Below are 143,838 nucleotides of genomic sequence, written 5' to 3'. Positions count from 1 at the left end.
TAATTGAGTTTTTACCTCAGGGCACTATAACATCCATCAAATTAAAATTTGATACTATACTTATGGCTTTGATTTTAAGATTTTTTTCTTTCTAAAATTTGATTTTTTAAAATTCTATTACAACTATCTTGGAACGTTACAATCGAACCTCGATAAAAAAATCACATGTTATTATCTTATCTATTTCATATTTCTAATATATTCAAATGATAATTTCACTTTTTGCTGTATACAATACTACCTTTGTCCTATAGAAATAGGCTTAATTTTCTTTTTCGTTCGTCCTACTAATTTAATTATTTTAGAATTTATACTCCGTATTTTAATTCTTAACTTTTCAAAATAATAATTTCTTTAATTTATAATTTTTGGAAGATTATGTTGAACCCCGAAAAAATAATTAATCGCAAGTTCATAACTTATCTATTTAATATTTTAATGATATGTGACTAATATTTTCTCTTTTTCGTTATACCAGTATTAGAGTTCTTAGCTTAAATAATTGTAACATGCAACAATTAAATTTGAATATATGATATACTATGAAATAGTACTCATTAAGTTTACGGTTTTGATTTTAAGAATTTCATAGTTTCAATTTGAATTCTTCACTCTCTAAAATTTTAGTTTATTTTAATTCTTATTTTTGGAACACTACATTGAACCTCGACAAAATAATCACATGTTCTTAATTCATATATTTAATATTCTAAAAATATATAGTTAATATTTTCTCTTTCTTTAATTTATAGTTTTTGGAAGATTATGTTGAACCCAGAAAAAATAATTAATCGCATGTTCATAACTTATCTATTTCATATTTTAAAGTAATATTTTCTGTTTTTCTATATAGAATATTAGAGTTCTTAGCTTAAATAATTGTAACATGCAACAATTAAAATTGAATATATGATATATGAAATAGTACTCATTAAGTTTACGGTTTTAATTTCAAGAATTTCATAATTTCAATGTTAATTCTTTACTTTCTAAAATATTAGTTTCTTTTAATTCTTAGTTTTTGGAACGTTACGTTAAACCTCGATAAAATAATCACATATTCTTAATTCATATATTTAATATTCTAAAAATATATAGTTAATATTTTCTCTTTCTTTAAAAATATTAGAGTTCTTGATTCATTCACTATACGAAGCAACAAATTAAAATCTTATCGTACTTATACTCAGTATGATATATTAATACTGATTGAGATGCGGTTTTGATTTTATATATACATTACAAAATTTTATTTTTTTTAATTCATTTATTAATATTTTAAAGCTATATAATTAATATTTTTTCTTTTTTATAAAACATTAGAATTTTTAGCTCAATTTACTGTATAATGCAAGAAACTAAAATTTGATCTTCAATGTAGTAATAGTGATACTAAGTATTAAAGTATGCGGTTTTTCATAATTTGATATTAATTTTTTACGTTCCAAAATTTTAATTATTAGAGCATTAAAACTCAGTCAAAAAAATAATTACATGTTCTTAACTCATAGTATAATTTTCATTCTAAAGCTATATAATTAATATTTTCTCATTTCTTTACAATTATTAATATTGTTAACTCTAAAAAAAATATTTGATATAGTATTAGTAGAGTTTACTATTCTTTATATTCTTAATTCTTAATCAATTCGTTGATATATAATACATTAAAATAATCTAAAATGAGAAAAGTGAATTCATCCAATTATTTTCGTATTAAACAATAATTTATTAATTTTTAATTTTTGAAAAGTTATACTCGAATCTCAATAAAAAAAACTGTATGTTCTTAACTCATCTATTTAATATTTAAAGTATAAATTTATATCTTTCTCTTTTTTTTTAAAAAAAATTAGAGTTTCTAGTTCAATTAAAATAAAAAATATTACATATAATAAAATCTACTCCCACCGTCCCTCAAGAATATGAACTCTTTCCTTTTTAGTCTGTCCCACAAGAATATGCACTTTCTATTTTTGGAAAGTCTTTTCTATCTAATGAGGTGAGACTCATTCTCCACTAACAATATTTTATTTACTTTTTCTTTCTACCTCTCTTTTACTTCACCAATTTTACATTAAAACTCGTGCCGACCTCAAAGTGCATATTCTTTGGGGACGGGGGAGTATTAAAAATAACACAAAAAATGAAAACGATAATGAAAAAAAGCTGCATCTAGTGACTAAATTATTTTATTATAAAATTCAAATATGAATAAGAAAAATATTTAATTATTTATAATTTTTTCATATTATTAAATAAATCATTTCATTACTACTGCATTGATAAAATGTTTCAGATAATTTAACGAAAAAGAACAAGTTATGAAAGAATAGCACACACAAAGAAAAAGGAAAAACAAAAATAAAACTATGAAATGATTAAATAAAAATTTATCTGAAAAAACATACTCCCTCCGTCTGCCATTAAATGTCCCATTTTTTCCCCTTTTTAGTCCGTCCGCCATTAAATGTCTCATTTCACTTTTACTCTATTTGATAAGTGGACCCTTTCTTCCACTAACTCATTCTACTAACTCATTTCACTCATATTTTATTATAAAACTAATATATAAAGTAGGACCTCGTCCCATTAACTTTTCTATCAATTTTCATACATAAATCATACTATATATGATGAATGAATAAAAAACTTACTGTAATATACAAAGACAAAATTATTGAAAAGGCATTTTGCACTGTTTTTTATACTATATCAATTCTCGTAATCTTGAGCACCGCCATCGTCGTAGTCCTCCTCCACGTCGGCGATGCCGTCCTGATACTGCTGGTTCTCCGCCACCAGATCATTCTGTGGCTCTCCGCTTCGCCGCTTTGGTGAACTCCATCTCTTCCCCAGTGTACAAATGCAGGAAAACCTTCCGGCCGATCATCGCCGTGAACTGCCCGCAGACGCGGCGGAACATCTCCTGTATCGATGTCGAGTTCCCGATGAGCGTCGAAGACATCTTCAGCCCCGTGGGAGGAATGTCGCAGACACTTAACTTGACATTGTTCAGGATCCACTCGACGAAGTAGGACGAGTTCTTGTTCTGTCATCGACCTCCTTCGTGGGAATATATGACGGCTGAAAACCACACGAGTTCACATATATTTCGAAGACGGAGAAATGGGAGAGAGAAAGGAGAGAGTGTGGGGTGAGAGAAAAATCCTCAAACGTTTATGATATATATATTATTAGAGTGAACTGTACAAAAGGGCACTAACTTTTCGCTGTGTAACAGCAGAGACCCCTAACATTTAAAAATCTCATCAAAGGAATCTAACAAAATATGTAATCACAAAATGTGTTTTTTCGGACCATAACACCCTCAGGGCTTGGAAGGGCAAAATCGCCCTTTTGTATGGCCGCCACTGCTGCATGCAGTGTTGATGGGATGACGAAAAGTTGATGTGACAGCAAAGCATGGGTCTTGTCCCCTATTATTTTCCCATTCTCGGACCTGCATTGTAATTTCCAATATTTTGCCATTTCGCCAAAATAATTAGGCGGTTGCTGCTCTTTCATTTTTCCCTCCAATCAACTTTCACTTCATCATTTTCGTCTGGCATAACACTATCTCACCACAATTTTCTACTAATTCTCGGAAAACGCCGCTGCCTTTCACGCCATTTTCATCAATGCCTCCAAAACGGAGACGAAGTTCCGCCCGTAGTTCTTCAAGGGGCAAAAAGAAGCCGCCAACGTCATCGTCTTCGTCACCATCACTTCCGGCATCACCTAGATACGGTAGAAGGGCTCGACCGGAGATAATCGACGTAGACCCAGAAACGTGGAGCATTCGCGATCCTCGGCTGGATTTCTTTGTTCCGGAAGACGAATATAGTAAGTTCAAATTTAAAATTCCAAGCAAGCAATTTTGACTGTGATTTATGTAACGACCCGCTAAGCCGATATTATTAGAAACAATATTATTAGCTTGATTACATATATAATTGACCTTTATGTAATTAAATCCGAGCTACGAAATCATCGTCCTTTGTTTGACGTCAAGTAAATGAATAGAACACGTAGATATATTACATATGCATAAATATAATAAATTTAAAACAAATAAATAAAGAAGAAAAAAAAATTAAAATATAATGTCCGATACATCCAACAGAATTTATAACATCCTACGATTTGAGAAAATCGGGTACTTCAACGAGGTCGGCCACCAACTTGAGCTGATTATACCTACACCAAATAAACAAGTAAATAAATAAATGATAAACATATATATACATATATGTAATATTAATAATTAAAAGGAGAGGCAAGTCCCAAGGCTTAATGTGTCACTTCCGACATATCATTTAATGCTGCAACCAAAAGGGCTTAATTATTTTCCTACACCTCACTTAAAGCTACAACATCACTACCAAAGTTCTAAAGGACAATCATTCCTTGTCAAAAAAAATATTAATAAAAAAAAATTGAGATAACATCTCTAGATTTGTCAGGTTGCTGCCACTTTTGTATATTCAAATATACAACCCATTTCTCTACACACAACTCACACAAAAGATAAAGAGTACGAAGGAGATTGCACAACTTCTTCATTACAATCTAACATCTTTGCACAAAAAAAAAGGTGAATCTCAAACCATCCTTTTTCCTTTACTTTTACATACAAGTATATGCATTTTTTTAAAATCTGCCCTCCCTAGAAATTTCAATCATACTGTACCTTCACTACTTATTCATCCACATAGCAACCATACACTCTTAGTTCACCAAAATCACCAAAATTTGTAGATAAAAAAAAACAATTAGGATCCTACTGCTTTTACAACTAGAAAAGGGACGAATACTTATCTTTATGAACTTGCCGGATTCCGGCAGTAAGCTTGACACTCCGACGCCAACCAACGACGACCCTTGCTCCGAAAGCCACTGTTTCCGTATCTTTAAAAATCTGGAAAATTGAATGCAAATAACAAAGTTATCAAAAATAAAAGTAATAAAATCTTTAAGAATATATATATATATATATATATATATATATATATATATATATATTGAAAAGAGAGAGGCTGACCGAGAGAGAGAAAGACGGAGCATACCGACGGCGGACCTCTGGGAGGAGGGCGACGAAGCCGCAGCCCGTGCATGCGCGGCGGCGAACCTGGACGGACGGAGGAGGAGGATGGCGGCGCGACGGTGAAGAGGGGAGAGAAGAGAGAGAGATGAGGAGGAAGGGAGCACCGATCTACCGTTTTCCGGAGACGACCGGACTGCCGGAGGAGGGCGGCGAAGCCGCTGCCTCTGCATGACGGCGGTGGAGGAGGATCCGCGGCGGTGGCGGATCCGCAGTGACAACGGCGACGGTGCGGTGAAGAGAAGAGAGAAGAGAGGAGAGGGAGAGAGAAGATGGAGAAAGAAGGGGCGCCGCCGGAACGGCGGCGCTGGTAGGGCGGTGGCGGGTGGCGGCGCCGAGTAGGAGAGGAGGGATAAGCTGCTGTTTTTCATTGTGTTTGTAAATGAGGGAAGAAGACAAATGGTAGGGTATTTAGTATGTTGGTTTCTTTTGTGGGCTCATGAATTAATTAAATGGGCCATATAATTTATTAGAGCCCAACTACTTCAATTTAATTAGAGGCTTCAAGGCATTTCAATGCATAGGGTATTTTGAAGCCCATTTCAAAATTTAATTATTTGTGAGCCTAAGAATAAAATAAGCTAAAATAATTAGTAAAGTATAGAACACCAATTTTAGTTGGAATAGAATTTGCAAACAAAGTAAAAATAAATAATGTAAGAAAAATCTTAATGAAGGATAATCCCACTAATAATAATAATAATAATAATAACTATAATAATAATAATAATAGTAATAATAATAGGGTTAGACCTTAAGATCTTTCTTTCTCATTTAATTATATCAGTTTAAAACTAAATTAGTATTTCCTATTGTGATATTTTTTTTTCAAAAGGTTACCTTCGCAAGTAACGTTGGAATGAAAGGTTCAAGTTAAAAGAGCTAAACGAACAAGGTGAGCTTCCTATACTAAAACACAAATCGCAATTTATGAGCACACGAACACGTGTTCGTGATCTTTAAAGAAGTTGTCTTGCCATAAATGTTTTGTGTATGATGTCTATCTGTTTGGCTAAGGCAAAGTGAATTATGAATGATGATATATGTGAATCGATTCGATTGTGAGTCCTGGTAGGATGGTGTCCCTACTTGGAACCTCTGACCGTGAACGGCAGAGAAGGTGACCGTGCGAGAACACCATCTCGACGGCACAATGTGATCAGATACGGCTAAGTACAGAAAAAGGGCCCAATGTGAATATTTTTAGTAAGATCGGGTCTTTTCAATAAAGCCCCGAGTATTACTGTGATGATGGCTTGACAATATTTTCAAATGTATATGTGTAATTTTCGGCAATGTGTTCACTGAGTACTTTTGTACTCAGCCCTGCATATATTTCTAAATGTGCAGGTTGAGTCGTGGAAAGGGGGAGGGACAAGTGCTGTGAAGAGCAAGCTAGTAGCTAACTATGAATAAAACTCTCGGAGGTTCATGTCTCCACACATGGACCGTGTTCTTTTGTTTCCGCTATGCCGAATAAAAAGGGAATGCCTATTTTACTTTTGACTCTGATAAACAGGAGTTGTATGAACAGTCACTCAATTCTGTATAATCGAGTGTATTTTGCTATAAGTAATTTCACTGCTTGACTTCATTTTTGTGTTTCTCGCTCTGCTTTGGCTTTATTTCCCCTAAATTCTATCCCCGTTTCTTATAATCCATCCTTAGTCACGGTTTCCCAGGTTATGCTATCCTTAGCTAACTGCGGTCGTGACAATTTAGGGCTTCGAAAATTGGTTGTTTTGTGAAATTGTTTTGATGTCGTCGCGTTTGGGAAATTAGGACTTTATATGTGAAATTTGTTGGTTTAAATTTGGAAGTTTTCTAATTCTATACAAACCCAAACAGGGGACCATGTCGGGATGTTTTCCGTCGCTTTTCATCACGGAGGGTCAATCTTCGAAATCAATGGACAGAAGAAGTATGTTGGGGGGCAATTGACATTCTTCGACTATTGCTGGATTCGCCAATTCGAGCACTTAGATCTTTCCGCAATGGTGTTGCGGTTGGGGTACAATAGGAAAACCATATGTGAGTTCTATTACGTTCATCCAATGTACAGTTATGGCTGTATGGGCGTGGACATAGGAGGTCCATTGCTGCCCATTACGGACGATCCATATCTGGCCCATTTTCTCGAAGTCGTGGCTACTAGCACAAAGCTTGTTCACATTTATCTCGTGGAGATGACAGAGGCAGCCGCCTTGCTCAAGAAGCGAAAAGAAGAAGCGAAGGAGTTTCTAAAATTTGTGAACGCTTGTAAAAAACCCACTGTGGTCATTGAAGAGCTTGACGAACCGGACCCAATTGTGCCGAAGAGTAAGAGTAAACCGAAAAGGAATAAACATCAGCACGAGGAGCAGAGGAAACCATCGGCACCATTACTGATGCTTGAGTGGTACCCTAGGGATGTCGAGTTTGAAGAGTTTTTGACCAAAAGTTTAGAAGACAAACGTCGCGAATGGAAGAGGGAAGAGGAGGCAGCACGTAAGAATTTGATGGATGCATTTGCATCATGTAGTGCAGACCAAGCAGAAGCTGTTGTGGTGGAGGTTGAAGAGAATGATGCAGTCGATGGAGTTATTGGACAAGGAGATGTCCATGAATGCGAATATGGAGATGAGGTTGAGGTAGAAGATGAATATGAACAAGGTAGCAATGGTGAACACGTTAAACAACCTGAGGTTGAGGTTGAAGCAGTTATAGACCATGCAGAGGTTAGTACACCACTGTGGAATATGTTTGTGATTTGTTGTTTTTGCTTGGTATTCATATGTGATTCATCTATTGGTCAGATTGGGCAGCATGAAGATGAAGTAATTGTAGACCCTGATAGCGTGGCAGAGGTTAGTGCCCACCTTTGTAATAGAGTTGTGATTTATGCTTGTATGTATGGTGTTCATTTGTGATTTTATGTTAAATCAGATGGGGCAATCTATTCATAGTGAAGATGTTCAGCATGTTGACGATAGTGTGTACAACCCGACCCTGGATTTTTCAGCCGAACCTCAATGTCAACTGCAGTCGGAAGTTCCCATTATAGAGGAGATTCCGGATGAATTGCTAATGTCCGGACTTGAACGTGATGGGGAACAAGTTGGACAGGTAGTGCATGATGGGCCTGAAGTGCATGGTGGACCGGAAGTGCAAGCTGGACCCGAAGTACAAGGTATTCCGGAAGTACATGATGGTCCGGGAGTATAACCTCAAGAGGAGGTATACATTCCATCGTTTGAGTACGTTCCGGACGGCTGCCATCTACATAACGAGGGACCGCCGACTGATGATGAAGATGATGAGATGGACCATTTTATCTCGTTGGCACACATGTGCCGAGATGAGCATTTTTTTACCTCATATTACGAATCCATTTTCCAACAACAACAGGCGAGACAGGAGCCAGAGAATGCAGACCAGCGGAGTGCAGGCGAAGACCAGCCGGGGTCAGGGGGGTCAGGGGATAAACGACGGAGGAAGTATTCGCCTTATGTGGACAAGAGGAACATGACAGACAACCCACTTTTCGAGGAAGAAGTTGTGGACGAGCTACAAGATTGTGATGACCTCGAGGATTTGGAGGGTTTGGAGAAGAGCGGCATAAAGTTTACCCCGTTCAAGCTCGAGAGTAATGAGCTTCCGTTGTGGAAGCATGGTGATGTTTTTAAGCATAGAGATTTCTTCTATGACATGTTGAGGCAGTACGCAATAATGACCAAAAGGCGGGTGCACGTGAAAAGAAATGACGGTGACAAACTTCGTGCGATTTGTAAAGGGCAAGGGTGTGAGTGGTATGTGTACTTGAGGAAGCACGAAATACGCAACGGTCATGATTACGTTGTGATGAATATGCAACGTGATCACGCGCACACATGCTCTCAGGTGTTGGATTCGAAGTGGCTGACGACAAAGTGGCTAGGTGAGCGTTATATGGAGAAGATCAAAGTCAACCCTCACATTCCACTTGCAACTATACGGAAGTGTGTCGATGAAGATTTCGGCCTGAAGATAGGTAGGATGAAGGCATATCGGGCCAGAGAGCACGCACTGGACGACATATTCGGCTCTGCGACAACCCAATACAGAAACTTGTTCTACTACAAAGCCGAATTGGAGCGGACGCACCCTGATTCCAGCATTCATATACATTATGAGAATACGAGGGATACTGGCACCGTGGGTCCGAGATTCCTGAGGTTCTACTGCTGCCTAGGACCATTGAAAAAGGGATGGATGCAGTTATGTGGCCAATTATCTTCTTCGACGCTTGTTTCTTGCGAGGGATGTACAGAGGACAACTCATGACAGCAATGGGGGTTGATCCCAACAATGGCTGGTGGCCGATTGCTTGGGCTGTGACTGAAGCCGAGAGTTATGTCCAGTGGAAGTGGTTCGTGGAGTACTTGTCTGATGACCTAAACTTGCATGCAAATGGGCCACGATATGTGTTTATGTCTGACCAACAAAAGGTACGGTCGCTGTGATTTCAATATTACATAATGTACGTGGTATGTGATTTTATTTTATCTGTGATTTGATCAATACATTATGTACTGGAACTGTGATTATGTGGTAATGTTTTGTTGTGTTGCACCAGGGGCTTGCAAAGTTGATTGTTGAGGAATTCCCACAAAGTGAGCATCGCTTTTGTATTCAGCACATATACAACAATTTCAAGAAGAGATTTGTTGGAGAAAATTTCAAAGACAGGTTGTGGGAGATTGCCTAGAGTACCACCCTCGAACATTATGTGGACAAGATGGATGCTTTGCAGACCGAGTATCCCCAAGCACATCAGTGGCTTTCTGGAGTTGCTCCCAAAGAAAAGTGGGTCAAGGCATTTTTCTCTCCACACACTTGTTGTGATGTGCTCCTCAACAACATTTGTGAGACATTCAATTCGAAGATTGCATTGGCTCAAGAGAAAGCAATTATCAGCATGTTGGAGGACATTCAAACAAGTCAAATGGAAAGAATTCAGATCAGAGGCCAGTGGATCAAAAACTACGATTACACAGTCCCTCATGTAATCAAGGAGCTTGTTGACAAGTGGTAAGCGAGGGCTTCATCGTGGATGGCTACATGGAACGGACAGTCTTCGTACCAAGTAACTGGGCCGTCTGGCCAATATATTGTCAACATGCACGATTTTACATGCTCCTGCAGATTGTGGCAGCTAACCGGAATCCCGTGCACGCATACTATCGCAACAATCAACAAGAATGGCGATGACGTGACGCGCTTCATTTCCCGATATTATTTGAAGTCAACAATGATCATGCTGTACGAGAATGTCCTTTACCCCATCAATGGGGTGGACAATTGGCCCAAGACTACTTCTGATGGCGCGGTGGAACTGGCGCCCCCGAGGTCAAAGTGACAGCATGGTAGGCTGAAGAAACGGAGACATGAGGAGCCCTAGATTCGTCTTCATGCGGACGGAGGTGAGTCATTGCATCGGACCTTTGTGATGAAATGTCGTCGGTGCGGTCAAGAAGGTCATAATAGGAGGACATGCAGCAATGATCCTCAGACAGATGCCCGTTCTCAGGTTGGGGAGACTTCGCAGCACAACGGGTCGCGTGAACGGGGTGAGAGTACTTTGCCTGAATCGTTAAAAAATTGTCGACGCCACGAGGTACTATGCAATAAACATCTACAACTATATTCTCTAATTGTACACTGTGCTTTCTCATATATACTTACTATACTATTAATTGATGCAACCTAATGTTTCGAATCCGGGACCAAGCACTCGGACCAGGACTCAGCCTCAGAGATGCGGCCGCCGCGGTGATCAAGATTGACGGGCCTAACTTAATCTTAAAACTTTGTGTTTGGTTGGGATGAGTGAACAATTTAAAGTGGCAGTGTTGATATGATGTGTATGCTAACTACGAGTTTTTATATTTTGGTGGCAGTGATGATATGATATGTATGTTATGTATGTTACAGGCTAGTTTGTAACAAATTACTCTAGTATTTTGGTGGAAATGATATCATGATATATTTTGGTGGTATTTGATAGAGTACTTCGTCGGTTTGTATCCATTTTTTACATAGTATGTGATTTCAGTCATAGTTGGGTAACTTCATTCGTGATTTCAGGCACAGAAAAACAATCATCATCAGGCATTTGAAAGAGTACTTCGTCGGTTTTTATTCATTTCTGTACATGGTTTGTGATTTCAGTCATAGTTGGGTAACTTCATTTGTGATTTCAGTTATAGTTGGGTAACTTCATTCGTGATTTCAGGCATAGATTAAACAAAGCTTTGCAAAGCGTAATCAGTCAACATCAGAAGATAACGACGGAGTGAACACGACATAGCTGTGTTATAACAGTAGAAAATCTACAATACATAAGAACAAGATTGTGATTTTTAACCGCCGGAAAGTTTTTGCCATTTTACCAATTGTTACGTCACACTCTTCAGTTTTCATGCCCAGTTGTAACTTCAAGGCTTTAAACTCCATAGTTTTCATGCGCAATTTCTCGTGCAGAACACCTTCAAGTACCAATTTGGCTCGAAGTTCAGATTCGAATTGGTCTCGCTCAAGTTTCACTCTCTGAAAGTAACTGTCTTGGCTTGGGGATAGACACACATCAACCCATCGAAAAAACTTGCAATCATCTTCCTGCATAATACTTTCTCATTAATCTTTATGCCAACAAAATTAATGGAAAAACGACCAAAATACATGGTTTTAACCTTCCATATTGGGCAACGATAGTAACATCTATCCGGGTTAGCAGCCGTCCTAGATGTCACAAGCTCAGCCTCAAGATCGTGATTACATTTCACAATTTTGGGATGAGGCCAATTCCAATTGAAGCTTGAGCCGAAAGATTGAGAAGAAGAAGAAGAAGACATTGCAACACGACCTGAATTCAATTCGATAGTACAAAATTCAAATCAGCAATGCAAGAATTCAATTTCGCCCAAAAGTGTAACGCCCGTACTTTTTAAAGTACTAATTTAATGTATGTCACGAAATAATTAGTAAAATTATTTCGGATGCTATGCTTCTCGTTAAATGTGCTTTGGAAAGCAATTATCAGCATGTTGGAGGACATTCAAACAAGTCAAATGGAAAGAATTCAGATCAGAGGCCAGTGGATCAAAAACTACGATTACACAGTCCCTCATGTTATCAAGGAGCTTGTTGACAAGTGGTAAGCGAGGGCTTCATCGTGGATGGCTACATGGAACGGACAGTCTTCGTACCAAGTAACTGGGCCGTCTGGCCAATATATTGTCAACATGCACGATTTTACATGCTCCTGCAGATTGTGGCAGCTAACTGGAATCCCGTGCACGCATACTATCGCAACAATCAACAAGAATGGTGATGACGTGACGCGCTTCATTTCCCGATATTATTTGAAGTCAACAATGATCATGCTGTACGAGAATGTCCTTTACCCCATCAATGGGGTGGACAATTGGCCCAAGACTACTTCTGATGGTGCGGTGGAACTGGCGCCCCCGAGGTCAAAGTGACAGCATGGTAGGCTGAAGAAACGGAGACATGATGAGCCCTAGATTCGTCTTCATGCGGACGGAGGTGAGTCATTGCATCGGACCTTTGTGATGAAATGTCGTCGGTGCGGTCAAGAAGGTCATAATAGGAGGACATGCAGCAATGATCCTCAGACAGATGCCCGTTCTCAGGTTAGGGAGACTTCGCAGCACAACGGGTAGCGTGAACGGGGTGAGAGTACTTTGCCTGAATCGTTAAAAAATTGCCGACGCCACGAGGTACTATGCAATAAACATCTACAACTATATTCTCTAATTGTACACTGTGCTTTCTCATATATACTTACTATACTATTAATTGATGCAACCTAATGTTTCGAATCCGGGACCAAGCACTCGGACCAGGACTCAGCCTCAGAGATGCGGCCGCCGCGGTGATCAAGATTGACGGGCCTAACTTAATCTTAAAACCTTGTGTTTGGTTGGGATGAGTGAACAATTTAAAGTGGCAGTGTTGATATGATGTGTATGCTAACTACGAGTTTTTATATTTTGGTGGCAGTGATGATATGATATGTATGTTATGTATGTTACAGGCTAGTTTGTAACAAATTACTCTAGTATTTTGGTGGAAATGATATCATGATATATTTTGGTGGTATTTGATAGAGTACTTCGTCGGTTTGTATCCATTTTTTACATAGTATGTGATTTCAGTCATAGTTGGGTAACTTCATTCGTGATTTCAGGCACAGAAAAACAATCATCATCAGGCATTTGAAAGAGTACTTCGTCGGTTTTTATTCATTTCTGTACATGGTTTGTGATTTCAGTCATAGTTGGGTAACTTCATTTGTGATTTCAGTCATAGTTGGGTAACTTCATTCGTGATTTCAGGCATAGATTAAACAAAGCTTTGCAAAGCGTAATCAATCAACATCAGAAGATAACGACGGAGTGAACACGACATAGCTGTGTTATAACAGTAGAAAATCTACAATACATAAGAACAAGATTGTGATTTTTAACCGTCGGAAAGTTTTTGCCATTTTACCAATTGTTACGTCACACTCTTCAGTTTTCATGCCCAGTTGTAACTTCAAGGCTTTAAACTCCACAGTTTTCATGCGCAATTTCTCGTGCAGAACACCTTCAAGTACCAATTTGGCTCGAAGTTCAGATTCGAATTGGTCTCGCTCAAGTTTCACTCTCTGAAAGTAACTGTCTTGGCTTGGGGATAGACACGCATCAACCCATCGAAAAAACTTGCAATCATCTTCCTGCATAATACTTTCTCATTAATCTTTATGCCAACAAAATTAATGGAAAAACGACCAAAATACATGGTTTTAACCTTCCATATTGGGCAACGATAGTAACATCTACCCGGGTTAGCAGCCGTCCTAGATGTCACAAGCTCAGCCTCAAGATCGTGATTACATTTCACAATTTCGGGATGAGGCCAATTCCAATTGAAGCTTGAGCCGAAAGATTGAGAAGAAGAAGAAGAAGAAGACATTGCAACACGACCTGAATTCAATTCGATAGTACAAAATTCAAATCAGCAATGCAAGAATTCAATTTTGCCCAAAAGTGTAACGCCCGTACTTTTTAAAGTACTAATTTAATGTATGTCACGAAATAATTAGTAAAATTATTTCGGATGCTATGCTTCTCGTTAAATGTGCTTTGGAAAGTGATATGGTTTTTATGTGACGATGTGACTTTGGGACGTTTTTATGTAATTGGGGAAACTTTAGGAGACGTGTGAATGTCTCGTTAAAGTAATGGTGACGATATTGCTATATTTAGCATAATGAATGAGATATGGGAGAGGAATATGTTTATGGAAGATGACGCGCTAAAATCGAGGAACGGTCGAATAAAATATATTTGGAACAACACCAAATATGATTTTGACGTGGGGCGATTTTTAATCTTTGTGAAGAACAAGATAACGAAATTTAATAAAGTTTCCGTGAATTTTAATTAATAGAAGGAAATGCGAGAATGCAAAGTATTTATATATTGGACTTCTCAAATAAAATGGGAGACCAAATGTTTATATAAAATGGCCTTGGGCCATAACAATCAAAAAGTCTAACAATTACATAATTATACAAATTGGGCTTGCAACTAAATAAGCCCAAATCAATTAAATCAAATGGGAGCCCAATTCATTCCAAAATGTGGGAGCAAGCCCAATACTTTTTCTCCACATTCCCTTCTCCCCTTCTCGGCCGACCACCCCCCCTTGAAGACCCTCCAATTTCCACTCCTTCACCTTCCCTCTTCCACCATCAATTCTCCCACCCAAGAGTCACACAAATTATTACTTTAGCCCTTCAATCTCTTCCTCACATTTCACTACACAAAAGAAAAAAAAATAGAGAGTGAGAGGGAGACGAAGAGAGAGAGCCGAGAGAAAGCAAGAGGAGGAAATTCCCACCATTCTTGTTCATCCACCACCAAATCCAACCATTTTGAGGTATACTCTCTTTTCAATCCCAAAGCATGTTTTAGTAATAGCTATGCATATATGATTATCTTAAATCCACTTCCATAATCAACTCAAATAAGTTAACAACCAACATAATCGAACATCGCCGTACTTAATCGAAGCCACGAAAGAACTTAACTCTGTGATAAAAACGTAACTTGCGGGTTGAATCGGGGTGGTTCGGAGTGTTTCTGGGGAAGAGGAAGCTGCCGGCAGTGGCGGACAGAGGCAGACAGCCGGCAGTAGCGGCTGGCGAACAGCTGAGTCGCCGCCGGACCCTGCGACGGCCAATCCGGCGACGGAGGCAGCAGCCTGACGGAGGGACGACGGCAGCAGCAGCGGGCAGCGACGGCTGGACCTCCCCACTCTGACTGCGTGCGACGGAGCCTGGCGAAGGCTGACCGTCGTGACAACGGCGCGGCGGCGTCGTGAGGAAGGTGAACGCGATGGAGCGACGACGGATTTTGATAGGGGGCTTCCATTTTTTCGGCGACTGCTTTCCGTCGATTGAGAATAGAATTAGAGGGAGGGAAGAAGAAAGAGAGATGGACGTGGAGTATGGGGTGTGTTTGGGCCTTTTTGTTGTGTGAATTTGGGCTTTATCAATTAATTTGAGTGTTTGTTTAGTTGGGCTCCATATAATTTTGTCAGGGCTTAAGATTTTAATTGAAGATATAAGGAGGAAAAATAATTGAATCTTTGGGCCAATAATTAATTGTGGGAAATTACTTAAGTAATTCTTGATTAATGTCAAGGATGAATAATAAATCCCAAGTCCGAAATAATATATATTGCGAAGAGAAATAGTGCGATAATATAATTATACGCTTAAATAATTTTTGGGAGTTTATTTCGACATCATGGAAAATACTAGGAGCCAACGGAGGAAAGAACGAGCGCAAGCGGCCGACCGGCGTCGCACGCGACGCCTTGGGCAGCCGCCGAATAATCGAAAATGCACGAAAAACTAAGGAAATGAATTAAAAGATTTTAATTAGGGTGCATGCATTCTAAATATCTTCGTTACCAGGATTTGATGTGAACTTTATGTACTTTCCGAAAAGGTGGTTCGCACGGCCGCTAAAGTCGGAACGAGAAGCTACTTGAGGAAAACCCTAAGATTTTGAGGTGGGCTTTATTACTTAAATTATTTTATTTGAAATTGATATGTTTATGGTGAAATAAGTGAGGTTTTAAATATTATGTCATGCCGTGTTTTAGGTTTTGAAATTGCCTATCTGATTGTCAACTAGAATAATGTTCTACTAGACTTTGATGGTTAACGAATTCGGGTCTAACTAGGGTCTAAGCTCTACTTAGGCTAGTGCACTGATGGGGATCGTGAGCCGTCCACTAGGTCGGCCGGTCCAGTGATCGAGTTTGTGGCCACATTCTCGTTTCAAGTGATGGTTCAGATATGGTATATGATGGAGGATGATTGTCTGCGCAGACACTATTTTAAGGAATGATTTTGGTGTTTCTCGGCCCTTTAAAGTAAAACCCGAGTTTCACTCAATGATGGCTTGACATAACTTAATCGATAAATGTATTTCGGGCATGAGTTCACTGGGTGCATCAAGTACTCAGCCCCTGCATATGTTTTCCCTATGTGCAGGTTGAGCGAGGACGGGAGGCGGAGGATGTTGAGCAATGAGCCAAGATTTTTTTTCAATAAATGTTCCGGTTACTACTGTGTCCTCATACATAGTAGTAGTCAAACTCTCAATTGCTTCCGCTACTCTAAGTCTTAAAAATTGTTACTTTTTCTTTATGTTGTTAAACTATGTCATTCACACTATGTTACTTCGTGTTTTGAAACTTTGATTTGATAATGGAATTTCGTCTTTTGATCTATATGTCATACTTCCTTGATTGCTACCCCTTCTTCCCTGCTTCTTAACTCCCCCACTAGTCGCGATCCACCGTGCTTTCTATCCTTAGGAAGTGCGGTCATGACAGAATGATATCAGAGCAATTTTTCCTTCCGCTCTGGACCAAGAGTCGTTTATTCAATCCAGTCTAGACTCGTTTCGCTAGACTAAAAGAGTTTTCATTGAAGGCTCAATATTCCGTCTCGCCGCGCTCAACAAGAAAGAAGGTAAAATGTTTTGAAACGAGGCATGTTGGATGTGATGATGAATGGGATATGTTTGAGATGTAGACTTGAAAAGCCTTCGGTGTAGGCTAGTCGTCCATACGAACTTCTTTGTTTGAAGACGATACAAGTATTGATGGAACGAATGGGGCGTGGATAGGCGCGAATTGCAAGGGATGCTGGGATGACGAGACAAGGATAACCTTGTGTAGCGCGACTAACGCTAGATCAAAAGATTGACGAAATTGCAAATTACTACGTTCGTAAAATACGAAACATCTATCCTTAGATGATATCTTAAAAAGAAAGAATTGTTATGACCTTTTCCTTATGGAAATCGACAGGTGTACACACGGTAGCACGTATGACGTTCTCTACGCGTTTTTATCCTTCTCTACCTTGCTTTATGTCTTTTCTTCGACTCGTTACTAAGGGAACTCACTTTCATGTAGATGGTGATTATGATCCACGCGCCGCTAAGGGAAAGGTGCGTCAAGAATGGACTGCGTGTGGTGGAACTGTACCGGGGGTTCGAGAGGGACGAGAGGGCCCCTTTGATGTCATATGTTTCTGACTACTTGCCACTATGGCGGGATGCTCATGTGTGTGGAGTGAAGCACTACGAGGGTATTAAGAGGTTGATTGATGGATTACCGGCGCCTTGGAATAGGTGGGCCGACGAGGCTTCGCGGTCATACGTTTGGCATAAGCTCCCCGACTATAGTGTGCAAGGAGACATGCATGGTTTTGTGAAAGTTCTCTTGGAAGCCCTGGTCGATGCTCGTGACGGACCACCACCCTATGCCCCACCTAGGAGGGAGGCATCCTCATCGAGTCGCAACCCCTACAGCGGGGGTCGGTACGAGGGTGAGACGCCGCAACCAAACTTCCCCAAGAGGAGGAGGCTTGGAATGCGTACCTCCACACCTCCCGCGACGGAAGTCCTTGTGGTTGATAAGCATATCGACGTAGCTACTTATGTGAGGGAGAACGATGAGGAAGAGGAGGAAGATCCTCTTGAAGATGAAGAAGAACCCCTTGAGGATGAGGAAGAACCTCTTGAAGATGAGGAGGATCCCATGGAGGAAGAGGATGACCCCGAGGAAGAGCCCCTTGAAAGGGAGATTGAAGTCGAAAGCGAGGGAGGGGTGAACGTTGAGAGAGCTCCCGAGGAGTAGTGTTTTCTTTCTGTTTTGTTAGCTTTTGAATGTTTTGTTTCGACGAACTATGTAATATTTTCTTTGAAGTTTTGGTTTTCCTTGTTGCAAAGACCTTGTGGAAACACGTACTTGTTTTGTTTTAAGTTAATAAAATTCCCGTTGTTTTACCGTTGTGCTCGTTTTACCTTGTTATGTATGAGAAAACTTGTGAAAGCGCTTTTGGAAAGGTTGTGTGGTGTGGTGTGGTGTGGTGATGGTAAATTCAGACTTTTGTACTAACACATGTGTTGAACAGAATGTCTCCCCGACTAGCAGCCGTTCATCACGAAATGAGGCAAGCAACGAGACCTAAAGTAGTGTGGGCCCTGAGGGACAACCACCACCACCTCCACCACCGCCACAGCCGGAACGAAACATTGAGAAGGAGTTTCGGAAATAACGTCCTCCCGTATTCGATGGAATGGGAGATCCGGCCAAGGCAGAGACCTAGATTCGGGCCATAGAACGCATCTTCAAGTTCTTAAGGTGCACCGATCAGGAGCGCCTATCGTGCGTGCCTACCAGCTTACCGGGTCCGCAGAGTTTTGGTGGGAGACCAAGCAGCGGATGATGACACAGGAACAACTGGATGCCCTGACGTGGGAAGACTTCAAGGAGGAACTGTATGACAAATATATTCCGAGGAGTTACAGCAAGGCTAAGGAGGCCGAGTTCTACAATCTGAAGCAAGGGCGGATGACAGTGACGGAATATGACCGTGCCCTATGCGATATGTCTCGATATGCACCAGAGCAGGTAATACTGACGAGAAGATGGCGGAAAAGTTTTGTGCCGGTCTGAGGCATGAAATCAGGATGGCTTTGGCATGCCGTGGAAGGCTCTCGTATGCCGAGTCGTTGTCTCGTGCACTGGACGTGGAGGAAGCAATGCCACGGGAAAAGACAGTTACACCCATTACTCCAACACCACTGACGCCACAGCAGAATTTCCGAGACAAAAGAAAGTGGGACGGGAACCGCGAACCCTTTGACAACAAGAGGTTCCAAGGTACCCCAAACTCTGCCCGGGGAAAAGGGAAACAAACTACCCCATACCAAAGCGGAGAGTACCGTCAGAGAGCACCTCCTTGCGCCAAATGTCAGAAGAATCACATGGGGGAATGCAGAGTCGGGACAAACGTGTGCTACAAGTGTGGTGGAGTTGGACACTTCGCCAAAGAGTGCCCTAACAACAATAACACTGGAATTGGGGGAACACCGATTGGGCCTCGAGGGAATCCTACACCACCTCAGCAACCGCAGCAGCGTCGCCTACCATATCCCACTCAAGCTAGGGCCTATGCCTTGGGACGCAAGCAAGCTAAAGCCGCACAGGGAGATCAAAAATAGGATAATCTGGCAGGTATGGGGACACTACTTGACATGCCTGTTGCTGTTCTGTTTGATACGGGTGCGTCGCACTCCTTTGTATCGCACTCCTGCGTAAATGCTTTAAGACTTCCTGTTGATGAACTTGAACATAAGATGAACGTGAATTCACCGGTAGGAGGCCTTATAGACATTTCACAATCTTGCTCGAACATAGAATTCATGGTGGGGGAATTTAGCTTAACGGCTCACAACCTACATGTTATGTCAATGGATAACGTTGACATTATTTTGGCGATGGACTGGCTAGCTGAAAACTATGCCACTATTCGATGCCAAGAGAGACAAATCTCGTTACAAACCCCGGGGAAGGCGCCGTCTACCTTTCACGGGATTTCGATGAATCAGCGGACTTGTGTGATATCGGCACTTCAAACAACTACGATGATTAGAAAGGGGCTTCCTGCCTATCTCGTCTATCTACAAGGACATGACAAGAAAGAAAGGAAAGTTGAAGATGTGGCGGTAGTACGTGAGTTTCCCGACGTATTTCCCGACGCTTTGCCAGGACCTCCACCTGACCGACAGTTGGAGTTTACCATCGATCTGGAACCAGGAGCCGCACCAGTATCGAAGGCACCTTATAGGATGGCACCAAAAGAGTTGGAAGAACTCAAAATTCAACTACAAGAACTATTGGAATTGGGTTTTATCAGACCCAGTGTATCGCCGTGGGGAGCACCTGTGCTATTTTTGAGGAAGAAAGACGGAACACTGAGAATGTGCATAGACTACCGGGAATTGAACAAATTAACTCTCAAGAACAAGTACCCTCTGCCGAGAATAGATGACCTGTTTGACCAACTCAGGGGAGCAGGAGTATTTTCGAAAATGGATTTAAGGTCAGGATATCACCAGTTGAGGGTACGAAGGGAAGATATACCCAAGACGGCGTTTCGAACAAGGTATGAGCATTATGAGTTTGTAGTAATGCCGTTTGGACTAACAAATGCACCCGCAGTATTCATGGACTTGATGAATCGAGTATTCCATCCATACTTGGACAAGTTCATCCTGGTGTTCATAGATGATGTGCTGGTTTACTCGAAGGATGAAAAAGAACATGAGGAACATCTACGGATCACTCTGGAGATACTGAGAACGGAGAAGCTATACGCCAAGTTCAGTAAGTGTGATTTCTGGCTAAAGGAAGTAAACTTTCTGGGGCATATTGTGACGGCCGAAGGGATTCGAGTTGACCCTGCAAAGGTTGAGGCCATACAACAGTGGAAGGCGCCAAAGACCCCAAACGAGATTCGGAGTTTCCTGGGTCTGGCAGGATACTACCGAAGATTTATCGAAGGATTTTCCAAAATTGCAAGGCCGATGACTCAACAACTGAAGAAAGGAACCAAGGTCAATTGGACACCGGAGTGTGAGGCTAGTTTTCAGTTGTTGAAAGAGAAGTTGACCACCGCACCTATTCTAGCCATGCCAGAACCGGGAATAGACTATGTGGTTTACACTGATGCATCCAAGGTTGGACTTGGATGTGTTTTGATGCAGAACGGTAAGGTGATTGCCTATGCTTCGCTTCAATTGAGGCCACACGAGTTAAACTACCCTACCCATGATTTGGAATTAGCAGCCGTTGTGCATGCATTGAAAATTTGGAGGCACCATCTCTACGGAGTCCGGTGTGAGATTTTTACAGACCACAAGAGCCTAAAATACTTCTTTGAACAGAAAGACTTGAACATGAGGCAACGCAGATGGCTCGAGCTAGTCAAGGACTATGACTGTGGCATTAATTATCATCCGGGCAAAGCAAATGTAGTGGCAGATGCACTGAGCCGGAAAGCCCAACCACAATTGGCTACCTTTCTCACTCAGGAAGCGGAGTTGATTCGCGAATTCAGCAAGATGTGCTTGGAAGTAGTGAGAGCTCCGGAGACTGTAAAAGGAAAGATCGCCACCTTGGTAATTACACCCGACCAGCAAACAAGGATAAGAGAAGGTCAACGAAATGATGAAAATTTGGAGAAGGTTCGACTGAAGGTGAGGAAAGGCGAGCAAGAAAAATTCCGAGAAGAGGCTGACAATGCCCTCACCTACGAGGGGAGACTTTGTGTGCCGAACGACGAAGGAATTCGAAATGAAATTTTGACCGAGACACACGAGACTCCATATACCGCTCATCCTGGAAGTACAAAGATGTACCAGGATTTGAAAGGATCATTCTGGTGGGATGGAATGAAGAGGGATATAGCTTCGTTTGTGGAGAAATGCTTGGCTTGCCAACAAGTAAAAGCTCTGCATCAACGACCGTATGGGAAGCTGCAACCGCTTGAAATTCCGGAGTGGAAATGGGAACACATCGCCATGGATTTCGTGATGGGTTTACCAAGAACTCGACAAGGGAATACTGCCATCTTGGTAATTATAGACCGCCTCACTAAGAGTGCGCATTTTATTCCTATTCCTATAACTCATGGATCCGACAAGCTAGCCCGGATTTATGTGAAAGAAATCATTCGACTACACGGAGTGCCAGTAACAATCACGTCAGACCGAGACACCAGGTTTACTTCAAGATTTTGGATAAGCCTACAAAGAGAGCTTGGTACTCGACTGAATTTTAGTACTACTTTCCATCCACAAACCGATGGACAGTCCGAGAGAACGATTCAAACTCTCGAGGACATGTAGAGAGCCGTGGTTCTCGACAGAGAAGAAAATTGGGAAGTTGTACTACCGTTGATCGAGTTTGCCTACAACAATAGTTTCCAGGCGACGATAAATATGGCCCCATATGAAGCATTGTATGGGAGGAAGTGTAGATCACCACTCTACTGGGATGAGGTTGTTGAAAGAAGAATACTCTGGCCAGATTCAGTAGAAGAAATGATTGAGATTGTGCGACAAATTCGACAAAGGATAAAAGAAGCTCAAGACCGGCAGAAGTCGTATGTAGATGTCCGGCGTACCGAGTTACAGTTCAACGCTGGAGATAAGGTGTTCTTGAAAGTATCTCCGTCGAAGGGGATAACGAGGTTTGGCGTAAAGGGGAAGTTGAAGCCACGTTACGTGGGGCCTTATGAAATCCTTGAGAAGGTGGGACCCGTAGCATATAGGTTGGCACTACCACCGATTTTTGGGACTGTGCATAACGTTTTCCATGTGTCACAATTACGAAAGTACGTGTTCGATCCCAAACAAGTGGTTCATCAAGAGGAAATAGTTTTGAATCCCGACTTGAGTTATGAGGAGAAGCCCGAAGCTATTCTGGACAGGAAGGTGCAGGATTTGAGAAATAAATCGATCGCGTCCGTGAAAGTACTTTGGAAACACCATGATCACGAAGAGGCTACTTGGGAACTCGAGGATAAAATGAAAGAGAAATATCCGGAGTTGTTCGTTAGAAATGAGTAAATTTCGGGACGAAATTTCTGTTAAGGTGGGTAGAATGTAACGCCCGTACTTTTTAAAGTACTAATTTAATGTATGTCACGAAATAATTTGTAAAATTATTTCGGATGCTATGCTTCTCGTTAAATGTGCTTTGGAAAGTGATATGGTTTTTATGTGACGATGTGACTTTGGGACGTTTTTATGTAATTAGGGAAACTTTAGGAGACGTGTGAATGTCTCGTTAAAGTAATGGTGACGATATTGCTATATTTAGCATAATGAATGAGATATGGGAGAGGAATATGTTTATGGAAGATGACACGCGAAAATCGAGGAACGGTCGAAGAAAATATATTTGGAACAACACCAAATATGATTTTGACGTGGGGCGATTTTTAATCTTTGTGAAGAACAAGATAACAAAATTTAATAAAGTTTCCGTGAATTTTAATTAATAGAAGGAAATGCGAGAATGCAAAGTATTTATATATTGGACTTCTCAAATAAAATGGGAGACCAAATGTTTATATAAAAAGGCCTTGGGCCATAACAATCAAAAAGTCTAACAATTAAATAATTATACAAATTGGGCTTGCAACTAAATAAGCCCAAATCAATTAAATCAAATGGGAGCCCAATTCATTCCAAAATGTGGGAGCAAGCCCAATACTTTTTCTCCACATTCCCTTCTCCCCTTCTCGCCCGATCACCCCCCCTTGAAGACCCTCCAATTTCCACTCCTTCACCTTCCCTCTTCCACCATCAATTCTCCCACCCAAGAGTCACACAAATTATTACTTTAGCCCTTCAATCTCTTCCTCACATTTCACTACACAAAAGAAAAAAAAAGAGAGTGAGAGGGAGACGAAGAGAGAGAGCCGAGAGAAAGCAAGAGAAGGAAATTCCCACCATTCTTGTTCATCCACCACCAAATCCAACCATTTTGAGGTATACTCTCTTTTCAATCCCAAAGCATGTTTTAGTAGTAGCTATGCATATATGATTATCATAAATCCACTTCCATAATCAACTCAAATAAGTTAACAACCAACATAATCGAACATCGTCGTACTTAATCGAAACCACGAAAGAACTTAACTTTGTGCTAAAAACGTAACTTGCGGGTTGAATCGGGGTGGTTCGGAGTGTTTCCGGGGAAGAGGAAGCTGCCGGCAGCGGCGGACAGTGGCAGACAGCCGGCAGTAGCGGCTGGCGAACAGCTGAGTCGCCGCCGGACCCTGTGACGGCCAATCCGGCGACGGAGGCAGCGTTGGACGACGGCAGCAGCAGCGGGCAGCGACGGCTGGACCTCCTCAATCCGACTGCGTGCGACGGAGCCTGGTGAAGGCTGACTGTCGTGACAACGGCGCGGCGGCGTCGTGAGGAAGGTGAACGCGACAGAGCGACGACGGATTTTGAGAGGGGGCTTTTGTTTTTTCGGCGACTGCTTTCCGTAGAGAGAGAATAAAATTAGAGGGAGGGAAGAAGAAAGAGAGATGGACGTGGATTATAGGGTGTGTTTGGGCCTTTTGTTGTGTGAATTTGGGCTTTATCAATTAATTTGAGTGTTTGTTTAGTTGGGCTCCATATAATTTTGTCAGGGCTTAAGATTTTAATTGGAGATATAAGTAGGAAAAATAATTGAGTCTTTGGGCAAATAATTAATTGTGGGAAATTAGTTAAGTAATTCTTGATTAATGTCAAGGATGAATAATATATCCCAAGTCCGAAATAATATATATTGCGAAGAGAAATAGTGCAATAATATAATTATACGCTTAAATAATTTTTGGGAGTTTATTTTGACGTCATGGAAAATACGAGGAGCCAACGGAGGAAAGAACGAGCGCAAGCGGCCGACCGGCGTCGCACGCGACGCCTTGGACAGCTGCCGAATAATCGAAAATGCACGAAAAACCAAGGAAACGAAGTAAAAGATTTTAATTAGGGTGCATGCATTCTAAATATCTTCGTTACGAGCTTTGATGTGAACTTTATGTACTTTCCGAAAAGGTGGTTCGCACGGCCGCTAAAGTCGGAACGATAAGCTACTTGAGGAAAACCCTAAGATTTTGAGGTGGGCTTTATTACTTAAATTTTTTTATTTGAAATTGATATGTTTATGGTGAAATAAGAGAGGTTTTAAATATTATGTCATGCCGTGTTTTATGTTTTGAAATTGCCTATCTGATTGTCTACTAGAATAATGTTCTACTAGACTTTGATGGTTAACGAATTCGGGTCTAACTAGGGTCTAAGCCCTACTTAGGCTACTACACCGATGGAGATCGTGAGTCGTCCTCTAGGTCGGCCGGTCCAGTGATCGAGTTTGTGGCCACATTCTCGTTTCACGTGATGGTTCAGATTTGGTATATGATGGAGGATGATTGTCTGCGCAAACACTGTTTTAATGAATGATTTTGGTGTTTCTCGGCCTTTTAAAGTAAAACCCGAGTTTCACTCAATGATGGCTTGACATAACTTAATCGATAAATGTATTTCGGGCATGAGTTCACTGGGTGCATCAAGTACTCAGCCCCTGTATATGTTTTCCCTATGTGCAGGTTGAGCGAGGACGGGAGGCGGAAGATGTTGAGCAATGAGCCAAGATTTTTTTTTTCAATAAATGTTCCGGTTACTACTGTGTCCTCATACATAGTAGTAGTCAAACACTCAATTGCTTCCGCTACTCTAAGTCTTAAAAATTGTTACTTTTTCTTTAGGTTGTTAAACTATGTCATTCACACTATGTTACTTCGTGTTTTGAAACTTTGATTTGATAATGGAATTTCGTCTTTTGATCTATATGTCATACTTCCTTGATTGCTACCCCTTCTTCCCCGCTTCTTAACTCCCCCACTAGTCGCGATCCACCGTGCTTTCTATCCTTAGGAAGTGCGGTCATGACAGAATGGTATCAGAGCAATTTTTCCTTCCGCTCTGGACCGAGAGTCGTTTATTCAATCCAGTCTAGACTCGTTTCGCTAGACTAAAAGAGTATTCATTGAAGGCTCAACATTCCGTCTCGCCGCGCTCAACAATAAAGAAGGTAAAATGTTTTGAAACGAGGCATGTTGGATGTGATGATGAATGGGATATGTTTGAGATGTAGACTTCAAAAGCCTTCGGTGTAGGCTAGTCGTCCATATGAACTTCTTCGTTTGAAGACGATACAAGTATTGATGGAACGAATGGGGCGTGGAAAGGCGCGAATTGCAAGGGATGATGGGATGACGAGACAAGGATAACCTTGTGTAGCGCGACTAACGCTAGATCGAAAGATTGACGAAATTGCAAATTACTACGTTCGTAAAATACGAAACATCTATCCTTAGATGATATCTTAAAAAGAAAGAATTGTTATGAACTTTTCCTTATGGAAATCGACAGGTGCACACACGGTAGCACGTATGACGTTCTCTACGCGTTTTTATCCTTCTCTACCTTGCTTAATGTCTTTTCTTCGACTCGTTACTAAGGGAACTCACTTTCATGTAGATGGGGATTATGATCCACGCGCCGCTAAGGGGAAGGTACGTCAAGAATGAACTGCGGGCGGTGAAACTGTACCGGGGGTTCGAGAGGGACGAGAGGGCCCCTTTGATGTCATATGTTTCCGACTACTTAGCACTATGTCGGGATGCTCATGGGTGAGGAGTGAAGCACTACGAGGATATTAAGAGTTTGATTGATGGATTACCGGCGCCTTGGAATAGGTGGGCCGACGAGGCTTCGCGTCCATACGTTTGGCATAAGCTCCCCGACTATAGTGTGCAAGGAGACATGCATGGTTTTGTGAAAGTTCTCTTGGAAGCCCTGGTCAATGCTCGTGACGGACCACCACCCTATTCCCCACCTAGGAGGGAGGCATCCTCATCGAGTCGCAGCCCCTACAGCGGAGGTCGGTACGAGGGTGAGACGCCGCAACCAAACTTCCCCAAGAGGAGGAGGCTTGGAATGCGTACCTCCACACCTCCCGCGACGGAAGTCCTTGTGGTTGATAAGCATATCGACGTAGCTACTTATGTGAGGGAGAACGATGAGGAAGAGGAGGAAGATCCTCTTGAAGATGAAGAAGAACCCCTTGAGGATGAGGAAGAACCTCTTGAAGACGAGGAGGATCCCATGGAGGAAGAGGATGACCCCGAGGAAGAGCCCCTTGAAAGGGAGATTGAAGTCGAAAGCGAGGGAGGGGTGAACGTTGAGAGAGCTCCCGAGTAGTAGTGTTTTCTTTCTGTTTTGTTAGCTTTTGAATGTTTTGTTTCGACGAACTATGTAATGTTTTCTTTGAAGTTTTGATTTTCCTTGTTGCAAAGACCTTGTGGAAACACGTACTTGTTTTATTTTAAGTTAATAAAATTCCCGTTGTTTTACCGTTGTGCTCGTTTTACCTTGTTATGTATGAGAAAACTTATGAAAGCGCTTTTGGAAAGGTTGTGTGGTGTGGTGTGGTGATGGTAAATTCGGACTTTTGTACTAACACGTGTGTTGAACAGAATGCCTCCCCGACGTGCAACCGTTCATCATGAAAATGAGGCAAGCAACGAGACCCAAAGTAGTGTGGGCCCTGAGGAACAACCACCACCACCACCACCACCACCTCCACCCCCGCCACAGCCGGAACGAAACATTGTGAAGGAGTTTCGGAAGGAACGTCCTCCCGTATTCGATGGAATGGGAGATCCGGCCAAAGCTGAGACCTGGATTCGGGGTATAGAACACATCTTCAAGTTCTTAAGGTGCACCGATCAGGAGCGCCTATCGTGCGTGACCTACCAGCTTACCGGGTCCGCAGAGTTTTGGTGGGAGACCAAGCAGCGGACGATGACGCAGGAACAACTGGACGCCCTGACGTGGGAAGACTTCAAGGAGGAACTTTATGACAAATATATTCTGAGGAGTTACCGCAAGGCTAAGGAGACCGAGTTCTACAATCTGAAGCAAGGGCGGATGACAGTGACGAAATATGGCCGTGCCCTATGCGATATGTCTCGATATGCACTAGAGCAGGTAAATACTGACGAGAAGATGGCAGAAAAGTTTTGTGACGGTCTGAGGCATGAAATCAGGATGGCTTTGGCATGCCTTGGAAGGCTCTCGTATGCCGAGTCGTTGTCTCGTGCACTGGACGTGGAGGAAGCAATGCCACGGGAAAAGACAGTTACACCCACTACTCCAACACCACCGACGCCACAGCAGAATTTCCGAGACAAAAGAAAGTGGGACGGGAACCGCGAACCCTTTGACAACAAGAGGTTCCAAGGTACCCCAAACTCTGCCCGGGGAAAAGGGAAACAAACTACCCATACCAAAGTGGAGAGTACCGTCAGAGAGCACCTCCTTGCGCCAAATGTCAGAAGAATCACATGGGGGAATGCAGAGTCGGGACAAACGTGTGCTACAAGTGTGGTGGAGTTGGACACTTCGCCAAAGAGTGCCCGAACAACAATAACACTGGAATTGGGGAACACCGAATGGGCCTCGAGGGAATCCTACACCACCTCAGCAACCGCAGCAGCGTCGCCTACCATATCCCACTCAAGCTAGAGCCTATGCCTTGGGACGCAAGCAAGCTAAAGCCGCACATGGAGATCAAAAATAGGATAATCTGGCAGGTATGGGAACACTACTTGACATGCCTGTTGCTGTTCTGTTTGATACGGGTGCGTTGCACTCCTTTGTATCGCACTCCTGCGTAAATGCTTTAAGACTTCCTGTTGATGAACTTGAACATAAGATGAACGTGAACTCACCGGTAGGAGGCCTTATAGACATTTCACAATCTTGCTCGAACATAGAATTCATGGTGGGGGAAACTTAGCTTAACGGCTCACAACCTACATGTTATGTCAATGGATAACGTTGACATTATTTTGGGGATGGACTGGCTAGCTGAAAACTATGCCACTATTCGATGCCAAGAGAGGCAAATCTCGTTACAAACCCCGGGGAAGGAGCCGTCTACCTTCCACGGGATTTCGATGAATCAACGGACTTGTGTGATATCGACACTTCAAACAACTACGATGATTAGAAAGGGGCTTCCTGCCTATCTCGTCTATCTACAAGGACATGACAAGAAAGAAAGGAAAGTTGAAGATGTGGCGGTAGTACGTGAGTTTCCCGACGCTTTGCCAGGACCTCCGCCTGACCGACAGTTGGAGTTTACTATCGATCTGGAACCAGGAGCCGCACCAGTATCGAAGGCACCTTATAGGATGGCACCAAAAGAGTTGGAAGAACTCAAAATTCAACTACAAGAACTATTGGACTTGGGTTTTATCAGACCCAGTGTATCGCCGTGGGGAGCACATGTGCTATTTGTGAAGAAGAAAGACGGAACACTGAGAATGTGCATAGACTACCGGGAATTAAAAAATTAACTCTCAAGAACAAATACCATCTGCCGAGAATAGATGACCTGTTTGACCAACTCAGGGGAGCAGGAGTATTTTCGAAAATGGATTTAAGGTCAGGATATCACCAGTTGAGGGTACGAAGGGAAGATATACCCAAGACGGCGTTCCGAACAAGGTATGGGCATTATGAGTTTGTAGTAATGCCGTTTGGACTAACAAATGCACCCGCATTATTCATGGACTTGATGAATCGAGTATTCCATCCATACTTGGACAAGTTCGTCCTAGTGTTCATAGATGATGTGCTGGTTTACTCGAAGGATGAAAAAGAACATGAGGAACATCTACGGATCACTCTGGAGATACTGAGAACGGAGAAGCTATACGCCAAGTTCAGTAAGTGTGATTTCTGGCTAAAGGAAGTAAACTTTCTGGGGCATATTGTGACGGCCGAAGGGATTCGAGTTGACCCTGCAAAGGTGGAGGCCGTACAACAGTGGAAGGCGCCAAAGACCCCAAACGAGATTCGGAGTTTCCTGGGTCTGGCAGGATACTACCGAAGATTTATCGAAGGATTTTCCAAAATTGCAAGGCCGATGACTCAACAACTGAAGAAAGGGACCAAGGTCAATTGGACACCGGAGTGTGAGGTTAGTTTTCAGTTGTTGAAAGAGAAGTTGACCACCGCACCTATTCTAGCCGTGCCAGAACCAGGAATAGACTATGTGGTTTACACTGATGCATCCAAGGTTGGACTTGGATGTGTTTTGATGCAGAACGGTAAGGTGATTGCCTATGCTTCGCTTCAATTGAGGCCACACGAGTTAAACTACCCTACCCATGATTTGGAATTAGCAGCCGTTGTGCATGCATTGAAAATTTGGAGGCACCATCTCTACGGAGTCCGGTGTGAGATTTTTACAGACCACAAGAGCCTAAAATACTTCTTTGAACAGAAAGACTTGAACATGAGGCAACGCAGATGGCTCGAGCTAGTCAAGGACTATGACTGTGGCATTAATTATCATCTGGGCAAAGCAAATGTAGTGGCAGATGCACTGAGCCGGAAAGCCCAACCACAATTGGCTACCTTTCTCACTCAGGAAGCGGAGTTGATTCGCGAATTCAGCAAGATGCACTTGGAAGTAGTGAGAGCTCCGGAGACTGTATAAGGAAAGATCGCCACCTTGGTAAATACACCCGACCTGCGAACAAGGATAAGAGAAGGTCAACGAAATGATGAAAATTTGGAGAAGGTTCGACTGAAGGTGAGGAAAGGCGAGCAAGAAAAATTCCGAGAAGAGGTTGACAATGCCCTCACCTACGAGGGGAGACTTTGTGTGCCGAACGACGAAGGAATTCGAAATGAAATTTTGACCGAGGCACATGAGACTCCATATACCGCTCATCCTGGAAGTACAAAGATGTACCAGGATTTGAAAGGATCATTCTGATGGGATGGAATGAAGAGGGATATAGCTTCGTTTGTGGAGAAATGCTTGGCTTGCCAACAAGTAAAAGCTCTGCATCAACAACCCTATGGGAAGCTGCAACCGCTTGAAATTTCGGAGTGGAAATGGGAACACATCGCCATGGATTTCGTGACGGGTTTACCAAGAACTCGACAAGGGAATACTGCCATCTGGGTAATTATAGACCGCTTCACTAAGAGTGCGCATTTTATACCTATTCCTATAACTCATGGATCCGACAAGCTAGCCCGGATTTATGTGAAAGAAATCATTCGACTACACGGAGTGCCAGTAACAATCACGTCAGACCGAGACACCAGGTTTACTTCAAGATTTTGGATAAGCCTACAAATAGAGCTTGGTACTCGACTGAATTTTAGTACTGCTTTCCATCCACAAACCGATGGACAGTCCGAGAGAACGATTCAAACTCTCGAGGACAAGTTGAGAGCCGTGGTTCTCGACAGAGGAGAAAATTGGGAAGTTGTACTACTGTTGATCGAGTTTGCCTACAACAACAGTTTCCAGGCGACGATAAATATGGCCCCATATGAAGCATTGTATGGGAGGAAGTGTAGATCACCACTCTACTGGGATGAGGTTGGTGAAAGAAGAATACTCGGGCCAGATTCAGTAGAAGAAATGATTGAGATTGTGCGACAAATTCGACAAAGGATAAAAGAAGCTCAAGTCCGGCAGAAGTCGTATGCAGATGTCCGGCGTACCGAGTTACAGTTCAACGCTGGAGATAAGGTGTTCTTGAAAGTATCTCCGTCGAAGGGGATAACGAGGTTTGGCGTAAAGGGGAAGTTGAAGCCACGTTACGTGTGGCCTTATGAAATCCTTGAGAAGGTGGGACCCGTAGCGTATAGGTTGGCACTACCACCGAGTTTTGGGACTATGCATAACGTTTTCCATGTGTCACAATTACGAAAGTACGTGTTCGATCCCAAACACGTGGTTCATCAAGAGGAAATGGTTTTGAATCCCGACTTGAGTTATGAGGAGAAGCCCGAAGCTATTCTGGACAGGAAGGTGCAGGATTTGAGAAATAAATCGATCGCGTCCGTGAAAGTACTTTGGAAACACCATGGTCACGAGGAGGCTACTTGGGAACTCGAGGATAAAATGAAAGAGAAATATCCGGAGTTGTTCGTTAGAAATGAGTAAATTTCGGGACGAAATTTCTGTTAAGGTGGGTAGAATGTAACGCCCGTACTTTTTAAAGTACTAATTTAATGTATGTCACGAAATAATTAGTAAAATTATTTCGGATGCTATGCTTCTCGTTAAATGTGCTTTGGAAAGTGATATGGTTTTATATGACGATGTGACTTTGGGACGTTTTTATGTAATTGGGGAAACTTTAGGAGACGTGTGAATGTCTCGTTAAAGTGATGGTGACGATATTGCTATATTTAGCATAATGAATGAGATATGGGAGAGGAATATGTTTATGGAAGATGACGCGCGAAAATCGAGGAACGGTCGAAGAAAATATATTTGGAACAACACCAAATATGATTTTGACGTGGGGCGATTTTTAATCTTTGTGAAGAACAAGATAACAAAATTTAATAAAGTTTCCGTGAATTTTAATTAATAGAAGGAAATGCGATAATGCAAAGTATTTATATATTGGACTTCTCAAATAAAATGGGAGACCAAATGTTTATATAAAATGGCCTTGGGCCATAACAATCAAAAAGTCTAACAATTAAATAATTATACAAATTGGGCTTGCAACTAAATAAGCCCAAATCAATTAAATCAAATGGGAGCCCAATTCATTCCAAAATGTGGGAGCAAGCCCAATACTTTTTCTCCACCTTCCCTTCTCCCATTCTCGGCCGATCACCCCCCCCCCCCTTGAAGACCTTCCAATTTCCACTTCTTCACCTTCCCTCTTCCACCATCAATTCTCCCACCCAAGAGTCACACAAATTATTACTTTAGCCCTTCAATCTCTTCCTCACATTTCACTACACAAAAGAAAAAAAAAAAGAGAGAATGAGAGGGAGACGAAGAAAGAGAGCCGAGAGAAAGCAAGAGGAAGAAATTCCCACCATTCTTGTTCATCCACCACCAAATCCAACCATTTTGAGGTATACTCTCTTTGCAATCCCAAAGCATGTTTTAGTAGTAGCTATGCATATATGATTATCATAAATCCACTTCCATAATCAACTCAAATAAGTTAACAACCAACATAATGGAACATCGCCGTACTTAATCGAAGCCATGAAAGAACTTAACTTTGTGATAAAAACGTAACTTGCGGGTTGAATCGGGGTGGTTCGGAGTGTTTCCGGGGAAGAGGAAGCTGCCGGCAGTGGCAGACAGTGGCAGACAGCCGGCAGTAGCGGCTGGCGAACAGCTGAGTTGCCGCCGAACCCTGCGACGGCCAATCCGGCGACGGAGGCAGCAGCCTGACGGAGGCAGCGTTGGACGACGGCAGCAGCAGCGGGCAGCGACGGCTGGACCTCCTCACTCCGACTGCGTGCGACGGAGCCTGGCGAAGGCTGACCGTCGTGACAACGGCGCGGCGGCGGCGTGAGGAAGGTGAACGCGATGGAGCGACGACGGATTTTGAGAGGGGGCTTCCGTTTTTCGGCGACTACTTTCCGTCGAGAGAGAATAGAATTAGAGGGAGGGAAGAAGAAAGAGAGATGGACGTGGAGTATGGGGTGTGTTTGGGCCTTTTTGTTGTGTGAATTTGGGCTTTATCAATTAATTTGAGTGTTTGTTTAGTTGGGCTCCATATAATTTTGTCAGGGCTTAAGATTTTAATTAGAGATATAAGGAGGAAAAATAAGTGAGTCCTTGGGCCAATAATTAATTGTGGGAAATTACTTAAGTAATTCTTGATTAATGTCAAGGATGAATAATATATCCCAAGTCCGAAATAATATATATTGCGAAGAGAAATAGTGCGATAATATAATTATACGCTTAAATAATTTTTGGGAGTTTATTTCGACGTCATGGAAAATACGAGGAGCCAACGGAGGAAAGAACGAGCGCAAGCGGCCGACCGGCGTCGCACGCGACGCCTTGGGCGGCCGCCGAATAATCGAAAATGCACGAAAAACCGAGGAAACGAATTAAAAGATTTTAATTAGAGTGCATGCATTCTAAATATCTTCGTTACCGGGATTTGATGTGAACTTTATGTACTTTCCGAAAAGGTGGTTCGCACGGCCGCTAAAGTCGGAACGAGAAGCTACTTGAGGAAAACCCTAAGATTTTGAGGTGGGCTTTATTACTTAAATTTTTTTATTTGAAATTGATATGATTATGGTGAAATAAGGGAGGTTTTAAATATTATGTCATACCGTGTTTTATGTTTTGAAATTGCCTATCTGATTGTCTACTAGAATAATGTTCTACTAGACTTTGATGGTTAACGAATTCGGGTCTAACTAGGGTCTAAGCCCTACTTAGGCTAGTGCACTGATGGGGATCGTGAGCCGTCCTCTAGGTCGGCCGGTCCAGTGATCGAGTTTGTGGCCACATTCTCGTTTCACGTGATGGTTCAGATATGGTATATGATGGAGGATGATTGTCTGCGCAGACACTATTTTAAGGAATGATTTTGGTGTTTCTCGGCATTTTAAAGTAAAACCCGAGTTTCACTCAATGATGGCTTGACATAACTTAATCGATAAAAGTATTTCGGGCATGAGTTCGCTGGGTGCATCAAGTACTCAGCCCCTGTATATGTTTTCCCTATGTGCAGGTTGAGCGAGGACGTGAGGCGGAGGATGTTGAGCAATGAGCCAAGATTTTTTTTTCAATAAATGTTCCGGTTACTACTGTGTCCTCATACATAGTAGTAGTCAAACTCTTAATTGCTTCCGCTACTCTAAGTCTTAAAAATTGTTACTTTTTCTTTAGGTTGTTAAACTATGTCATTCACACTATGTTACTTCGTGTTTAGAAACTTTGATAATGGAATTTCGTCTTTTGATCTATATGTCATACTTCCTTGATTGCTACCCCTTCTTCCCCGCTTCTTAACTCCCCCACTAGTCGCGATCCACCGTGCTTTCTATCCTTAGGAAGTGCGGTCGTGACAAAAAGATAGCACATAGCACAAAAACTAAAATTTCCGCCCAACTGTAAACTTCAACCAAGAATAGCAAAATTTTCCACATGCCCTAACTGTAACCCTACAACCATTAAATTCGACCAAGAATTGCAAATTAGTTTTTCAGATGCCCGACAGTAACCCTACAACCAAAAATCAACCACCTAAACCCTTGTGGATACCATAAATTCAACGAAATCCAGATGCAAACCCCTAATTTCCAGATGCCGAACAAAATATAATCGTCTATTATGTTAGAGAGGGAAATATGAAAGCAGATGAAAATGAAACGGAGAGAGAGGGAAAGAAGAAAGAAAATAGGAGAATGAAATTATGATTACTATTTTGTTTGACAAGACAGCCCCTGCACATGCAGGTATAGGGTGCAGGTATAGGGTGCAGGTGTAGTACGTAAAAAGTCGAAACTGCCCTTCAGCCCATTTGTTCCCCAATAGCGAACTCCGACAAGCAGATCGCGCACTCCTCCGCCGCGAGTGCGCGCGCGGATTCGATCACCTTCTCCGTCAACACGCATGATTTCTCTCCGGCGACTGGATCCGGCGCTGCCGCATGCGCAAGTTGTTTTTACGGGTACGACTAAGGCACTGTTTACCTTGAAATCTCCCTAGTTCGAGTACGGCTACGATTGGCCATTCCAGACACCGCATGTGGTCGTCGGCGGCGAAAATCGGCTGTTTCCGGCTGGTCAGATGGTAACGGTCTCATCATCTCTGTCTCTGTTTGGTTTCTGAGTTATGTTTCAAGTAACTCTAGATAAGCTGCTATTTACTCTTTCTTTTTACTATACTACTTATTAGTATCTTTGTCTTACCTTTTTGACTGATTGCCTATTCTGCTAAGGAAGTATTGGAAATTAGGGGACTGAATGATTCAGATTCATAGAATAAAATAGATGCTGTGTGATTTTACAAATTTTGACGCATTATCCTCTTATGACGAAGAAAATGATTGATTTCAGCTCTTAATGCCACATATTTGGAAGTGATTTATGCAAATGCTGTTCTTCTCTAGAATAAGTTTAGTTAATATAATAAGGTAAATATGAGGATAAGCAATTAATTATTGCTTGAAACAAGAAGAGGCTAACTCACAAGATTTTGTATCACTTTTTTCCATTGCAAGTAACGGATTTTGATCTTGTTACCTGGTCACATTTTTTAGTTCTACAAATAATTTTGAGCATCAAGTAGAAGTCCAATAGGTTCCATTTATCTACTGAGCTAATAATATTTAGTGGGGTTCTTATCTTCATAAATTTTCAGAGTCATCATTATTTAGGAAAATTCTTTGACCCTTTATCCTCCCGCGATGAGATTTTCTGCTGTTAATGATGTTTGTATTTCAATATTGGTAGTGAATATTACATGTATAATTGCTTTATGATAAAAGAAACACCATTTATAATATAAAGACCCTCCTGTCATATTCCTCTTCAGTTTTTCCTAAAACCTTTGAGGTTGAATGATTTATCGATAAGGTACAGGGTGTACATTCAGAAAAGAAGTGCGCTGGCGAAAAGGCAACTGATATGATTAGAGCAATGCTGCAAGTCTTCAAATTTTAGGTTGGGGGGAAGTTAGGTGGGGTAGGGTGGTGACTTAAGTAATTAGACTATGTCATCTTATCTACTTTATATTGTGTTTCAAATATTGTTTTGGTTTTATAAGTGTCATTTGTATATCTTAATTTAATTGTAATTGCATGCAATCAAATGAGGTATTATAGGACTGTATGTCGTCTTTGCTGGGCTGTAAATTGAATAGTTTCGTGTTGGATAAAGTGTCTTTTGTGCAATCAGAAAGAACAAACTTGATATCTTAGAAGGAACTGGTACTAGAAAGAGGACAAGAAATCATTTTTTGTTATTCTTTTTCAGTGAAAAACTACTTTGAAGAATGACTCTAGTCACTCTACATCATTTTGGTTCACCTTGTATTCTCTATATATATTACTATATTCATTTAGTGAAATTAATTTCTGTCCTCTTTTCTGATATATATTTGAGTTAAGCATTGGACAATATCATACACTCAAGATACAAAAACAAAAATTGTAGTATGTAAATAACTAACTCGCTTGCAAATCAATTCAAGTTTTTATTGATATCATCAATTTTTGTAACAATTCAGAAAGAAATGAAACACTTTATAGAACTCAGGAATGTAAAGTACGGCTGTTTTGGGTAGTTTGTCACTCTTAGAACCCTTTCTAAGCTAAGCAACTGGAACAACTTTCACATTATCAATAACAGGGCCACACATATGACCAAAATCATACATCTTAGTATGATAAAATGGATTCCAGAATCTAATCCTAGTCCTGTTTGAAACTGCTTCAAACTTAAGGCTTGCATTCTTGAACCACCCTTTTCCCTGAGATGTGAACTGAACACTTACACTTTTCCCGCCTGCAAAAGCTTCCATGGTCATCGTCCCGTGGCATCCATTACTAGCATCTCCAACGGTGAATGTGAGTTCGTACGATTTCTTTTCAACTGTTCTAATAATTTGTGAGAGTGCTGTTTCTCTGCCTCCCACAAACTCAATTGCTGCAAGTCCCGATGGCACATTGAAGTGCTTTGAGTCAATGTATTTGACAGGTTTGATTGACTCGACGATCCATCCGGGGATCGGTGAGCACAGGTCCTGGCGCATGGGGAGGACGAGGATTCCAGTGGAGTAGTTCTTGAAGACGTGGGGGCCTGTCTCAAAGCCTCCATTCTTCACCAAATTCCCTGGGAATTATTTATCGAGTCAGTTATTTGTTTGTTTAGATCTTTGTTCCTCATAAGTCAGAGTAGCTAAGAAAATGAAGTTTGAATTCTTACCTGGTGTTAATTTCAGGGGCAACTTTTCCTTGATAGCGATGGAGTCGAGGAGAGGTCCACAGGTTGGATCTTCTTGCATCCCGGGATTGTGGAATGTGACCTTCACAACGCTGGAATTCGCCCTGAAACTCCAGGCGTACGTATCCCCTCCGTCGGTGCTGTACAGCGTCTGGATTGGGAGATCGCTGTACAGTCCCGGGACAGCAACCCTCAGCACCTCATCTTGGGCGCAGGTCCTGGTTGCGCCGAATGTGAGCGTGTAGCTTGCTCCTGGCTTCAGATTCCTGACGTACTGTGTTACCGAAGCCTCATTTCCGAGCCTCACAGCGTGGGCCCCACGCGGGACAGCGAAGTAGAACCCGCCTGGCTGAGGCCCACCATGGATGTACTCAACTAGGCCGGAGATAACCCATTTGGGGAGGGAGTACTTCCCAATTATCACTGTTTTATTCAGGTGCGCTGGCTTTGGCCCTACTTCAAAGTCTCCATTTGGTAGTAGTCCTGGAAAGTTTTTGAAATAACATTAGTAGAAAAATTGCTTGAACCTAAGTTGAAAGAAATGGAAATAACTTCCAAACTGAGAATAGAAAACATTAAGTTGTGGGCTTATGTACATACCATCAAAATGAGGAGCTTCTTTAGCAAAAGCTAGGGTGTTGCATAGAATGAATAGGGCTAGGGACAAAAGAGTAGGATAGGCCATCAGAGCTATCAAGAAAACAAAGGAGCTTAGTCTTAATAGAATGGATCAAGCTTGTGTATATATAATTAATCTTGAACACTTACCAAAGCTGGAAAAATTAATGAAACTAGGGCCATGTTAGAATCCCATGAATTTAGGCGGGAGATGTGTTTGACTCTAGCAGTTTTTTTCTATATTTTAGTGCCTTTTCCCACACATTACCACATGAGTTTGGTTTTCAACTTTTAAGTCTTTCCGTGATTACCTCGGCCTATGTTGAATTCTTGTTTTCAAAAATACTCACCCTTCTGTCTCAATAGGATTATCTCATCTATTCTTCCACTTTTTTTTTGAGTAGTGCTAAATGGCCATAAAAATAAAATATTGTTACCTTTAATGCTTATTTACTTGGATTTAGTTCATCTTAAAAGTAACAATTATCTAAGACTAATTTACCCTTTGTCCCGAAATAATACACATAAAAGACTAAGTGTCAAATCATCTTGGAACTTTGAATATGTAGCTCATTTTCGTTTCTTATGTTAGATATCCACTCAGTTTTTTTAAACTTTAATTTATTGTTTTATATTTTATAATTTAATTGTTTAATATCTATAACTACTTTTAAATCAGAATATATGAAATCTTTATGATTTTATTAATTGTTTGGTATGTATATTGACCAAAATATCCTATTATGGCCAGCCATAATGTGGCCACATAGCATTTCCTTTTTTTTTTCCTTTTTTTCATTTTGAAAAAAAGATTGGGAAAAAGGTTTCAAAGAAAAATATTTGCACAAAACCCCCGAATTAGAATGTCTTTTATATAGGAACATATTGTTGGAAAAAGGAATGTATATACAAGAGGAAAGAGACATGTAAGTTCTACGTTTAGTTTTTTAAGGAGAAATTGGATTAAAAAATGAATGTATATGTTGATATTCAATTCTAGACTACTTTTTAGGTGTTTGCAAAATGTTACTGTAGTTTAGTTTTTAGTTTACACATTGCTTATTTAAATATCGAGAAATAAGGTGAGTCGGGAAGTTGATCCAGTTTTATATTATATCTTATCCGAGTTGAATGCAGTTTTGTGGGATAGATAACTCATCTATGTTAGAGTATACGACCAAATATGTCGTAAAAGTTATGATCATGTCGCGTTTTGTTTATCTATCTAGCCTATTATTGAATTCAAATTAAGGAACTTATATATGTGGGTGATCAGGAAAAAAATAGTTTTAACTTCTAGGATCTTATATCAAAACACACACCAACAGCTAGTTGGTGTACAATAAATGAGCTAGAGATCTCACCATAGTCTGAGACCCTGAGGGATTAAAATTTTTAAATATGGGAAAAAGTTTACAAAAATGAAGTTGCTTCACTTGTATAATAAGTGATTCCTTAATAAAAAAATAATTATGATCTGACATCTCATAAAAATTAAATTTGATTGCTTGCTAACAGTGAATAGTTCCATTAATGCGTGGACATAAAAATATACCCTAATATACGAAAGAGAAGTGTAAAAAATTAGCCAAAAAAAGAGTTTTAAAATTTGGTGCGTGGAAATCTAGCCCTACATGTTCCTCTAATTATTCCACCGTCCACCATTTTCGCTGCTTTGAAATATTAGAGCATCTGCAACACGTCTAGCACCCGTCTCGGTCTCGTCTTGGAGAGACAAGACGGCTGCGAAACGCCGATGCAGCCCTCCCTCTCGTCCCTTGTCTCGTCCCGGAGGGTGGGTTCACGAGATAGCTCGCCACATGCTAGCCCCACGTGGCGCGCGCTGGCGCTAGACGTGACGCCCACTCGCCGGCCCGCGAGTGGGCGTCGTCATGCTGACGCAATAAATCATTTTTTAAATTCGATTTTAATAAATAAAAAAAAATTAAAAATAGTAATATTACCGTTCAACGGTATTTTTTTGTTCTTTTTTTATTCTATAAATATTCCTCTTTCATTCTCATTATACACACAAATACACATCTATTCTTCTCAATTCATCTATCTTTTCTCTCCAACTTTCATCAGCTCTCCAATTTTCATCTCAAAATGTCCAGCGACGGAAACTCTGGCGGCTCCGGGGGCTATGACTTGAACACGTTTGGCGACTGGGGGCATGTACAATGTCTTGGGAGCTTCCGGTTCCGGTTCGTGGACATCGGGCACCCAACCACTCTATTTTGACGTGGATGCATACTCTCGTCCCCCCGCCCCGAGGTATGGTCAATCGGAGGGATTATCCCAAATTAGGGAGGATTTTCCGGCTGAACCCACTTCGGAAGGAGGACGAGGCGGTGGAAGCTCCGGGGGTTGCGCATTTGACGCCGTTGAGGAAGAGGATGAGGAGGAGGATGTAGGTCGTCATCCATACAGCCGCAAAGACACGATGACTCTGTTCAACGCTTGGGTTAGCGTCTCGTATGATCCCATCGTCGGGAATCAACAAATCCGCATGTTTTTTTGGGAAAAGGTCACCGACGCCTACAACGAGAATAAGCCAAAGGGCTCAGCCGCCGCACCATGAAGATGCCCCGCAGTCATTTTAACCGTGTCGACAGAGATGTTAAACTTTTTTGCGGCATCTACAAGAATAAAGCGGCGAATTACCAAAGAGGAGCTAGTGGAGCCGACATTCTGAGAGTGGCTTTGCGAGACTTTTTTGACGACAACAGCAAAGAATTCAAAAATGTCGATGTTTGGGAGGCGATCAAAGACGTTGAAAGGTGGGCTGGCGGTGTCTAGTCCAGCACGGGCTCGAGCTCGAAACGCACGAAGCACACGGCGGGTGGCCAATACTCGTCTAGTGAGGGCGGGTCAGGCAACGCCTCACAGGAGGTTTAGGGCACGACCACCGATGTAGGGGGCTCCTCTAGTGGGCGACGTCGGCTGGAAGGGTCCAAGGCGGCGAAGGCGGCTAGAGGGAGGATGGGTCGAGGCGAATCAAGCTAGGCGGGCTCGGTCTCGGGCTCGAACACTCTATTGTCCATGTACTTGACCGCCACGGTGGCTGACACTTCCCGCATGACGCCTTCCCAATATCAAGCCCATCTTGCCGGAATTGAGTATATGGCAAGACAAATTGGTATTCCGCCTACAGGTGGCTTGAGTGCACCGCCACCGCCTTCGGGGGATGATTCGCCGGCGGAGTACTTTTATAATTTATATAAAATTATTTTTTAAATTATGTATTTTAATTTTTTTTCCCACTTTTTTATTGTGTTTTTATTTTTTTTCCACTTTTTATTTTTTAGGATTTTAAATTGTAATTTTATTTTATTTAAAGAAGTGTGTTTTTATTAATTGAATTTGTTGGAAATAAAAATAAAAAATGAAATTGAATGAATAGTTAAGGGATGAGATGATTAAGAGATGAAGGGTTGCAGGTGCTGTCTCTTAGTTAAGAGATTGGATGAAAAGTAAAGTGGGGCCCATGAGTAGTGAAGAGATGAGACGGTTAAGAGACTGATAAAAGACAGCGTTGCGGATGGTGTTAACAAACTAATCTTATAATAATGATTTAATAATACATCATTCATGTGCATCACATTCGATATTAATATTTTCATAGGGACCTATTGAATAATATAATCTCGATTTTCATTACAATGTTATACGGATTAACTTATATTTATATTTATGAGAAACTATTTTCCATTTAATTACGTTCATGCATCAGTCTTTCTTTTTGTTTGGGAGAATTAATTTTATGCTTCCATGAACTCTCGCGAACTAGTTATAGCACTCCAAAGTCAAACATATCAATAATTTTTTTGATTTAATTCCAAAAACATAATGTCGGTAGAAAAAAGTTACTACCTCCATTGCACAATATGAATCATATTTGGTGTGAGCACGGGTTTTAAGAAATTTTATAAAAATGGGTTAATAGGCTAGTATACTATTGGTTGCACTTATATATATATATTACTTTATAATAAAATGTAAGTGAAATAAGTTGATGGAATGCATGGTCTATTTACCATTTATGATAAAAGTGAAATATAACTCTTATTGTGAGACATACCGAAATGACAAAATGTGATTCTTATTGTGGGCAGAAGTAGTAGTAATACTATTATACACTTCAGATATAAATAATAAATTTTAATGTTTTATAGCCACATTTGTAAAAGTGTCATTTACCAATATGTAAAACTTCTAAACAAAGTTCCACGTCGAATTTTATTATTGGGGTTTCTAACTTCAAGCTTTCGGCTTAATTAAACATAAAAGGATAAATTTCGTCTAATATTGAGCCTTTCAAGTTTCCAAAAATAATTGAAGCTTCAAAACATTTTGTCCTTAACTGTTAGCTATATTGGGCCAGTATATTTTCTCAGTCCAATAAGTGTGTAGGTTTTAAGCCTAGGAGTATTAAATATTAGCTATATAGGGCTAGTATATTTTCTCAGTCAAATAAGTGTAAGATTCAATACTATTGGGCTATGGCCAATGCTCAAAGGCCTATTCACACAGTAATAATTTGGGCTTGTCTAAACCATTGTAATACACCCAAGCAAAATAATGTATTTGTGTTCACAGGCCTGTGAAAGCTACATATATATATAACTTCCTCATCTCAAATATTTAGAAAAGTATACATATTGCCCTTTTCATATAGATAGATAAAGTGGGTAGACTTTTCAAAAATAAAATATTTTACAATGAAATTCAATTGTATAGTAGGTATCTTGTGTGACCATCTTACGAATCTTGATATGTGATAAGTTGTATTCTAGGCCTTGGTTACTGGTCAGTATGATGTGCGTAATTGATTATATCTGCAAAACAGTTGCTCAAAGTATGCAGGTTGAGTGTTCTAGCCAGTAGGCAAAGCTTCAAATACTTCAGGTGAAAAGGGCGTCAGGACGATTACGTACTGACCAGTATACATGCAAAAATGGCTCGAGATGGAGAAGAAGGATAGCTGGGACTGATCAACCATAATTAAGGGCAAAGAAGTCATCTCACCACAAGGTTTTACCCTAAAATCAAGGGTAAGCCTCCGTATAAAAGGAAGCCACATGGAGAGAGAAAAAGGAGGGATTCATCATCATCACTCTTAGGTAGAATTCTCTCGGTAGTTCAGTCCTTCTGCCCAGTCCAGAGTCTCGTTCCTCGCCACAGCCATTGTCACTTGAAGATCATCAGTTCGCCGGAGTTCCATTCTCTCGTTCCAGTCAGCACGATCGTGTTTAGCAGTTCCATCACCCGGAGTGGCAAAAACAATCTTTATTTGCTTTCTAGTTAATCTTGTTTGTTTTCTCTACGTTGGATCTTTCGTATTTCCAGTATTTTGTTTATTTTGAAGTCTTGGTTGTGATCCAAACGTTTTCTAAATGCTATGAAGTTGTTTTTCCAGCATCGATTCATGTTTGTTTTCACTTCTTTCTTCCTAGATAGCTTAGATCTAGCTGTTACGGTAATTTCCAGTGTGGAATCGCATGTTTTAGCTTCTGTAGTTGTTCTCTCTGAGTTTGCAAGTCTAGATAGCTGTTAGATTCTAGATCTGAATTAGTTAAGTGTGAAAACTCAGTTTACGTGATTTCTGACACCCTGCATGTTGACCAGTAAGCATAATTGCAGTCTCAGTGTTCGATCTTTCGATTCGAAGTTTAAATTGTAGATCTGAGCTGTGAAGTTTGTTAATCTGTGTTTCTCGTTCATGAAATCTGAGATTGTTGATCTGAGTTTATTCATGTAAAAGAAGATAACATCCACATCCAAGTTTGAGACCACTTTTACTTTTTAGTTACTTTTGCTTTTGTCCTTTACTTTTTCTACCTTTTCAGCTGGTACCCTTCAGATCTGTCAGCCTAGTCACCACAACTACCACTACCTTCTGATATTCTGTTTAGCTCAAAATAGAAACCTAGTACTTTTCGAATATTTCCTGTTTCACCATGTCCACGTACACAGCTGCATATCAGAATCCTCTCACACCTCCTAGCCAGTAGGATACCACCTTCAAATTCTTGCCTAGGTAGAGACTCAACCCAAGCGTGGTAGCTAACCAAACCTTTCAAGAATATCACCACAATCACTCCAAATCGTCATCATCTCTGTGGGATTCGACCCCTACCTTCACTATACTACCCAGTAGAAGAGGGTTGAGGAATTATTGATACCAGGTTTTAGGCTTGGCAGGGGATTGTTATCCTGATCAGTAGGATACACCCTTGCTTGAACGACACCTACGCAAACCTGCGCTTTCAATGTGTAAATATTTTATTATACTATCATTCTTAATTTCGATCTTAACAATAGATGGGGGGGACCGAGTATGCCAAGGAGAAGAGAGACAATGCATGATACAAGTGTCATGATGTATGCCCCATCTCAATCACATAGAGATTTCATAGTGAAATTCTCCCTTGCCCCCCCCCCCTCCTTTTTTCTTTTATGGGCCATACACATGGATGACATGCACATAAAGTGGATACCTATCACATCGTGCACATGCCATTGGTGGGAATAGTGCTTAGTGGAGTCAAATCCTATGAAAGCTGTCCTTGAAAATGACTCTTGTTATAGGTTTATGAGAAACATGGTTTTAAGATTATTTTTTTCTTTTGTCCTCTTTTTTCTGTGTTTTTTTAGTTCAAACAACGTACAGACAAGTAGATGAGGAGGATCGAATTGAATTGGGACAGTTTTTGCGATGTGGGGAAGTGCATCATTGATCATTGTTCATAAAGAAGCTGTAGTTTGGGTCTTTTTGTAGGATAATGGTAATTTGGGGTGTAAATAAATTGAGTCCAGTGTGCAATTTTTAGCCGGTCGCACGTAATACCCTCTTAGTCCCTAATTACGTGTCTCAGTTTTTCTAGTTTAGGACATTCCATATTGGCTAATTTCACTTTTATTAGGCAAATGCATCCATATTTCACCGACCGATTCATTTCACTTACATTAAATTATAAAACTAAGTCTCTATCTGTCCACATAAAATAATCTCATTTGTGTACGACATAAATTTTAATGTACAATAGGTCAAGCATTAGAGCGAGTAAAAAATGAGTAAAGTAGAAGAAAGAAAAAAAAAATGGAGTAAAAATGAGTAAAGTAGAAGAAAGAAAAAAAATGGTGATAAGTTTCCATAAAAATGAGATTAATTTTTATAGACAAGTCAAACTAAAAAAATGAGAATATTTTTCGTGAACGTATGAAGTACTCCCTCCCGCCCCAAGGAAGATGACCCCTTTCTTGGGCGACACATGATTTTATGTAGCTTTATTTTTTGTGTTAAATGGAAAGAGTAAAGGAAGAGAGAGAATAAAGTAGAGATAAAAATATTTCATTTTTTGTAATTAATCATCTTGATTGGGACAAGTTAAAATGGAAAATGAGTCATCTTTAGTGAGATGGGGGAGTATATAAAAATAGAACTTACATTCCACTAATTTTTATCTACCCATTTTTTCTTAAAACTCGTTGCGAGTCAAAGTAAGAGCATCCACCATAGGTGGCCTTCCCCAATAGCCCCGCCCCCTTTTTTTGTCCACAGCCCCCTTTTTTTGTCCACAGCCCCAATTTTTTATTTCCACCACTATAGGCGGACACTTCCAATAGCCCCGAAATTCTATAACCAATTTTCATTTTAATTTTAATTCAATTATAAGTAATTAAATTTATCGGACTAAACGTAATTATAAAAAACGGCTATAAGTGAAGAAATTAAAATTAAACATAACATGTTCGTCGTATTAAAGTGGGGGTAAAATTATACAACGAAATATTAATATATTAAACATCATAATCCGCATTCAAACTAGGCCGTCACCTCCCCTACGTGCCCAAACTTTTTCAACCAAATCGGCCTGGAGTGTGGTATGTGCCGTGCTCCTGCGCATATCACTGAAACGTTGGATCAAATATTCATTGCTCCGTGGTACGCCCATCTGGATCGGCGCGGAGGCGAAACCGTTACTTGTACTTGCGCCCTCTTCCGGTGCCCAGCGCTCTGCCGAAAATCCTTCATCTTCTATTATCATATTATGCAATATGATACATGCCAACATAATATTTGCTACATCATCTTCATGCCAAACTCGTGCCGGGCACCATATAATGGCCCATCGCGCTTGGAGGACACCAAAAGCTCGCTCAACATCCTTCCTAGCACCTTCTTGTTTCCGTGCAAAGTATTTTTTTCTTCGGTCCTACCGGTTGGCGAATTGTCTTGACGAATATGGGCCACCGAGGATATATCTCATCTGCCAAATAGTATCCCCTACTGTACTACGTGCCGTTGGCTACGAAGCTGATTTCTGGACCCTCACCCCGGCACTCGTCATTGAAGAGCGGCGATGACTGAAGAACATTGATGTCGTTGTTCGAGCCGGAAACACCGAAATAAGCATGCCAGATCCGCAAATGGTAGTCAGCAACGGCTTCCAGAATCATCGATGGATGTTTGCTTTTGAATCCAGTTGTGAACTGGCCTTTCCACGCCACCGGGCAGTTCTTCCACTCCAAATGCATGCAATCGATGCTTCCTAACATTCCTGGGAAACCGTGGACCGAACCGTGCATATCCAGCAGACTTTGACACTCAGAAGGGGTGGGCTTTCGTAGGAAATCCCCACCAAATATTTCCCAAATCCCCTTACAAAACTGTCTAAGCACCGTGAGACTAGTCGTCTCACCCATCTGTAGGTATTCGTCGAACATATCAGCTGGTCCGGCGTACGCAAGCTGCCGGATTGCAGCGGTGCACTTCTGAAGCGTAGACCGCCCAATCCGGCCAGTGCAATCACTCCGGAGGGTGAAGCACCGGTAACGCTCCACCAATTTCGTCGCTATATGGTTGAAGAGGGGTTGCGACATTCTGAATCGCCGGCGAAAAATTTCGGGTGGATAACGGGGGTTATCCACAAAATAGTCCGCCATTAGACGCTGGTGCGCACCGCTATTGTCTCGTCGGATGGTCCGCCGACGACTAATCGCACGAGGGATCGCGCCCTCCACCACTTCCGCCGTGCGTTCCGCCGCTTCCTCCTCCTCGGCCTCGTACTGTACCTCTTGGATCAGAGAATTCCACGCGTCGTTCCATAAATCGTCCATTTCAGACCACAAATTCTAGTGAGAGAAAATATGTGTGAGGGAGAGGTGGAATGGTGTGAAAATAATGAGAGGAATGAGGTGTATTTATAGGTAAATTAAATTGAATAAAAAAAAATTCAGACGTCTGCCCCGGAATAGGCGCGCCGGGCACCGCCCCACTATAGGCCGGCGCGCCTATCGCCCCGTCGCCCCGCCATCGCCCCGTTTCCGCCGATGGTGCGTCCGCCCCACTTTTTTTCATCCGCCTCGGGGCGGACGTGCCTCCCACTATAGATAGCCTCGTCCTCGCCCCCTCCGAGCCGTCCGCCCCCTTCTTCCTATGGTGGATGCCTTAAGATACGCAGTGGGGGATAAATGGAGTAGTAAATATGATCATTGTCATTTACTCCGTACGTAGTAATGCCAACATTTTGAACCTAAAAGTTAAAATCATAAATTTTCAATGTTTAGCAATTATTTTAGTGTATTGATATTTTTATAAATACAAGTTGACATTATTTCTAGTGATTTTTGACATAATTATTGAAGAAATTGACATTTATATACAACAAAATGGACATTATATTTGCTAGTGATTGATATTGTTATGTACAAGTTAATATTGTTATGTACAAGTTAATATTGTTGCTAGTGTCTTTTGACATTTAAATATAACGTAGTTAACATTATACTGTATTTGTTAGTGCATGTTGTTATGTTGATATTTTTATAGATACGGGAGTAGTATACTATTGAGAATTGTTTTGACACTTAAAAAATTGATCACATTTATGGGACGACACTGGATTTTAGGAGGTTTTGTTTTATTTGTTAAGTGGAAATAGAATATATAATATTTATAATAATGTGAGATAGGAATTTTTTAAAAATAGAAATGTGACATTTATAATGGGAAAAACTAAAAAGTTAAGTGAGACATCTTTTGTTGGAAGGAGGGAGTACTAGTTAGCAATCTAATCAGAGTAGTTAGACCATCCACAATAGGCGCCCAGCGACCGCCCAGCCGAGCGCCGGCGCTGGGCGGTTCGCTGGGCGGTCTATTGCAGCCGCCCAGCGGACGATTGGAGAGAGAAACCGCGCAGCGCTGGGCGGTTTCGTGGCGCTGGGCGGTGCGCTGGGCGATCCGCTCGGCGCTATTGCAGCGCCCGGATCGCCCAGCGCGATTTTTTTTTTTAAATTCGAATTTTTGAAATTCGAATTTTTAAAAAAATCAAATATAAAAAAATATTATTTATTTATAAAAATTGTTTTCTATATATAAAAATCAATTTTTATAAATAAATTTATACTAGAAATTCGTAATAGCCCATATATATTTAATGGGCTTGCGAATTTATGAAACTCATTCTTGGTTGTCTCTCTTTTATAGAGACATCCTTGAATGTTTTATGTTCCACTTTCGATGTGGGACAAACTCATTCTTGGTTGCCTCTATTTTATAGAGACATCCTTGAATGTTTTATGTTCCACTTTCGATGTGGGACAAACTCATTCAAGGATGTTTCTCTTTTATAGAGAGATATCCATGAATGTTTATGTTCCACTTTCGATGTGGGACAAACTCATTCAAGGATGTTTCTCTTTTATAGAGAGATATCCTTGAATGTTTTATGTTCCACTTTCGATGTGGGACAATCTCATTCAAGGATGTTTCTCTTTTATAGAGAGATATCCTTGAATGTTTTATGTTCCACTTTCGATGTGGGACAATCTCATTCAAGGATGTTTCTCTTTTATAGAGAGAAATCCTTGAATGTTTTATGTTCCACTTTCGATGTGGGACAATCTCATTCAAGGATGTTTCTCTTTTATAGAAAGATATCCTTGAATGTTTTATGTTCCACTTTCGATGTGGGACAAACTCATTCAAGGATGTTTCTCTTTTATAGAGAGATATTCTTGAATGTTTTATGTTCCACTTTCGATGTGGGACAATCTCATTCAAGGATGTTTCTCTTTTATAGAGAGATATCCTTGAATGTTTTATGTTCCACTTTCGATGTGAGACAATCTCATTCAAGGATTTTCTATAAAATTGTATTTTAAATTATGTCATTTTTATTTTTTTAAGATTTTAATTATGTCTTTTTTTTATTTTTAACTTTAAGTTGTAATGTTATTTTAAATTTTCATTTGTAAATTTAATTAATGTAATTTTTTTTAATTATGTAATTTTTTTTAATTATGTACTTTTTAAATTTTATTAATATTAGTGAATTTTCCCGTATATGTCTCGTAAATTAAATTTCGTATATTGCGTTATTGTTAATTATTGCATTTTGTATATATTTGTTAATAGTGATGTGGATAGTATGTGGCTAGGCTATGGCTGGGCTATTGCTGGGCTATTTGCTTGTTTTGATGATGTGGCAGAAGGATTTTTAGTGCTGATGATGTGGCAGTGGCTAGACTATGGCTGGGCTATTGCTGGGCTATTTCTATTGTGGATGGCCTTATCAACAACAGGATTTGTTTTTATTTATGTATTTTATTTTATTTCATTCATGTCACTTTTTAATTTTAATTGAATTCATATTTTAAAATATTTGTATATGAATAACTTTTGATATATAAATATAAATAATTATAAACTAAATGAAATTAAAATGAATTATGAAAATATGATTTATGAATAGTGCAATTAATATGAAATACTAATATATAACTGTTTATTAAATGATCAGAGAAAAATAGTAATGAAACTCAAGATGAAATGGTGATAGAGTTGCACATGAGGTGGAGATGTGGTGGTTGTGGTTGATCTTCTCTTCTCCATGTTTCATGTAATTGTTCTATTTAAATTAGAACAGATTGCACGACAAAAGGAGAAAACATAAGAAAAGCTTAAATGAAATGATTGGCTCTTTTGAAATAAGCTAAAAAAAGGGTGATGTATGGCCATCATGACCATCATCATCACCATCATTGCTGACATTAATTTCCCGCCAATTTCCATGTTTCCAGCAAAATTTATGCCTTAACCACTGCTTCATGCCCTAAAACCTCATCATTAATTATGCTAAAAGCAGCCGATAAAAGAAGACAATATTAAAAGAAGACCACATAAGGCCATCCGCAATGGGGCGGATGATGGCACGCCCGATGGCGCGCATCGTCCGCGCCCGCCGTCGTCCGCCCCATTGCGGGTGCGTGACATAGGCCGCGGACGATCGTCGCGCCCTATACTAAGGGCGCGGAGTATAGCGCGGACGATGTCCATCGTCCGCCCCATTGCGGCCTACGCGGACGATGGCCGCGGACGATAGGCCATCAGCCGCGCCATCGGCCGCCCCACTGTGGGCTACGCGGACGATGGTCGCGGACGATGGCACGCGTTTTTTATTTTCTATTTAAATCTCGTTTCTCATTCATTTGTACATACGAACATATCGACTATCTTTTTACATATTCTCTCTCAACATCCAACCAAAATGAATCTCGGCGACGACACCAATAGTTCTAGTTCGTCTGAGTCCGGTAGTTCGACGTCAGAAGCATTAGATGCAGTCGTTGAAGAGGCCATGACGGCATGCTATGCGGCAATGCAGCGCGAGGAGGAGGCGGCGGCTGAGTTTGCGTTTTTTTTTAATTCGCATTGTAAAGTATTAATTTTTATTAAATGAAATGAAGTTTTTGAAATTCGTATTTTAATTTATTAGTTTTTTTAAATTCGTATGGATTATGTAAATATTAAAAAAAATATGATGTGGCGCGTCATAGGGCGCGCCTTAGGGCGCCCCACTGCAGATGGGGAGGTAGCAGGATAAAACTGATGACGTGGCGCGCCACTGATGCCCTAAATAAGTATTTATAATTCACAAAGGGATAATAATATAAAGAGTATGACACAAATAAAAGAAATAATCAGTTAGTGTGTAATTGGGCTTTGCTTACCAAAAAAATAAATAAAAGAAAGAAGCAAAGACAGCAGGACAAACTGCAATTTTTATTCGACAACAATAATTCATTATTTTTTTACTTTATTTTTTTTATATAACTTTGAAGTCATCTTAATTATTGAAATTCACCCATTAGTTTTAGTTCATCAGATCACACTTTGTTGGAAAAAAATAGTTAGGAATATGCAAAATAAAGATAATGTAGTCGTATACTTCTAAAAATAGAAATTATTTCCTTCGGTATCCTTCCCTAAAAATAGAAACTTTCTATTTTTTTCTTTAATTACACGAGACTCATTTTTCATTAACACACTTTTATTTCTATCTTTTTCTTACTTTTTCAATTATACATTAAAATTTATGTCATTTTAAAAGTTTCTACCCCCTCCATCCCATAATATGAGTCACTCTTGTTGTGGGCACAGATTTTAAGAAAAGTAAAGAGTAGTCGGTTGGAAAGGTTAGTAAAATGTGAGATTCGCTTTTTTATATTAATTTTATAATAAAATATTACTAAGTGAGTTAGTAGAACATGAGACACACTTATTACTTATGGTAAAAAGTAAAGTGTGACTTTTGTTATGGGACAAATTGAAATAAGAAAATACTATGATTCTTAGAGCATCCACAACGGTGGTGGCCCAGCCCGCGTCCGTCCGCGCCGTTGGCACGGACGTGTCTCGCCGCCGCTGGCACGGCGCTGCTCGATGCATCGAGCAGCGCCGTGCCAGTGAGCAAAACACGTCGCGCGCGGCGATTGGGCAACGACATAGTCGTTGCCTTTGAAAATTTTTTTAATTAAGAATCGGTTTTTAATTAAAAAAACTGATAAAAAATATAAAAAAATTTCACTTCCCAAAAAAATTATATCCGTTTATTACCGTTTTTTACCACTTTTTAATTTTTTTTTATTTTTTCCCCAAAAAATACACACTTTCATCTATAAATACCCTCACTTTCACACCCAAAAATTCACATCAAACTACACAATTCTCATCTCCATTCTCCCATATCCATTCGCATCTTCATTCTCTCATATCCATTTTCATCTTCATTCTCTCGTACACTACAACATAACAATGTCCGGCCAAGGCGATGACCACCCGCCCTCTCACGGTTGGAACCCCGAATGGTTCGGTTCACAACCTTTTCCAAGTCCGGAAACGGAATATTCAGCCCCTCCTCAAACCCAAGATTCGGGCGTTCTGGGTGGCTACCGGCCATACTCAATCGACGACCAAGGTGCCTCCAAAGGGCGATACGGGTGGACACTGGATCCTAGGCCAACCGCCCCCTCCCAAACTCTGCCGCCTCCTACTCGCGGTGTCCGCACAACGTACACTCCGGCGGAGATGGATAAATTGTTCAAGGCGTACTTGGAAATCTCCGAGGATGTGGTGGTTGGCACGAACCAATGAAAACCGGTCGCCGGGAACGATCGAGGGCAACGAGAGTATGGTGCGCAACTCCATCGGCCGAGCCAACGAAGAAATTGGCAAGTTCAATGGCTATTTCCTCCAGGAGACGCGGAATGCCGGGAGCGGCCGGAGCGAGGTCGACATCATCACTGCCGCGCTGAGCACCTACCAATCCATGAACGACAAGTCGTTCAAGTACCTCAACATTTGGCAGGACACGCGGACGCACCCGAAGTATATGGGAGGCGTAACATCCTCTTCTAGCGGCTCCTCCAAACGGTCAAAGTCGGTATCCCTATCCGACGCCGGCTCTGAAGAAGTGGCTAGCCAACTCGCCGGAGCTAACTTGGGTAGCCCCGACGCCGGACCAAGTGGTTCCCGACGCCGACCGCAAGGAAGGAAGAAGGCGGCGGCCGACCGCCGTCGCGCCGCGACTCCATCTGCCCCCGCTCCCTATGCGCCACCTCCACCCCTGAACAACTCGCTGTGGATGCTCTTAGGCCAACTCAATATGGCCGATAGGTCAACTATGACTCCCACGCAACTTCAAACGCACGAGACCATGATATTGGGTCTCCAGAAACAATTGGGGTTAGTGCCGCCGGATGAGTAGTCTTCCTCGGGTAATATTACCCAATAATTATGTAATTTTTAATTTTTAGGAGTTTAATTATGTAATTTTTAATTTTTAGTATTTTAATTATGTAATTTTTAGGATTTTAATTATGTCTTTTTTATTTTATTTGTAATTTGTAATATTATTTAGGTTTTTTTAATGAATTTTAGTATTATGGAAATGTTTTTGTTTAATTGAATTTTAAATTAATTGTGCTCGTCCTTGCGGAAGAGCACAACTGTGGGTGTTGTGCTCTTGCCAGAGTGAAGGCAGAAAAAGTGGGCCCGAGCCCACAACGGTGCCGCTGGCAAGAGCACGGTTGTGGATGCTCTTATTATCGGACGTATATACTCCCTGTGTTTCTTCATAGTTGAGTCATTTTTCCATTTCGGGAAGTTTCTTCATAGTTGAGTCATTTCCATATATAGTAATTATTTTCTCTTTCTTACTTTATTATCTCTTATTTTTTTCTCTCTACTTTATTTACTTTCTACTTTATTCTGTCCACCTTTTTCTCTCTCTTACTTATTTTATTTATTTATTCAACACACTCAATATCCCTTTTTTAAACTCCGTGACGAAAAGTTTCGCCTCAACTATGGTGAAATGGAGGGAGTAGTATTTTTTTATTTTTTGGATTGAGAGAGTAATAAAATGAGGTGACCGTTACAAATAGATAATTGAGACAATGTGTATGGCCTACTTTGTCGAGGTATGGCACAATTCGAAGCCCATCAATCGTTACGTCATTTCAATTGCTTTCATTCACACTTGATTCATATACTATTATTGCAACATGTATAATTTCAAGGTAAAATAATTCGTTGCCATGGTAAAATTTGCATTGCCAAAGTGGTAGATAAATGGGACATAGGTAAGTAAAAGAGTCGTGGGGGCTTATATAAAAAAGTAGTTTGTGGATTATTGATTTCTATATTTAAATGGGACATAGGTAAGTAAAAGAGTCGTGGGGGCTTATATAAAAAAGTAGTTTGTGGATTATTGATTTCTATATTTGAATTTGAATTTGAATTTGAATTTGAATTTTTGAAAAGTCATTTGCCTCAATTTAAAAGCTTTCCTTGTAACTAAAACGATGCAGATAAATAAATGTTTTATTTGGATAAAATATATCTAGAGGTCTTTATGTTAATAGGATATTTTATTTCATTAGATCATGTCGTCGAAAATGATTGTTAACTGTGATACAAAGATACACTAACCGGGCAATACAACTCAATGAAGAATGGAGAAATTAAACGGAATAAACTAAATTGAAATTACAAAGAAGAATTCAAAACAATAAACCGTAAAGATGTAAGCCGAGTCGATGAGTCCTCTTTCCGCAAGACGAGATACGCCCCGGTAGTGCTCTCGGTTTGGCGTGTCGTCCCCAAAGATAAAACGGCTTCGTCTTGTTCGTTGCAGCACTGCAAACGAAACAAGCTCCGGCGAACTAGATGATGGCGAAGTCAGAGCTTCGACGAGAAGACAATGCAGAGAGAGGGAGAGAGCTATGCAAATGTGTTGTGTGTCTAATAGTTGTGCAATGCATGAATTGACTGCCTATTTATAGGCCAAGTCCACCCGCAGGAGCATTGATGGAGTCAACAGCCATCATGTGTGCCATGATGGTTTGACTGTAACCGCCGGGGGTTACTGACTGGTGCACTAGCCAGTGGGAGCTGAAGAGACACGACGCACCTGGACATGCTACACGACGGGATACACCATGGACCGTCGAGGTACATCGGGGACCTTTTGTCTCCGGTTATGCGTCGGGGTCCAGCTGGGACCTTTTGACTCCCGTTGTGAGTCAGGGTCCAGCGGGGACCTTTTGTCTCTCGTTGTGCGTCGGGGTCCAGCGGGAACCTTTTGTCTCCCGTCATGCGTCGAGGTCCAACGTGACCATGACATGGACTAGGACCCGTTGGGGATATCGTGGAGTTTGGGCGGGCTCGAACCACGCTCAACGACCAGCTCCAAAGAACAGCCCAAAGACCAATTGCCAAGATCCGAGGCACCTGGCACCCGGCACCCGGGGCACGGGTTACGGGGTCACGGTGCGCGGCTCGCAGCTCGCGGGCGGGCGGCGGCGCGCGCGCGTGTGCGCGCGTGTGGCCTCTGTCACCCGTCTTATTCCACGATAATTATTACACATAATAATTAATCTGATTAAATACTTCATCAAAGAAGTTTATCATCCCCGATGTGGGATAATTAATACCTAGTTAATTAATCCCTTAGTCTTTTCACATAGTTCATTTCTAGCTTTATTGTGACCAACTTTAATATATTATTTCGCACTCACCGGGAATCGGATTTGAGAAAATGAATATACTACGATCATCTACTCGGAACGTAGATCGACGTTATTGCATTTAATTTCACAAAATTAAATGTCTTGTAACATTTATTATTAGTCAAAAATCATTTGACCAAGCACGATTCCAATAGATCATTCAAAAAATTTAATGAATTTATTTCATTAGATCCTACAAATGTATTTTATTTCATTAGATTCTTTACAAAAAAAATTTAAGTTTTTATGTTAATGTATTTTTATTTTAACAGGTTTTTATAAATTTATTACTATTAATTTGGTTGATTTCTATTTTTTTTCTTCTTGATAATGCGATACATTATACTCCCTCCGTCCCATAAAAATATGGGCGGATGAGATGGCACGGGAATTAAGATAAAATTGGTAAAGTAAGAGAGATGAGGAGAATGATAGTTAAAGTAGAGTTAGTGGATAGTGGAACCTATATTATTAAATTGATATAACTTTCTAAAAATGGAATGCACATATTTTTGTGGGACAGACGAAAATGGAAAGTGCACATATTTTTATGGGACAGAGGGAGTAGATTTCTATTTAACAGACTTCGGAATTCAATTCATATTTTTTGTATTGATTAAATTGATTTTTCTTTCACTTGTTTATTTATTTATTAATTTAATTGCAATATCGGCTCAATAATTATTGAAAAATGAAAAAAAATGTTGTTATTACCCTTATAAACTTTATAAATATTTTTATAGAATATCATGTACATTACATTCTGAAAATATTAGTTTATTAATTTGTATGTTTATGCATACCACCTTACATTTGATATATCTAATAAAATTTCTAATTATAAAAATAATCCAATAATGTTTGGATTGCATATATCAGGCCAAATAAATCCTTACCTATTACAAGTATTTTATCAGATAATATAAGAAGTATAGGGGATGTTCGGTGTGTAAGATTATATCCCGAAATTAAATACGCAGTGTGTTTGGTTTATGTGATTCAATGGCACAATTCAATCCTAAATAGATAATCATGGAATAATTAGTCATTTTCTCTATCATAATCCGTATATTGTATCTTGTTACTATTTTATCTAGGAAATTGAAATGTAGTATTTTCTCTCTCTTTGTTTGTGAGGGAAAAATCAAATAGACAAATTGACATTAGAGAGTGTAATACAACAATAAACTCAGTTCAAAATATGTTTGTGATTTCCTCATTTTTCGAAGTGACATTTATTGCTATTAAAAGGCACAATCGCGAGCATCAAATTTGAATAGGGAATATTCAATAAACCCAAAGTTCTTGCATAGATTTCCATTTTGTTAGGCCTATGCAAACAAGCATGACTATATTCATAGGTTGCTTATTTCTCGTGACGCTTTTGCTATTCTATACATACATTTCTCAGCTTTCTCCTTTTAGAGCATCCACAATAGCGCCTAGCGCACCGCCTAGCCGCTTTTGCTATTCTATACATACATTTCTCAGCTTTCTCCTTTTAGAGCATCCACAATAGCGCTTAGCGCACCGCCTAGCCGAGCGCCGGCGCTAGGCGGTGCGCTAGGCGATCTATTGCAACCGCCTAGCGGATTTCGCGATAAAAAACCGCCTAGCGCTCGGCGGTTCCGCGGCGCTAGGCGGTGCGCTAGGCGATCCGCTAGGCGCTATTGCAGCGTCCGGATCGCCTAGCGCACCGCCTAGCGCGAATTTTTATTTTTTTATTTTTTTTTCCGAAACACTATATATACGCGATTTCCTGTCATTTTCATTCGCACCACTTGTATTAACGAGTACTCTCTCTATCTAAATTTCTATACAAGATCAACAACGGTAAATGGATCTCAACAACGAGCCTACTTCAGGGAGTAGCGCGTCTCAAACTCCCCCGACCCCTCGTTCGTTTGCTCGCCGTACTCGCCCGGTTGGGCACAGGCGGGCTCAACGGGAGGCGAGGGGGGTCGCTGGGGGTTCACAGGAGGTCCAGTCGGCATCCCCCCTTGGCCAATCCACAGCGGATCTCAAATTCTTCGTGCGTCAGCAAACACACGCTCAGATGGTCAAGACGATGTCCGAATGGCGGGCGGCGGTGGACCCCGTGGAGAAGAGTTTGCTTCAAACATTGCTCCTGAGCATGCAGGAGGATTTGGAGGCGGCACGGAGGGAAGCTGCCGGGAGTAGAGGCGACGGCGACGGAGGCGGAGGCGATGGTGGCGACAGCGACGGAGGAGACGACGACGGCGACGAGGAGTGAATTATTGTACTTTTTTTTAATTATTGTACTTTTTTTAATTATTGTAATATTTTTAAATTATTGTACTTTTTAAATTTTTAATAGTATTATTAATGTTTCTCGTATATGTCTCGTAAATTAAATTCCGTATATTGTGTGATTGTTAATTATGTCATTTTATATAATTGTTATTAGTGATGTGTCTATTGATGTGGCTGGGCTATTTATGATGTGGCTAGGCTATGACTGGGCTATTTATAATATGGCAAGAGGATTGTTAGTGCTGATGATGTGGCAGTGACTAGGCTATGGCTGGGCTATTCTTATTGTTGATGGCCTTAAGAGCATCCGCAGCGGTGGCGGTTGGCGCCACCGCCGTCCGTGCCAGCGGCAAGGCGAAGGACCGCCACCGCTGCAACCGCGCCGTTGGCACGGCGCTGCTCGATGTATCGAGCACGTCCGTGCCAGCGGAAGCACACGTGGCGGTCTCCCATTCGCCAACGGCATAGCCGTTGGTTTCAAACATTTTTTTATTTTTTTTTTTAAAACATCGGATTTTTATTAAAAAAATCGATAAAAAATAAAAAAAAAATTTCACTTCCCCAAAAAATTATATCCGTTTATAACCGTTTTTCCCCACTTTTAATTTTTTTTTATTTTTTTTACCCCAAAAATACACACTTTCATCTATAAATACCCCCAATTTCACTCCAAAAAATTCACACTTTCACTACACAATTCTCATCATCAATCTCTCATATCCATTTTCATCTTCCTCTCACACCCTACAACACCACTATGTCCGGTAACGACGACAACCCAAGCGGCTCTCACGGTTGGAACCCCGAATGGTTCGGTTCGCAACCGTTTCATAGTCCGGAAACGGAATATTCGGCCCCTCCTCTCACCCAAGATTCGGGCGTTCCGAGTGGCTACCGGCCATACCCAATCGACGATCAAGGTGCCTCCGATGGGCGCTACGGGTGGACACCGGAGCCTAGGCCTCGCGCCCCTTCCCAAATGCCGAATCCTCCATCTCGCGCCGGTGTCCGCACACCGTACTCACCGGCGGAGATGGAAAGATTGTTCAAGGCGTACTTGGAAATCTCCGAAGATGCGGTGGTTGGAACGAACCAATCCGGCGATCACTTTTGGTGGCGCGTCTCTAGCCGGTACAATGCACACCGGCCGCCGGGAACGATCGAGCGCAACGAGAGTATGGTGCGCAACTGCATCGGCCGAGCCAACGAAGAAATTGGCAAGTTCAACGGCTATTTCATCCAGGAGTCCCGGAATGCCGGGAGCGGCCGAAGCGAGGTCGACATCATCACCGCCTCGCTGAGCACCTACCAATCCATGAACGGTAAGTCGTTCAAATATCTTAACGTTTGGCAGGAGACGCGGACGCACCCGAAGTATAAGGGAAGCATAACATCCTCCTCTAGCGGCTCCTCCAAACGCTCACGGTCGGCATCCCTATCCGACGCCGGCGAAGAAGTGGCTAGCTAACTCGCCGAAGCTAACTTGGGTAGCCCCGATGCCCAACCAAGCGGTTCCCGACGCCGACCGCAAGGTAGGAAGAAGGCGGCGGCCGAACGACGTCGCGCCGCGACTCCATCTGCCCCTGCTCCCGAACCCGCACCCTATGTTCCACCTCCACCCCCGAACAACTCGTTGTGGGCCCTTTTGGCCCAACTCAATATGGCCGATAGGTCAACTATGACCCCCACGCAACTTCAAACGCACGAGTCCATGATATTGGGTCTCCAAAAACAATTGGGGTTGGTGCCGCCGGATGCGTAGTCTTCCTCGGGTTATATTAGCCAATAATTATGTAATTTTTAATTTTTAGGAGTTTAATTATGTAATTTTTAATTTTTAGTATTTTAATTATGTAATTTTTAATTTTTAGGATTTTAATTATGTCTTTTTATTTTATTTGTAATTTGTTATTTTTATTGTGGTTTTTTTAATGAATTTTAGTATTATGAAAATGTTTTTGTGTAATTGAATTTTATATTAATTGTGCTCGTCCTTGCGGAAGAGCACAGTTGTGGGTGTTGTGCTCTTGCCAGAGAGCAGGCATGAATAGTACCGCCCGGGCCCACAACCGTGCCGCTGGCAAGAGCACGGTTGTGGATGCTCTAACCCTTCAATTCCAACAACCTCTTTCTCTTTCTCTTTCTCTTTCTCTTTCAAGAATCACAAAACACCTGACCCGTGAAAAACAATTTCCCAAACACTGCAACCACTCTTGTTTCATCATCTCCACTTTCTTCTATCCAAATCCAAGGAACTATCTTTTTCCCTCTCCTGCAAAATCCTTTGAATCATTGTTAATTCATTGTTAATTTACCACTCAAACTAAAACTGCATTTTATTCATCACTCTTTCTCTTCGTCTTGTTTGCTTCTAAATTTCAGTTCCTTTTCCACCAAAAGTGTTGCCTTTTCTGCATTTTTTAGGGGTGGCTGTCTTTTATCAACAACTTTTTACTCTTCCAATTCCTTCATTTTCAACTTTACTAGAAATGGGCAGCGCTGAAAAGGTGGAAATTCTTGAATCTTTTATACCTCATGGCTTTTCAAGGCTCAGCTTTACTAAAAAAATCATGTCTTTAACCTATGAGTGACATTCCACCGTAGTAATGCCTTTCATGAGCAAAGACTTGACAAAAAGAGTGATTTTTTTAATGCCCTTTTGGCTTCTTGGTAGAATAGGCAACATAAGGCTAAGAAATCTTTAGTCCCAATTACCTTTTTTCCCAAATTGAAGGCAGCCCAAAAAATGCCATTACTCAGTTTCTTGAGCATTTTGCTTTTTGGGTTGCTCTCAAGGTCTCAACTTTTGAACGCCCAGATCATGAGTGATCAAGCTGCATTATTAGAAATTGGGAAGGAATTTGGGATTTCTGTGTGGAATGGGAATATCTCTGATTATTGCTCATGGCCTGGCATTTCTTGCAGCTCCAATAATTCAGTTGTGGAAAGGCTTGATCTTTCTAGTCATGGGCTGCAAGGTAATCTCACTCTCATCTCTGGCCTCAAATCACTCAAATGGGTTGATCTTTCATACAACAAGTTTCATGGCATGATCCCACCTTCTCTTGTGAACTTATCTGAGCTTGAGTTTCTTGATTTGTCATTCAATTCCTTTGAAGGGTCGATTCCTGTAGAGTTTGGTAGGCTTAGGAACCTCAAGGCGTTGAACCTTTCGAATAATTTGATCAATGGTGTGATCCCTGATGAGCTTGAGAGCCTAGTGAAGTTGCAAGATTTGAGGCTGTATTCCAATAAGTTGAGTGGCTCTATCCCTTTTTGGTTTGGGAACTTGACTAGCTTGCGAGTGTTTACTGCCTATGAGAATGCACTGAGTGGTGTTATTCCTCATAGGTTAGGCCTAGTTAGCGAGCTTAAGTTGTTGAACCTGCATTCGAACTATTTGGAGGGATCGATTCCCGAGAGCATTTTTGCTATGGAGAAACTTGAAACTCTTGTTCTGACTCAGAACAGACTGAGTGGTTACATCCCTAAGGCGATAGGGAAGTGCAGAGGCCTTTCGAATGTTCGAATTGGTGACAACAATCTGAGTGGAGGGATTCCTAGAGAGATTGGCAATATAAGCAGTCTCACTTATTTTGAGGCCAACAATAACAATCTGTCTGGTGTGATTGTGATGGAGTTCTCAAAATGCTCGAATCTCACGCTGCTTAACCTCGCTTTGAATAGCTTCTTTGGGACCATACCGTTGGAGTTTGGCTCGTTGAGTAATATGCAGGAGCTGATTGTGTCCGGGAACAGCCTGGTTGGAGATATCCCAACTCCGGTTTTGAGGGGAAAGAATTTAAACAAGCTTGATTTAAGTAACAACCGGTTGAGTGGGACCATTCCTACGAGTATCTGCAATGCATCAAGACTTCAGTTCTTGCTGTTGAGTCAGAATTCGATAAGAGGGGAGATACCACACGAGATTGGCAACTGCACGAAGCTGCTTGAGTTGCAATTGGGAAGTAACTATCTAACCGGGACTATTCCCCCAGAGATAGGGCGTATCAAGAACCTGCAGATTGCGTTGAACTTGAGCTCTAACCGTCTCCACGGGCAGCTGCCCGAGGAGCTAGGGAGACTGGACAAGCTGGTCTCTTTAGACGTGTCGAGCAATCAGCTCAGTGGGAGCATTCCATCTGCATTGAAAGGGATGATGAGTTTAATAGAGGTTAACTTCTCCAACAACCATTTCAGTGGGCCAATACCCTCGTTCCAACCGTTTCAGAAGAGCTTCAATTCGAGCTTTCTTGGGAACAAAGGGCTCTGCGGTGAGCCTCTGAGCGTTTCTTGTGGCGGTCTCAATGACTCTGCTTGCGATGCTTACCATCACAAAGTCTCTTACAAGATTGTACTAGCTGTGATTGGCTCAGGACTGGCTGTGTTCTTATCGGTGACAGTGATCGTGTTGCTGTTTATGATGAGGGAGAGGCAAGAGAAAGCTGCCAAAGATGCAGGGACTGCTGAAGACGAAGAAGCTAGTGCCAATCCCGTGATCTTAGCAGGAAATGTGTTTGTCGAAAACCTGCAGCAGGCTGTAGACTTCGATGCTGTTGCACGAGCAACCATGAAGGACTCGAATCTACTCAGCACGGGCACATTCAGCACTCTGTACAGAGCAGACATGCCCTCCGGGATGACACTGTCGGTCAGGAAGCTGAGGTCGATGGACAAAACTGTGATCAACCACCGCAGCAAGATGATACGAGAGGTCGAGAAGCTAAGCAAGCTATGCCATGACAACTTGATGAGGCCAATAGGGTTTGTCTTGTTCGAGGATGTTGTGCTGCTGCTGCATCAGTATTGCCCCAACGCGACCCTGGCTCAGTACCTCCACGACCAGGCCAAGAAACCGGACTGGTCAACGAGGCTCAACATTGCCATCGGGGTGGCTGAAGGCCTGGCATTCCTCCACCATGTGGCCATCATCCACCTTGACATCTCTTCGGGCAACGTGTCTCTAGACTCGAACTTCACTCCATTGGTCGGTGAAGTAGAGATCTCGAAGCTTCTAGATCCATCTAGAGGGACAGCAAGCATCAGCGCCGTTGCTGGCTCATTCGGATACATCCCTCCCGGTACATACATCAAAATAATTTCTTGCTAATCCATTTATATCAATACTGACTCTTTGTTCAAACTTGTTTGACAGAATATGCTTACACAATGCAAGTGACAGCACCGGGCAACGTCTACAGCTATGGAGTCGTGCTTCTAGAGATCCTCACGACACAGCTGCCAGTAGACGAGGCTTTTGGGGAAGGGATCGATCTGGTGAAGTGGGTGCACTCGGCTCCTGCTCGGGGGGAAACCCCCGAGCAGATTCTTGATGCAAGGCTAAGCACTATATCGTTCGGTTGTAGGAAAGAGATGCTTGCAGCCTTGAAAGTAGCACTGCTCTGCACGGATAGCACGCCCGCGAAACGGCCTAAGATGAAAAACGTTGTCGAGATGCTTCAAGAGATCAAGCAAAACTAGAGAGAGCTCATTCTTAATTAGAAAAGACAGACAACTCTGTTTGATGATCAAGACCACATTGTGCAAGAATGAACAACCCCTTTCACAGATTGCATCACCATTGTATCAAGAAATTTCACTAAAAGAGGCATGGTATTGTTGCAGATTCTACCATTGTTAATTTCCATTATATCGTTCTTATGGAAAATGTTAGCAGCACGTTTGTATGAGAATGCCGCATTTTATATTGAAAATAATATTTTTGAAGAATTTCATATTATTACATTCTCTTGGACAAAAAAAAACGTGACACCAAACTCATATTTCTACCAAGACATGTGAAATACACTTAAATAATGCATGTGACATATCCAATAACTTTTGTAGGATAATGCATGTGATACCAAACTCATATTTCCACCAAGACATGTGATGCACACACAGTTGCAGTATCACATGTGACATATCAATAACTTTTATAGGATAATGCATGTAGCACCAATCTTATATATGCAAATGCATGTGATAAAGTACCGATACTTGTGACATCTCAATTACTTTTGCAGGAAAATGCATATGACACCAAACTCATATTTGCAAATGCATTAGATAAAGAAATGATGCTTATGACATCTCAATTACTTTTGCAAGAAAATACATGTGACACCAAACTCATATCTGCAAATGCATGTCATAAAGAACTAATGTTTGTGACATTCCAATTGCTTTTGCGTACAAATGCATGTGACACCAATTTATATTACACAAACTTAATATTACACAAATTTTATTACATAAAATACAAACAAAGAGCACACCAAATTATGCAAATTAAGATCACACAAAACTAACTTTACATAATTAAAAACTCACCCAACTTATATTACTTAAACTAATATCACACCTAACTAATAATATTACATAACTTATTGTAACACCAAACTCATGTCAACCTCAAATCATTCATTTTCCAAACATGATCTCCGTTAGTCGGCGTTTCATCTCTTGATCTTCTGAGGGTAACTTTTCACATTCTATCTGCAGTCGAGTCTTCACTTAGTGCATGAAGTTTTTTAGCAACTTGTGCATTAGTTGAATCATATTGTGTTACCTTACCTATTGCAATTTTCCTTTTCTTTTTATATAGGCCGGGAACTAGTTGACTGTCCAGATTAGAGAGTTTGAAGGGATATGTCACGCCCGCCCACCCCAGGGGTGTTACAATCGAGGCGATCGTGACCAAGGGACAAACATTAAGAATAGCATTTAAGGATAACAGTTCATAAGAAAGGCTCAATTAGCTTAAAAGAATAATATATATCAGAGTGTATGATACACAGAGTGCAAACTCGACTTTAGCTCCAAACAAATGGGAAAAGCTCGAATAAAATCAGAGTGTCTTTTCAACAATCAGCAACTCGAGATAAAATTATCTCAACAATACTTGGCGGAAGCATTCGAGAGTAGAATACTATTATGTATGAAGACATAATATATTCAGAAAGTTTTTATTTACAATCTACTTCACTTTCATGCTCAACACCCACCGCGCTCGTCACCGCTCAACCTGCACATAGAGAAAACATATGCAGGGCTGAGTACTTGGTGTACTCAGTGGACATGTGCCAAAATATATTTTATAAAAACAGATTTTGTCAAGCCACTCTTTGAGTGAACTCGGGATTTTAGAAAAAGTCCGAGAACACTAAATATTTTTCTTTTCCTTTTTCAAAAGCGATCTTTCGATCTATTTTCCTGGAACATATGTCGTATCTGACAAACCCGATTTCACTATCTCTTGTTCATTCATCAGTCCATTCATCATTCATCGTTCCTTTCATCATTCATCATATCTTAACATTCAAGTGCCGGGGAAGTGGTTACCTCCCACGGTCTCCCATCAATCCATTCCATTCATCGTTGCAGTCAGATAGGCATAGTTCCAAAACAAAATATAGCTTGACATAATCTTTTCAACTTTATTTTCCTCAAAATGTTTTTGAAACATAAATCATTTTTTTTCGTCAAGATCGAGCATCATCTCATATCACATCAACACGTCGAGCAAATCACAAATCAGTCGATAATTCAACACATATATCACATAACATCACTTTCACCTTAATTATTTCACTTTAAGCACATAATCACATCAACATCGAATAAAAATTAATAATACTCGCAATCTCAGTTAAAAGGAATTTCGTCACATAAAATGATGCTCGAATCAAAATATTAAAACTGAAGCTCTTGAAAACACTTTAGTTCGAAAGCACACGTAAAATACTTTTCGTAAAAACTGTAACTTTAACAAAAAGCCTACGAAAAACTTAGTTAGAAAGCCCTACCTCGTTCGTTTAAAGCCTTCATGCCGTTCTCCTCTCTTTCTCCTCTCGGTCGAAGGTAAGGCTGCACTTCCCTCGATCAAAACGCAGCGCCGGCACTGCTGCGGGTCCGCCGTCGTCGCGGATCCACCTCAGCCACCGTCGCCGAGGATCTCCCCCAGCCGCCGACGCCGTTCCCGACAGGTAGGTGGTCGGAAATTCGTTCCTCCATCCCCTCTCTTCTCTCTCTCGGATTTCTCTCGATTATGAAGTAAAGAAATGAAAAGGAGGGAGGTTGTATATATAGAAATTTTTTTTCATAAAAGACAAAATTTCACGTCTTTTCGTTTTGATGCGACGAGTAATTAATGCGGCCGTCGTTGGAAAACGTGTCTGATGCGACGTGGTTCTTATCCAACTTTTCATCTTGATGTGACGCGGTTCTTATCCAACTTTTCGTCTTGATTTGTTTTCAAAAGTGTATTTGATACGTGGTCTATTCTTTCGTGTAGGTATCATTTTGGGCTCGTAACAATTGGGTTTCAAATTGGGCTAGGAAAGAATAATTGTTTGGCCCCAAAAGTGAAATACTTCTCTCGATAAAAGAAACAAGGTCGAAAAAATTTTCAAGTGCACAAACGACGGTCCTTTCAAGAACACAAAATAAAAAGGTAGAAAAAGTCGGGGTGTTACAGGATAATACACTCGCCAGATTCAGAAGTCTTTGTCCTTGATAAGACTCATTTCATGCATTGGTTATGGGGTTAAATTCTTTAAATTCTGTGAACTAATTTGTGTTTGTAAGTTCAGGTGCGTGTAAAATCTGCCGAACCCATGAAGCGCATACAAATTACCAGGGACAGAGGAAAATGAAGTGAAAAACGCCAGCAATTTACCAGACCGAGGAAATGAAAAGAAACGCTGGCAGAATACAAAAAAGGGAGTAAGGAGCAAGGAGCAAGTATAAGGATCAAGGGCAAAAAAGACAAATTATGAAGAAGGAGTGCCCTAAGGATCCGTGCCTATATAAAGGGACGACCCCTCTTGAAGAAAAAAAAATCTTTTTATCACTTTTTATCTTTCACTCTTAGTCTCCTTATTTTCATTCTATAGTCTTAGCTCGCTTCACACACGCACTTGGCATCGATGGGAAATTCTAGGCAGGCTTGGCGATAGTTAGTTTCTGTGGTGTAACACCGTCCTCGCGAGGGCGAAGATACAATCTGTTTTTTATTTTCTGTCGTTTATTCTCGCCGTGAACTTCCTTGCCGAGAGCTCGACGACTGCTTTTGTGTTCTGGATCTTATTTCAGTAGCTATGGCAATTTCTATTTTCTGTTTTACTTTGGTTTCTGATGTTTGATGTGGGTTTTACTGATTTTGGATGCTTTTTGCAATTAACTGTTGAACTGGAGTTGAGATTGGTTGAATCTGAGTTGGTTAGTTGTGGAATTGTTTGAATTGGAGTGGATGGATATGGATCTGGGTGTTGATGAGTTTGGATCGGTTGGATCTGGAGTGGATTGTGGTTTCAAGAGATGAATCTGATACGTACTTGTTGGATCTGCATGGCTAGGTCTGTTGCTTTCGATTTACTTGACCTGGTAGCTTTGATCTGATGGTTTTCTGCTTAATCATAATGTTTGACGTTCGATCTGAGTTTGCTCTATTTTTGATGCTCTATTTCGTTCATGTTCATGTTTATTTGCTGAAGAAGATGGAGATCGTTGGTAGTTAGATCCAGATCTGTTGTTTGTTTGCTTTTGCAGCTTACCTGTCGCAGTAGCTAAATCGGGAATCTGTCCCACTGCTTTCTCATGCTCTTTTGTCTAACCGTTTTTGGAAACTTTTTTTTACTTGACCTGGTAGTTTTGATAAAATTTCCTTAGTTAAGTCATCTCTCGAATCATGCATGCGCACATGTTCTTCTTGTTTCTTAGGTCTAGTAGTTAGTTAGTACTTGAGTGCTTTTAATTATCGTGACCCAGTAGTTTAAAATTATCGACCCACTTATTGCGTGGCAGCAGCCAACCCTTCCCAAAACCCTCCAAATGCATGCTAACTCATCCGTCCTCGTGAGATCGATCCTTTACTTCCCTATGCTAGCCAATAGTGTAGTGGGTTGAGGTTTTGAAGCGGGAAAAGTGTGTGTCCAACGACCGAATTCTGAAAGTTCCACGATCTCCTAGACCCTGTGATCTAGCGAATCCTCTGGACCTACTGGACTGAGAAACATCAATTGCACACGCTCTTTTCTAGCTACTTCAGTCCTCTTTGAGTTGCTACCATCATTTTCATAAGCAACATTTTCATTGTCAGGAAATACTTGTGTTGTATCATGAACACTCTATTTCAGATGTTAACTCAAAACTTCATTAAACACTATGTGAAATTTGTTACCGCCTGCTTTGTAGATGCTATGAGTTTCATTCTCAACATCTTGGTCGCTCATTCCACTCCTCATTTGCGTGTTTGTTTCTCTGCAAGCCGCCACCCATTTGTTTACATTTTCATTAAGTCGATTCCGTCGACACTTCATAGACTCCAGATTTCTTTCGTTAATTTCACCTGGATTTGTGCTTGACTTTCATGATACAATTTATGCACACGCACCTAAAGTTCATCTCCCTCCTAACTTTTACCACGCACACTATCATCGGTTGCATAGATCCAAGAAGATACAAGTGTTATACTTCTTTCACACCTCAACTTACATTTTCTGGGATCCTCTGATTTTTGTTTGCTTGATGAACATCTCCAAATAAATTGCAGGTGATATTTTCTAACTTGAGTATTTCAATAGATGTAGGAATTTGGCTTAGATTTAGAGAAAATTCAAGGTTCTGTGAATACCCTGAATTTGAGAAATATTGTGGATTCTGATAAGGTGCTGCAAAATTTTAAAAAATTTGAGAGCTAGGATATTATGATGATTGATGATAATTTGGGAAAGTTGATAATATGGGTATAAGGGCGATAATTAGGATTATTTGGATCCATAAAACCAAATTTATCAAAATAAGAATAAAAGGAAATTTAGTATGTACTACTCCCTCCGTCCCATAAAAAATGAGCACTTTCAATTTTCGTCTATCCCACAAAAATATGTGCATTCCATTTCTGAAAAGTTATATCAATTTAATAATGTAGGTCTCACTATTCACTGACACTATTTTAACTATCATTCTCTTCATCTGTTTTATTTTATCAATTTTGTCTTAATTCACGTGCCATATCAATTGCCCATATTTTTATGGGACGGATGGAGTATAAAACAATAAAAAGAAAAAAGAAAGAACGAAACAAGTACAAGTTTGATTGTACTATTTAACTAAAAAATTTAAAATACTCTTTATAGCTTAAAAATAGCTAGAAATTGTACTATTTAACTAAAAAATTTAAAATACTCTTTATAGCTTAAAAATAGCTATAAATTACCTGTTTGATATCTATGGTTATTTTCGTAAGGATGTACGAAAATGCTATAAAAAAAGATCAATGACTATTTTTGTTCAACTGCAAAAGATCAAAGACTACTAGTTGTCTAGTTCGCTCTAAAAATAGATTATTTTTGTAAGAATGTAAGAAATGTGTATGTCTCGACAACGTCGTACATATTCTTTGCATTTGAATAAAATTACAAATAGAATAGTGTCACTGTCACACTACACCTAACTACTTATGATAGAAAAATTAAGGGTTTATTAAACACGAAAGAAATTAGATACCAATTAGATATACACTGAAACTTCTAAGATAAAAATATGCTAATAAAAGTCGGAAGTTGAAAACAATTTCTAAGATTAAAATTAGAAATCACCTGCTCAAAAGCATGATCAATGACCAAATAAAGATAATCATTTCTTTCAACGATGAGATAAATTCCAAGAAATATGTCAGAGCATAGAAAACTTATTTGAAAAAACTCAGCAATATAAAGTGGAGATCTACACTCAGATACCAACCAGCAGAATTTCAACACAAAAGGTTCACTCTACAAATTGTATGCCATGTTTAAGCATAAGAGGTCTAAGTGAAAGGACTGCATTCACTCATCGAGGTTGGCTTTGACGATGAAGTTCTGGAGGCTGATGGGGTTCATCACCACTGGTGGACCGGCGGTTCGCGGCCATGCTTGCATCTTTTTGTCGGTAGCCAGCTCCCATTCTTTGTTCGAAACAGTAGAAGGAGTGCTACCTAAGGTCGAAATGCATTTGTTAATGGCAAACTGAATTGAGCTCGAATTCTGCTATGACAAACTGAATCAAAAGTGAAGTACAAACCTCCAAAAATCTTCCTGTCGGAAATTAAATAGTCACACACATATGCAATGCCAAGTGATCCCACAAAAGCAGAGAAGATGGCTTTACCTGACATTTTTCACTCCCAAGACTGCAAGTTAAACAAAGTAAGAACAAGCACAATTAAAAGGCGAACACATAGTTGCAGTAATATGAAGATTGTTGGAGAAGATTTGAAGGGATAATTTCAACTGCCTGCATACGAGAGATTTGAATTAATGTACTCCCTCCGTCCCGCACTACTCGCACGTATTTCCTTTTTGGGCGTCCCAAGTTACTTGCACTCTTTCCATTTTTAGTAAAAATTTTCACTTACAGCCGTCATTTTTGACTTTCCTATACACTCATTCCTTAATCTCCGTGCCGAAAAGGAAATGAGCTAGTAGCTCGGGACGGAGTGAGTACAAATTTATAACTAACCAAAAATGAATTTACATAACAAAACAAATATGTTACGAGAGATTCAATACTCATTTCTGAACTAACCAATTCACATAAAGCTTCGGATAAGAGAGTGCAAATAGCAGATTTGCACTGGAAACCAATTTATGTTTTCTAGGTTGGTTCTAGGACTATGTGAACTCAAACCATAGACCTTCTCGGTAAAACAAACAAAGCTTATTGTTACCAAAATGCAACTACGTGACAGGCAAACGAGCTAACAGAAAATGGTTTTTTGACCTTCTTTGTTTGATACTCAACCAAGCTTACAGATACATACCCCTAAAAAAAGCTTACTTGATACATACAGTCAAATCAATACAGACACTAATTAAAACCTTCGTATGCAAATTTAATGCAAAGTTAACATTAGAAGCATTGTTGGAGAAATGCACAGGCAATGACAGTAAAATTGAATGGCACAACGCTACCTTGAAGACATGAACCTAAAACTTTTGCAAAGTTATCAATACGATGAGATCAATGTGTTGAGTGAAACAACAATAGTACTCTTGAAGAAATCATAGAGAAACATGCATTTAATATTACAGTAAAAACAGGCGTTTAAAGGGCATTGCTACATATCCATGAACACTAGAAACTGAAACTCTCATCATTTAAACAATATACTATCACATTTACCAATAATTCTCCGATTAGATATACTTGAATAAGAGGCAAGACTACCAACACATAACAGTTGCAAACAAATACTACTAACATTTGTAAGTTGAAATAAAGCACACAAAATAAACAAACCTATTGGGATACTCGAATGGTCGTATCATTGGTATATTTTCAGAAAGTCAAAAACCGGTCCCAATTTTACCATAAGCATACACGAAAATAATGGCGATACCCTCAATCCAACAAACCAAAGCCCTAATCCAAATCAAAATTGTTACCAGCTCTATGTTCACAAATCTAGCTGACCCGGATTATTCAGAAAAAAGAAACGGAGCAAGATACAAACACCGAAATCTCAGCAATGAAAAAAAAAACAAAATTTAAAAACCCTAATTTTCTGATCCAGATTATTCAGAAAAAAAATAACCGTCGCTCACGAAAAATACATATATTGAGAGAGAGAGAGAGAGAGAGAGAGAGAATAGCTTACTCGATGAATGCGGCAGATTTGTTGAGACTTGAATCTTCCAGATAGTAGCATAAGAAAAGAAGAAGAATGGCGATTGAATTTGTACATGTTTCGCGAATCAGGGAAAACCAGACGACGCCGTTCCACCCGACAAATCTTAACCATCATCCAATCTACTTTTATTTTATTTTTATTTTTCAATCTGCAACTTTGATTATTGGTCGTAAAATAATTAAATTTGGATGAATTATCGGTATTTTTTTATGAAACTTTAAAAGCTATTTTAGAAATCATAAACTTTAGAATTGATGCTAATCTTCAATGGCGTGTCAATTCTCTAAACCGGTGGATCTACGAGAATATTTTCTCTTATTAGACACATTATTCAACGTCAAATTCAAGAATTAGGGTGTTGAAACGATGTCATGTCATGCTTAATTCAAACTAAACTCGCGAACTTCACGACTAACCACATAAGCTCAAAATTTGTCGAAAATTTTCTATTGGATTAGGAAAATTACCCACTTTTAAAAATTTGTGATTTTTAAATCCATTTTTAATACTAGTATTTATTATAAATATCGGAATTAGCCTAAAATGTATAATTTTTAAAACTAGTAAGTATACAATTTACTTTTGACAAACAATTCCAAATACAATTATGTAAAAATCGAACGTAGACAAATTTGCACTAGATATAATCACAATATAGAGAAAAAAATGAATGGATATATATACATTTCCTGGTGACATGAAACGAAAAGATAATAGTGAAAGATTGGGAAAAGGGAAAAATGAATGAGGTTTGATTTTGTACATGAGAAGGGTATGAATATATCCAGAGTTTGTGAGAAAGAGGCTATGAATGTTCATACTCCTTTGTGCCACACACCATTATGCCGATCACCCATCGATGGTTCTCTCGTCGAAAGCGACGTGATCAAAATTACGTTGTTGCATCTCGTGTTTCACTATGCGCTTATTTTCCGGCTCATCAACATCCAGCTGCTTTCATGAAGTTGTCGTAAGGGCTCGAAGATGGTAGCCGGAACGAGACGGGATTGCTCTGATACTCGGTTGCGCATAGCACCGGAGGCCCGCCCAATATCTTGTTAGCATTTTCGCCCTGCACGATATCAGGAGGGAAAGTAAGACGACCGGGGAAAGGTTGAGCAATGTCATCAAGCTCAAACTTGAGCAATCGATGGATGCAATTAACTTTAAAAGCTATCCTTTAGAAAGTTAGAATTGTGATTATAATGACTCCAAAGGCTCACGAGCTCGTTACTCGAGTAGCCCTAAGCTCGAGCTCAAGCTTAACTTACTTCCCGGCTCATGAGCCCGAGCAATCAAACCCTAAACCACTCAACTCGACTCACTAACACTCCCTAAACATGGAAAAATGGACGAAATGCAGTCGTATTTTCGATTGGATACTATGGACGTACCTTAGGTACAGAAGCATGTGATTTGTCTAGTCCGCTAGTAGCAGCAGCTCCAGATGCAGCATTTCTCGAAGCTATGGTCAACAATGTCATCTTCTGTTGCTTTCCCTGCTGAAGTGACTCGCATTGATTAGCCACGTCTCTGTATGACGTCTCGGATCCCGTGCTCACGGACATTCTGCCCACATGGTGGGCTGTCTCCAAAATCTGCAAAGCAATGGGCAAGGCTCAAAATGCATCCGAGGTTTTGTAAAGGAGACGCGGCTCAGCAGACATCAAACTTACAGATTGCAGAAGTTGATCGACGCTGAGGAGATTGGGGAACTCGATGGTCAGCTTCGAATTTGGTGGACCGTTGAGATCGTGATGTCCATCATCGTCCATACTGAAACCTGAGATGCCCTGCATGTCCAAATGAAACTCGGTTAGCTGTCAGAGACTATGAAAAAGGTGTAGATTCCAACTGAAATAGTTTTACCTTAACGTTGCTTTCACGTCCATGTTCTGCAATGTCGTTGTACCTTTGGTTGCTGCCAAGCGTACACATGTCGTCTGGCACGAATTCCTGGGCCAACTGTTCCCTTATGGTAACCTCCTCGTACTGCACGAAAAACAGCACCAAGATGCAAACCATCAGAGACGAAACATCAAGAACAACAAAGCCCTTTCATGAGCAGACAACGAGGTTACCTCGAGTACATTCTCTAGATTTCTAACAATAACAGAAACAAGGGATTGTTTAGTCAGCTCGCCACTGATATTTATTTCCGAAAGACACCTTACAGCAGCGGTGTTGTCTTCTTTTGATCCGTACACGTTCTGTTTTTCTAATCCGGCATCACTTATCTGCAGCTTTGAATCTTCGACTAAACACAAAAATGGATCAACCTGATAAAAAATGCAAAAAATATCGAATTTGAATGTCGACTTTTACAGTATAGACATGCGCATAAGAAATCTCTGTTAACAAGATTTAGAGACTAAGTAGCATACCACTTTATCGGAGATTGCAGCCTTGACAACTGGGATGACGGGAAGAATGTTGTAGACCTTTGCTGAGAAGATAATCATAGAAGATGACAGCATATAGAGAGATCTCCGTCGTGATGCTGGCAGAGTGCCTGAAAATCAAGTGAATTTATTTGGAACTGGCTTTTGCTAATAGTAGTGGAAAAGTAATAGTAGCTTGCAAAATAGATACTCGACCCATAGTAACTTGTAATGGATCAAAGATGCTAATCATAAGAACTAAAAATGAGAATCAATAAGCAAAATAAAGATTCACAAGAAATATTTGTAGCCTGATATTTGGATGTGAACGTTGTTTAGTAGGTGTACCGTACCTCCTTTAAGAGAAACACCCCTCAATGTAAAAGCAAGTTGAAAACTTCGAATTAAAGCATCACGGTAGGAGGTCTGAAACGAAACAGAAAGATATTAGCCATCAACAGTAACACACCAAGTCACCAATCCTGCAGAATGAAGACCTATTAATCTTCTGGAACAGGAAACCCATTTTAATGTGATAAAACATGTATTCATTGTGATTATACACCACAGTTGTTACATACTTTACCCTTGTAATGATTTCTACTTCAATGAATACCTCAAAAATACAATTTTAATGAGTCCGCCAAGAAATACAATAAAAGTATTTACCTTGGCTCGAGAAAACAGCAAAATCAAGCTATAGGTGTGAGCAATAGCTTCAAAGTTTTCAGGCATGTTTTCAGGAGATAAAGATTGTGCCCAAATTGATGAAAGCAGGAGTGTTATTTGGTGGCTGCTCAGTCTAAGACGAACTGCATCCTGAAATGGAAAGCAAGATAAATGTGTAAGTGATAATTTGAAAGGAAATCTGAACTTTAGAATTAATTGATTAACCACACCAAGAACATTTAGTAGCAATACTAACAAACGGTGACCTACCGCTTCTTTGATCGAGTTGTTTCCGGTATCACCATCTGGTGCCGGTGAGCTTCTAAAGCTATATACCCGACTGTAAGTCGATTTAATTCTGTTCAATACTCCACCTTGCTCGCCTCCATTCAATTCTGTGTAATTCTCCCTGGAAGGGTTCCTCTGGTTTTGTAGCTTCTGCAACAATGCAGCTGATGAAGAAAACACAGAGACAGTTCTCGAGAGAGACCTCAAGAGGTCAGTCCTAGAGGCATCAGAAGATGGCTGAGGACACACAGAAGATGGCACGAGTACGACAGAGAAGATCTGATGAGCTCCAATTCGCGTCTGGTGATCAGGATGGAGCATAGCTGGAAGTAGCTGATGAAACAAAGACTCCGGGAATGCCTAATTATAGATTAACTGTCAATTAAAAGCTTTTGGAGAGAGAGTGGGGTTCTACAGAGCCTTGCCTTGTTTTTGTACAAAACATTCGGCATGGAAGCTATAATTTGAGCAGTCCGATAGACAGCAGAAATAGTCGTTCTTGCTATTACAGTAATGCTCGATATGTTCTCTAACATAGAAGCCATTACATCGAGGATTTGACCAGCATCTCCGACCTGTTAACAGGTACAACGGTAAGTATTGTGATTTAACGTGTATTTTATATCCACAATGACAAAGGTAGGATTTGTGAACCTTTGATGTCAACTCGGTGAGACATTCATCAACAACTTGGTTGAATTTTCGGTTCCACTTGATAACTTGATCTCCAAGATTTGCATCATCAAGTGAATAGTGTATACTTTTCCGCAAATGCCTCATGATGTCACTTACAGCACTGAGTATAGGTACAGATGACTGCTTCTTCGTCAGTCGAGCAAGAGCAGTGACAACCTCAACTACGTCGAGTTGCATATCGGGCTGCTTAAGGACATTTTTATGGTCAAGATGTTTGACTAATATTGATATCAAGAGATGTGTGCTCCCTGGACAGGCATAGGAATAGGATAATTAGTCCAAGCATAACAATCAGTTTAATACGAGCAGACAAAATGAAAACATATATTCATAGGGAAAAAGGTTCCCTATAAACCTGACCAGATTCATCCATCAGAAGCTGCATGTCTTTGAGAACAGGAAAAGCGATCCCGCCTTGAACAGGCCACAGATTTCCACTATCAAAATACCGAAACAAAGATTCTAGTACACGACGCATGGTGGTTGCTTCTTTCCCGAGATTGGCCATACTTTGAAGGCACACCCTAGACCAAAACTGTGGACTCTTGGCAACCTCTCTGTGTAAATCAAGATACACTTTACACACGTGCTCAGCTGCTAATAATAATAAGTGAATAAATAATCAGGAAATGATCCGAGAGATTACGCAGCCACATTAAGTTGTCCTTTTTCATTTACAATGATTCTCCAAGAAGGAACCTTTGTTGCAGCATCTATGGAAGGAGAGATGTATCCCTCGGCTTTATTGACTTCTTGAACCCAGCCGTTCTGCTCAGAACCACCGGACTCTTTACTTTGACCTTTGTAATTCTCCAAGACTACTGAAACAATCTGAAGAATCGGACAGTTAACAGTGATACTGCTCCAACCAACAGTAGAATGCTCTATTGTGGCAAATGTTATATGACATATTCATAATATCAGCATCAAATAAGGGGATGCGACATAAGCTTACATTATCAAATTCAACTGAAATATGGGAGTTTTCGCCCATGAACCAAACCTGTAGAAGACAACCACAAAAGCAGATAAATCCAATTGAAAATATAGGAGAAGTGACAAAGACATAATAAAATACCCGAGAAATACTTATAAGAAATTTAAACTGGCTGACAATAAGATTTCAAGAAACAATCAATGGATGCAAAGATGTTAAAAGAATCTTTGTATGTCCTGAATGTTTGTGAATCGAAAACTAAACTAGAAGTTATTGGGACCATACAGGTTTCTGTCATATCAAGTTATCAACTCAAATACATCCGATAAGCAATGAATTTCAAACACAAACCATTGCAGATAGAGCTTGCAGCCCAGCTGCCCGTAAATGTTCTGTCTGCTCATCATCTCCCACTTCTTGAGCTACTTGGCAGAGCTTGGGAATTAGTCCTTCGAGATTGAACATATATGTTCCATCTTTCTGGAAAGCACGAAATTGCAAGCAGAGTAAGCCTAATTTATCCATTAAAGAACTTACGCAGAAGCTTATGCAAAAACGAAGAATCAAATAGCAGTACCAACCTGGTTGTTTACAAAATCGAAGAGAGATTCACATCCAATAATTAAGACTCCATCTTGGCTTGACTGATCCAGCAAGGTGAACATGATACTCAATAAACTATTTGCGAACAGAGGCCTGACACAAAATAGGATAAATTTTATTGATAGAAGTTCCCCAAAAAGTCTTAAGTTTAATAGAGAGCCGAGATAGATATAAAAATAGGCACTGCCAACAAGAGAAAATAGAGAGGAAAAACAATAAAATTCAGTGGGTATACATTTGATCCTTGCAGGATAACAAGAATTTCCGGTAGATCAACATAACAATCTTCACAAATCGATAGTTTTCATTTCTTAATTCCTTGTAGAATTTCTGTTCGAGGGAGTCCGCTATCTGTCATTTCAAGATAAACAAAACCATTAACAAGCTAGCTTCAATGCAAACTATATACGCATGTAAGTTAGCTTTAGCACGAGATAAGAAGAAGGTATTCTATTACTAAACTATCTCAGAACCACATACTCTAACTTCCGAAAAATATTAGATAAGATTGCCACATTAGTACACTGCAGTGACAGCAACCTACATAACCAAATCAATACCTTGGGAATGCGTAAAGGATTTTTTGAAGCATAGTCACATAATTTCCCAATCTTCCTCTCATTCACTTCTTCATCCTACAACACAAACCAAAGAAAAAGGCTCAATAGTTAAGCCAATTCCGGAGAAGCAATGCACAAAGCCACATATCATATAAACCCACTAATTTCTCACAGAATCCTTCTTCATGAACCAACATTGTTGATTTACTACCAAAAAACAAAACAGCACCAAATTCTCATCCCATTTTTTTCCAAAACCACATCCATTCAATCTTGAATGTGATGATATACAACCAAAAGATAAAACAAATTCTCATCCCATTTGTCTTTTCAAACCACATCCATTCCAATAATGCAATGAAACACAATGATGGCAATTATTGGCAATCGAAAATTGGCTTACTCACCGGAGACCGGGGGAAAATGTCTGATATCAAGTGCTTGTACCTCTTGACCGGCTGCCTCGACCTCGTCCGCAGGGCAGGGCAGAAGAAGCAGAGGTTGTCACAGGCCGGCAACACTTGCCTAGAGATAACCCCGGAAACAACGCTCATTTTGTTCCCGCAATCCCTCAAATTGACGCTCTCTTTCCCTTCTCTACCTAAGAAAATATAGAAGGGAAAGGAAAGCCGGAGGTATCAAAATCGAGCAGGCGATTCCTGCATTAAAAAAGGTAGAGCGGCCAAGCAAAAGAAGAATTGTGATCAGCCCATTCCAAAACGCAGCGAAATCGAATTGGCGGAGAGAATGGGAAGAATTGAATGACAGGGGATTAAAAAGCGGAAAAAATAGGGGAATATTTAGAACATCCCTTTATTATTCGTATCGGTGTTGATAAGAATAAAAGGGAGTTTTGGTGGAGTTTACCTTGGGATGAATTCCTGTAAAGAGCAGACCAGAAGAGGCTGGTAATCCATCAAAGGTTGCCAACAGTGTAGCGAATTTCAAGCATTTTCGCGTAAATTATGAATCTCTCTCTCCTCCACCTAAAATAAATTTTAAATTTTTGGAATGAGAGAAGAAGGTGGAAATGGAATCATGATGGGATGCATAAGATTTTGTATTCTCTTTCTTTGCCGTTTACGCGGGCCGACCTTTCTAAAAAGAAAATACTGTATTGATTTTTTAGTGTTACACATCGTGACCGTTATAATAATCCATTTCATATTTACTTATATCATTATACTAGAATGAAATGGAAACTCAGTAGATGTTAGTGTGTTTAAACAGTAAAAACATAATGTTATTGGTGTGTTAGGAAAAATATGTCAATGATATATTGGTGTGTTTCATTTGAAAGTAAAATGAAATCAAATAAATTAAAACTCGTCGATGTCATGAGGGAGTTTAGAGCATCCACATCCATGCTTTTGCCAATGAGTACGGATGTGGGCCCAACCCCACTTTTTCTGTCTGCTCTTACGTAAGAGCACAATACCCACATCCGTACTCTTCCGCAAGGACGAGCACAAGGGTCCCACCATTCTATTATTCAATTTAAATAAAAACATCTTCACAAAATTAAAATTCATTAAAAATACCTAGAATAATATTACAAATTACAATAAAATTAAAAATTACACAATTAAATTCCTAAAAAATAAAAATTAATTAATTAAAATCCTAAAAAATAAAAATTACATAATTAAAATCCTAAAAAATGAAAATTACATAATTAAACTACTAAAAATAAAAATTACACAATTTAAGCGTAAAAATGCCCCCGGTGAAGACTAATCATCATTCGGCAATACCCCCAACGTTCTTTGGAGACCCCGTATCATCGCCACATGCGATCGAAGTTGCTCGGGGGTCATATTTGACCTATCGGCCAAATTGAGTTGGACCAAAACCCCCTACAACGAGTTGGTGGGGGGTTGAGGTGGCACGTACGGAGCGGGAGCGGGTTCGGGATCGGGGGCGGATGGAGTCGCACCATACTCTCGTTGCGCTCGATTGTTCCAGCCGGCCGGTTTTCATTGTACCGGCGACAGATGCGCCACCAATAATGATCGCCGGATTGGTTCGTGCCAATCTCCGGATCTTTGGAGATTGACAAGAACGCTTTGAACAATTGCTCCATCCCCGCCGGAGTGTACGGTGTGCGGACACCGCGAGTAAGAGGAGTCCGAGTTTGGGAGGAGCCGCTTGACCTCGCTCTAGGCTCGGGTGTCCACCTGTATTGCCCTTCGGGGGCATCTTGGTCGTCGATCGGGTAAGACCGGTAGCCACCCGGAACTTCCGAACCTTGGGTTTGAGGAGGGGCCGAATATTCCGTTTCCGGACTAGGAAACGGTTGTGAACCGAACCAATCGGGGTTCCAACCGTGGGAGCCCGGGGGTGATCCCCGTGGCCGGACATTGTTTTGTTGTAAGAGTAAGAGTGAATGAAAGATTGGATGAGAATTGAGAATGGAAATGAGAGAATTTGGATGATAATTGTGTAGTGTGGTGTGAATTTTTAGTGTGGAAGTGGGGGTATTTATAGATGAAAATATGTATTTTTGATGAAAAATTTGAAAAATAAATTAAAAGTGGGTAGAAAACGAATATAATTTTTTGGGAAGTGGGAAATTTATTTTTAATCGGATTTTTTAATTAAAATCTGATTTTTTTTAAAAAATAAAATTTTAAATTGCCAACGGCACACGGATATAATTTTTTTGGAAGTGGGAAATTTATTTTTATTTTTAATCAGATTTTTTAATTAAAATCTGATTTTTTTAAAAAAATAATATTTTAAATTGCCAACGGCTATGCCGTTGGCCAATCACACGCTGCCACGTCGCCTGCTCGTTGGCACGGACGTGCTCGATGCATCGAGCAGCGCCATGCCAGCGGCGCGAGCGTAGCGACGGACAGCGTCTCCGTGCCGCTGGCACGGATGGACGGATGTCGTCCTGCTCGCCGTTGTGGATGCTCTTAAAGACTAAAAACGATAATATTATTATTGTTACTTTGGTACTTTTCGTTATTATATCTTGATCTACCATAATAATATAGAACAATGTTAAAATTATGTAGTATAAGTATACTTATCTGACAAATTCTTCAAAATTTTAACCGTGTAGAATAATCGAGAAATATGCAAAAAAATTATGATTAGTTAGCTACTTTAATTTATAAATTATAGGATTCACCAAAATTTAACTAAAATTTATAATTTAAATGATAATTTTTCCTTTTTATTAGTATAAATTTAGAAAGTAGAAAGTTTAAGCCTCCTATTTTAAGTGTCTTTTGTTGTTGAGTGGCGCATGACCATTTTATCTCTTTTTCTTGACAAAGAGATACTTAGCAATATGGATGTGAAGGAATACAGATGAAAATATATTATTTTTGGAATATAGGAATTTTAAGAACTGTGAAGGAATAGGATGAAAATGTTAGAGGAAGTGAATGTCATATTTATATGTTAATTGGGTTTATAATTACACGTGAGTGAAATACGAAATACAAAATCTGCTTCTAAATAGAATACAAGTGAAATAAAACATGTGAAAGTGAATGTTCCAAAATGAGACATTTAATGGCACGAATGAAGTAGTGTAAATTTAGGTATAAAATGTTAAAATTATCATAATTTAATTGGATTCTCAGTTCGTGTTTGAAATTTTAAAGCGGTATACATTTGTAAAGGTCAAAGGAGTGGGGTAGGCAAAGACATAAATATAGGTTATTAATTATTGACAATTATCATCAACTTTGTGACTACTGATCATAATGAACAACGATGCATTTTTCCCATTCAATATTTTTCCGCAACTTACGGAGTAGTTTGTTGAATAGAAGATATGTGGGCAAAGTAAATCAAAGCCCAAAAAAACAAAATACAAGAACAATATGCAAAAGAAAACATCTCCAATGCACGGATATCCCACTCGGGCATTCACTAGGACTTCCCAAAAACACCTCCTGCCACGTCACTAGGACTTCTCATTTCACTGTCATGTCACTAGGACTTCCCCTGCACAATCCGCCCTTCCCATCGCCCTTCCCACTAGGACTTCCCGCAATAAAAAAAATTAAACTCGGACGTCCGACCCACGCCACAATGGCGGACGTCCGCCCGCCCGTCGCCCGGATATCCGAGGAGATCCGACGTCCATACGGGACATCCGTATCCGAGTTGCTTTGTTACAATGGCGGACGTCCCGGTCGCCCTTCGCGGATGTCCGACCGGACGTCCGCCATTGGAGATGCTCTTATGAACTCTTGTTTATATTTTGTTCAAAATGTTGGGGGGTTTAGGTTAAGAAAAGTTGAAATAAGATGGATCGGTGAATTCAAAATTACCATGAAATAAATTTGAATGGAGATGAAAATATGCTTATCTTAGTCATATTAATTAACCTTAATAAATCAACTCTATTAAAATCTACTTTACATGAGACTGTGTTTTACTTCCAAATTTTCTTTTATTATAGCTACTAATGTAGTACTTTATGGGTAATTGGGGTTTTAGAGGTTTAGATTCAATTTTGAATTTGATTGGTCCAGCAAATGAAGTCAATACGATTTTACAATTGAATTTTGATGGACCTCTAAACAACGAGGTTGCTCGATACCATGCTACTATTTAAGCACCAACATTTTCCAGCATTGATGTTATGTTTTAATGTATTTTTTTTAAATTTTAAATTTGTATGTTTGTAATTTTCAATTTTTGAATGAATAATTAATTTTCTGTGTTATAATTGTTCAATATTTTCTATTTTTACGAGTAAAATAGTTTGTAGCTATGAACACTCCTAGTATATTTAATGGTTGGGTCTGGATGGGGCTTGCAGGGTTGTGGGAATTGTGGCTTGACGCAGAAAATGAGAGAATGATGACGTACTTAGAGAGGACATACTTAAGTTCCTATATATGGATTTTAAATTTTCTCTAAAGTGTAAAGTACAAAACTCTGAAATAATAGGGGTGTTAATTCATAGTTACTTAGTTACAATTTAAATGAAAATTCGAATTTAATAATGGATTTGGAATTCTGAAGCCTGAATTGCGAAAAATAATTTAAAAAAATAAATGAAAATATGAAAAATCAAAAAGGAGAAAGATGAGAGGGAAAAGTGATTGTGGGCACAACGGCTTTGTTGTTCAAAGCTTCTTTTCAACAGCTATTGCTTTGAAATCATATCAACGATCTCATTTGTGTTTTCACACACACACACACACACATCTCCATCTTCCAAATCAAGACAATTCTTTTCCTTTTTTTTATTTTTTCTCAAAATCAAAACTAGAATGGCTCAATTGCCGCCGTTGGTGGAGCCGCCGCCGGTGGTGGAAGCAGAATCCGGGCACTCGACACTCCGCTCGATCGAGACTCTGGTGGTGGTGTTGGCGGCGATCACGATCATTGCGGTCGTCGCCGGAATAATTGCTCGTCTCTGCGGCGGACAGCATTCCGGCGGCGACCATGATGTGGAGGGATGGGTCGAGAGGAAGTGCCGAAGCTGCATCGACGGCGGCGTGCCTGCGCCTCCTCCGCCGCCGGCCAAGGAGGAGGACCCCAAACCGGCAGGAAATGAAGAAGCAAAGAAGTGAGAAAGGATCATGCATCAAATTTTGTGTTTAATTTTTTTGGGTTCTACTAGTAATTATACTTACTAATTTAGACCTATAAATGTCCCCAAAAAAACGGAAATATTTACCCCAGTCGTTACTTGTTTTCATTTTGGGTTCTAAATTCTCTTCTATTTTTTTTGTGTGATTTCTTTTGTATTTTATTCTGTATGTTGATAAACACTAATAAATTCTTAAAGATGACTGAAAATAGTCCATTTTCATTTTTAGTAATTTTCTTTCTATAGACTTCATTTTATCATTTTTTCCTGCTTTACTTTTTTTTATGCTTTACTAATTGTGCACTATGTTGTCCAAGTATTTATTTTTATAGGACATGGGAATGTGTTTTTAATTGCAAAATATCAAATGACAAAAGAAACTAAAAACGATGTACGAACTACTCAATGCAGCTTAGAAGCTCCTGCCAAATATATAAGCTATAAAACTAATAAGATCATCTGCAATGTAATATATAGTGATAACTTAGTACTGATATCTTAAAGCCAGTCTCGTACTTTAATGAAAAAGAGTTTGATAACATGTTTAATCATACTAATACATAGCTAGTCTTACTTATACTACTACACATTTATTCAACAATTTCCTTGATAATTTACACCAATAACTAAGTTACAAATCCTATATAGTAGTACTAATAACTATAAATAGCACATTAAAAATTTAAGGGCAGTGAGGTGAAACAGTTCCAATGCTCTTCAAATGGATGTTCTTGCATACAGCTTTAGATTTGCCACCATTTGTCCCTCCCAACCTCACATTGTCCACCCCTATTTCTTGGCATGGATGGCTCTTACTGCACTCGAAATCGACCGCCCCTTCCGTCGCGCTCGTGCCCTTTATGTTTTGGTACAGAATGTTACTGATTTTCACAGCTGATTTCTGAAATTATAAGAAATGGTACTTAGCTAGATTGAGCTTTGATTTTTTTTACTAAAAATTCTTGTCACATTTTCACCTGTTGTTTGCAAAGGGTCATCTTGATCACAGTAGTTTTGGTCTATGATTATGGGATTTTTGCACATTGTGCATCTGTGCATTCTGAAATTTGATATTGCTTGCACTTCCATATCCTCCCTCAATTGAAAGTTATTAGTTATTACTGTAAATTAGTATTACTCTAACTCGGCCCTATATACATACATGTTTCAACTTAGTATTTTGGTTGAGGTGTGTGTGTGTGAGACAAAGAGGAAGAGTTAGAGAGACCTGCCATGTCTTGATTCTAACACCGTTTGTGGTTCCAGAAAAGTTTACTCTGTTCACCACAACATCTGATACATGAGCCTCTGAATTTCCAGCCCCTAAACTTCCAATGCTGATTTCAAAATCAAGAAACACGATATTTAATTCACTGGTCCAATAAATAAGTACTACTCCCCCGGTCCGTGAATAAAATATGCATTTTGCTATTTGGGATGTCCGTCTTTAAAAGACACAACTCATTACAATCACATTCTATAGTATAAAATTAAGAGGAAATGTCAATTTTGGTCTAAAACATTCACTTTTTGAAAAAAAAGGTCCATAACAAATGAGTGGTCCTTTTTTTGACGGTTCTGTAAAAAAAAAAACTAACGGTCACGCCACTGTGCAATTAGCGTTGACCGTTACTTTTTTACGGAACCGTCAAGAAAATGACTACTTCGGCGACATTTTCATTTGTTATGGACTCGTTTTTCAAAACGTTGATGTTTTTAGCTAAATTCATTATTTTGGTAATGTGTTTAGGACCTTTACTCTAAAACTAATAATATGCTATAAAAATGCTATATACATTGTAGTACTAATTTTTTCACCAATTTTTTTTAAAGTAAAACAATTTCTTAAAATATGTCTTAATAAAAACATGTGTTTTATTACGGATGGAGTCCAAACCTGATGCCGTGGCCGGGCCCACATGTAAAAATGTGGCTTGAACCTTCTTTGATAACCTAACAATGGAGATGCAATCATCCCCTTGCATCATCACACAATTTTGTTAACAAACAATGAAAAATATCACTATATATATTTAATAAAAACTACATACCAGTGGCTATGATACAATTAGAAATTAGAATACCTTGAGGTCATGTTTGGTTGCCAAGATTCTGTCTGGGAAAGTAATCTGATTTCTTAAATTTTAAATTCTTGTGTTTGTTTCGGTTTTTAATCAAACTGGGAAAGTAATCAGAATCCAAGAACATGGAAAGTTAGTACAACTTTCCAGGATTCTGAATCCTAACTTTTCTTAGGTATTCTTTTTTCATGTTTTAGGATTCTTACATATTTAATGCAATATAAGTATAGTTTTATTATTACAATTGTTATTATTATTATTATTATTATTATTATTATTATTATTATTATTACTACTACAATGTATTAAAAATGACATAAAATTATAAATCATACTTAATTTAGGTATAATAAATAACTATAATTAATATTATCCTAATCATAACTATATTATTATAATATTTATATATATTTGTAATTATCATAATAATAATTAATAATTTAATAAATAATTAAAATATAACTATAAAATAGTACAAATTATATGATAATAATTAATAATAATAATTTTATAAATGAATAATTAATCAATAAAGTCATAGTGAAATTTTAAATTATAAAATTTATTCAATTATATTATCCGTAAATATTATAATTATAATTAAAATAATCATAATAATTATTATTATAATCATTTATGATTATAATACTCCACGTAACTATAATTACAATTATATTATTATATATTAAGATGGATAGTGCATATTTAAACTAATAATAAATATAAAAATATAATTATTATCATTTGTAATTAATAATTTATTAAAAATTTTATGTTATTATTCTTTTTTATAAATAAAAATAGTAATAAGTAGGAGTATATTTTTAGTTTGGTGTTTAAATCAAATAGTATAAAATTTAAAATCTTGATATTTTCCAAACATAGGAAAGTAAAGTTATTAGGAATCATATTTCCAGGATTCATTTTCCCAGGAATTATTTTCCTTGTCAACTTTATTTTGCCGTCAACCAAACATGGCCTGAGTGTCTGCGACATTGAATTCCATCTGTATTAGAGCATCTCCAATAAGAATAGCTCAGCCACAAACTCCTTCTGCCACATCATCAGCACTAAAACTCCTCATGCCACATCATCAGGACAAACAACTGGATAAGCAATAGCCCAGTCATAGCCCAGTCACAATAAACAAAATTATTAAAAATAAATAATTAACAATCACACAAAATACGGAATTAAATTTACGACACATATACGGGAAAATTCAATAATTTCATTTAAATTAAAAAAAGTTCATTAAAAAAATTACATAATTAAAAAAACCCCTCTTCCACATGCGAATTACGAAATTACAAAATTAAAAATTACAATCACGCAAATACGGAATTAAATTTACAACACAGATACCGGAAAATGCAATAATTTTATTTAAATTAAAAAAAAAGTAAATTATAAAAAAATTACATAATTAAAAAACCCCCTCTTCCACACACGAATTACGGAATTACAAAATAAAAAATTTCAATCACGCAAATACGGAATTAAATTTACGACACAGATACGGGAAAATGCAATAATTTTATTTAAATTAAAAAAAGTAAATTATAAAAATTTACATAATTAAAAAAAACCGGCTAGCCGATTCCGGGCCTACCATGGCGGCTAGCGGATCGGCTAGAGCCCGCGAATCAGCTAGAGCTCGCCGATCGGCTAGCCGTTTTGCCGCTCGCCGCCTACAATGGTTCGGCTAGCGACCGGCTAGCGCCGGGAATCGGCTAGCTGGTCCGCTAGCCGATCATTGGAGATGCTCTTAGGACTCTTTTCTGGGGCATTCAATCCTCAAATGCTTTACTACCAAATTTTTGCACTCGTAGTGCCTACATCCAATTTTACTATTTAATACAAATTATACAATAATCGTATCAAATATATTCAAATAAAAGTATGCATGCCGTTGGAGCAACCTTCCAAGGCTGAGATAGAGAAAGAGAAATTATATCAAATTAGTCTTAAATATGCAAGAAATAGAAAATGTCACGCAAAAAAAAAGAGTCTCTATAATTAAGAAACAAAACTAGTTTCACATCACCTTAGACTTGTCAATTTTGCAAGAATTTTTCCACCATATATTGCCATTGCCATTGCCATTGCCATTGCCATTGATAGTTCCACCACCTCTCACCACTAGATTATCAACACCCTGGAAAATAAGCCAGTGTCTCCTATCTTTGCTATAATCGGCTCGATGATTATCGGATGCTACGATGGTTCCACCTATCTGCACTTTGATTTCTCCATCACCCTCTTCATATTACTACTATAGTACTACCTCCGTCCCACATTAGGAGTCACATTTGCTTTTCAACACTCATTTTATAAAAATGATAATAAATAGTTAAAGTGGATAAATAATAAAATAAGAGAGAGAAGACTCTTATCTACATTTTTCTCTCTCTTGCTTTACTATTTCTCCACTTTAACTATATATTATTATTTTTATAAATGAGTGCAAAAAACCAAATATGACTTCTAATGTCGGACGGAGGTAGTACTCCGTAGTACTATACTAGTACAAACATGTTAGTAATAAATACATAGTTACATACTTGGTTGGCGGGAAAGTAAAGTTGGCAAGGAAAATGATTCCTGGGAAAATGAATCCCGGGAATATGATTTCTAATAACTTTACTTTCTCGTGTTTGGAAAATATCAAGATTTGAAAGTATATATTTGATTTAAACACTAAACTAAAAATATACTTATCATTTTTTATTTATAAAAAATAATAATACATATTATTTAATAAATTATTAATTACAAATGATAATAATTATTTTATTTATTATTACGATGAATAGTTTAAATATGGATTATACATCATAATATATAATAATATAATAATAAATAAGATTATTATTATTATTATTATATTTACTTAATTTTTAATTGAATAAATTTTATAATTTAAAATTTCACTACAATTTTATTGTTAATTACTAATTTATAAATTAATAATTATTATATTATTATATAATTATAATTATATTTAATTATTTAATAAATTATTATTATTATGATAATAATAAAAATAAAATAAATATTAATAATATAGTTATAATTATGAAATTTGAATTATAGTTATTTACTATCCTGAAATTAAGTATGGTTTATACTTTTAAAATATTTTTAAAACATTGTAATAAATAATAACGATGATGATGATGATGATGATGATGATGATGATGATGATGATGATGATGATGATGATAAACTGTACTATATTGCATTAAATATATAAGAATCCTAAAACTGGGAAAAAGAATACTTCAGAAAAGTTAGGATTCATGATCTTGGAAAGTTGTACTAACTTTCCTTGTTTCAGGATTTTGATTACTTTCATAGTTTGATTAAAACCGAAAACAAACACAAGAATTTAAAATTTAAGGAATCAGATTACTTTCTCAGATAGAATCCTGGCAACCAAACATGACCTGATAGTTATGTTGGATTTGCATGGTCCTAAAAATCTTGATGGTTTCAAGAGGAAATTTTTGTAGTTTGGTACCACAAAAGTGACATCTTCCTTGGATGAACAAGCTGATTTCCATGCACTTTGAAAAGCCTGAAAATATATAATACCCATAATTAAGTAAAAATTGTAATCAATTTGAGATGTATTAAAGTAATACACTAGCTATTTAATTACCTTAGTATCATCACTTTTTCCATCACCTTTAGCTCCAAAATCTACTACATTAGCAGTCTTGGAAACTCTTCTACTGTCTGAATTCCATGGTTGGATTTGAATAGTGAGCTCAGCATGACTAATATCCAAGGGATAACCACCAAGAGCATACCCTAATTCTTGTTGGAATAAATTGTTTGGGAAATCATCATCATCATCATCATAGTGATGGAGGCTGTTGGTGCAAATTGAGCTTAAAGCCTTAAACAAACATACACAATCAACAATTTCAAAATATTATTTGCATTGCACATATCTAACTCTCTTTCTGGAGCTACCAAATGAAATGATTAATTTGTTTGTGTAGTAACAAAATTTGGATATATAGTGACAAATGCATACCTACCTTGTACATGTATACAAGTTTTGGGGTTAATTGGGAGATGATATCATCATTTTTTTACTTGAAGTTTTCGAATGCAAATTAAATTAGACACGTGTGAGATTACATATACGAATTTTATTCAAGTGAGTAAATACTGCCTATTTGAACTTTACCTGCTCAGAAACTTTTTAACCGTGAATTAACAATAATACAATACCACCGACCTCATTTATCTTATTTTTTTCGTTTGTAACTATTTTTGTGAATATTTACAATAACAAAAGTAAATTTTATATACTACTGTAACTCATTACTGAAACACATAACTACTGTACATGACATGATTATTTGGGCTGGGCCAGATATTGGGCTGATAACACAATTGAGAAAGTCCAGTTTTAAAACCGAAACTTTGAGTTTTACAGTAGCAAAAAGAAGGGATTTTTGAAATCAGCAGAAGCTGAAACGAGGAAAGCTGGCTGAAGAAGAAGAAGAAGAGAGATTGGCATTACTGATCAAAAAATGTCCCAATATGAGAGTTCTCGATCAAATCCACGCCCAAATTCTCACTCATCCCCTCATCTCTCCCTCCACCAACGCTTTCTCTCTCTCCAAAATCCTCTGCTTCGCCGCCTACAAAAACGCCCAATACGCCAAGCGCCTCCTCCTCCACCTCCGCTGCCCTAACATCTTTGCCTACAACACCGTCATGCGTGGATTCCTGCAGCATAGCCCCTCCCTGGAGCCGATTCTCCTCTTCCGGAGATTGATTAGGTCCAAATTCCCGGCGTCGAACACCTTCACTTTCGCCTTCGTGTTCAAATCCTGCTCGATTCTGGCGGCGTTTGACGAGGGCCGCCAGGTGCACAAGCACGCGATTGCGTCTGGATTGGGGGAGAATTTGTTTGTTCAGACGTCGTTGCTCAATTTCTACACGAAATGCGAGGAGGTGGATTTGGGGCGGAAGGTGTTTGATGAAATGTCTGAGAGAAATGTGGTGGCGTGGAGCGCGATGATTGGGGGTTATGCTAGGGTTGGGAAGGTCAATGAGGCCTTGGAGGTGTTTAGGGCGATGCAGAAAGGCGGGGTGGAGCCGGATGAGGTAACGATGGTGAGTGTGATTTCTGCTTGTGCGATGGCTGGGGCGCTTGATTTGGGGAAATGGCTGCATATGTTTATTGATAAGAACGGGATTAAGAATGACCTTGAGGTGAGCACGGCGCTTGTGAGTATGTACGCCAAGTGTGGGTTCATTGAGAAGGCGCGGGCTGTTTTTGAGGCGATGCCGGTTAGGGATGCAAAGGCGTGGAGCTCTATGATTGTTGGATTTGCCATCTCGGGGATGGCGAAGGAGGCGTTGGATTTGTTTGAGAGAATGGGGGAAGCTCAGGTAATGGAGAGGAGTTAGTTATTGTAGTGATGTTTGTTGGATTAGAGAATGGTAAAGTTTAGATCTTTTTGCTAATGGTTAGTGATTATTGCCTCGTTGGTTTAGCTAATTGTGATCCATTTTCAAAAAAATTTAGTTGCTTAGCCTCAGTTAGTGCTGATGCATGGATAGTGTCAGATTGTGTTCAATCTTGGCATCCATTCTTCATGAATGGTTTGTGCTTTCTTGTGATTGAAATGCTCTCTCTCTCAATGTGTTCAGTGTTCAAATTAGTCTCAGCTTGTGTTAGATCTTGGCAACCATTCTTCATGAGTAGTAGTTTGTAACATTCAGCGTTTTGAATATTTTTCAGGTTGAGCCTAACCATGTGACACTTATTGGAGTGTTGTCGGCATGTGCTCATGGTGGGCTTGTAGCCGAGGGGAGGAAGTATTGGTCGAGCATGCTTAACTGTGGGATGGAGCCTTCTATGGAGCATTACGGCTGCATGGTTGATCTGTTTTGTCGCGCAAACAAGGCAGAAGAGGCATACGAATTTGTGGCAAGCATGCCCATTGCTCCTAACCCAGCAATATGGCGGACATTGGTGGTTAGTTTCAAGAAGAACAAGATGTTCCACAAAGGCGAGGAAGTAGCAAAGCAGCTTATTCAGTTAGAGCCACATAACGCAGAGAATTATATACTGCTTTCGAGCTTGTATGCTTCTATGTCAGATTGGGTTAAGATGAGTAGCGTTAGAAGGCAGATGAGAGACAGAAGAATCAAAGCTGTGCCAGGGTGCAGCTCCATTGAAATCAACGGACATGTGCATGAGTTTGTGGTGGGCGATTGGTCCCATCCTGAAGCTAAGGCCATAACCGAGTTCCTACGCAAAGTGTCGGGGAGGGTTCAGGCCAGCGGGCATGAACCTTGGATTGCGTCTGTTTTGCAGAATGTTGGTGACGGGGAGAAGCTGGACGCTCTCTGGGAGCACAGCGAGAGGTTGGCCATTGCATACGGTCTGTTGAAGACGAAGGCGCCTGTAACTATTAGAGTAGTGAAGAACCTTAGGGTCTGCGAAGACTGTCATGAAGTGACAAAGACTATAAGCAAGTTGTACAATCGGGAAATTGTCGTTCGGGATAGAATTAGGTTCCACAAGTTTGCCAATGGAATCTGCTCTTGCCAAGATTTCTGGTGAACTGCATTCATCGTTTGATCTCTAGATTCTTGGCTCTCAATTCAGAAATTAGATAGAGTTTTATAGTTGAAAACGTGATTTTAGTGTAAGCGTAGAGATTATTGATTTTATATATTGAAAAACATGTTTTGAGTTGATTTATATTATAAAACCATGTTCCTTATTTAATGAGAATAAAGAATTTTAATGACATGGTTTGCATTTAATTTATCATTGATTAGATTATATGCAAATGTAATACATCGTCTACACTGTAAACTGTGATCACAGAAGAGAGCATTCAGTTAGTTCCTTGATAAATAAGTTCAGTTCAATCTAATGTACAAGACTTTATGCTTTTCTTGATTAACTACTAACACTAGTGTGCTATGACATTACATTGGATTTAAAGTGACACAAATTACAAATACTTCCTTTGTTTAATTTTACAAAAACTGAATCAGTTGGATTAATTTTCAATATAAGAAACAAAATTTAAACGAGATTTTATTTAATACTAGGATAGTTAAGAAATTTAAGTGGAGAGAGAATAAAATAAAAAAGAAAAAAAAGTAGAGAAAGTAACGTTTTTTTATTTTGAAAAATGGAGTGGACCCTAAAAGAAAATATCACTTAGAGTGGGACGGAGGGAATACATCAATTATTCAAGAGTACTCTATTTATATGGAATTAAAATGTTCCACTTCCTGTAGAATTTTGAAAGGTGAAGAATAATATGTCTATATACAACAGAAAAGGTATTACAATTCTTACCAGAAACATACACATTGAAAGATCATTAATATCTGTGAATCTTTATCCCAGAATTACAACCAACCAACAAACAAACCACACAAATCAGAGTAAAAATGAACATGAATGACCTATTTATAGTCATCCTCAGCAGCCAGCCATCTTAACATATACAATCAAAGAAAAAAATACTCCCTCCGTCCCTCTGCAGTAGAGGCGTTCCATTTTCAGCACAAGTTTTGGAAAAATAATAATAAATAGTTAAAGTATAGAAAAAGTAACGTAAGATATAGAATAATATAGAGAAATAATATAGAGAAGACACTTATCTATATTATTCTCTCTCTTATTTTACTCTCTCTACACTTTAACTATTTATTATCATTTTTTCAAAATAAGTGCTCAAAATGAAACGCCTCTACTTCAGAGGGACGAAGGGAGTAATTAGCGCCGAGACCATACTCAGTTTTTCGCTTTAAGTCCTTGCGTTCTGATCACGAAACGATCGTTGGTTTTCCGTTTAAGCCGAAGCAAGTCAGTGTTCTTCTCATCTATCTACTCCTGGTTCTTATTTAAGGATCCATCCTCCATCAATTTCAAGCTAAGACTGTTATATCGTTCTCGTGAGTATTGTCTCGATGCCTTTCTCCAATCAGTGCCGGATTTCATCATTGCAGCGAACTCCTCGTAACTTATACGACCATCCTGCAGAAATACAAGAAACGCATTCAATCCTCTTAGATGTGGAACAAAATGATATAAGATCATATCTAAATGTGGATCGGATGATTTAGAGTTTGTTTATATATGTATTGACGATCTAACTCATTACTCAGAGTAAACGCCCAATATGTGTCTCACAGTTCTAAAGCTCGACGCTCTAAACAGCCCCATATGGAATGTATGGAAATGGGACGAGATGAACTAGTGTTGCTAACCTTATCGGTGTCAACGTCTTGAATAATAGCATTTATGATCTCTTCACTGGTAGCTTCCGCCTCATCAGCGAAGGCGTCCCTCAGCTCTTCAATCTCTATATACCCAGTTCCGTTTTTATCAAAGAAATCAAAGGCCTTGCGCAGATGGTCTTCATTGCCCAACTTTCTTAGGTGTACAGATATGGCAACAAACTCCGCGCAGTCAAGATATCCATCCTTATCCACATCACCCTGAAAGAAGAGAGAATTGTTACTTCAGCATAAACCAATTTGACAGAGAATGAATGTGATTTTTGCGACGAACGTGGCTATAAACTATCTAACATTTCGGAGGAGATGTGAAATCTTAAATTTTGAAGTCAAAATGGCACTCACCGCTTCCATGAGAACTACGAGATCGGATTCAGGGATTTGATGACCAAGCTTATGCAATCCAGCTCTCAACTCATTGATGTCGATCTTCCCCTTGTTGTTTGTATCCATCAATTTGAACCCCTCCTTTATTCCTGCCACTTCTTCTACTGACAAATGCTCAGCAATCACCTGAAATTTGAATGAGAAATTTAGTACGAGATAACTGCGAGAGCGCCAGTAGTTCAAGTTATAATACTCCCTCCGTTTCATAGTAATGGAGGCGTTTCTTTTCGGCACGGAGATTAAGAAAAATTGTTTTGGGTGAGTTCAGTAAAGGGAGAATAAAGTGGAAAATGAAAAAGGTAGAGAGATGAAGAGAGAAAAAAGTAAGAGAGAGTAAAGTAGGTGTGGAAAAATGTGTTTGACTTTAACTAAAACGGGAAATGACTCTATTACTATGGAACGGAGGGAGTACAAGTCAATGGATCTAACTCTTTTGCGATTTATAAAGCAAGAATGTACCCTTAGAGCTCTTTTCTTCAACTTATTCATCATTGAAAATTGCATGAGCCTAGCTCTGACAGTTTCACCCAGAGAAACATTAGGAGCACTCTTTGCATTTTGTAACCAGGGATGATCTACAGGTCAAACGAATTATGCATGTCAAGAGGCTTCATATTTGATGCAAGGAAATCATAAGGGAGGATCAAGCAGTTTACGCAGAAAGCTCATCAAATGGAGTACACTGTAATTTACCGAGAACTTCTTGTGCTGTAAGCCGTTTTTTGGGATCAGGATTGAGCATCTTCTTCACCAGATCCTTTGCTCTATCAGACACTTTGGGCCAAGGGTCTCGTTTGAAGTCCACATTAGAACGAATGATCGCTTGGGCAACTCCTTGTTCGGTTTCTGAATGAAGAACATGATATGAATCTTAGACTTCCAGATATGCCAACCATTTTAAGTATACATGGATTCAGTCAATTTCTCCAAAATCATATAGTACCACATTAGGGTGACGGTGTTATTGCATCAACAGATACTATGGAAGCTTACCAGCCCAAAATGGTGGAACACCGCAGAGTAATATGTAGAGAATCACACCAGCACTCCAGACATCAATTTCTGGACCATAGTTCCTTTTAAGCACCTCTGGAGCCATATAATAGGGACTTCCGACTATCTCGTCAAATGTCTGGCCTGTAGAATTACTAATGAATCAGTTATGAATGAAAGATTGACCTCATATCCGGTTGTACAATGAGTAGTCGAATGCAAAGGCATTACCAGGCTTGAAGAAGACTGACAGCCCAAAATCAATAGCTTTCAGTGGCGATGTTTCCTTCTTATTGCTAAACAAGAAATTTTCCGGTTTGAGATCACGATGCATGACCCCGTGCTTGTGACAATTCTGCGAAGAAGCCCAACTTAATCATTTCACTGCTTGCAGAACAAAAATATAGATGCCACATAGACAGATTTCCACGCTAAAGAGAAAATCCAGGATGAAATAGTGGACCAAATGATAATAATAACCACCTGGGCTTCTATAGTTCCTCAAACGCATAATCGAATGAATAGCAACAAGAAACGAAAAATCACAAGCACTAATACATCAACCTCAAAAGATCATATCCAGTCACTTAGTATATAAGACACTTTTTTTGCATCTCAATGGCATATAGAAAATATAACACCAAATAGAATCCAATTTCTCTAAAAACCTAGACGTTCAAAGTTAAATGACATACATACTATTAAACTGAATCAGTATTCCTCAATCCATTCTACTCTCAATCCTTTCAGAGAAATGTTATAACACTTCATACTAACTAAACTACCCAACCCCTAATACTAGAAGAACAGATATCATGTAATAGAAGAAAATAGCACTCCAAATAAAATATGTAACGGAAAAACTCCCCAGCAACAAAAATCCTCACCTGAATAACTTCAACAATCGTACGCGTCACAGCTGCAGCAGCCCTTTCGGTATAATGCCCTCTAGCAACAATCCTATCAAACAACTCACCACCCTCACACAATTCCATTACTAAGTGCACTGCACTGTCATCCTCATAAGTGTCCTTCAACGTCACTATATTCGGATGCTTAGGCAAATGCTTCATGATCTCGACCTCTCTCTTAACATCCTCAATATCCACTCTAGTCCTCAACTTCTTCTTTGATATCGACTTACAAGCAAGAATATCACCAGTGCTCTTATCTGTACACATATACGTGATCCCAAATTCACCCCGTCCGAGCTCCCGCCCCAGCTCATAAAACTCATCTATGTTATGCCCTGTTGGATTCTCTAACACATAAGATTTGAGTCCACCATTCGGAACATGTTTCCCATCAAAGTAAGGGTTTGGCTTCTGCTCATCCGAGGTTTGCGGTACTGCACAACAATTACCCATTACAGAAGATGAACCAAAATCAACCTGTTTAGCGATAAATCCCCAATTCCTTCAGCAAAATGCAAATCAAGTAAAACCCTAGCTTATCAATCGATCAAACAAATCGGATGAAAAACCCCAATCTAATTGAGCTAAATAATTTCCCAACTAAATCTTCAAATCTCAGATTTCGTCACTTATCCCGATCTTTCAGCCAGTAGGGTTTCTGAATTGCAGTAAACAGTAGTCAATAAACGCCAAAATTCAATCTTTTTCACATCTAAATAAACAAATGCTAGTATAAGGAAGCTTCGAAGCACACCTGAGAAAAATCGAGAGAGCTGCCGATTTCTATTCAGCCCCAAAACAAAATCTAAGCTGCGATGCAATCAAGAAATGAAGGGAATTTTGAATCTGAACAGATAAAAATGGTGAGCTCTTTATCGTAGAACGGGAGACTACGAATTGGGGGAATTTTTTATAGGGCTTGAAAATCGAGATTGAATAGATGCAGAAATTAGGAGTGTTGAAAACATATTTGAACAGAGAGTCAATAAATTTCATAATCACTTTCCTTCTGTCTACGCCGTATATTAATATTTTTATTTTCTTTTTTCGTTTTTCGTCAACTACTTTTTACTTTTTATAAAAATCCTCGTGATTTTTGTATATAAAATATTCTCAATATATTGTTAACATCTAGAAGATAATTTGGACAGCTCAATTAATTAAATCTAGTACAAGTTGGCCTAAGTCTTCTAAATTTAATACTAATACACTCGAAAATTGAAGTCCTTCGCTAAAAATAAAATTAAAAGTAGCGGGTCAAAACACTTTATTTAATTTTTAAATTCTAAATTATAACCCATTTAACTAAATAGAGTTGTAATTTTTATCTTGATCATATTCGAGTTGTTTGCAATATTAGAAGTGAGTTGTTTGCAATATTACAAGTTTGTGGTTACTGGTTAGAGTCGAAATTCAAAATAGTACTTCATCCGTCCCAGTTTAAGAGTCATGTTTTGCTATTTCCGTCCGTCCCAGTTTAAAAGTCCAGAATTTATCATATTTGGACATAAAATTTAAACTCATTTTTATGAAATTTACACTCAAATTCCATTTTTTTCAAAAAAATAAAACAAAAGAAACACTTTTTACCTACAAAAAGTCAAAAGGATCTCACTTTCCACTATCTCACTTCAATTATTACACACTCCAACAACCACTGCCTCACTTCAATTATTACACTGACACACTCCAATAATTTCTTAAAATTTGTGCCTTAACTAAATTGCACTCCTGAACTGGGACGGAGGGAGTCCTAATGTTATTTAATATGAACACAAATCAGTATAATTTCATATTTACTTACGTATTTAATTAAAAGGTTTGTAGCAAAAATGATGTTTAAATAATACTCCCTCCGTCCCGGACTACTTGCACTTATTTCCTTTCTGGGCGTCCCAAGTTATTTGCACTCTTTCCATTTTTAGTAAAAATTATCACCTACAGCCGCAATTGTTGACTTTGCTATACACTCATTCCTTAATCTCCGTGCCGAAAAGGAAATGTGCGAGTAGTCCGGGACGGAGGGAGTATATCTATTGAATTTAATTTAATCATACCATAGTCAAACTACGAAGTAATCATTTGGTTGCTCAACTGTTTTTAGTTCAGTTGCATAATATGTCCAGCCATTTTGGTTGACTTTTATGTTTGAATAAATATTTAAATTTCACACTAGGCGAAATAAAGTTTTGGAATTTATATTATTTATTGAAATATACTTATGTGTATATCACGTGATAAATGAAAATGAAGTGGCTGGCTGAATTTATTTTGGAATTTATTTTTAGAAGCATATTTATTTTGGAATTACCAGGAAGGGCAGGCCACCAAGTCAAACTCGGCGTTTTGAGGCTCAATTAAAAATATTATACTATTATATTGATAATATATGTATGTTATTGTTGTTACTCAACATTTGTGGTGTAAATTTCTGTTATAAGACTTTGCTCAACATCCACCACGTCCGTCGCTGCTCAATCTGCACATAAAAAAAAATATGCAGGGCTGAGTACTTGATGCACTCAGTGGACACATGCCAAAATATAGTTTGTCAAGCCATAATCGAGTGACCTTGGGGGTTTTAATTAAAGAACCCAAGCACACTAAAAATATATGTCACAAGTTCGGTTGCGCAACCATTTTCCATCCACATCCACCATCACCATACCATATCTGAACATACATGACAAGGAACGTGGCCACGAACCAAGTCACTAGACCGGCCAACTCTAAAGAGATAGCGCACGATCTACGGGGTGTACACTAGTCCGAGCAGGGTTTGCGGCCCTACTGGGACCCGAATTCGATTAAACATACATGGCATAGCCACTTCAGATAGGTTCCATCAAAACGAAAAAAACATGGCAAGACAAACACTTTCACCTCCATTTCATATCAAAATATATTTAGGACATAGTCCTTATTTAAAAAGAAAGCTCACCTCAAAAGCTTAACTCCTCAACACTTTCTTGTTCCAACTGCAACAATGTGCACAAGTTCACCCTTTTCGAAATAACATGACATGTAAAATTAGACTTTGCAAAATAAATAAATTTATCAATGCATGCATCCTTCCTCTTTTCTTAGCATAACCTCATATCTCAAACTCGTTCCAACGTCAACTCAAAATTTCAGAACTCAGACTCATCAATTAATCAAAACAGCATCAACATAATTATACTTCCATTCGTCGGGCATTAACTTAACATAGCTCAAAACAAAAATCCCATGGCAAACAATTTACTGGCCAAACCCGATCATATGCAAGCAAAATAAAGGAACAAGAAATACATATTATACCCCCTCACAGTACACGTTTATACTCCCAATCCAACACAGAAAGAATAAATAATAACAATTAAAAGAATTGAACATTAACACTCCTAGCCACCACGTATATACTACTTTCACACCACACATGTATACATATTTACACATTTGCAAAAAGGAAAGATGAAATATTAAAGTATACTCTAGCCCCATATTGTCTTCTTCAAAATTCCAACAGCGAACTCTCTCTCTCTCCCTACTTCTCAAATTTTCAACACTCTCTGCCTCTCACTAAATCTCACGTCTCTCTCTCTCTGCCTTTCTTCTACAATTGAAGACAAATCATTCACTCAACACCAAGCTCTCCCTCAATCCATTTCTCTCGGCGTCATCGCCACGCCTCCGTCACACAACAGATACGTCCCCTTCCTCTTCTAATCTTTAATTCAATTTCTTAATTGTTTGATTTCAGTTATTAATAGGCCGACAAAATTTGCAGAACTAAGATTGGAAGAGAAAACAAGAGAACAAGTTCTAATGATATTAAAGTTTGCAACTTTATCAAGAACGAATCAGTCAAAAATTTCCAGACATTGAACAAGAGCCTAATTTCGATTTCGTGAACTACTATGATTATGTGAGAGCATGTCATAGGATTGAATGCGGAGACTTTCAGAAATTGTGGATATACCTTCCGGAAGAAGCAAAAACTTGCAGAAGAGGATGTATTGAAAAAGATCACGACTCACTTAATTTCTCCTTCACACTGTGATTTCGAGAATTTGTGTTATGGAATCAAAAGTAAGGAGATTTTTCATTATTCAAGGGATTGAGGAGAAATTACCTTTGTGAAAGAGAAGAAATCTGCCTAGGAATTGTGGAACGGCGGATGCTTACCGATGAGGTTGTGGGGAGGGATATATGTATAACAAGTTGATTTGTTTGTTGGAGAAATTTTTGGGAATGGGGATATTGCTGATGCAACGCATGAAATGGAATTTGGAGAAGGATATGTTGACCAATAAATGACTGATAAAATAAGGGGGAATTGTTAGAAAGGAAAATATGTAAGTAAGGAAAATAGGTAAGCAAGGAAAAAAAAATTAATTAGAGAATGAGTATTATGGTAAATCTTGCCAATTTTATGTAACCCTTGGCCTATTTAAAGAAGGCATACCTATTGTAATTCTCTGAACAAGTTGAATGAATAATACTCATAACTTTCAACATGGTACCAGAGCAAAGGCTCATAACAAAATCATCATAGCCTAATACCTTTCCCGACCAAGAAGGCGGTTATTTTCAACCTGCAACATGTCAGACGATGAAGAGAAACCAAATATGGAGGAGACACGATTAAAGATGAGTAAGAATGTTACTCTAGCCGTTAAACTCAACGGGATAAATTATCCCCTATGGAAACGGCTGATGAGAGTAGCCATCGTGGGAAGACGAGCAAACAGGTATATCACCGGTACACCGCAGCCGCCGGAACCTGGAATGAAGGGGTACACAGAATGGGAGGAAGCCGATATGACAGTGTTCTCATGGATAATTGACAATGTGGAAACAGGAATTGTTGTCGACTTTGCACATCACCAAACCGCGCAAGCTCTGTGGGAGAGCCTACAAACTACATTCGAAAGTACTGCAGATCCATATCTGTTGTACGATCTAGAGGAAAAGGCAGGCCGAATCGTGCAAGGGGAACATGGGCTAGAAACATATTGGCGACATCTCCACGGAATCTGGGTCGAAATTGACCGATGCCAACATCAACCTGTGGATTGCTGCGACAAGGGGATTAGCCAACTTCGAACGTATGTAGCAACAAGACGGCTGTTCAAATTCCTAACAGGCTTGAATGCAAGATATGACGAGATCCGAAGGGATATTCTCAAGGAAACCCGTTGCCCTCAGCTGAGACCGCATACGGTCTGGTAAAACGAGAAGCTACGCGGTTGAAAATCATGCCGGCAGCAGACATCGATCTCCAGACCGGCGCAATCAACGATGGATCATCATCGGGCCAAGTCGGACACGGGTTCGCCGTCAGAAACCAGCCACCACCGCGACCAAAACAGCCACCACCACGAACCGCCGGGCAACAGCCCAATCGCCAAGGCGGTTTCAAACCCAACAAATCAAAATTTTGGTGCTCTCATTGCGGAAAACAAAGACATACTCGAGATACATGTTTCCTCCTCGTTGGATTTCCGGAATGGTGGGATGAAAATCAAAAGGGTAAAGCTCGATTAGCCATCGGAGTCGAAGATGGAGGCGGATTATTTCTGCAAGGAGCAGGGAATAGGGAGATGACTAACACCCGTGGGAGAGCAGGAGATACCGGTCCTCAACCGGGTGGAGGCGGCAGGCCCGGCGAGGCAGCCTTTGCGGAGAAGAAAGGAGGCGGGTCATATGGAGGTAACGGATTGGGGTTGAGAAACCCCGATCCCCAATTTGATTTTCAGAATAAACCCCAAAGCTTGAGTAATTTAATTTATGGTCCTTATAGTTCAGAATATATGCAATATGACCCGCGAAAATTACAGTTAGGACCCCAGAAAAACTATATTCCACGTTTGACCCCAAAACTGTCTGAAAGTTCCGTCTTAAGCCCAAATCGTTTTGCACCCTTGGAAAATATACCTATTGCATGCATTGCCCAAAGTAAAATTGACCCTAAAGAGAGTGAGTGGATTTTTGATTGTGGGGCAACTGATACTATGACCTACGATCTGAAAGATTTTTGTGAATTTAATGGGGCAACTAAAAGCCAAATTCAAACTGCCGATGGAGAGTTGACCGCTGTGGGTGGGAGTGGACCATTGAAATATCCCCAACCCTGAAGCTTACAAATTGCCTCTATGTGCCCAAATTATCTCATAAACTTATGTCTATCAGCCACGTGACGAAAGAATTAAACTGTACGTTACTAATGCATCCAAATTTCTGTGTATTACAGGATATCAGGACGAGGAGGATAATTGGGCGTGGCACTGAGCGTCAAGGTCTTTATTATGTGGATGAGATTACTCAACAAGGTGGCACCGCGATGCTTGCTCACGGATCTGCAAATCGGGAAGCTTGGTTGTGGCACCGCATATTGGGGCATCCATCCTCGGGGTATTTAAAATTGCTTTTTCCAAAGTTTTCCCATTTTAAGGATATTACTTGCGAATCTTGTGTTTTGGCAAAAAACCACAGACAATCCTTTAGATCAAGTGATACTCGTGTTATGACTATTTTTTCTCTAGTGCATGCCGATGTTTGGGGTCCAGCTCCTATTGTTGGTGATCATGGTTTTAAATATTTTCTCATTTTTGTGGATGACTGCACTAGATTGACTTGGGTATATTTTTTGAAGCATAAATCTGACGTTTTTGAAAAATTTACCCGTTTCTTTACAATGATCCAGACACAATTCCAAACCACGATCAAAATTCTTAGATCCGATAATGGTAGGGAATTTGTTAACAAAGACGTGACTGATTTTTTTAAAGAAAATGGGTTAGTTCATCAAACTACTTGTCCTTACACTCCTGAACAAAATGGTGTAGCTGAACGAAAGAATAGGATAATCCTAGAGGTCACGAGAGCCCTGTTTTTTGACTCAAATGTTCCTAAATTTTTATGGCCCGAAGCTGTTGCCACTGTTGTCTACCTGATTAATCATTTGCCTACAAAAATTTTGGGTATGAAAACTCTTTTGCAGACTCTCGCATCCCTAACTGATATTCCCCCACCTCTCATACTTCCGCTCAAAATCTTTGGTTGTTCCGTTTATGTGCATGTACCGAAACACGAAAGAGGAAAATTTTCTGCATGTGCAATAAAATGTGTTTTTTTGGGGTATGGGGTAAATCAGAAGGGCTATCGATGCTATCACCCGGGGTCTAGGAAGGTTATAACAACCATGAATTGTAATTTTCTAGAAAGTGAATACTTCTATCACACCCAACCTCGGGGTCGGGGGGAGTGCTGTTCAGGGGGAGTGTGATAAAATTGGACCCCTCAGTTTTCCGATGCCACATCCAAGTATCTCGAACGTGGAACCAACAGAACAAGCTAGTGTCACTGCCGAGTCAGTCACATCTGCTGTAGAGCCTCCTCAACCGCCTACGCCTGAATCGAGTCCTCCTCCAGTGATATCCGAGGTAATTCCTGAAACTAGCTCAGATAATACAGTTATTACTCCTGACACTTTTGGTGTAGACGAGAATGAGAATGCATCAATTGATGGTGATACCGGCTGCTATATACTCCCCAACAGAACTACTCGTGGGGTCCCGGCTAAGAGATACAGTCCTGAGAGGATTAGTAGAAGCCGATATTCTATGGCGAATCTGGCTAAAGCAAATCTAACAGAAATGGCTAGGGCGTTTGAAGCAGCACTTTACGAAGAAGAAGAAATCCCATATACGGCCGAGGAGGCTATGAAAATTGCTCACTGGCGAGAAACAATGCTAGTAGAAATGCGGGCTCTGATGAAGAACAATACATGAGAAGTATGTCTTAAACCTGATGGAGTTCGAACTGTTGGATGCAGATGGGTCTTCACTATCAAATGGAGGCCAGATGGATCGATTGAAAGGTATAAGGCGAGACTTGTGGCCAAAGGATACACTCAGACTTATGGAGTTGATTATGCTGAAACATTCTCACCGGTAGCAAAAATGAGTACTATTCGAGTGCTCTTCTCAATAGCGGCAGTCAGGGAATGGCCACTACATCAGTTCGACGTGACAAACGCATTCTTACATGGGGAACTGAAGAAGCCCATTTACATGGAGCCACCACCTGGATTTGTTGGAGATTTCGAAGGAGGAAAGATTTGCAAACTAAAACGAACACTATATGGGCTAAAACAGTCACCTAGAGCTTGGTTTGGGAGATTCTCTGAGGCAATGAAGAAGTATGGGTATGAACAAAACAACTCTGATCATACATTATTCTTGAAGAAAAGAGAAGGAAAGATTACATGCCTCATCATCTATGTAGATGACATGATTCTCACGGGAGATGATGAAGAGGAAATAAGCAAGCTAAGGAAGAATTTGTTTGCAGAGTTTGAAATGAAGGACTTGGGATTACTAAAGTACTTTCTGGGTATAGAAGTGCTAAGGTCAAAGAAGGGGATCTTCATCAGTCAGAGGAAATATGTACTTGACTTGTTAACCGAGACAGGACTACTGGACTGTAAGCCAGCAGATACTCCTATGGTTCAGAATCATGGTCTGCGGATAGTTGAAGGAGCTAAAGCCACTCACCGCACGAGATATCAACGTTTAGTTGGGAAATTGATATACCTATCCCACACTAGACCCGACATAGCTTATGCAGTTGGAGTAGTTAGTCAGTTTATGCATGCACCTCAAGTAGCTCACTGGGAAGCAACACTGAGGATTGTTCGATATCTGAAAGGGACAGCGAACCATGGGATTCTATTCGAGAATCATGGACATTTAGAGATTCATGGATTCACGGATGCTGATTGGGCAGGGAACCCAAATGACAGAAAATCAACTGCTGGATATTTTACCTTTGTGGGAGGAAATCTTGTCACGTGGAGAAGCAAAAAATAGAAAGTGGTAGCCTTGTCAAGTGCAGAAGCTGAATTTCGAGGGATTAAGAGCGGGTTGACTGAGATTCTGTGGCTGAGGAAATTGATGACTGAGTTGAACTTAAACTCACAGAAGTCATGTAAGTTGTTCTGTGATAATAAGGCGGCAATCAGTATATCTGGAAATCCAGTTCAGCATGATCGGACAAAACATGTCGAGGTGGATCGACATTTCATCAAGGACAATATAGAGGCCAAGACGGTAGAACTTCCTTTTGTGAGATCTGAAGATCAGTTGGCGGATATACTCACGAAAGCTGTCGATGCAAGAAGCTTCCATGAGGTATTGGGCAAGTTAAGTATCGGTAATCCCATTACTTAACTTGAGGGGGAGTGTTAGAAAGGAAAATATGTAAGTAAGGAAAATAGGTAAGCAAGGAAAAAAAAATTAATTAGGGAATGAGTATTATGGCAAATCTTGCCAATTTTATGTAACTCTTGGCCTATTTAAAGGAGGCATACCTATTGTAATTCTCTGAACAAGTTGAATGAATAATACTCATATCTTTCAACAGGAATTAAGGATAAATTGCAAGAATAAATGTAGCTCAATTAGAATAAGATAAATGGGTTAGAATAAAATAAATAAAAGTGTTAGGCCTAGTATTGCTTAAATTGTGGTGTTTTATTTTAGTACTTTGGTGTTATTCCAAGTACTTGTAAACAAACGCCCAACTTTTCCCATCGACGGATCTCATGTCAAACTCGCCGACTACTTACACCACACAATTAACCAGCAATGATTCAAACATTTACTATTTCCAACCGAAATCAATTCAAACAAAGATGGTATTTTATTCAAGGTCTATCACTCGCCCGTTCTCAAAACCAAAATCTTAAAGTAAAAAGTAATAATAAAAGCGGGTATTACACCCTCTACAATATCTATGATGACTTTTGCTTTGATTTATAAAAATCCTTGTTACTACTTACTAGCCTATAGCACTTCCGAGTTTCATTCGTCTTTGTTTTAGTTGTGAAAATCAGTACTTTTTTTCTTCTTTTATTGAAAATTTTAAATAAAAAGGCTGGAGCCGCGTATAAGGTTATTAATTAGTAATAATTAAAGCTCGATTTGTATCTCATCATTAATCTAAATTATCTAATTGATAACAATAAGTTTCATTAAAAACAATGACTAATTAATGCAAATTAAGTACATAGTGATAAATTGACATAAATTGTAAATATGTATAAGATTGAGGTATTTTTGTCATTTGTTTCATTTGTAAAAATCAAGAAATTTATCTATTATAGTTGTACTTTTTATTTGCATTATAATCCCTTATACTCCATTCGTCCCTAAAAAATATGCACTCTTTCCTTTTTAGTCCGTCCCACAAGAATATATACTTTCTAATTTTGGAAAGTCTTTTCTCTCTAATGAGGTGATACCTCATTCTCCACTAACAATACGTTACTTACTTTTTCTCTCTACCTCTCTCTTACTTTACCAATTTTATATTAAAACTCATGTCGACCCCAAAGTCCATATTCTTTGGGGACAGAGGGAATATTAATTAAAGAATTGACAATAACACTTTCAACTAAAATTCAAAAGAAAGATGCTTAAATCTTTCCTTACAAAAAAAGTTTTATTTTCAGAAATATAAACCATGTTTTTTTCTAGTTTAAACCAAAACTATGGATTCAACTAAAAATCAAAAGAAAGATGCTTAAATTTTTCCTTACAAAAAAGTTTTATTTTCAGAAATATAAACCATGTTTTTCTAGTTTAAACCAAAAATATGGAACAAGATAAAAAAGAAAAAAAAAGGACAAGGAGTTTGACGGAACTTTCTATAAATAAAAATGTGGTATTTTTATAGGGCGGATGAAAGTGCGCGTATCTTTGCTCTTGCTTCTTGATTGTCGTTGCGAACTACTCAAGTTGAACTATCAAACTAATCCAGCTGGCCATAGTACGCCCTTCTACCTGCAAAATGGCAGTGAATGGATTCCAAATGGAGATTCAGACTGATCAACCTAACTGGATCTGACTTGAGTGAGAGCTCAAAAGCGCTTTCAAAGATGATGTAATGGCTAAAAACTCTCAGACCTTAACCCACAATACTATTAACTAGTATATGGAAGTAAGGATCGATCCCACAGAGATGATGTGTTTAACATTGGTTGCGGACACGAATGGGATGGCTGCTGCCACGCTTCACTACAGTGGGTTAAGTTGGAACACTTGACTTGAAAGTCTAAACCGACTAAACTGAACTGTTCCCCTTGCTAAACTAATTAAATCTACTTGATCAACTCATCCTATCATTTCCTGAAATGGACAAACAGAATAAAGCGACAACTGTCAGTCTCCTGCAAAATGTACGATAAAATAAAACTCTCCCAATGACTTCATCTTCTTCACAGGATCAACATGAACAACAGAGTAAAACAGATCTGAACGATTACTAGTAATAAAACATCATAACAACTTGCTAACTTAAATCTACTCCTAAGAACGGAATTACATTCACGTAAACAAGGAGCTAACCCATAATCATGCCGAAATTGCAACTCATTTACCCGATCTAAACATCCTAAAACACTGTATCCATAATATTCTTCGCAACTAGACAGAACATAAATCGAAGACTAAGATCTACCCAATCAAACCGCAACAGAACATTTGAGCTAAGATGTGCATCGTAATTAGGAAATCAACAAAGTTCAGAGAATTCAAGCATAATCACAGAGCATTGCAACGGGAAATGAAATCATAACACTGAAATTACTAGATCCAAACGCCAAGAGAACAAAAGCGTAAATTGAAAATAGACAAAAGAAACTAGAAATTGTTTCATCGCTCCTTCTCGAAGCGGGATTACAGAACTAGAGCAAAAATAAGTAATAAAAACCAACACCCAAAACACCAACAAACTAGACTAGAGCAGGAGTCCAGAGCCTTTGTCCTAGCGGCAAAGAGCTTAGACATTATTGCATGAGGTGCCGAGTTCGAGCCCTCTTGACATCAGTTGTAATTTCTTCCTATCTATAGTATAGGATTTTATTTGTAATTTTATCCCTTATATAGGTGTTAATTTTAAAATTAAAAAAAAAAACTAGACTAGAACAGGTACCAAGTGTGTGTGTGTGAAAGAAATCATCAAAATGAAGTGAAACGAGCTTCCATTTCAGCCCTAGAAGAGAGCTGAATTCCTAAGGTTATGCACTGTGGGCCGCCCCCGGCTCCCCTTCTCGCGCTGGGCTTTTTATATATAGAGAGGCGCATGGCTCTGATCCCTAGGGTACCATCCTCTCGAATTGTCATTCCTGCCCTTGGCTTTTGGTAGGGTCCTTAGTTCAATCTTCTATGTGGAAAACTCATGCCTGCTCCGTTTACTTCTGACTTGATCAACTAAGCATTGCAGGTTTTCGACTTCATTTCTTGATTCGTTCGTCCGCCCAACTGATCAGTTAAATCTTCTTGATATGGCAAAATTTCACACACCTGGCTCATATTTGCATGTTAGATTTACAGATTTGAGTGCAATTTTATCACAGAAAACATGCATGAAACGTGCTTCATCAAACTGCTCACACTTAACCCATACTTGTCCTCAAGTATGAAAGAAAAGAAAAGAACCAAGTTTCAAGCATGGTTCTTATTCAAAAGAGTCATGAAACAAAAACAAACTTGTAAAAAGATCTAGAAAGGAAAACACATAGAAGTTAAATTAAACACATTGCCATGCAGAGGAAAAGACAGAACTGGTTTACATTGTTTGGCAATCGTCCCCACAAGCTTAAGGTCAATCCAATCATCAACAGTCTCAGATTCCTTTCCATCTTCCCTTCTACCTAATCATGCTTGTCTGTTTGTCAAGATAGTTTCTATCTTTCTAACTGTTGGATTCACTCAGTCACTCAATCCTCACCAGAATTGTTAGGACCATTCACTCATTCATTCTGCCATACCATTGATGCTACGAGAATCTCCAACTCAGGCCAGTTCCTTAAGGTCTTTGATTAGGTTGTAATGGGGCTGAAAGGTTGTTATTTGAGCTTGGGTGAGAGTCCTAGGGGTTCTAAGTTCATAATGGATAATAACTCAATTTCTGTGAACATGTGAACTTAGAGAAAAACCGAGACAACCTCCCAGTTTATTCTGACTATTTCCCATATATTCTTCTCCCCTTTTTTTCTTAGCCATTCTACACCCTTTCATCTCTTCTCTTTTCTTTTTTTTCCTAGATTGGGTTCTATGATTCCTGCCCTTTTGTTTGTTTTTATTTATAAGGTTTCTTACTTTTTTGTGGGGGTCAAGTGTAAAGAACCATCCCCTCTTTCTAAAAGACTCAGTAATTCCCTTTTCCCTTTTTTTTTCTGGGCACGTATTTTTCTTTCATATTTTCATCTTATCAGCCTATCTGTTATACCACAATTTGGTGAGTTGCCTTGTCCCCTCTATTCACATATGGGTAAAACTTGGTTTTCAAAAGAAGGGTTAAGTGTCTGGGCTTCAAGAGTGTAGTCTAGGGGCTGCCCTTCCAATAAGGCTGGTCATGGTTCGAAAAGATTAGGCTCAACTGGTTAATCTCTAATGCCTTTAGTCCTTACTGCCTTCTGTCATATTTCTCATAGCATCAATGGAGCCACTCTATTCATCTAGCAGTAGAAAGTGTTCTACTCTAAGCTCTTAACTCACATTTTAGAGGGCTTCACAGATGATCTAGATTAAAGCACTTCTATCGTACTCACTTCATTCAAACAGATTTTGGCTTATTAAAGAAAGGAATCTCACAAATCAACATGCATCTTCTCTTCAATCACTCTTACTAAGGGAATCTTGCCTTTATTTATTTTTTTAAAACTAGTTCATGTCTGAAAACACATAGGACTTAACTAGACAAGCATGCTTCAAAAACTTACTACACTGACTTTTTCCCCCTCCCACTTCATTTCAGCTTGCCCTTAAGCGAACTTGATGAAGTGGAAAACATGGTAGGCAATGTTTGGACAAGAAAAACTCAAACTTCTCACACTTAGACCAAGCATTGGGCTAAGTGTGAGAAGGCTTCAGAAGCGGATATACCAAACCAAGTATGCTTGTACACATATGAACCAAGAACAAACAAACATACATATACAAAACTTCTCGCACTTAGACTGTGCAACGGGCTAAGTGGGAGAAGAAAAACAAACAGAGACAAAGAACATGTATCATCAAACAAACTTCTCACACTTAGACCAAGCAATGAGTTAAGTGTGAGCAGGTCACACAAGGCACAAAAGTAAGCATATATACAGATAGGTAGAAGCATGCTCAAGAAAAACTTAAGACTAAAACTGAAAGTAAAATTTACTTGGTTCTGCTAGTTTAGTTTTTCTTCTGGCTCCCGGGGGAGCCAGACTGCCTCGCCTATTTGGCCCTCTTGGCCGATGATGAGGTCGGTGTTGCTGCATGTGGTTGGCTGGTGGTGGTAGTTTCCTTTCTCTTCTTCATTGCTTTGACAGGGTGGTATCCGGGTTGGCTTCTCTAGTAGTGGAAGCGGGCATTGGATGTTTGTGAGTGGAATCGAATTTCTCCTTCATCCAGGAGATCATCCTTCCCACAAGGTCGATGACCTTGATCATCTGCTCTTTCTACTCCATCAGTATTCGTTGTGTTGCACTTTCTGCAATCAGCCCGTCCATCGTCTCCTCAATCCTCTTTTTCCACGTGGCAGGCACAGTCACCTCCTCAACTCCTGTCTCAGTTTTATCACGAGTTTCTAGGGCTGGACCTTCTTGGTTCTTTATCAATTTCCCCTTCCTTTTTCTGTCAAATTCCTGCATTTCCTTAATCGCCTCAGACACGATTTCCTCTAGAGGGGAACGTGTTCTCTCCACCCCTTGCTTACCGGTCTGACTCCTATTGGTGACGGAGAGAGTATAATTTTATTCCAAATCTTTTGTTTCGTAAAAATGATATACAAAATTGAATTTGAAAGAATTCATATGAAGTGTGTGTGTTGTATGAGCAAGGTGTGGGTATTGTGTGTGTAATGTGTACGTGTAAAGGTGTCAAATTTTGTAACTATTTAAAATTCGAGTTATCTACTTTAGATATGAATTGAGAGAAATTATAATGTAATTCAATCCAAATCCAAATATTTTATGCTTCCAAATATTAGATTTAGAATTGAATTAGAATTGAAAGCTTGAATTCTAATTCCATGTACATAATTTCATAATATACACTAGTTATCTTTCTGTTATGGGTTTCAAATTTGGGCCTTAAAACCCAACATTGTACGATATAGCAGCCCATAGAAAAGCCCAAATACAGCTGCTTCTCTTCTCCTTCAAATATTACAGCTCATTGTTTCTGATCTCGCAGTTGACGAAACAACCCTTGGGTTTTAGTTCCTAATTTTGTCATTCACTTTTGCTTATGAAGAAAAAATAATTATCTTAGCGGATTTCAGTGAGCTAATGGTTTTTATTGTAATCAAAGATCTGATTGTTACTAGCAGAAGTCTCGTTGACTTTTCTACACTAGTTTTCTACTATAAATCTATAATTGTCAATACATCATTCTATCTCGTAGCTATTAAAATAGTGGACATGAACTTTTATCAATATGAGATTTTTAAAATGTTAGGATCGTCGACTGCAACATTAGTTTGATATTGTCCGTTTAGGGTCAAGCCCGCACGGATTTGTTTTTATGTCACTCCCAAAAAACCTCAAACTAATTGGGGTTGGACATAAATTATTGAGGTTGGACATGAATTATATACTCCTTCCAACTTCCATCTCTCATCCGATGTGGGACGGGTTGGTAACCCAACATAGAATACCTCAATGAATAAAATTTGTACTAAGATCTTTAATTGATAAAAAAATATATATTAAGATTTTATCAGTTCATGTATACAATTTATGTTTTCTATAATTGTCTTGATTTAGACTATATCCATAATCATTGTTCACCTCACTTTCTTAGAAGTTTCGAGCCAACACTTTATTAGAGTACTACTTTAGAATAATCATTATCGAATTAGATAGCACATTACTTTCGAATTCATGTTAAAATTATCACTCGTACACAATTCTGAGATTTTAAGTTTTGTTGCCGTCTTTCAATTTCTTCTTCTTCTTTGTCAATAAACTAGTCTAAGTTGCATTCAAATTTTACATGATACTCCCTTCGTCCCCAAAGAATATGCACTTTGAATTTGACATGGATTTTAACGTAAAATTGAAAAAGTAAGAGAGAGGTAGAGAGAAAAAATAATTAAAATATGATTAGTGGAGAATGAGTACCACCTCATAGAGTGAAAAGAGTTTCCAAAATTGAAAAGTTCATATTCTCATAGGACAGACTAAAAAGGAAAGAGTACATATTCTTGTGGGACGAATGGAGTATATGGAAATAATTGTTTTCATGTAATATTATTTTACTATATGTTTATTTGAATTTAATTGGACAGACCAAATATATGTCAAACGGGCCAAGCTACCACAAATAGGACTATTTGTTTTTAGAGTGAACTACAAAACTAGTACCCAGAAAATAGGGTTTGCACCTTTTTAGTACCCAACATTTACAAAATCACATTTTCAGTCAAAAAGCTTCATAAATCCCAAACTCAGTCACGATTTTTACTATTTTATCCTTTAGCCTTGAAGGGTGTATTTGTCCATTAATCTATTTGCAAAGGGCACCAAATTTGTGATTTTTGAATATTTATGTACTTTTGTTGTGATTTTTGAATGTTTATGTACTTATGTCGTGATTTTGAATGTTTATGTACTTTTATTATGATTTTTTAAGGACCAAAAATCTTTGTAGTATTATTAAATCTTTGTATATTTTTAAAAAATAAATTATTTAAATCTTTGTTGTGTTATCTAAACATGAAATATTTAAATCTTTGTAGTATTATTTAAATTATTGCATTTGTGAAATCAATATAGAACGGTTTATTTTTAAAGCATTTATTTTTAGTTTAATGCTTGATTGCAACAATAATTTAAATAAAATCATTTTATAAAATAAAATACAACTCAGTTCATTTTAAGTAAAAAAAATTACAACTTAATTTTTGTAGAAAAATCGTTAACTAACAAATTATAAATTATTGTTGCAATCAAGCATTAAACTAAAAATGTATACTTTAAAAATGAAGCATTCAATATTTTCAAAATAATACTACAAATAGATATTATTTCCCGATTGTAATGTAATAATTTAAATAAAAATACAAAGATTTAAATATATCATGTTTAGATAAAACTAGAAAGATTTAAATAATTTGTTTTGAGATAATATACAAAAACTTATTAATACCAAAAAGATTTTTTGTCCTTAAAAATCACAAATGAAGAACAAAAACATTCAAAAATCTCAAGTTTGGTGCCCTCCTCAAATAGGTAAATGGACAAATATACCCCTCAATAGATGAAGGGTATAATAGTAAAAGTTGAAACTGAATTTGGGATTTATGAAATTTTGTCTGAAAATGTAATTTTATAAATGTTGGGTACTTAAAAATGTGCAAACTCCATTTTCGAGTACTAATTTCGTAATTCACTCTCGTAATTATCTTAAACTTTCTAGAACCATTCTTACCATCCTCCAAAATTAAATACTATTGCTACTGTTAATAAATATCTCCCATCGTACCTAATCTCTTTGCCACGTGTATTCATTTTCACAATTTAGTAGTCAACCAAAGTCAATGGAGTGCATATCACGTCGTATTTATTCCTCGACTTTCCATGATTTCTTCTTCAAAAGAAAAACTCCTTTTTGCAAGGGGTAATATTTACAATCGGCTACAAAATTTAATTCGATTTAATTTTAAATTCCCAAATAGAACTTAGAGTTAGAGATTCCAATCACTTTTGAGGTATCTGGATAATGAAGGTTAAGATATTTCTATAAGTATTTTATTTAATCTAATTTTTTTATTTAAAAAGGGTGTCACTTCACATGGACTAAGAGCATCAGCAGTGGAGCGGAATTCCTAGCGAAATTCTCTGTGGAATTCCTAAAAACACCTTCTGCCACATCATACGGACTTCTCACTGCCCTGCCACGTCATACGGAATTCTCACTGCACAGTAGCAGAATTCCCTGGGGAATTCCCAACGGAATTCCCACATTAAAAAAATTCACAAATTAGACAATTTCCGGAATTAAACAATTTACGGAATTAAAATTTCGACGCGAATACGGAGAAAATGCAGCCACTTTATTTTAAAAAAAATCATACTTCATTAAAAAAAATACATAATTACTAAAAAAAAAATACATTATTATAAAAATAAAAACCGGCTTCTCACTCCTCGGATTCCTCGTCGCCAGTCCTCTCGCCGTCCGTGCCGCCGCCCCCTCGCCGTCATCGTCCGACATCCCGTCGAACCCCAAATCGCGGCATATACTGTCGAGGAGGGGCTTAAACTTCCACTTGTAATGGGGCTTAAACTTCAACCATCGCACGTAACAAGGTTTCATGTGCGGCGATGCGGGCGAATGAGGGGTTCTCGGGGTCGTTTTAGGGGGTGCTGCCGATTGAGCCTCGGCGGATCCACTGGTGCTTCCCCTCGACATCCGCGCCGCGGACTTTTGCCCAACCGGGCGATGGCGATGGCCCAACGATGTGGGTGTGGGGAACTCTGTCTCGGCGGGGGGGAGGTCCGCGGAAGCAGCACTGCTACTGTACTCTCCGGAGGCGCTGATCTTCGTCCGCTTCGGCCAGCCAGATTCAACACCCGCAGTGAACTTGGGCGAAGACTGCACCACAAGAAACACCGACCAATACTTGAATTCCCCGAAGCCCTTCTCAGCGTCGGGGAACTACTGATGAGCCAGCAGCTTCACATCCTCAGCAGACATGCCGCTGGTTGCCGAGCGGAGGTTGTTTATGTAAATGCCGGCAAATCGGCTGAGCTGCCTCTTCAACCGTTCCCACTGTTTCCGGCATTGCTCCGAGTTGTACGCCTTCCCCTCTTGCGGTTTGAACTGGAGGTAGCTTTGGCTAATACGCTACCACATCCGGTCGATGTGCTGGTTTGCCCCGACGTATGGATCCTCCACTACACTGATCCACGCCTTCGCCAGCACGACGCACTCGTCCATGCTCCAGACGGTCCTCTTGTTCCCGCTGGATCCCTCCTCCACCTCGCCTCCATACACCGGGATGCCCCGTCCCCTGGCCCTCACTCGCCCGGTCCTCCCTGCCCTCCCCGTCGCCGGTGGTGCGCTGGCGGGAGTATCCCGGACCGGAGAAAGCCCCAGCTCCTCGAACGAGAACGTGTCGACGCCAGCGAACTGAGTCTCGAGAGGAGAGCTCGCCGGGTTGTCCATCACAGTAAATCTATAAAGGGCCGATAAACGTTGTCCACCGGCGATTGGCGGACCCCCTGCCTACTCCCTCCCGCAGCGAAAGGCTACCCATGCATCTGGGGCATCATCCCCGGCATTTGGGGCATCATTCCATACCACCGCGGGTACATGTTGTAGTACCCGGACATCATTGTCGGTGGCATCTAAGACTGGGGCATCATCCCCGGCATTTGAGGCATCGCAGCGGACATCGGCGTACTCCTGCCGATGGGAAAATGGGGCACCGGAGACTCGTTCGAGGCGGGGGAATCGCTCTCGTGGTGCTCCATTGTTGATTCGAAATAAATGTATTTTTAGAGAGAGAGAAACTTGTTAATACAAGTGGTGCAAATGAAATGAAGTTCAACGGGATGTATATATAGGAACCGAAATAAAATATTTAATGAAAAAAATGAAATTTCTCGGGCGTCAACGCAATGGCGGACGTCCGCACGGAATTCCGCGGAACTGTGAATTACTTCGCGGAATTCCGTATCCGTGCCTGGGACGCGCAATGGCGGACGTCCGCCACGGAATTCCCGCACGCTGGTGGGAATTCCGTGTGGACGTCCGCCATTAGTGATGCTCTAAGTCATGTGTATCGGCAATAATTTATCCAGTTAAAGTGGGCCAAGCCCAGCTTTATGGTCATATGCATGCCACTTTTCTTTGACCGCACTTATTGTCGCCAATCAAGATATATAAATTCTTTAAAATAATGATAATTAAAAACAATAATTTAGGCTGCCAATTAATATCGAGTGAAAGAGTTACCATAATTGGTAACCTAAACTTTAGAAAAGTTCGATTTGTAGCCTTAATTAATATATTCTCAAATTTGAGAAATTATTTCAATTTTGAATGGAAAATATAGACACTGTTTTTTGCCCTACAATCTAGTACATTATTTCATTTTTTCATGGAAAATATAGAAAATGCTTTTACGTACTACAATAGAGTCTATTCGACCCAATCAAATTATTTTTTATTCAATAAGAAAAAAAACCAAAAACTCACACAAAACTCTATTGAAATGGCGTTTGTATTAGAGTTACAAAAGGTCTACCGTTCACAATAGATTTGGTAATACTAAATATTGTATAAACTCAAAATTATGATCCGAACCGTTAAAAAATGTTAACAAATGATAAAATAAGAGTAATAAAAAAATATTAACACAGTGTCAACAATTGAGACCGTGTTGATATCAAAATCTTGAAATCTTGCAATGTGTCTGTTGACGTTGTGTTAAAAAATTTGGAGTTTGCACATTATATAAAGTTTGTATTTTACCACTACCCTATTTTTAAATAGTATAATCAATTTTGGTTCTGGATTCAAATCCTAAAACTTAGGATTAGTAAATAACAATTGTGAATAGAGTTTAGAATAACAGACATTTTTCAATATTTTTCATTCGCACTAACTATGCACGTCAAATATATTACCTTTGCATCTAATTGAAGATATTCCAAATAAAATGTAAATATTTCTGATTTTAATCATTGTTTATAACTTTCTACACAGTCAAATTTCAAAGAAACCGTCGTTTCTGGCCAACTTGTCGAAAAAAAGAAAAAAACAGCAAGAAAAGAGAGGGAGAAATTCTAGAAAGAGAATGAATCTAGATAGAGAAGAGGCAGATCGCCCTCAAATTGCAGTGAATACGACTGCAAATCCGCCTCTCTATGCCACTCTTCATTATTATTACAAATAGCATTTGCTTTCCAAAATGGGAGTCCCTCTCAAAATTTCTTGCAAGCTCTTCAAACTTTCTCAATCCCAAGTCTCCCCTGCCTTCAAAAATCACGTCTTTGATTGACCCTATATATCAATTGGCAAAGGATAAAGAGATTGAATAAAATAGAAGCCTCGACGCCCCATTGCATTACCAGTTCTGATCCAGTGCTTTTCGGGTCGATTTGAGGTGGCAAATTTTAATTTTCAATGTTTTTTTTTTCTGGCAAAAAATTGATTTCTAGCTATGTTTTTTTTCAATTGAGGTTTTGTAGCTGAATGTGATGAAATATTGTTTTGATTGCTCAAATTATGTGGCGGGCAACTCGGGTTTCTGCTATTTGAGACTTTGATTTAGTATTTTTTGTCCTTTTTCAGTTTAATCAATATGTGTGTGTGTGTGTGTGTGTGATGAGGTTTTATGCATTTTGGTGAGTATGAGAGCTGTGAGCAGTGGATGTAATCATGTCTTGTTATGTTTTCTCTTGCAACAGATTATCTGTTGATTGGTTGGATTGCCTTTATCAATGGTGAGTGAGAGATCATATTCATGATTTAACAATTTGGGGATAATTTGATTTTGTGGAAAATGGGCTTAATTGTGTGTGTGTGTTATGTATGATCAGGGGGAAGCTCCAGCTTTCATTTCTGATGATTTTTCAAATGGGCTTCTCTTGAAATCGAAGGGCTGTGAAACAATCATCAACATGGGCTGCAATAGAACAGTATGATGATTCACTATCTTTAATGAAATGCTATGCTTAAAGACAAGTGTCCTTGGTTGGTAATGGTCTTTTTATTCTTTGCTTGATTTTTATTCAGTTTGTCATTGGTGCCATGGGAAATGGATCTGATTCCTCCATTGGAGTTCGGATTTTTGAGAAATCCACGAGCGAATGGTAATGATCTCTCGAGAATTCTGATGTTGGTGCAGTTACCTTGAATTTGAATTGTGATATAGCTTTGAATCTTGAATTGTATTGTAGGGTGATCCCAACTGTGTTTGGGATGAGGCCTATGCTGTCAAAGGGCCACTCGGCTATAGTCTTGGATGAAGACCGGATTTTGGTCATTAAGGGTAACTCGACCTCAGACGATTGCTTTTGGTTTCTTGAGGTCTGTCTCCCTTTTAGCTGATGATTTTTAGTGTATGTATACATGTTGTGTCTGGTTTTGATGCCTTGTGATTCGACTTTTTCAGGTTAACACCGCGTTTGTGAGAGAGCAGAGAGCTAGGCTAGGTAGTGAAGTGGTTGCTTGGAGTAAAGGTGTGGTGGGTGAGGCTCAAATACCCGTTGTCATAAGTGGTCCTTCGGGGGTTGGTAAAGGCACCCTTATTGCCAAACTGATGGAGGACTTCCCAACGATGTTTGGGTTCTCAGTGAGCCACACCACCCGAGCTTCAAGAAGCAACGAGCAGAATGGCGTTCACTATCATTTCACTGAACGTGATGCGATGAAGAAAGATATACAGGATGGAAAATTCTTAGAGTTTGCAGCAGTTCACGGGAACCTCTACGGGACGAGTGTGGAGTCGGTTGAGGTGGTTACTGACCAAGGAAAGGTATCAAATTGTTGTTGTTTCATTGATGAGAAATGTCGAGCGTTTAGCTCAATTTTGAATGTGTGATTCGTGATTTTGTGTAGAGATGCATTCTCGACATTGATGTTCAAGGGGCTAGATTGGTTAGGGCTAGCTCTCTCGAGGCCATATTTATCTTTATCTGCCCTCCTTCGTTCGAGGAGCTTGAGAAACGCCTTCGTGCTAGGTAGGCAAGTGTTATTACCTTTCTATGCATCAATTGTCGTGTTATTGACATGAAGTTCGTGTTTTATTATAAAGGGGGACCGAGACAGAAGAGCAGATCCAAAAGCGTCTACGAAATGCAAAGGCGGAGATTGATCAGGGAACCTCGCCGGGGCTGTTTGATCATACCTTGATCAATGATGATCTGGAGACGTGCTACGAGAATCTCAAAGTGATCGAAATCTTATTATTTCTGTGCATGTTTGTTCATATTTTCAACATAATACTGAAATTGAATCTCACAAATCTTGCAGAAACTATTAGGGCTCAGTGATGGGAGTGCCAAAGCTACCAATATCTCAGGCGAGTTTATAATTCCATCAACTACGCGTTGCTTGTGTAATCTATTGCTCGTAATATTGAATTCAGAGGCTCGTTTTTCAGCACCAGAGACGGTCCACGTGCCTCTGGAACACACCGTCTCAAAAATCAACCAGAAGATCCTCATAAACTGCATTACTTCGCACCAAGAGAAACCGGGTAGCAGCATGTTTGTGCTGGATTTATCGTCAATCAAGGGTGGCGCGCCTGGCAGGACGAGGAGGGGTCTGAACTTCTACGCGGCCGGCACTAATGGCTTCAAAGCGGCAAGCTAACATCAACCTCTCCCATCTAAACATAATTTATTTACATTACTTTCCTTCACAAGCTCACCGAATAGTTTAATGGCGTACGGCTTTATAAACAAGCGTATGCGAATAGCTAACAAACTATTTTCACTCGTTATTCGTAACATGTTATTCACTCCTTGTATTCTCGCGAATCTTGGGATATGATAGAATATTCCAACTTTCCTTCAGACACGCACTTTCTTCTCATCTTTGGTAACTATTTTTGGGATTTAGGTAATTGCAACATTAAATTTGAAAATTACTTTACGATGGACTCAAACCTTAGACCTTTGTCACGTACAGTACAATGCATTCTTGAAATAAAAGCGAATAGACAGGTGCTTGTTGTCTGTGCACAAACCACATGTTGTATGTGATTCTGTGCATTTTATATAGCAATAATAGCACATGCTTTCCATCAATATACATGGAAAACAGTGGACCACCTTTGTAGCCAATCTAACTGGATTTTGCAAGCATTATTGTTTCAAAATGAGTACTAGTAAAATTCATGAATTAAACAATAAACAATACTATAAAATAAAAAGTTTAATATTCATTTTGAAACACATTAAATTTTAATAATTTATTTGATATAAGTATTGGTAATAGTATTAGTATCTGTATGTGTCGATAAGGTATCTGGATTGAGAAAGCATAGTAGATACTATTATTATGTTCTATTATGATAAAGTAGTGGAATAGTTGAATTGGAAACGCAAGTATTTGTATGCATAGCAACTTGGTAATAATGAAAGCATATGTTCTAAGTCGATAAGAATTTGGTATCGTCAAGCAAATAGGAAAATGTGTGGTTTGATATGGAAGAAATACAATATGAATAATATCCTTGCTAACACTAGAATTGTCGTTAAAAAAATTAGTACTACTATTAATTCAGAGTGTTTACTTTTTATGATTGCTAGAGGATTAATGATTGAGCATTTTTTTTGCTTATTATTACGATGTTTTCAATTTTACCATTACAATTACTTATAAATCAATTAAAATCAGTTCAAATTATACAGAGTTATTAAGAATTAAGTGAACTTCATAATTAGTCTTTAGAAAATTCTTGTGCATGATATCTTTGGATACATAAGCTCAATTATGAGGTCTATTAGTTACATATCTGGATTTACATGGATAAAAAACAAAACACTGATTAATCTAATTTTGAATAATTGTACTCTTAAAAATAAAAGAAAATGAATGAATCAAGGGCCATCATCTCCATCTCCAATCAAGTTACAAATGTCAGAGCATTCGGACAAACTGTAGAGAAAATGAATGAAATATATATTGTGTTAAAATAAATGGAAGGAGTAATAAAATTGAGATGCATGTAGTAGAGCCTTACCAATATTTTCGACTTCGAAAACCATCCTTAAAAACAACCAGTGGTCTGCACGTATTGAAATTTGAATATCACATTTATTTATATCCAAACTAACAATAAAAATTAAGTATAATGCATCTAAGTCATACCTCCGGATATTTAAGGGGCCTTCTCCGGGGGACCCGAAACCGCCTCGAATGCAAGTGGAGGTGCACTTATTCGTGCAAGCCTCCGCTTTCTTCGAGTTGGGCTTTTGTATTTTATATCTTTTCCTGCAATCCTTTTGATCGGGGCCGCAGACGCTTGACAACGTCTGCGGCACGTTGGAAAGCGTTTCATCTGCTGGCGCCGCCACTACTATGGCACCTGCAGACAACACCAGCGCCGCGGTGGCGGCTGCAATTGAGACGGCTTTTCTTCGGAGGAGGTGAGCTTCGTGGTGGTCTCTCGGGCATTTCATTGAGCATCTTGCGCCACCGTTGAGAAGCATTCTGAATTTTTATTTTTTTGGGGAAATTTTTTTGGTGATTGGTTTATCCATAAGTTCTTGCTTCCTTCATTTACAACCCCAAGTTTTGGCATTTTGAATTTATTTTTTTATATATGAAAAAGCGTTACTATTTCATTTTTTTTGTGACCTTATTGAAAATAAAGAATTTAAAATTTGTGACAAAAGTGGAAAATAGTTATTTCCGGTAATTATATAAATAGTACTCCGTAGCAAATGATGGGGTGCGTACTAAACAAGCCCAACAGCAATGACGGCCCATCAGCCCAAAGCCCAAGGAAGAGTATGAGTTCGGCATTACCAAAGAGTTCGGCCTCAGCCTACAGCTCGGTAAAAGCCAACCAACCAAGCTCTGCTCTCAGGTCGGCATCAAGCTCTACTCTCAGATCGGCTACCAAAGCAGTTCGGTCTCAGTATTCGACCGAACAAAGAGTTCGGCCTCAGCCTACAGCTCGGTAAAAGCCAACCAATCAAGCTCTGCTCTCAGGTCGGCATCAAGCTCTACTCTCAGATCGGCAACCAAAGCAGTTCGGTCTCAGTATTCGACCGAACAAGGAGTTAGTGGACCCATACAGGATTTCCACAACTTCCAACACACCCACTACCACGTGGTGTCAACTCAGGCCACGATCGTAGGCCATGACCTACGCTACATCCACGATCTTAGGCCATGACCTCCACGACATCCACAACCATCATTAGTGGTGATGCAAGCCACGATCTTAGTTCAATGTATAAATAGAACTTAGATCAGATAGAAAAGGGTTAAGCTCTCTAGAGAAAAAACATCATATAGCAAGTCTGTGTTGTAAGCTGTAATCCCAGATCAAGCAATACAATCTTGCCCTCCCTTCTTCCCGTGGACGTAGATTTACTTCAGTAAATCGAACCACGTAAATTCTTTGTGTCGTAGTCTTTATTCCATACCAGCATTTACTAACATCAGAAATTCGCGGATCCATCACTTCGTAGTCTTTATTCTCTACCAGCATTTACTAACATCAGAAATTCGCGGATCCATCACTGGCGCCGTCTGTGGGAAACAGAGAACCAAATTTGTGATAAAGCGAATTTTTGACCCTTTTTCCACCCCAAAAAAATGCATACCAGATCACACACTACCCGCAATACCGTTCGTGAAAACCATGAGGAAGCTAGTCCAGCCCGCAGGTCCGGAAAACAGCCTCGGGAGACAGCTACTTCCAGTTTTCACGATGAAGGAACAAGCCGCTCAAAAGGTCCACACACCGAGTCCTCCCAGCAGCCTGATTTGAATGAGGCTGTCAAGCTGTTCTTGGCTGAGAAGCAGGATGAGTTCTTAACCTTCCTGCAAAAAAGCCAAAAGCAGCCGGAGACGAAAACGGCGGATTCCCCCTCTCCCTCCATACGAGACAGTCACTACCGCAGTAGTGTCATGTCTTCCAGGAGAAAGAATCCTCGGTACCGGAATCACAGGAGAACTCCATCTCCTCCATACCGAAGAAATGTCGGGTTCGCCATGTACGGAGCATTGAGGACTCCGTTCTCGGATGATATTACCCGAACTCCCCTACCACAGAACTACCGAACTCCGTCGATAACCTATGACGGACTCGTGGATCCTCATGATTTCTTGGGACGCTATCAATATAACACGGCGAACCAGGGTCTCAACGAGGTCCACATGTGCAAGCTGTTTCCCGAGCTGCTCATCGGGAACGCGAGAAGGTGGTTCGATAGCCTCCCCCAAGGCAGCATTAGATCTTACCGAGATCTAATGGATGCTTTCCACAGGAGGTTCTTTCAGAAAGCGGAAGCCCGGATCACTTCGGCTCAGCTGCTTTCTATACGTCAAGGTCGCGACGAAAGGATCAGCGACTTCATGACGAGATTCCACAAGGAATGCCTACAAGTAGATGATCTCAACGATCTACTTGTCATTTCGGCATTCCAAAATGGAATCCTGCCCGGAGCTCTCTACAGAAAGCTCGTGGAATGCAGTCCGCAAACAGCTCAAGAGATGTGGGACATTGCGGACCAGTTCTCCCGTGCCGATGAGGCTGACCGTCGCAAACGGTCTTTAGACAGCTCATCCCGAGGAGACAGGAGGAAGCCCGATCATAGCGATCAGGGACATCCTCGCCGAACTCCTTTTGGCGATCAGGGACATCCTCGCCGAACTCCTTTTGAAAGGATTCAAAGGACTCCGGTGCAAGACAGATTGGGACCCCGTCTCAATCCCGAGAAGCCGCCCGCTCAGTTCGTACCGCTGAACAAGCCGAGAGCGGATATTTTCGAACTGCACTCTGACCTGTTCGAAAAGCCAAAGCGGATGACGAAATCAGCCGCGCGCCGACCCCAGGATAACTACTGCTCCTACCATCAAGACCACGGTCACGATACCGAGGAGTGCAGAAACTTGGCTGCAGGTATCGATGTTCTTGTGAGGGCAGGGACATTGAAAAAATACCAAAGCAAGCAGTCAAAGAAGAATAAGAAGCAGAGAGGTGCGAACTGCGCTCCTCAGGATCCGAAAAGGCAGCCGGATCCCGAAGACGATGACGAGCCGCAATATGATGGAGTAATCCTGACTATTGACGCTCTCCCTGCCGGGAAGACCAAGTCGTCCCTGAAGTCAGAGCGCAGAGGCTCCAATCGAGAGGAGCCAACGCATAAAAGGCTGAAGCAGGACGAAGTGATTACGTTCTCGGATGCTGATCCCGTCCCGGCCATCTCTCCTCACCAAGACGCCATTGTCATCCAAGCCGGAGTGGCAAACAAACTGATCCACAGGGTGTTTGTGGATACAGGAGCGTCAGTCAGCATTCTTTTTAAAGAGTGCTTCGACAAACTAGAAGTGGACCCAGCTCGGCTCAGCCCGGCTCCGCTTCCCCTGAAGAGCTTCGCCCAGGAGGACACCCGCCCTGAAGGTATTATCAGCCTTCCGATCACGGTGGGGAAAGCGCCTACTAGCTCCAGTACGATGATTGAGTTTTTCGTGGTGAAAGCTCGGTCCCCGTACAACGTCATCCTGGGAAGAGACTGGCTCAACACAGTTCGGGCCATTTGCTCCACTTATCACCTCACCATCAAGATCCCTACTAAAGGAGGGATAGCGGTCATCCGAGGTGACCAAAAGAGAGCAAAGGAATGTCTGCAAATTGCGCTTAGAAGTGCCGAGCAGTCAGATCGGCACCACCAAGCATAGCAATCACAGCAGCCGGAGTCAGAGGCAATGACCGAAGTCATACCGGAGCCGAATTCGATGACAGTTCAGCTGTACGAAGACGATCCATCCAGAACGGTTAAGATCGGCTTCGCGGGAACGCCTCTACTTCGGGAAAAAACCATCCAGCTCCTCAAGGAGTACAAAGACGTCTTTGCATGGTCTCCGTTGGACATGACCGGAGTGCCCCCCGAGGTAATCACTCATCGTTTAAATATTGATCCTTCGGTCCGGCCGATAAAACAGAAGCAAAGACTCTTTGCGGCAGAACGAAGTCAAGTCATCCATGACGAAGTCCGTCAATTGTTGAAGGCGGATGTGTTATTCGAAGTGAAGTATCCTTCGTGGGTGGCCAATCCTGTCATGATCAAGAAAAAGAAAGGAGGATGGCGGATGTGCATAGATTTCACCGATCTAAATAAGCACTGTCCCAAAGATTGCTATCCCCTTCCGAACATAGATAAAAAAGTAGAAGCTTTGATAGGCTTTGAAATTTTTTGTTTTCTTGATCTATACAAAGGATACCATCAAGTTTTAATGGATGAGATTGACGCTTCAAAAACGGCCTTCATTACTGATTTCGGCATTTTCGCTTATAAAAAGATGCCATTCGGTTTAAAGAATGCCGGAGCCACTTATCAAAGGATGGTAGACAAGCTTTTTCGGCACCTGATTGGAAAGGAGGTCGAAGTGTATGTTGACGATATAGTCGTCAAAAGCAAAAGCACTTCGGAGTACGAGCACAACCTCAAGTCCACTCTCAACGTGCTCAAGAAAGCCAACCTCAAACTTAATCCCCAAAAGTGTACCTTTTTGGTAGATTCGGGAAAGTTTCTGGGTTGTTGGGTTTCAAAGGACGGACTCAAGGCAAACCCCTCAAAAGTTCAAGTCGTTCAGAACATGGCAATGCCGAAGTCCATACATGACGTGCAAAGGCTAACCGGATGTCTAGCCGCACTGAATCGATTCCTTTCCCAAGCAGCCGAAAAGCAACTGCCGTTCTTCAAGGTGTTGAAAAAGGCACCAAAGTTCGAGTGGGGAGCCGAGCAGAAAAAGGCCTTTGACGAGCTCAAAAGTTATCTAGCCGAGCTTCCTATTCTTTCTGCTCCAACCGAAGCCGAAGTAATATTCTTATACTTAGCGGCATCGGATCAAACCATCAGCGCGGTGCTTGTACGAGAAGAAGGCCTAAAGCAGCTTCCCATCTATTTTACAAGCCGAGCATTAAGAGGTCCAGAAACCAGGTATCAACCTCTGGAAAAGATTGCTCTGGCATTAGTAAATGCAGCAAGGAGACTGCGGCCATACTTCTATGCTCACAAGGTATGCGTCTTAACTGATCTGCCACTTCGGCAAGTGTTGACCAAACCAGAAGCATCAGGCAGAATCGCCAAGTGGGCTATAGAGTTGGGAGAGCACACAATTAAATATCTACCTCGGAAAGCCATCAAGGGGCAAGCCTTGGCAGATTTTCTTGCAGAAGCAAAGTTCGATCAAGCAATTCCTGTTATTGCCGAACAGAAGAATTCTGCCAATGCCGAACTAGCACAGCCCTTGGAATCCGAAGTAGAGCCGCCGGACTGCTGGAGCGGATTCGTAGATGGAGCTTCAAACAAGATGGGAAGTGGAGCTGGTATTTTACTTGTCGCTCCCGACGGACACGAGGTAACCTACTCACTTCGATTCCTATTCCCCACTACTAATAATGAAGCCGAGTACGAAGCCCTCCTGGCCGGACTCCAGTTAGCGCAAAGTCTGCTCGTCAAATCTCTCAAAGTCCATTGTGATTCACAAGTCATAGTAAATCACATGTTGGGTACAAGTGAAGCTCGTGACGAGAGAATGAAGAAGTATTTGGACAAAGCGCAAAGCATCAGCCGAAGTTTCTCCTATTTTCGGATAATCCGCATTCCCAGAGCGGAAAATAGCCGAGCAGATACCTTAAGTAAGTTGGCCTCAGATCCGAGCTCAAAGGCGGAAGAATTAATGCATCGAAGCATTGATGAAGCCGAGGTACATTCAGTATCCAGCTCGCCGAACTGGATGACGCCGATCTTGCAGTATCTGGATCAAGGACAATTGCCCGAGGATAAGAGAGAAGCTCGGAAGATCACGTGCCGAGCACTTCGGTACGAACTTCATGAAGGAGTCCTCTTTAGAAAGTCTTACCTCCAGCCGTTATTGCGGTGCGTAGGACCAGAAGAGACGGACTACATCCTCAGAGAAGTTCATGAAGGATCGTGCGGTAGCCACATCGGAGCCAGAGCTTTAGCTAAAAAAGTTCTGAGATGGGGATATTATTGGCCAACCATGGTACAAGAGGCAGTGCAGCTCGTCAAGAAGTGTACGAAGTGCCAAATTCATGCAAATGTCCCAAGGATGCCGCAGACCGATCTATACACTATGCAAAGCCCTTGGCCTTTCATGCAATGGGGCATAGACATAGTGGGACCACTTCCTCAAGCTCCTCGGCAAATGAAATTCCTTATCGTTGCCGTGGACTACTTCACGAAGTGGGTGGAGGCTGAACCATTAGCTACGATAACGAGCTCAAAGGCATTGGACTTCGTCTGGAAGAACATAGTGTGCCGATTTGGCATACCCCACATCCTCATCTCGGATAATGGGACTCAGTTCACCGACAAGACGTTCAAGAATTGGTGCCAAGAGCTGAACATTCAACAGCGGTTCACTTCGGTCTCCCATCCCCAAGCAAACGGACAAACGGAAGTAACGAACCGGATTCTGGTGAAAGGGTTAAAAGCTCGGTTAGAACAAGCCAAAGGACAATGGGTAGAAAATCTCCCTCAAGTCCTATGGTCCTACCGAACTACACCCAAAACCTCCAACGGTGAAACTCCGTATAGTCTGGTGTACGGCACTGAAGCCGTAATTCCGGTGGAGATCGGCGTACCCAGTCCCCGAACTCTAAATTTCTCCTCAGAAATGAATGACGACGGACTGAGAGCAGAACTAGATCTCGCCGAAGAAAGAAGAGAATTGGCGTGCATAAAAGCAGCCAAGTATAAGGAGCAAGTAGCCCGGTATTATAACCAAAGGGTGAAAAAGCTTCAATTTCAAGTGGGAGATCTCGTCTTGAGAAACAACGAAGTAAGCCGAGCAGAAAAGCTGGGCAAACTCGAACCCACATGGGAGGGTCCATATCGGGTGTCAGAAGTCCTCGGCAAAGGGTCTTATAAATTGACTCACATGTCAGGAGAACAAGTACCCCGAACATGGCACGTCTCCAACCTTAAGAAGTTCCACTTGTAAGAGACAAAAGTCCGGTCAGTCCGTCTCGTGTCTAGTTCGGTCATAGGGGTATATGTTTTTATTTGTTTGTTTCTTACTTGTACCTTTTACTTGTCGTTTTTTAAAAAAAGTTTAAAGTTTTTTTTCTTTCATCTTTTTCATTTTTTCTCTATGTGTTTTGTCTCTATGTGCTTGTCGTCTCTTACAAATGGTACCAAGGTATATCGTTCTTTAAAGACTGATCCCCTTTTTAGATCGATTATTAAAGACTATTGTGAGTCCAAGCTTCTAAGGAGGATATAAGACCACAATTCAGCTTAACAAGCAGTCCGTCTGAAACGAACTGCAATAAGCCAACGATTGTGAGTCCAAGCTTCCAAGGAGGATACAAGACCGCAATTCAGCTTAACAAGCACTTCGTCTGAAACGAACTGCAATAAGCCAACGATTGTGAGTCCAAGCTTCTCAGGAAGATACAAGACCACAATTCGGCTTAAGAAATAAGCACTTCGTCTGAAACGAACTGCAATAAGGGAAAGTCCGATCCACGCGATAAACCTCGCCGAATTAGGACGACCAAGTTCGGTCAAAGAAGTTTACCTCATAAGACCGGGGACGACCATGTCTAGTCAAAGAGGTTTACTGCATAAGACCACTTCGGTTAACAGGGAAAGTCCGATCCACGCGATAAAACTCGCCGAATTAGGACAAGGGAAAGTTCGATCCCGGCGACAAAAATCGACAAATTAGAACACAAACCAAGTCCGGTCAAAGAAGTTTCCTTCATAAGATCAAAGACGAGTCCGGTCAAAGAAGCTTACTTCAAAGTCCAAATACGAGTCCGATCAAAGAAGCTCACTTCATAAGACCGATGACGAGCACGATGAAATTGTTTCGCAGAGCTGTAAGTAAGCAGTGATAAAAGCGAAAGGAAAAAATTTCATTTATTTAAATCTCGTTCGGCAGACAATTCAGCTCCCCTACGAGAAGGCATTACGCCATTACAAAGGACTATTCTACTGTCCTCGGTTGCTAAAGTTAAGCCACCTATCTGCAAAATCCTCTGGAAGCCGAGTTCGGTTGTTCCGAGCAGATGAAGAATAAGCAGGTCGACGAGATGCTATCCTCGACCCAACACCTCTTCCGCGAGCCCCAGAAGCTCTAACCCCTCGGCGATGAAGAGTCTCTGCAATAAGCATCTGCTGATCTTGCTCGCTCATAGTCACAACTCCTCGGCGAATTTCAGTCCGTCCCTGTCTTGACGATTCCGGTTGCTCCTGGGCCCGTTCTCGTCTTGACGTTTCCGGCTGTTCCGGAGTTCGTTGTTGACTTGGAGTAGGATTTTGAACAAGGGAACCAGAGGCTTGATCTGGAGTGCGAGCATCTGTTGGCGGGAAATGCCTAAGGAATCTCTCGATTGAGGGACGCCGGGAAAGAATGATGTCGTACCGAGAAGCCCAGCGCCGTAATGATTTCACAACTTGTTGGCAAGCCGAGCTCTCCAGCGCATTGTTCCTCCGGAGTACATGATATTCCTCCCACAGTTCGTCAACTCGACTCTGAACATCTGATATGGTCACTCCCCCGCGCACACGGATGTAATCCTCGTACGCAGTCCTCTCAGCAATGGTCGTATTCAGCTCGGCCTCCAGATCCTTCTTATCGGACTCTAAGTCCTTATTATCGGCCTCCAGCTTCACTAAACGAGCCAAAAGCTCGTCATTCTTCGTCTGATCGGCTATAGCTCTTTTCTCAGCTTCGTCTAAAGCCGAAGAGTACAGCCGTTTCCAGTGAAGTATCTCCATCTCCTTGAGTACAAAGCAGCTATATTAGTTCGGCAGCTGTACCGAGCAGATAGTAAAATACAACAGGAATAAAGGCGAGTACGAAAAGCTATACGAAGACAAGTGTAGAGAATTTTTCATTCACAAGGAAAATTTTTTACACTAGGAGGGCTTCAAGGCCATTTTACAAGGAAGAAACTAGACTAAGAGAAGGGAGACGAAATCATACTCCGCCAGCTTCGTCTCCGGCTCCTCGGCCTGGTTCAGCTTCTTTCTCCTGAGCTACCCCAGCCTCGGCCTCGCATCCTGCCGGCCTCGCCTCCGCCTCCTGATCGGCTTCCTTCTCCGGAAGCCCGACCCGCTCGACTTCGGCCTCCAGCTCCAGCGGCTCGGCCTCACCCTCTCCGTTGTAAGTCGAAGCGGGTGAAACGGGTCCCACGGAGGCAAAGATAGCCTCCAGGTTCTCGTCCCGATCAGCTCGACAACTCCGGACTCGGTCTGCAGAAAGCAGGACTGAGGATGAAGCGAGCTCCTCATGGAGCGGCAGATTCTGAAGCCGAGCTGCTATCTCTCGGCTGTACAGAGGCAGCACAACGTCGGCCCCCTGCTCGCCCTTATCGGTAATTAGCCTTACCAGACTACCGACAAAGGCCGAGAACTGGCTGCTCAAAAAGAGTTTCTCCGTGTAAACACGGAGAGCCTCCCCCTGGGCAGCCACGGCGGCAGCCTCCTTCTGAGCCTCCCGGTGCTTCGTCTGCTCTTGCAGGATGATGAGCTGGTTTTTGGCTGACCGGGCTTCATCCTGAGCCGAGATCCTAGCAGCTCGGGCCCTCTCAAATTTGGCCTCAGCCTGTTCGGCCAGACTACGAGCAAGATGCAACTTCTTCTGCATCTCCTCGTAGTCGTGGGATGCTTTGGAGAGCTCCACGGAGACGAGCTTGGCTCTCTGAAGATGAACAAGGAAAAAACTCAGCAGAATGGCCATCAAAAAATGTGGAAAAGAAGCCAAGTCAGAAAGCTTACCTCCGCAAAATTCGTCGGCCATTGAAAAGGCTCAGGGACGTGTTCCGGGATGTCTGCAACCACCTCGGAGATGACCAGGTCTTTCCCCGGCACTCTTGGGGACTCATGAAATTTCCCCTTCCCTTTAGCCGAACACGGCTCCGGCTCTTTCGGATCCGAAGAAGAGGTTTTTTGCCTCTTCGGATTCTTCTCGGCTTCAGACGCCGAGCGAGGGGCTCTCTGCCTCTCCGGCTCCACAAGCTCGGAGGACTTTCGGATAGCCTTATTCAGCATGTACACTGCCAAAAAGCAAGAAAACAAGGTTAGTTTTCTTCGTTAAAGCAGTAGAGCATAAAGATAAAGAGAAATCCTCACCCTCGGCCTCTTCGTCCGAAGACGAGATGTCGAACACGACGTCGCCCTTGACGAGCTCAGACTCCGTGTATTGTTTCCTAACTATGGGAATCTTGTTGAGCTCGCCATCGAGCTCGTCCAACGGTTCAGGCCGAGGATGACGGATAACGGACTTCGGCCCTCTCCAGGGAAAACTAGGAGCCGCGGTCCTATCATAGTAGAAGAAGCGGTTTTGCCACTTCGGCCACTTCGTTTTACAAAAGGCCCTAAAGGGCTGTACAGGGATCAAGTAAAACCAAGACCCCTTCCTCTTAAATTGAAAGAATTTAAGGATCGCCTTCAAAGACAAATCCCTTCCTAACTTACGGAGTTCGGCAGCGAAGGCCGACAAGTGCCTCCAAGAGTTCGGAGTCACCTGGCCTAAAGGAAGCTGAAAAAAATCTAGTAAATCTATAAAGGCAGAAGGGAGGGGGAAACGAAGCCCGCATTCTAAGCAGGCCTCGTACACGGTGGCGTAACCCTCCGGCGGGGAGTCAGCCCTATGATCACCGTCAGGTACCACCGCCTTCCCCCCAGGAAAAAAGTATTTTTCGGGTAGGGATATCACAGTATCCTTACTCAAAATACTATGGAAATACTCTACGGTCTTCTCCCCGGACTCTTTCCGGCCAGAAGACCCCTTACCGCCTCTCCTACCACTACCCGACTCCGAAGAAGAAGAAGAAGACATTTTTCTTACTTTTTGAAGGTGAAGAAAGTCTGAAGAAATTCTTGAAAGCGGAGAGAGAATTTTCGCAAAAAAGAGAGAGTGCAGAAGAAGCAGTCGCAAAAGTGCTTCAATGATGAAGAAAGGAGGTATTTATCAGATTCGGCGAAGATTTCAAAATCGTCGCACCGTTTCGAATCCCACCTTTTCAGGATTCAACGGCCGGATTTTACTGTCGCATTTAATGCAAGGCACGTCCCCTGACATCAGCCTCCCCCTTGCCTTTATCCAGAATGCCGAAGTGACTCACTTCGCCGAAGTGATTCACTTCGCCCTTCGGGGGGGGTAGTGATGGGGTGCGTACTAAACAAGCCCAACAGCAATGACGGCCCATCAGCCCAAAGCCCAAGGAAGAGTATGAGTTCGGCATTACCAAAGAGTTCGGCCTCAGCCTACAGCTCGGTAAAAGCCAACCAACCAAGCTCTGCTCTCAGGTCGGCATCAAGCTCTACTCTCAGATCGGCTACCAAAGCAGTTCGGTCTCAGTATTCGACCGAACAAAGAGTTCGGCCTCAGCCTACAGCTCGGTAAAAGCCAACCAATCAAGCTCTGCTCTCAGGTCGGCATCAAGCTCTACTCTCAGATCGGCAACCAAAGCAGTTCGGTCTCAGTATTCGACCGAACAAGGAGTTAGTGGACCCATACAGGATTTCCACAACTTCCAACACACCCACTACCACGTGGTGTCAACTCAGGCCACGATCGTAGGCCATGACCTACGCTACATCCACGATCTTAGGCCATGACCTCCACGACATCCACAACCATCATTAGTGGTGATGCAAGCCACGATCTTAGTTCAATGTATAAATAGAACTTAGATCAGATAGAAAAGGGTTAAGCTCTCTAGAGAAAAAACATCATATAGCAAGTCTGTGTTGTAAGCTGTAATCCCAGATCAAGCAATACAATCTTGCCCTCCCTTCTTCCCGTGGACGTAGATTTACTTCAGTAAATCGAACCACGTAAATTCTTTGTGTCGTAGTCTTTATTCCATACCAGCATTTACTAACATCAGAAATTCGCGGATCCATCACTTCGTAGTCTTTATTCTCTACCAGCATTTACTAACATCAGAAATTCGCGGATCCATCAGCAAACATATAGCATTAATTTAGTTATATTTATGTAATTAGACTTCTACATTCTCAAATTGAAAAACAGAAAAACATGCTCTTCCAATTCTATTTTTTTCAACTTTGCATAGATGTTCCGATTCATCCTCTTTATTGTAATTTTTTTTAGAGTGAACTTAAAAAAGTCCATGAACTATGAGTTTATCTCGCTCATAGTCCATGGACTTTAAAAATATCATCAGACATCCCTGAACTAAGGGTTTATCTCGAAAATACCCTTTTAAGGGTTTGGACAATTTGGTATTTTTACACTTTTAACATTTTAAATTTGATAATATTTCAGTGATGTACTAAATCTGATATTATTTCAAAATTATCATTCTTCTTCCCTTTTGTCATCCTTCACTTTGTTTCTTTATTTAAATTTAAAATTTTAATCTTATAAAATTAAATTTTAAATTTAGGTTTTTAAATATCAATAATTTTTTATTAATTAAACTTATTAATTCATGGACACTATAAATATTGATAAAAAATATTACTTTTTTTATTTAATATAATATTCAGTTGAATCGAAAAAGTACAGAAAAATAATATTAATCCTGATGGAAAAATAAGAGCTATTCTACTTAGCCTTCGTTCGATTGTTATAATTGTTTGTGATTATATATTATGAAGTTGACTAAAAATTTGATACTACTAGAAATTTTATATAGGCGTATTTTGTTTAAATTTTCTAGTTAATTTTGATTTTTTTCAAATAAATAAATAAAAATTATATTAGTCTTACATTAGCTGCATATTTATTTAAGAATAATCGTGTTATATGATCTATTTATGATTAAAATTATTAAATATTGACTAAAACTAAGTTGGCGTCGGCATACCTTATTGATTAATCATTAGACACTATCAAATATTAATTAAAACTATTAATTTTTGTTATTTAATAATTTTAATAATTAATAAAAATTTATTGATATTTAAAAATCTAAATTTAAAATTTAATTTTATAAAATGAAATCTAATATTGAAATAAAAAAACAAGGTGAAGGATGACAAAAGGGAAGAAGAATGATAATTTTGAAATAATATCAGATTTAGTACATCACTGAAATAATATCAAATTTAAAATGTTAAAAGTGTAAAAAGATCAAATTGTTCAAACCCTCAAAAGGGTATTTTCGTATCAAAAAATGGCAAAAGGACCAATTTTAAGATAAACCCTTAGTTCATGGATGTCTGGCGATATTTTTAAAGTCCAGGGACTGTAGGCGAGATAAACCCATAGCCCAAGGACCATTTTTTAAGTTCACTCTTTTTTTTTAAAATCTCATTTTCGATTTTAATTTCATGTTTTATTCCTCAAGCGTACGACACCCGCACATAAGAACACTAATAAAGCCATATAACACGGCATATTTCTTCTCTCCAACTTTACTTACGCCTCTGTGTCACTATGTGTGTGTGTGTGCATGTTTCGATAAAATTGTGCGATGTACTTAAAAAGCTTCGAAGATAATCCCTACATTCCAAAAATAGAAGAGAGTTTCACCACTGATGCTGCTGCATCTTATCTTCATCTTCATCTTACAAAGAACAAATTCTTCACTAACAACACTCTCCATTATTTCCCATTAGAGGGATCTTTGAACTCAATTTGTTTCCCATCGTTTCAAACTTCCCTCCTCAGATTCAACCAAGAATTCTCCACCCTTCTGCCCCTAATTCTTACATGCACAACCCGAGAGGAGATCGAAGAAAGAAAAAACAGAAAAGAAAATTACAATTGAAATTCGAAACTGTAAAGATGAACTTAGCCGAGTCGAGGAAGGCCTCTTTCAGCAAGACGAGATACGCCCCGGTAGTGTTCTCGATTTTGGCACGTCGTCCCCAAAGATAAAACGACTACGTCTCATTCGGTGCAACAACACAGTTGGAACGAGCTCCGGCGAACTGGAAGAGGAAGAGGGCAGAGCTTCGAAAAGACTATGCAGAGAGGAAGTATGCTTGTGATGGATATTCAGTGTGTGAAATGCGGTGGAATGGCTAGCCTATTTATAGGCCAAGCCACCATGCAGGGTCAACCAAGCCATGAAGGCTCATCATGGCGCATTCGTAACGTCGGCGATTACAAGCTTGTTGCAGGAGTGTGCCTTTCGCGTGTGGAGCGTGTGGATTTCTCACGTGGCAGTTTTGACTGTGCCACGCTTGATGATGTGTCAAGGCACTTGGATTGCTGACTCAGTGGTGGTCTAAAAAGGTTACTACGGGTCCAGACCCGAGCCCAAAGACCAATTACCAAGATCCAAGTCCAAGTCCAAGATCGAGACCGAGACCGAGCCCGAAGCCCGTGACCACGGGCTCCGGCGGGCGACGGCGGCGGCGCGCGTGTGGGCTCTTTCACCCATCTTGGTCCACTATAATTATTAAGTAACATAAAGTCACTTAATTTAAGCACATTAAAAGATGTGTCACTTCTCTTATGTGGGATAATTAACACTATTTAATTATTCCCTAAGCTCAAACTCCAAGCTTTAATTAAAAGCAAATTATGCCCAACTTTAATCCACTATTTCTCACTCACCGGAAATCAGATTTGAGAAAGTGAATATACTACATTTATCTACGTAAAATGTAGATCGACGCTATATCATTTAATTTCACAAAATTAGATGGCTCATCACATTTATTATTTGGCCAAAATCCATTGACATGACATATTTTATTCCATGATTTCTACAATCCCCACATGAGAGGAAATAGCCAAATGCATATGCATGCAGACACAAGCTCAACCCTCATGAGATATGTAAGTATTAGGATAGGTAGTTTGTGGCTTTGAACCATCCATAGTCAACATCATCGGATACACAGGCGGACTAGTAGCGCGATTCTTTGAACTATTCCTCCATCGCGTGCATCGAGACAATTGTGTTAACACTTAAACACCTCAACCTCATCCGTTCTCACGTTTTGTGTCCATTTCGGCCTTGGACACCACTTTGGGTTCATAAGTGCTTAATACGAAGCGGTCACACTTCACACTTACATAGGTGATTCCTATTTGAGTATCTTGCCCTACTCTATCTCCTTGAGAAGTCCATCTCTTATAGATCTTTAGGATTCATTAAAAGTCATGGACTTAGCCTCACCACTAGGCAAGCTTAGCAACACTCTTTTGTTGTCTGGGGAATAGATTTAGGTGAGTGTTTTACACGAACTCTCATAGCTTAGTTTTCCCATTGAACCAAGTTCTTGGCATCTCCAGTCATCGTGGTTGGGTTACCACTACGATCATTCCTTATTTTGTAGATTTCAGTCTCATTCCCTCTAGCAGTTTGTTCATTTGATTACGGTTTAACCTTCTGGTTAGCGGATCCGCTAGATTATCTATTGACTTCACATAATCAATTGTAATCACGCCAATTGTGATCAAGAGTCTCACGGTATTATGTCATCGACGAATGTGTCGAGACTTCCCATTGTACAAGCCATTATTCGCCCTTCCAACAGCGGCTTGGCTATCGCAGTGAATCATTACCGGTGGCACAGGTTTAGACCAACATGGAATGTCCTCGAGGAAATTCTTAAGCCACTCGGCTTCCTCATCAGCTTTGTCTAAAGCTATGAATTCGGATTCCATAGTTGATCGGGCTATACAAGTCTGTTTCATGGATTTCCACGAGACAGCATCACCCCCAATAGTAAAGACATATCCACTAGTGAAAAGTGAGTCTTTATTATCAGATATCCAGTTCGCATCACAGTACCCTTCAAGTACCGGGGGGTATCTTGCAAAATGCAGCCCATGATTTTGAGTATGTTTTAAGTATCTCAAAACCCTTACAAGAGCTTTCCAATGTTCTTTGCTTGGATTACTCGTGTAGCGTGCTAACTTGTTCACGGCGCAAGCAATATCGGGTCTCGTACAATTAGTCAAGTACATAATGCACCCGATAACCTTTGCATAATCTTCTTGTGCAACAGGCTCGCCTTTGTTCTTGCTAAGGTGAACATTTAGCTCTATAGGAGTCTTAGCCGGCGTGTTGTCATAAGCATTGAATCTTTTTAGCACTTTCTCCACATAGTGAGATTGTGTTAAGGTGCTTCCCTCGGATGTTCTTAGAATCTTCATTCCAAGAATTACATCGGCTAGACCCATGTCCTTCATGTCAAAATTTCTTTTCAACATGGCTTTAGTTTCGTTAATTATTCGGGTACTACTGCCCATGATTAACATGTCATCAACGTAGAGACATACTATAACATATCCGTTATTAGTATTCTTAATATAGACACACTAGTCACACTCGTTGATTTTAAATTCATTTGATAACATTACATTATCAAATTTTAAGTGTCATTGGAGCGGCGCTTGTTTTAATCCATATAAGGACTTAACCAGTTTGCAGATCTTATTCTCTTGTCCAGGTACTACAAAACCTTCAGTTTGTTCTATATAGGTCTCATCTTCGAGTTCACCATTTAGAAACGCAGTTTTTATGTCCATTTGGTGAATCTCAAGATTGTGCAATGCAGCAATCGCGAGAAGCACTCTTATAGAAGTAATTCTCGTTACAGGTGAGTACGTATCAAAGAAGTTATGTCATTCCTTTTGTTTAAAACCCTTTACTACTAATCGGGCTTTATATTTATCAATTGTTCCATCGGCCTTAAATTTCCTTTTAAGGACCCATTTACATCCTAGAGGTTTAGCACTTTCGGGAAGATCAACCAACACCCAAGTGTGGTTTAGCAAAATTGAGTCAATTTCGCTTTGAACAGCTTCTCTCCAATGCAGCCCGTCTGGGCCTGCATAGGCTACTTTCAAAGACGTTGGTTCTTCATCCAACATGAAGGCAATGTAGTCGGGACCAAAAAAATTTGGTGTTCTAACCCTATTGCTTCGTCTCGTTACTGCCTCATTTGGATCAGGCCTAGCACGCTTGCGAGATTCGGGCTCTTTATCTAATGACTTAGAGCTCGTTATTTCATCATCAATTCTTGCTTCAGAATTACGTGCTACATTTTCTAGTTTTTTACAAGGAAATGTATTTTCAAGAAATACATTATTTCTTGATTCAATTGTTGTTCCAACAGTCACAGTTGATATTTCAGACTTATGAACAACAAATCTATATGCACTACTGTTAAGTGCATATCCAATGAAGATCCAATCAACCGTTTTAGGTCCGATTGTAACTTCTTTGGGCGGAGGAACCATCACCTTTGCCAAACACCCCTACACTTTGAGGTATTTGTAGGATGACTTCTTTCCTTTCCACAACTCATAAGGAGTAATATCTTTTCCTTTGAGAGGGATTTTATTCAAGATATAGTTGGCTGTCAAAACAGCTTCCCCTCACATGTTATGTGGTAATCCTGAAGTCAGAAGCAGTGCATTCATCATCTCTTTTAGAGTTCAATTTTTGCGTTCTGCAACCCCATTAGATTGGGGGTGAATAGGGAGCAGTTGTTTGATGAATTATGCCACTTGCGTTGCATAGTTCTTCAAACGGAGCTACATATTCACCTCCTCTATCGCTTCGAATCATTTTGATTTTACAACCAAGTTGATTCTCAACTTCGTTCTTATAATTTTCGAATGCTTCTATTGCTTCATCTTTACTTCTTAAAAGATAAATGTAGCAATACCTTGTGCAATCATCTATGAAAGTGATAAAGTACTTTTTACCACCTCTAGTTTGCACCATCTTTAAATCACATACGTCCATGTGAATTAATTCAAGGGGGTTTATGCTTCGTTCAACCAAGTGAAACGACAACTTAGTCATTTTTGCTTCATGACAGATTTCTCATTTATCTTGGGTATCCACTTCATTAGCCTTTAGTAAATCTAAATTCACTAATCTTTTAATGGCTTTTGAATTTACATGTCCCAATCTACAAAGCCACAAATTTGAACACTCAGTCAAGTAAGAGGAAGTAGATGCTTTATTGTTATTAGTCAACGGCTTTGCAACACTTCGAGTTGCCACACTAAGCTTGAAAAGTCCATCGGTTACATAACCTTTTCCGAGTGACTTTCCAAACTTGTACAATGCAAACCTATCAGACTCAAATACAAGTTTAAACCCCTTATTAACTAGTATTGATCCTGACACTAGGTTCTTACGGATGTCCTGGACATGCAGGACATCCTTCAAAGTGATAGTGACGCAAGACGTCATCATGAGAATCACGTTGCCAACGCTGAGGATTTCGGACGATGCTTGATTCCCCATGTTGATCTTCCTCCCTTCAACAGCAGTGTAGGAGGCAAACTTGCTCCTATCTGAGCAGACATGAGCAGTAGCGCCGGTGTCGATGTACCAGCCACCCTTGTTATCAACAAGGTTAACTTCCTCAGTGACCACAGCAATGAGGTCGTTTTCATCCCAGTCTTTGAACTCCTTCTCAACGACGTGGGTTGCCGGCTTCTTCTTCTTGCTGCGACAGTCTTTGACAAAGTGGCCCGGTTTGCCACATTTGTAGCAGTCGCCTTCAAACTTCTTTGTAGGCTGCTTTCCCTTTCTTTTGTTACTTGGACGACTTGGGCGAGGGCGTTTGTTGGAGGGACCGCCCCGCTCCAACATGTTGCCTTTTGCATCAAAAGAGCCCTTAGCCTTTTGATCGATTTTTCGCACGTCTGCCTCAATGCGCAGCTTCACGATCAAGTCTTCAAAAGTCATCTCCTTTCGCTTGTGCTTGAGGTAGCTTTTGAAGTCCCTCCAGCTAGGTGGAAGTTTCTCAATGGTCGTGCCCGTTGTAAAGTTGTCGGGCAACGCCATTCCTTCGGCAGCAAGTTCATGGATGATCATTTGGAAGTCCTGAACTTGTTTCATGTCTGGTCTTGTATCGACCATTTTGTAGCCTAGGAACTTAGCTATTACAAACTTCTTATTTCCCTCATTATCACTGCGGTACTTTCTCTCTAGGTTTTCCCACACTTGCCTAAAGATGTTTTCAACTGAGTATACATTGTAAAAACTATCATCTAAAGCATTTAGAATAAAGTTTTTACAAAGGTAATCTGCTCTGCGCCATGTATCATAGTGGGCCATGACCTCGATGTTCGTCTCTTGGTCACTTGGCGCGGGTGGCTCGTCTTCTGTGAGGAAGTTCACAACGTCCAATGTTGTCAAGTAGAACAACATCTTTTGGTGTCACCTCTTGAAGTCCGAACCTCCAAACTTTGGCGGCTTCTCGGTGGGTGGCATCATTCTTGGTGCCATTGGTGTCGGATTGACCCCATGGAAGGAGCCTATCCCGTTGCCCCCGTAGGAGCCAACAGTTGGGTTGGGCATAGAACCCCCCAGGTTCGTGTTGGGCATAGTGCCCCCACATTCGTGTTGATCCCGAAAGATCCAACACTAGTATTGAGTCCGAAGGCACCAACACTCGATCTATTAAAGCATCCGAAGGAACCACTAAAAGTGGAACCAACCGAATCACCAAAGGTGGAACCAGTAGACGCCCCAAAAGGGTTGTCCAAACCCATTGGACAGTTGAAGAAGCGGCTGAGAAGCCAGGGGTCGGCATCATCGAGATGGTGGATGCATTGGCAGATGCACCGGTTGATGGAGTGGAGAAAGGGACGGCGGCGTTGGTGGCCGGAACAATGGATGCGGCGGTGGCCGGAGTGGTGGCAACGGTGGTGTTGACGTTGGTCGACATTTCCAGCAAAGGATTAAGTTTTGAAAGTTTTATTTCGTTTTCTGAAAGTCTAAGGTCTTCTGTAGTGTCTATCTCGTCTTGCGATTGCTGGAGATATAGCTATAAAACACTAACCGGGCGTAATACAACCGAGAGAAGATCGAAGAAAGAAAAAACAAAAACGAAAATTACAATTGAAATTCGAAACTGTAAAGATGAACTTAGCCGAGTCGAGGAAGGCCTCTTTCCGCAAGACGAGATACACCCCGGTAGTGTTCTCGGTTTTGGCGCGTCATCCCCAAAGATAAAACGGCTATGTCTCGTTCGTTGCAACACCGCAGTTAGAACGAGCTCCGGCGAAATGGAAGAGGAAGAGGGCAGAGCTTCGAAAAGACTATGCAAAGAGGAAGTATGCTTGTGATGGATATTCAATGTGTGAAATGCAGTGGAATGGCTAGGCCAAGCCACCATGCAGGGTCAACCAAGCCATGAAGGCTCATCATGGCGCATTCGTAACCGTCGGCGGTTACAAACTTGTGGCAGGAGTGTGCCTTTCGCGTGTGGAGCGTGTGGATTTCTCACGTGGCAGCTTTGATTGTGCCACACTTGACGATGTGTCAAGCCACTTGGATTGCTGACTCAGTGGTGGTCTAAAAAGATTACTACGGGTCCAGACCCGAACCCAAAGACCAATTGCCAAGTCCAAGTCCAAGTCCAAGTTCAAGTCCAAGTCCATGATCGAGATCGAGATCGAGATCGAGATCGAGATCGAGATCGAGATCGAGATCGAACTCGAAGCCCGAGGCCCGCGACCGCGACCACCACCACGGGCTCGGGCGGGCGGCGACAGTGCGTGTGTGGGCTCTTTCACCAATCGTGGTCCACTATAATTATTAAGTAACATAAAGTCACTTAATTTAAGCACATTAAAAGATGTGTCACTTCTCCTATGTGAGATAATTAACACTAGTTAATTATTCTCTAAGCTCAAACTCCAAGCTATAATTAAAAGCTAATTATGCCCAACTTTAATCCACTATTTTTCACTAACCGGAAATCGGATTTGAGAAAGTGAATATACTACATTTATCTACGTAAAATGTAGATCGACGCTATATCATTTAATTTCATAAAATTAGATGTCTCGTCACATTTATTATTTGGTCAAATTCATTGACCGGGCATATTTTATTCCATGATTTCTACAATACACTCGTGCATATTATGTGCATTTTCATATATGTACATAGCATCAGCAATGGCGCCCGTCCCGGCGGAATTTCGACCGGCGTGCCGAAATTCTGCGGCGGACGTCCGCCATTGTGATTCCGCCGAAGACACCGCAGTTCCGCGGCGTTTACGCGGAATTCCGTCGCGACGCCGCGTGGACGTCCGCCATTGCGTTGACTCCCACGGACGTCCGCGCGGAATTCCCGTTTATTGCATTAAATGTTTTTTTTTATTTCTATAAATACGTCCTGTTGATCATTTCATTCGCACCACTTGTATTAACGAGTATCTCTCTCTACATTTCTTTTATATATCCGGAATGGCTGGTAGTGGTAGTGGTGGTGGGCATTATGAACACATGATGCATTTGATTCATGCACGTGTGCGGGAATCAACGGAGAGGGATGAACAAGCGGCCTTGGCGCCAGCGGTACCTCGACCCATCCATTGTTGAACTATAATACCCCGGGACCACCTCGCCGTCCACGCTCGGTTGTATGAGGATTACTTTGCGTCGGAGCCACGGTTTGGGGAGAACCTGTTCCGGCGACGGTTTAGGATGTATCGTCCGCTCTTTCTGCGTATCGTGGGCGCTTTGGAGCGTCGATACGGGTTTTTCAGGGTGCGGGAGAATGCGGCTGGTAAACCCGGCCACACGCCGATTCAGAAGTGCACTGTCGCAATCAGGCAGCTGGCATACGGAGGCGCGACCGACATGTTCGACGAGTACCTCCACATCGGCGAGACTACTGCCCGCAATTGCCTGAACTATTTTTGTCAGGGCGTTAGGGAGATATTCGGGGATAGGTATCTTCGGATGCCTACCCCCGAAGATTGTCAGGCTCTGCTGGATATGCATGCGAATCAGCACGGGTTTCCAGGGATGTTAGGCAGCATAGATTGTATGCACTGGGAATGGAAGAACTACCCCGCTGCCTAGAAAGGGATGTACACTACTGGTTTCAAGGCTAAGAATCTCAAGATGATCCTTGAAGCGGTAGCTGACTACCGACTGTGGATTTGGCATGCCTATTTTGGAGTAGCCGGGTCTAACAACGACATCAACGTTCTCCAGTCGTCGCCCCTTTTCAATGAGCAGTGCATGGGAGTTGGTCCGGCGGTCAACTTGGTCGCCAACGACAAGTAGCACAATATGGGCTATTATTTGGCGGATGGGATATACCCTATGTGGCCCGTCTTTGTGAAGACGATCAGATGCCCAGCAGATGAAAAGAAGATATATTTTGCGGGTCTTCAGGAGGCAGCGCGCAAAGATGTGGAGCGGGCATTTAGTGTGCTCCAGGCTCGATGGGCGGCAATGAAGGGCCCAACATGGCTGTGGTATGTTGACAGCATCGCCGACATCATGTACGCATGTATTATCATGCACAACATGATTGTCGAAGATGAAGGTCCAGCACTGAGTGATTGGACCAATGATGATGCTGGTGCTGCGGGTCCAAGCCACGGCGTGGCCACTAGCAATGTACGCATGGGGATACCCCATGACGATGTCGATTGAGTCCGTGCATTTGCCGACATGCGCCAAAGACAAGCCCATGTTCGGCTCCAGAACGATATTATTGAAGAAGTATGGCAGCGGAGGGGTCGTCGTTGATGTAGTTTTTAATTATTGAAATATTTTTTTTAATTTGGTGAAATGTACTTTTTTTTTATTTAATGGAATTTTTTTCCCTATTTATGTCGAAATTTTAATTCCGGAAATTGTTTAATTTGTAAATTTGTGGGTTTTTTAAATTGTGGAAAGTCCTTCGGGAAATCCTTGGGGATATCCGCCACTGTGCAGTGGGAAGTCTGTATGACGTGGCCGGAGGTGTTTTTGAGAATTCCGCGGGGAATTTCGCCGGGAATTCCGCGCCACTGCTGATGCTGTAACGGCGTGCAAAGTAGAAAATACCACTCCACACATAAGCGAGACTATTACCATTTCAAGCGACTCGACAGCGCATTCTAATTCTTAATATGGATTCGAACAACTGCGTACAAACACAATATGAAAACTCAAGAAATCAAGCCAAAATCATTCTGTGTCTTTTAGCTCTCCTCACAACAGTTTTCAGC

At 40.3% G+C, this 143,838-nt stretch overlaps 9 protein-coding genes, 4 long non-coding RNA genes and 1 pseudogene across 17 annotated transcripts in view; 5 read left to right on the top strand and 9 right to left on the bottom strand.

Moving 5' to 3' along the window:
* Window positions 1–4,656: 4,656 nt before the first annotated feature.
* LOC121771332 lies at window positions 4,657–5,441 on the bottom strand. The gene is made up of 2 exons (XR_006043988.1): window positions 5,045–5,441; window positions 4,657–4,921 (listed from the first exon to the last, which is right to left on the bottom strand). It is a non-coding gene; the product is annotated as an uncharacterized LOC121771332 (long non-coding RNA).
* A 30,013-nt stretch (window positions 5,442–35,454) lies between these two features.
* Window positions 35,455–38,042, top strand: LOC121772080. Of its 2 annotated transcripts, none has more exons than XR_006044267.1 (4): window positions 35,455–35,752; window positions 37,406–37,529; window positions 37,660–37,812; window positions 37,904–38,042. It is a non-coding gene; the product is annotated as an uncharacterized LOC121772080 (long non-coding RNA). The 2 variants fall into 2 exon arrangements; XR_006044268.1 differs by having other exon boundaries at window positions 35,456–35,752; window positions 37,477–37,529.
* Window positions 37,148–40,615, bottom strand: LOC121772079. The gene is made up of 3 exons (XM_042169036.1): window positions 38,506–40,615; window positions 37,888–38,388; window positions 37,148–37,794 (listed from the first exon to the last, which is right to left on the bottom strand). The coding sequence occupies exons 1-3, from the start codon at window positions 38,588–38,590 to the stop codon at window positions 37,274–37,276; spliced, it is 1,107 nt and encodes a 368-aa protein (XP_042024970.1). The 5' UTR covers window positions 38,591–40,615; the 3' UTR covers window positions 37,148–37,273.
* Window positions 40,616–60,306: 19,691 nt separating this feature from the next.
* Window positions 60,307–63,898, top strand: LOC121772274 (leucine-rich repeat receptor-like tyrosine-protein kinase PXC3). Its single transcript, XM_042169304.1, has 2 exons — window positions 60,307–63,239; window positions 63,314–63,898. The coding sequence occupies exons 1-2, from the start codon at window positions 60,905–60,907 to the stop codon at window positions 63,637–63,639; spliced, it is 2,661 nt and encodes an 886-aa protein (XP_042025238.1). The 5' UTR covers window positions 60,307–60,904; the 3' UTR covers window positions 63,640–63,898.
* A 5,883-nt stretch (window positions 63,899–69,781) lies between these two features.
* Window positions 69,782–71,923, bottom strand: LOC121769780. Its single transcript, XR_006043684.1, has 3 exons — window positions 71,801–71,923; window positions 70,225–70,333; window positions 69,782–70,138 (listed from the first exon to the last, which is right to left on the bottom strand). It is a non-coding gene; the product is annotated as an uncharacterized LOC121769780 (long non-coding RNA).
* Window positions 71,924–72,488: 565 nt separating this feature from the next.
* LOC121772468 (protein SEMI-ROLLED LEAF 2-like) lies at window positions 72,489–78,978 on the bottom strand. Its single transcript, XM_042169584.1, has 20 exons — window positions 78,835–78,978; window positions 78,375–78,626; window positions 77,968–78,042; window positions 77,643–77,758; window positions 77,386–77,500; window positions 77,156–77,284; window positions 76,823–76,870; window positions 76,514–76,698; window positions 76,228–76,424; window positions 75,826–76,115; window positions 75,597–75,746; window positions 75,154–75,531; window positions 74,884–75,033; window positions 74,568–74,640; window positions 74,218–74,345; window positions 73,915–74,112; window positions 73,703–73,825; window positions 73,510–73,626; window positions 73,228–73,431; window positions 72,489–72,905 (listed from the first exon to the last, which is right to left on the bottom strand). The coding sequence occupies exons 2-20, from the start codon at window positions 78,519–78,521 to the stop codon at window positions 72,774–72,776; spliced, it is 2,955 nt and encodes a 984-aa protein (XP_042025518.1). The 5' UTR covers window positions 78,522–78,626; window positions 78,835–78,978; the 3' UTR covers window positions 72,489–72,773.
* Window positions 78,979–83,112: 4,134 nt separating this feature from the next.
* On the top strand, window positions 83,113–83,764 carry LOC121771236. The gene has a single exon (XM_042168014.1). It carries the CDS (start codon window positions 83,214–83,216, stop codon window positions 83,514–83,516), a length of 303 nt encoding a protein of 100 aa, XP_042023948.1. The 5' UTR covers window positions 83,113–83,213; the 3' UTR covers window positions 83,517–83,764.
* Window positions 83,765–84,218: 454 nt separating this feature from the next.
* LOC121770294 lies at window positions 84,219–89,675 on the bottom strand (annotated as a pseudogene).
* A 415-nt stretch (window positions 89,676–90,090) lies between these two features.
* On the top strand, window positions 90,091–92,378 carry LOC121772531 (pentatricopeptide repeat-containing protein At5g48910-like). The gene is made up of 2 exons (XM_042169666.1): window positions 90,091–91,035; window positions 91,388–92,378. The coding sequence occupies exons 1-2, from the start codon at window positions 90,178–90,180 to the stop codon at window positions 92,213–92,215; spliced, it is 1,686 nt and encodes a 561-aa protein (XP_042025600.1). The 5' UTR covers window positions 90,091–90,177; the 3' UTR covers window positions 92,216–92,378.
* Window positions 92,379–92,964: 586 nt separating this feature from the next.
* On the bottom strand, window positions 92,965–97,268 carry LOC121772388 (calcium-dependent protein kinase 32-like). The gene is made up of 9 exons (XM_042169471.1): window positions 96,964–97,268; window positions 96,183–96,867; window positions 95,527–95,650; window positions 95,296–95,439; window positions 94,996–95,148; window positions 94,762–94,877; window positions 94,261–94,428; window positions 93,886–94,116; window positions 92,965–93,652 (listed from the first exon to the last, which is right to left on the bottom strand). The coding sequence occupies exons 2-9, from the start codon at window positions 96,660–96,662 to the stop codon at window positions 93,503–93,505; spliced, it is 1,566 nt and encodes a 521-aa protein (XP_042025405.1). The 5' UTR covers window positions 96,663–96,867; window positions 96,964–97,268; the 3' UTR covers window positions 92,965–93,502.
* Window positions 97,269–98,566: 1,298 nt separating this feature from the next.
* Window positions 98,567–100,646, bottom strand: LOC121770882. Of its 2 annotated transcripts, XR_006043871.1 has the most exons (4): window positions 100,324–100,646; window positions 100,171–100,245; window positions 99,151–99,212; window positions 98,567–98,688 (listed from the first exon to the last, which is right to left on the bottom strand). It is a non-coding gene; the product is annotated as an uncharacterized LOC121770882 (long non-coding RNA). The 2 variants fall into 2 exon arrangements; XR_006043870.1 differs by having other exon boundaries at window positions 100,171–100,646.
* Window positions 100,647–116,983: 16,337 nt separating this feature from the next.
* LOC121772077 (guanylate kinase 2-like) lies at window positions 116,984–119,769 on the top strand. 3 transcript variants are annotated; one of them, XM_042169030.1, is made up of 10 exons: window positions 116,984–117,353; window positions 117,658–117,693; window positions 117,790–117,888; window positions 117,986–118,062; window positions 118,150–118,279; window positions 118,365–118,727; window positions 118,811–118,932; window positions 119,007–119,142; window positions 119,225–119,273; window positions 119,361–119,769. In XM_042169030.1, the coding sequence occupies exons 2-10, from the start codon at window positions 117,691–117,693 to the stop codon at window positions 119,564–119,566; spliced, it is 1,185 nt and encodes a 394-aa protein (XP_042024964.1). In that variant the 5' UTR covers window positions 116,984–117,353; window positions 117,658–117,690; the 3' UTR covers window positions 119,567–119,769. The 3 variants fall into 3 exon arrangements, with proteins under 3 accessions (XP_042024964.1, XP_042024963.1, XP_042024961.1); XM_042169029.1 differs by having other exon boundaries at window positions 116,984–117,356; window positions 119,355–119,769; XM_042169027.1 differs by having other exon boundaries at window positions 116,985–117,353; window positions 119,355–119,769.
* Window positions 119,770–120,644: 875 nt separating this feature from the next.
* On the bottom strand, window positions 120,645–121,472 carry LOC121771093. Its single transcript, XM_042167883.1, has 3 exons — window positions 121,070–121,472; window positions 120,942–120,986; window positions 120,645–120,856 (listed from the first exon to the last, which is right to left on the bottom strand). Exons 1-3 carry the CDS (start codon window positions 121,408–121,410, stop codon window positions 120,799–120,801), a joined length of 444 nt encoding a protein of 147 aa, XP_042023817.1. The 5' UTR covers window positions 121,411–121,472; the 3' UTR covers window positions 120,645–120,798.
* Window positions 121,473–143,697: 22,225 nt separating this feature from the next.
* LOC121772109 overlaps window positions 143,698–143,838 on the bottom strand; it is a 2,756-nt gene continuing 2,615 nt past the window's right edge. Inside the window, exon 4 of the mRNA XM_042169090.1 lies at window positions 143,698–143,838. This exon is cut by the window's right edge and continues 121 nt beyond it. The gene's annotated coding sequence lies outside the window, so the exon portion shown is untranslated.

The sequence above is a fragment of the Salvia splendens genome, chromosome 16 (genome assembly GCF_004379255.2).
Source record: "Salvia splendens isolate huo1 chromosome 16, SspV2, whole genome shotgun sequence".
NCBI lineage: Eukaryota > Viridiplantae > Streptophyta > Magnoliopsida > Lamiales > Lamiaceae > Salvia > Salvia splendens.
The sequence above is the reverse complement of the archived record's forward strand: the minus strand, read 5'-3'. Positions and strand labels throughout refer to the sequence as shown.

Excerpts from the sequence above, each read along its gene's own strand:
- LOC121771236 (XM_042168014.1), top strand. The coding sequence starts at position 83,214 with ATGGCTCAATTGCCGCCGTTGGTGGAGCCGCCGCCGGTGGTGGAAGCA.
- LOC121772079 (XM_042169036.1), bottom strand. The coding sequence starts at position 38,590 with ATGGCCTATCCTACTCTTTTGTCCCTAGCCCTATTCATTCTATGCAAC. Across the intron at positions 38,389-38,505 it reads AGAAGCTCCTCATTTTGATG|GACTACTACCAAATGGAGAC; the intron begins GTATGTACATAA and ends AAAACTTTCCAG. Across the intron at positions 37,795-37,887 it reads GCCCCTGAAATTAACACCAG|GGAATTTGGTGAAGAATGGA; the intron begins GTAAGAATTCAA and ends AATAATTCCCAG.
- LOC121772388 (XM_042169471.1), bottom strand. The coding sequence starts at position 96,662 with ATGGGTAATTGTTGTGCAGTACCGCAAACCTCGGATGAGCAGAAGCCA. Across the intron at positions 94,429-94,761 it reads TGAAGAAAAGAGCTCTAAGG|GTGATTGCTGAGCATTTGTC; the intron begins GTACATTCTTGC and ends TTCAAATTTCAG. Across the intron at positions 94,117-94,260 it reads TCGTAGTTCTCATGGAAGCG|GGTGATGTGGATAAGGATGG; the intron begins GTGAGTGCCATT and ends CTCTTCTTTCAG.
- LOC121772468 (XM_042169584.1), bottom strand. The coding sequence starts at position 78,521 with ATGAGCGTTGTTTCCGGGGTTATCTCTAGGCAAGTGTTGCCGGCCTGT. Across the intron at positions 77,285-77,385 it reads TCGATTTTGTAAACAACCAG|AAAGATGGAACATATATGTT; the intron begins GTTGGTACTGCT and ends CGTGCTTTCCAG. Across the intron at positions 73,627-73,702 it reads GACGTGAAAGCAACGTTAAG|GGCATCTCAGGTTTCAGTAT; the intron begins GTAAAACTATTT and ends TTGGACATGCAG.
- LOC121772274 (XM_042169304.1), top strand. The coding sequence starts at position 60,905 with ATGCCATTACTCAGTTTCTTGAGCATTTTGCTTTTTGGGTTGCTCTCA. Across the intron at positions 63,240-63,313 it reads ATTCGGATACATCCCTCCCG|AATATGCTTACACAATGCAA; the intron begins GTACATACATCA and ends CTTGTTTGACAG.
- LOC121772531 (XM_042169666.1), top strand. The coding sequence starts at position 90,178 with ATGAGAGTTCTCGATCAAATCCACGCCCAAATTCTCACTCATCCCCTC. Across the intron at positions 91,036-91,387 it reads AGAGAATGGGGGAAGCTCAG|GTTGAGCCTAACCATGTGAC; the intron begins GTAATGGAGAGG and ends AATATTTTTCAG.
- LOC121771093 (XM_042167883.1), bottom strand. The coding sequence starts at position 121,410 with ATGCTTCTCAACGGTGGCGCAAGATGCTCAATGAAATGCCCGAGAGAC. Across the intron at positions 120,987-121,069 it reads GGCCCCTTAAATATCCGGAG|ACCACTGGTTGTTTTTAAGG; the intron begins GTATGACTTAGA and ends CAATACGTGCAG. Across the intron at positions 120,857-120,941 it reads TTTCGAAGTCGAAAATATTG|TTTGTCCGAATGCTCTGACA; the intron begins GTAAGGCTCTAC and ends TTTTCTCTACAG.
- LOC121772077 (XM_042169029.1), top strand. Across the intron at positions 118,280-118,364 it reads ATTGCTTTTGGTTTCTTGAG|GTTAACACCGCGTTTGTGAG; the intron begins GTCTGTCTCCCT and ends CGACTTTTTCAG. Across the intron at positions 119,143-119,224 it reads CGTGCTACGAGAATCTCAAA|AAACTATTAGGGCTCAGTGA; the intron begins GTGATCGAAATC and ends CAAATCTTGCAG.